At 43.2% G+C, this 140,021-nt stretch overlaps 4 protein-coding genes and 1 pseudogene across 22 annotated transcripts in view; 3 read left to right on the forward strand and 2 right to left on the reverse strand.

Annotated features, from left to right (window-relative positions):
* The first annotated feature begins 14,491 nt into the window (after positions 1-14,491).
* Positions 14,492-15,027, forward strand: LOC308496891 (large ribosomal subunit protein eL29-like; annotated as a pseudogene). The gene has a single exon. The product of its transcript is annotated as a large ribosomal subunit protein eL29-like (transcript).
* Positions 15,028-41,316: 26,289 nt separating this feature from the next.
* Positions 41,317-48,347, reverse strand: ING1 (inhibitor of growth family member 1). Of its 9 annotated transcripts, none has more exons than XM_081047034.1 (3): positions 46,368-46,574; positions 45,550-45,621; positions 41,329-43,880 (listed from the first exon to the last, which is right to left on the reverse strand). In XM_081047034.1, the coding sequence occupies exon 3, from the start codon at positions 43,732-43,734 to the stop codon at positions 43,177-43,179; it is 558 nt and encodes a 185-aa protein (XP_080903160.1). In that variant the 5' UTR covers positions 43,735-43,880; positions 45,550-45,621; positions 46,368-46,574; the 3' UTR covers positions 41,329-43,176. The 9 variants fall into 9 exon arrangements, with proteins under 9 accessions (XP_080903161.1, XP_080903156.1, XP_080903160.1 ...); XM_081047036.1 differs by having other exon boundaries at positions 46,402-46,568; XM_081047033.1 differs by having other exon boundaries at positions 46,343-46,568.
* Positions 48,348-52,995: 4,648 nt separating this feature from the next.
* Positions 52,996-91,626, forward strand: CARS2 (cysteinyl-tRNA synthetase 2, mitochondrial). Of its 5 annotated transcripts, none has more exons than XM_081046109.1 (15): positions 52,996-53,288; positions 53,654-53,704; positions 57,280-57,397; positions 65,015-65,086; positions 65,209-65,314; positions 68,422-68,505; positions 70,465-70,594; positions 73,728-73,861; positions 77,147-77,214; positions 85,229-85,295; positions 86,687-86,825; positions 87,682-87,805; positions 88,517-88,641; positions 90,837-91,043; positions 91,434-91,618. In XM_081046109.1, exons 1-15 carry the CDS (start codon positions 53,083-53,085, stop codon positions 91,570-91,572), a joined length of 1,770 nt encoding a protein of 589 aa, XP_080902235.1. In that variant the 5' UTR covers positions 52,996-53,082; the 3' UTR covers positions 91,573-91,618. The 5 variants fall into 5 exon arrangements, with proteins under 5 accessions (XP_080902235.1, XP_080902237.1, XP_080902236.1 ...); XM_081046111.1 differs by having other exon boundaries at positions 53,000-53,288; positions 88,543-88,641; positions 91,434-91,626; XM_081046112.1 differs by having other exon boundaries at positions 53,015-53,288; positions 53,660-53,704; positions 88,543-88,641.
* A 1,261-nt stretch (positions 91,627-92,887) lies between these two features.
* On the reverse strand, positions 92,888-111,055 carry NAXD (NAD(P)HX dehydratase). Of its 6 annotated transcripts, XM_081045961.1 has the most exons (11): positions 110,971-111,055; positions 110,227-110,761; positions 107,885-108,035; positions 105,500-105,545; positions 104,775-104,863; positions 102,399-102,507; positions 98,298-98,348; positions 98,107-98,211; positions 97,177-97,297; positions 95,716-95,836; positions 92,888-94,705 (listed from the first exon to the last, which is right to left on the reverse strand). In XM_081045961.1, exons 3-11 carry the CDS (start codon positions 107,986-107,988, stop codon positions 94,555-94,557), a joined length of 897 nt encoding a protein of 298 aa, XP_080902087.1. In that variant the 5' UTR covers positions 107,989-108,035; positions 110,227-110,761; positions 110,971-111,055; the 3' UTR covers positions 92,888-94,554. The 6 variants fall into 6 exon arrangements, with proteins under 6 accessions (XP_080902087.1, XP_080902085.1, XP_080902084.1 ...); XM_081045959.1 differs by lacking the exon at positions 110,227-110,761 and having other exon boundaries at positions 110,971-111,049; XM_081045958.1 differs by lacking the exon at positions 110,227-110,761 and having other exon boundaries at positions 110,844-111,040.
* Positions 111,056-128,996: 17,941 nt separating this feature from the next.
* RAB20 (RAB20, member RAS oncogene family) overlaps positions 128,997-140,021 on the forward strand; it is a 27,342-nt gene continuing 16,317 nt past the window's right edge. Inside the window, exon 1 of the mRNA XM_081046766.1 lies at positions 128,997-129,422. Within this exon, the coding sequence (XP_080902892.1) occupies positions 129,251-129,422 (172 nt within the window). The 5' untranslated portion in view covers positions 128,997-129,250. The remainder of the gene's footprint in view (positions 129,423-140,021) is intronic.

Below are 140,021 nucleotides of genomic sequence, written 5' to 3' on the forward strand. Positions count from 1 at the left end.
CTGCAGCGGTCAGAGCAAGGTTTCAGACGAAAGAGAAACAAGGACTCTGATTTTGAAAAAAACTTACCTGAATCCTCAATTTCTTTCCCTGGAAAGACCTTTAAAAATCAATATAGATTCTCAACCATGCTTTTGGGTTATTTCCAGTTAGCAAATGAGGTACTTTTTCTGGGCTATGCCAATGCTTTAATTTCATGGCACGTTTTCTTTTGTTTCTCTACCTGAGCCAATCCCAACTCACCAGGCACCATTGAATCCAATGTACATTTGGAAAATTCCTGCGGTTTGGACAATACCATACAACTGTTCCTTGGAAAGAGAATCATGACTTCTGCCTAAAAGCAACTTTTTAAGTGGGAAACTCAAGTGTGTGGCTTGTCTTTGGCATGAATTTCTTTGGTCAAGGTCTAATGCAGACCAAATTGGAACTCCCCAAGGTTAATGATTTTATTTGGTCACCCTCAAATGCTTGAGTTAGTGAGGGCTTTTAGTGGTGAAACTGCTGGTGGAGGTGACAGCTACTCGCACACACTGACCACAGAGTCCCCTTTGCTCCAATAGAACCTTAGGAGAGACTCCAGGAACAGAGAAGGGGAGGACGACAGGCATCAGCCCTGGTAGTACGTATGCTTGAGAGTGGAGTTGAAAGCTTTTGGCTGTCTATGTGAGAGCAGCCGCCTCTCTGCACCACATGGTCACAACCAGTCAGCCCAATCCCACCCTGCCTGGGCCCTGGGTCCCAGATTCCATGCCAGGTCCTCATGCACCACCTTGCCAGGGCTGCAGGGGGCTCCTGGAGCCACACCCACCCTGCCTTCCTGGAGGGAGCTACGCTAGTGTGTAAAAGTGCATAGGCAGATGTGTCTGTAAACCTGGGTGAAATATCAGGTGTACAGAATTGTGTTAGAATCTAAAAGCAGTCCAAACCCCCTGAGATGCTCAGAAAGGTAGGCATACATTTATTTATTTTTGTTTGTTTTAAACAAGGACAGCTACAGAAAGAAAGGTATTCTCAATGCTAAATACACTCCTGTTTCAATAAGGGTGAAGTTAACAGTAAGTGAACTGGAATCCTCCTTCAGCTGAAAGAAAGGAGAAGCGGGAAGGAAGAAAGGAACAGAGTGGAACAGAAGTGAGTCTGTGTGCTTTATGCATATGCACTATCTCCTCTGACTTTCTGGACAACTAAAGGAAGCAGAAATTCTATTGCATTTTACAAATAAAGAACACAAGGCCCAGGGAGTTTGGAAACTTGCCCGAGAAAGTGGGAGAACCAGGATTAGAGCCCAGGGACATCCAATTACAAAACTTCCCAAGACACCACCATGGCTTTTTAAAAAGTGCTTTTGCGTTGGGCAGAGAGGTAAACAATACTTCCAAAGCAGAGGTGGTCCAAAGGAGCCATGAGGAATGTGGAAAGGGAAAACATACACAGAACTCTCCACCCACTTCCCCGGCAGTTTGGACTTTGCATCATTTCCCAGACAGGTTCTGGTTCTGACCATGAACCACGGGACCAGGACTGGCAGCCGTCTAGGGTCTTCTGCACCATTAATGCAGCTCTGCACTGTAGGCCCAGATCACGCCAAACACATGGTAAAACCGTTCTCCACAAATATGCAGCTGGCCACTGTAACGTGGGGCAGCCCTAAGGCAGTCGTTATTGTGTGAGGACTTTATGGAAGCTTTACCCATGGATCTTGCCCATTAAATACCAATGCTGCCAGCAATCACTGACACAACAAAACATGTCCCCACAAAGAACCAAAACAGCCCCGAGGAGGCAGATCCACCCCTAGGGAAGAACCACTAAAATTAAGTATTAATAACAGAGGTTTTAATATAAAAGAGTAATTCAGAATGGGTTTTGGAGGGACCACTTACAAGTTGTGTGACTTTGAGAAAGTTATATAATTTCCCCTTCTGAGCCTCAGTCAGTTCATCTGCAAAATGAGCGTTCAGAATCACCTCTTTTCCTCCCTCACTTGGTGTAAATACCAAACGTGATCATGCTCATGAGATGACTTTTGAACCTTAAACCCCGGTGAGCCCAGAAATGCACCAGCCCTCAGCACAGTGCCCAGTGCTCATGCCCTGCCTCCACCCTGCCCATGTGAACATGCACGGGTCACGGCCCATTTTCCCTGACACAAAATTTCCTTCATTTGGCCATTTGGGAAGCAGTCTACCCGGTTAAATGATACTTAGGCATAAATGAGTGCTAACAGACCCCCTCTCTCCAGGAGGCTACTTGCATTTAGGAGAGATTCCCTGAGACAAACTTCACGACACCCAGAAGGAGATTTTCCGATGAGTGCATGCAGACTAGCAGGAGAAGCAGCTGGTTTCTGCTGCACCGTGATTGGGAGATGGATGTGCAGGCTCCTGGGGAAAGAGCTCGGGTTCAGAGGCCAAGATCTGAGGGCCTGCTGGCTCAGCAACTCCCACTCCTGCCACTTCAGCAAAGTAGCTTCTCCGTGCTTGGGTTTCCTCCTATTTAATGGGGAGTAAATAATGCCCTGTCTCAGGGGCTCTTGTGATAACGGGATGAGCCAATATATGTGAAGGTCCTATACCAATATAAGCAACAATTAAGAATGTTATTGCCCTACATGGGAACCAACTCCTGCATATACATATTAGAATGCTTTTGCTTCCCTAGGGAAAGGCAGACTGTATGTTAGCACCCTGATTATTTGTGGGTGTATATTTACAAGTTTTGCTTATACAAATTCCAAGTCCTATTTCTATCTATTGGCCACCCAGCACGTAAAGGCAACAACAAATGTTCCTTTAAGGATGAATAATGATTTCACTATTTCAGTGTTCATATGTGGGGAGAGGAGGGGCAAAGTCCATTTTAGAACACACTGTGAAGCCCTGAGGGCAGCTTCCATTCTGAGTCAGAATGGTGGAATGGAAAAAGGCCAGGGCCTGCTTTCAGTTCTGGCAATTTTCTTACTGCTTTTAAGCCACCTTTTTTTAGCCTCAGGTTTCCTGAACTAAAAACTCAGGATAGGGGAGGCCAGTTAGCTCAGTTGGTTAGCGCATAGTACTAATAACACCCAGGTTGCTGGTTCAATCCCTGCATGGGCCACTGTGAGCTGCGCCCTCCTTTAAAAATAAATAAATAAATAAATAAATATGAATTAACTAGGGGAGAGGAGTTATCACTTTGTGAAGGTGAAATGTCTAACTAGTGCATTGTTGTGTACACCTGAAACTAATTTAAAAAAAAAAAACAACTCAGGGTAACTATGACTTCACTAAGACTTGCCTCTTATGGTAGTTGTGAGAATTAAATGAGATAATGCATGTAAAATACTCCCTCTGAAGCACAATCAGATTTTGGATTCACAGCAGTGGTCTACAAACATTTTTGATCTCACAGTCCCATAAGTGAAAATATTTGAGCAAACCTTCCTACTGTATGAATATGTATTTAAAACTATATATATAAGTACTACCATGCTAACATATTATTTATATTACAAAACATACACAATGATAAAAATGCTAAAAGGATGAGTTAAAGATTAAGCAAATAACGCTCTAAAGTAATTTTGTGTTTGTCATGCGGGGGATCCTGCTCGCTGCGCCATTTGTCCTGCAGGGTCTCAGCTCCCACTCCCCGCCCAAGAACGCAGGACATGGTGAGGCCAAAAAGGAACACCCACGGAGCCATAGATAAGGGAGTCAAACAAATATATTCTCACCGGCGGCATCTGCCTCTCTGCAATCCGCTCTTGCTAGCCCCCATTCTTTTCTGCTAGCGTAGCCATAGCAGTTATATTAGTGGCCAATGGCTTACGGGTTACGGCTGACGGCCAACTAGCCACAGCTGCTGGCCATCTGATCACAGTTGATGGCCATTTAATCCCGAGCCAGCACCTTTCTATGTGAGGCCGAGAGCCTGGAAACTGCTTTTTGGGGCTTTGTCCCCACAGTGTTATTTTATTTGTTTATGGTACAGAAAACATTTTGAGCCTCACTAAAATAGTACTGTTATTCATAAATGTATTTCTTGTGGAGAGTGATGCAACTGAACACACTTCACTCTTTTTGATTCACTTAGTTTAACATTTTCTGAAGCAGCATTTGAAGGTCTGATTCTAAGTTGTTTATTTTGATACTTGATTTTAATGGCTGTCCAACTTGTGAAAAATACTCCTCAGAGAAGCTCAAGTAATAAATAATTGACTTACTAAATCATGTTACTCATTTTTCAATTTTATCCACCAATTATGCAAATGTTTTTTTGTTGAAACTCAGCTAGTAAACTTCCATCTTCCCTGATGTCAATTAGTTGTTCTTACAAATTAGTCATAAAGCACTACATACTAACATTTTTAAGCAAATAGAATTACAAACCACCATTGTTGGGAAGATTGTTAAACAGCATAGAAAATGATTTCTCTATTTTTTTAAGTATGCAGACAGGTGCATCTTTATAGATGACTCACATTATTTGGGGCAACCGTAATAATTTTAGCCCATTTGTTTTCAAAAATTTCTTTCAAGTTTCTTTAGAAAAACTATCAATTTCTTACTCATGATTATTATTATTTTTAATCACCTTTATCTTGAAGGTAACTTTACAGGAGAAACCTGATGACAGGACCTTAACCAGGAAATCAAGGTTAACATCACCAGCAGTGAGACATACTGATCTCATGTACGCCTGAGATGAGGGGCTGAAAAGGACCCAAGACCACCACTGTGGCATTCCTGCCAAAGATGCATCACCTCAATCCATTCCTGAGAAAATATCAGACAAGCCCAAAGGGAGAGACATCCTAAAATATATCTGGCCCGTACTCCTCAAAAGTGGCAAAGTCATGAAAGACAAAGAAACACAGAGGAACAGTCCCAGATTGGAGAAGTCTAAGGCGACACTACAACTAAATGCAATGTGGGATCCTGCTAGGAAAAGGCCATTCGTGGGAAACCTGGAGAAATATATATATAAGGTCTGCAATTAGTTAATCGTTGTGCCATGTTAATTTCCTGGTCTCAATCATTGTACTGGGGTTGTGTAAGTGTTCACATTAGGGAGAAATAGTTGAACGGTATAGGGCAACTATCTATGCTAGTTTGGTAATTTTTTTGTAAATCTGCAATTATTTTAAAATACAAAGTTAAAAAAAGAAACATTTATACTTTTTTCCAACTGTGTAGCAAATCTCCCGCACTGGATAATGTGTTCTAACCTATTTCTTTCAGTCTTCATCAATGTTTTCTTCATGCATTCCAACAGTATTTTATGACAAAGGAATCCATAATTTGCCACCCTATTATTTTCTTTGTATTTCAGCTATTTGAACCACAGTTGGAAGTGCTTCTTCAATAGTATTTGACTAAAACTGCTGCTAATAGGTTCAAAAACTCAAAAGAGGCTTCTGGAAATGTATCAAATATTTATTTATTTTTTAATTTATTGGGGTGATATTTGTTAGTAAACTTACATAGATTTCAGGTGTACAATTCTGTATTACATCATCTATAAATCCCATTGTGTGTTCACCACCCAGAATCAGTTCTCCTTCCATCACCATATATTTGATCCCCCTTACCCTCATCTTCCACTCCCCACCCCCCCTTACCCTCTGAATGTGTCAAATATTTAGTGAAACTTCATAATGTATTGTATTTAGGATCTTAAATATGGTAATTTTTTTTTTTATTTATTAGTTTCAGGTGTACAAGACAAGGTAATACTTAGACGTTCATCATTTATATCCCTCACACTGTGAACCCCCTTCCCCCCATCCACTATCCCTCCGACCTCACACTGAACCATCACATTATATATATAAAATTATAGTTGGCATTCATTAATGTTTAGCTTCTGGTGTACAATGCCATGATCAGGTATCCACAGTATCCCTGAGGTGGTCTTCCAAATAGGACGCATGTCCATCGGATACCCAACAAAATCTTTACAACATTATTGAATACCTTCCCCAAATTAATTTTCAAAAAAACCCTGAGGCCATCTTGTGGTTACCAGCTGCTTCCAAATCCCTTCACCTTTCCCCTTATCCCCAACCCCCCACCCCCACACCCATCTAACAACTCTCGGTTTTTTTCTTTGTGTCCCCAAAACTGTTTCTGATTAGTTCATTCACATAGTCTTTTCTTTAGATTCCATATATAAGTGAGATCATATGGTACTTGTCTTTCTCTTTCTGACTTATTTCACTTAACATAATGTTCTCCAGGTCCATCCATGTTGTTGCAAATGATAAGATTTCTTTCTTCTTTATGGCTGCGTAATACTCCATTGTATAAATGTACCACAGCTTCTTAATCCAGTCATCTACCGATGGGCATTTCGGTTGTTTCCATATCTTGGCTATTGTGTAAAGTGCTGCAATAAACATAGGAGTGCATACAGATTTTTGAATTGGAGTTTTGGATTTCTCCGGGTAGATGCCTAGGAGTGGAATTACTGGATCATAGGGTAGTTCCATTTTCAGATTCCTGAGATACCTCCATACTGTTTTCCATAGTGGCTGCACTAATCTGCAATCCCATAAATATGGTAAAATTTTGTATTCATTTTCAAGTGTTTAATCCTTAAGTGTCTTGCTCATCTCAATGATTTCATACTATTAGGAGCTAATATTTCAAAACACGACATACACTGAAGAAAAGGGTTATCCTAAATGAGTGTGAGTATAAACCCATAGTTCAAACGGGCTTGATCGTTTTGAGTCCTATGGCCTTGTCAGACCTGAGTAGGTTGTCACTGTTTTCCCCTGTAGAGTGGCCACCAGAAGTGTGTGTGACAAGAAGTGACCTTTGCCATCTCATTGTTTGCTTGGGTTTGCGTCATCAACGTGATTGTCCATCCATGCAGGATTTATTTTGTCAATGCCCTACTTTGCATAGTTTTCCTTAAATCCAGGTTATTTGTAATTCCAGTAAAACAGACAACACCAAGACTATTTATAAGATTCTGAAAAAAAGACACTAAGGTGCCCCCGTCAACCCTCTGACTGGGAAACTCCAGCCAGGACCCCTCACCTTCGCATGACAGTGACCACCTGAGAGACTGACTTGGCATCCCAGTGTCACTTTGAATATTAAATGCTAGGTAAAGTCAGTTTCTTTATTTTTTAGATAAAAAAAATATATATCAGTAGGAGTCCAGATTATTTTCTCCCCACTCTCCAAAGCTGTACTGTCCCATAAAGCAGCCTTAGCCTCATGTGGCTCTTTAAATAAAACTGTAAATTAATTGAAAGTCAATAAAATTAAATTTTACTTATGCATGTTCACCAGCCACATTTCAAGTGCTCAATAGGCACGGGCTACTCTATTGTACAGAGCTGATACAGAACATTTCCTCAATTGAGGTATTTCTGCCGGACAGTGATACTCCAGTGGATGGTCCTACATACGGGCTGCTCTTTGTAGCTCGCTGCTTTAGCGTAGCTCCAAAGATCTATGGGGCATGAGCCCTGCCATGAACTAAAGGTCTCATGGAAGGAGCCCTGAGCTGTCAGTGCTGTGTCTGTCGTCCAGGTTTGGGAAGCCTCCATGCCAAAGGCACACCCTGTCAACCATCCTTCCACTGGGAGTGTTCTCGTCATTACTTTCCTCTCACCCAGCAGTCAGAGAAGCCAGGGAGACCCTGTGAGGTTCTTGTGAACTCTCTTCTGGGGTGTGTGAGAGCTAAGCTCAGGGCCTGAGCTTTCTCCTGATACCAGCTGGGGATCAGCGTGCCCTTAGCAACATCTGAAAAGACCAACAGCTACCTTGGGTTCAATTCCTTATAAATCAAAGGCCAAATAATAGCTTAAGCTGCCAAAACACAGAAAGTATTATTATCTGTCCTGTGATTTATTATGGGACAGCTTATTAAGATGTCAAAGAAATCCAATTCTGGATGAAAACCCTTTACTAGAAGGTGTAACTGAGTCCATGGAACGGAAGGAAGACAGTGTTAGCCCCGCACAAGCTGAAGGTGGGGGTATGGAGGTGGCACGAGGGGGCATGTGGAAGAAGGGAAGGAGGGCTATAAGGACAGAGGAATATGGGGAGACAGACAAGATGAAGCGTGCCATAGAAATGTCTGCTTTACCATTTAGCCAAGAGCTGGCTCCACAGAAAGTTTTCCAGGTGACTGGAAGTATTAAGTTGGCATATGCCAACCTATATTTCCAGCATAAATTATTGTTTACCTGGGCAAGGAGGAAACACCACTTTCCAAAGCTGGAAAACTTAGATCAGTGGGTGCCAAGGAAGTGGTCAAAAATCAGCCAGAGAAGCCCAACCTGGCACCTACCGGTAATGAAAAAGAAAGTCCTTCTCTGAAGAAATGTCTCACTCTGGAGTCCTGCTCTGGAGACAGCACTCTTAGGTGGCACATTACATATCCAGCTGTAACGACAAGGAGAAGGGAAACATTAATGAAATATAGCTCAGGAGGAAAGAAATCTCTCCTGACCACTTTTCACAAGGAAACGACACAGAAGGTGATACAGTTGGGATTCTTTTCATTTGCTTTTGCCTTGTGGATCTAATCCTAGAGAGAGAAATACGGGAGGTTTGAGCGCCTTGCTGCTTGCTGGTGGCTGTCGGAAGATGTATAGCTCATTTCTGTAACGGGAAATAACATCTGTTTTTACTCAGGGACCAAATAATATTTTTCAAAGTCTGGCTGAGCAATTGGGTTTTCTTTTACTGGCAAGCCCAGCATGGTGCCTTATAAATCTGAAGCTAACACCTTTTTCTTAATTTGTTCCTTCTGCTGACGTACTGGAAAACAGAAAAGCTTATATTCTTCCCTCCATGCATGGTCCTGTAAGTTGCCTAAGCACTCGATGAGATTTCCACCAGCTCAGGGGAGGGGAACCTGATGCTCTCTGCAGCTTGTCCTCTAGTCCCCTCAAACCTTTCACGCAGACCCAGCATCCTTCTCACACAGAGCTGACAACGCAATCTCTCCTCTGTCCTGATGCCACATTTCCCTTCCTCTGTCAAAACCATGATGCCCAAGCAGAAAGAGGTCTTTGCCCAACGAGGGAAGAGAACTGTTACCTTTTCTAAAATAAAGGTCTACATGCACCCAACACGGCATAAAAAGCTCACTAACCTTAAGTGTACAACTTGATGATTGTTCCGGTGTTTATACACCAGGTCAAGCTCTAGAACCCTCTCAGCACCAGGAATTTCTCTCGTACACCCTCCTACTCCATTACCCACTCCACCCTGGGGCAACCACTATTCTGATTTCTATAAACATTGATTCTTCCCCTGCATGACCCAGGTACTCACTAGGGATAACTAATCTCTCAGGAGGAGCTCACGTGAACCAAGTTCATAAGTCAGATATATAGAACAGCGAGGCCAGTTCATTGGTTTGTAGTTAGAAATGCAATTTTCCCAGGCACTCATTCCCTTTCAGCAAAGCCTCTGTCTTGCCAGGAGGACAAGACACATTCCAAGTCAACTTCCTAAGACTCTCATTCCCCCAGGCAAGGGCTGGCGAGCATGCTGACATTTGTGGCAATGACTTTTCTGGTAAGCTTTCTTCCAACAATTCTTTAAAAATACAATAAATAAACATTAACATGAAAAAGACTAACAGGGCAGCCGGTTGGCTCAGTTGGTTAGAACACAGTGCTCATAACACCAAGGTCGCCGGTACGATTCCCACATGGGCCAGTGAGCTGTGCCCTCCACAACTAGACTGAAAACAACGACTTGACTTGGAGCTGATGGGTCCTGGAAAAACACACTGTTCCCCAATACTGCCCCCCCAAAAAAAGACTAACAATATCAAATGTTGGCAGGGATGTGGAACAAATGCAACTCGTATACCCTGCTGGTGGTGTGTAAATTGGTAAAACAACTTCGAGAACGTGCAAAAGTGCATTGCGGTATCTACAAAACTAAACACATGTCTACTCTAAGACAAGCAAATTGTTTCTGGGTTTACACTTAGCAGCCTTACATGTGCTCACCAAAAGACATGTGCTAGACTGTTCACAATAGCTTTGTTTGTAAGAGCCAAAAACTGGAAGTTACCCAAAGGCCCATGTATGGGATAAATGTAAGGAAATACTATTCACTAATGAAGCAGAAAGATAATAGTGACACACCTAGTAAGTAGTCGAGCCAGGATTTGAACTCAGGAACGGTGGTGCCAGCAGCTTGCTCTTAAACAGTAGATTCTCCTGCCTCTCACCGCAATGCAACTCACAGTACTTTCATATATTGCTGATGGGAGTATAATTTGAAGAGCCATTTTGGAAAGTGAGTTAGCAGTCTGTAATAAAATGTAAATGCATTTGTCATAAAATCTAGCAATTAGTCCGCTGAGATACACTCTAACCAACACTGATGCTGACACAAAAAAATGTGTGCAAGCACAGCTGTAATAGGAAAACAATAAATAAACTGTGACATAATCATTAGATGGAATGCTATTATAGCCATTAAGAATAAACTTTATGTGCATGTATCTATTCAAATTATGAATCGATCTCATGTTCAATCTGCATGATCTCAAAAATATGAATAAATTCTAAAAATAGAATGTGATTAGCAGAGTAAAAATGCAACCCCCAGAAAGGGGGGACTATACTGTGTTTCCCTGAAAATAAGACCTAGCCAGACAATCAGCTCTAATGCACCTTTTGGAGCAAGAATTAATATAAGACCTGGTCTTATTTTACTATAAGACCGGATATAATATAATATAATATAATATAATATAATATAATATAATATAATATAATACCGGGTCTTATATTAATTTTTGCTCCAAAAGACGCATTAGAGCTAATTGTCCAGCTAGGTTTTATTTTTGGGGAAACATGGTGTTTGCCAATCATATATCTAATAAGGAATTAATATCAAGAATATTTAGAGAACTCCTAAAACAACGAGAAAACAAACAAACTGATTAAAAATCAGGCAAAAGGGGCGGCAGGTTGCTCAGTGGTTGGAGCACCGTGCTCGCGACACCGGGGTCGCCGGTTTGGTTCCCACATGGGCCAGTGAGCTGCGCCCTCCACAACTAGATTGAAAAACAGCGACTTGATGTGGAGCTGATGGGTCCTGGAGGAACACACTGTTCTCCAAAATTTCCCAATAAAAATAATTTTTTAAAAAATCAGGCAAAGGACTTGAATAGACAGTTCTGAAAAAAGATTTACAAATGTCCAATAAGCAAATAAAAAGATGCTCCATATCACTAATAACTATGGAAATGCAAATTATAACTATAATGATATACCACTCACACTCATTAGGCTGGCTACTATTAAAAAAACACACAGAAAATAACAAATGTTAGTGAGAAATTGAAATATTTGTGCACTGTTAGCGCTGATGTAAAATGGTATAGCCCCTGTGGAAAACAGTATGGTGGCTCCACAAATAAATTAAAAATAGAATTACCATATGATCCAGCAATTCTACTTATGAGGATATACCCCAAAGAATTGAAAGCAGGGTCTTGAAGAGGTATTTATACACCCATGTACAAAGCAGCATTATTCACAATAGCTAAAAGAGGAAGCAACCTAAGTGTCCACTGACAGATGAATGGATAAGCAAAATATGGTACCTGCATACAATGGAATGTTATCCAGCCTTAAAAAGGAAAGAGATTCTGACCTATGCTACAACAGGGATGGACCTTGAGGACATTATGCTAAGTGAAATAAGCCAGTCACAAAAAGACAAATACCATGTGATTCTACTCATATGAGGTACTTATAGTAGTCAAATTCATAGAAACAGAAAGCAGAATGGTGGTTGTCAGGGGCTGGGGGAGGGGAGAATTAGGAGTCATTGTTTAATGAAGACAGTTTCAGTTTTACAAGATGAAAAGTTATGGAGATGGATGATGGTGGTAGTTATACAACATTATGAATATATTTAACACAGCTGAACTGTACACTTAAAAAATGATTAAGATGGTAAATGTGTTATATGTATTTTACCATAATAAAAAAACAATTAAAAAAAGAAAATACAGCAAAATGTCTTTACGACTAGAGAGTAGGGAAATATACTTTAAGCAGGACACAAAAAACACTGCCATGAAGAAAAACGTTCATCTTTTAAGATGACATTTCAATTAAGAACTTTTGTCCATTACAAGAAACCTGAGAGAGCTGAAAGCCAAGCTGTAGAATGGGAGAGAATATTTAACTGACAAAGAGATTGAATATCAATCATAGAAAGAACTGCCATGGATAGTCATGTATCATACATGACAAATGTATGATGATAACATGTTAACAGGTATGGACTATGTGGGAACTCTCTGCGTACTTTCCTTTCCAACTTTTATATACAGTAGTCCTCCCCTTACCCGAACTTTTAGTTTAGCTTTCTATGGTTTCAGTTACCCATGGTCCACTGTGGTCCAAAAATATTAAATTTCCGCAACCATCCACATCCAACCATCGACATCGTCATGGCTCGATGATCCTCCTTCTGACGTATCAGAAGGTCTACAGTAGCATAATGCTATGTCACAATGTCTCTGTCATTCCCTTCATTTAATCTCATCACGTTGTATCATCTCACATCATCACAAGAAGAAGGGTAAGTATAGTACAATAAGATATTTTGAGAAAGAAACACCATATTCACATAACTTTGCTTATAATATAGCGTTATAATTGTTCTATTTTATTGTTAGTTATTATTGCTAATCTCTCTTACTGTGCCTAGTTTATAAATTAAACTTTATTATAGGTATGTATGTATAGGAAAAAACATTACGTAGCTTTTGGTGGTTTCAGGCATCCATCGCAGGTCTTGGAACATATCCCCCATGGATAAAGGTGAACTACTGTAAATCTAAAGCTATTCAAAAATTAAAAGTTTATTTTTAAAAACAGGCTAGTGAGAATCCACCTGAATATAATTGGCTGTTCTCTTTGGGTTTAACCTAAGAAGATATTTTCTTTTCCCTCTCTATCTTCCCCAATGTTGCAAATCATGTATTACCTGGAATTTTATGAATACATTTTGTATTCGTCATCTCACATTTGGGAAGCACCATAAATGCATGAATTTGTAAACAGGATTTTCCACATGTTTATGTAACAATGCCAACTCTCATGACTTGGGGGAAGGGAGGCAGATACGTTTATATTAAGATCATAGAGAATTTGGGGATCAGAGGAAGGTTTTCCAAAATTGAAAAGGACTCAAAAGTCTTGTCAATAAGAAGAAATTCAATTAAGGACATTGATTGAGAGAGATTTACAGCCAACTGATAGCTTGAGTCATTTAAACAATATTAATTCTTTCCCAAAGTGACAATATGAGAGCGAGCTCCACAGGTCTGAATCTCCCTCCTATAAAACCCAGGCAAGGAATTCAGGTGTTTTTTTTCCACATAGACCATCTCCTATAGATGGTGAAATCATTGCAGCTCCCAATATTTTAATCTTTCAGGGCCATTTGGGTCTTCAGTCAAGAACAATATGAATAAGACTTTATAAAGAGTCCAGTCTCCTTTAATACATGATAATTTCCTGATAGTATCCATCAGGCATAAGAATCCCCTCACGGTCCTCTCGGGATCATGGGGAAGACTGACCTGCCCTCAGTGTAAGGAAGACTTGTCGTGCTCAGTGTCCGACCTCAGGGGTTAATTGTTAATCCCAGGCACTGAACCTGAGCAGCCTTCGATACAGGGCGCCTTCGCCAGCTGCTTTCAGAATGAGAAAACTGGATCATGATTTTAAGTAAGGGGCTGGACATGGGAAAATGCAGCTAAGGTCAGAATAGTCTTTCCATTGTGACTTGGCATTCTTCACCCAAGAAGGAAGATCCAGGAAATTAATTCATATTGTGTGCATTCAGACTGATGAAGAAACAAAGAATTTTGACTGACCTCTGTTGCCACTGAGAAGTTTTTTGCAAATTCACAAATTTTTTATAATCACAGAACAATGGAATAGGATAGGAGTCTTCCTCAGGCTAATTTGACATCTGTACGTTTCCTAAGGTGGTAGCTGCAAATTTGAAATGGAGCTTGCTCCAGTGGTCCCCAAATTGTGTGCTGAGGAATGCTGGGGGAACCACACAGCCCCATTGTGAGTCAGGATACTTTAAATTTTCGGTGATACCTAGCAATGTTCCCAGGAATTATTTAGCTTGAAGGAGTTCACAATGTCAACATTAGATTGCAGCTACATGTCTTTAGATGATGTTGTATCTTTATGAAGCTGGGTTTTCTTCAGTTGCTGTGATAAAAAACAAGAATCAGGCAAAGATCTATGTGGAACAGGAAACGAGTTGTGCCATGTTCAACGATCCCAAGGACTGAGAAATTGTGAGGTAACCATAAGGTGTGCTGGCCCATTAACGAGAAACAGTGGTTATTTAAGGATGACGTGAAATTTTTTTATTTTTATTTTAATTAATGTGTATTATATTTTCAAATAGCTACCTAGCTCTTTCTCTTCTGGTCCCAGGTGCTTCGGGAGCTGCGGGCTTCCATGCAGACATGGCCAAGTCCAAGAACCACACCACGCACAACCAGTCCCGAGAATGGCAGAGAAATGGCATCAAGAAGCCCCGATCACAAAGATATGACTCTCTTAAGGGAGTGGACCCCGAGTTCCTGAGGAACATGCAGTTTGCCAAGAAGCACAGCAAGAAGGGCCTGAAGGAGAGGCAGGTGAACTTCACCAAGGCCATGAGTGCAGGGGCTCAGGCTGTCCAGGCCCTCCTAAAGCCCAAGGAGGTCAAGTCCAAGATCCCACAGGGCGGCAACCACATGCTCAATCGGCTTGCCTACATCACTCACCCCAAGCTGGGAAACGTGCTCTTGCCACACGCACCGCCAAGGGGCTCAGGCTCTGGAGGCCAAAGGCCAAGGCCAAGGCCAAGGCTCAAACCAAAGACCCATCTGCAGCTGCCACTGCAGCTCCGCCTCCAGCTCAGGCTCAGGCTCTGGCTCCCAAAGGTGCCCAGGCCCCCATGAAGGCCCCAGAGCACAGGCCTCTGTCTGCTGACACGCAGCTGGAAGAACCGGTGTGACCCCTGGGCTGCTGTCTGCACGGGGCTGGGGACCTCCTGTGCTATTTGTTCAAATAAACCTGAGGCAGGATCTATTAGAAAACAAACAAAAGGATACCTAGTTGTGAGGATACAAATACTTAAGTTGTTTAGATGCTACTACTAAATAAATGGAATTGTTAGGTATTTCTTTTGGCCAAGGGACATCGTGAAAGGTAACCACAACACTAAACGAATGACCTGAACTAAGAAAGTTTAGGGACCTCTGGAGCAGGCTCAGGTTGCCCTCAAACTAATAAAGGAGGTGCAAACAAACCCAGAGAGTGCAAAATGACTTGCTCATATTATTTTTTAAATTCTCCCTATTATTTTGCCCAACTTGAATGGCTCATTAAGCTTTAGCTCTCTATTATCTCAAATCCAAACATACACTTTAAAATGTTATTAAAGAAAAACATCTTTTTAAAATACAAATCACTCCTCCACCATATAAAGCATAATACTTTGAATCAGATTTAAGATTTCTGTTCCCCAGCCATCTATTAACTAACTGGCAGTCTTAAGCCAGTTACTTAACTGAAAAAAAATCCCTTTTGCTGCAAACCAAGTACTTTTTTTCTTCTTTTTGTAAAATTAGAGCTCTAAGAAGGCAGAGGCAGCAAAAAACTAACACTTATGAGCAAGGTTACAAATGAAAAGCAAACAAAAAACCCAATCGATGACAACTCAGTTAATGAAGCCTCTGGGAGGAAAAAAAATCTTTGTGTAAACGTTGCCTTCAACTAAACCACAAGGACCAGAAAACACCTCATGAATCACATCTGACAGTGGTGGTCTGTATTTCCTTACAGGTCAAGGACACGCCGCAGTTGAATCAACCAAATTTCTGCTCACATGCCCTCCAAGTATTGGTGCACAGCCATTTGTAAATGTGGGTTGGTGACATTCAACCCCACAGCTTCCTCTTCACACATCCCCCTGCCCCAACCTGTCGGGAACTCAACGTTCGAACCTCAGCATTTTCCTATTTTCTAGACTCCAATTTCTATTAGAACTTGAGGGGCTCAAAGCCATTGCCATTTAAGCACCCTGACTGACTGCTTCCTTCCAATTCTAGAAAATCTGGCTGCACTGTGCTTCCGTTTTCTCACCGGAAAATAGGGACAATAATAATTTCTACCTCACAGTGTTGCTGTCAAATTAATAAATACATATAAAGCATTCACAATGGTGCTCATGGCCCTCAAGAAATATTGGCTATTGTTATTATTAGGATAAATTTCTACTATGGAATTGCTGAATCAAATGACAACAGTATTTTTAGGCTTTTGAAATGTATGTAGAGAAATTTTCTTTTTTTTTTTTTTTTTTTTGGAAAGGGGTTATTTACCTGAATAAGTCCTCATTAATGTTAGATATTTTAATTTTTAAAAAGTTCCCAATTTGATCTTTAGACCATCATCTTCTACTGTATTCCCCTCCCCCGCATATGTAATTTGGTTTTCTACCATATTGTGATACTATTTAAGTACTATTCTGAAGCATTTTGTACCATAACTTCAACACCTGTTTCTGAACTGACAGCTCAATTTATTCTTGGAGTACCTCTTCTTCATGGCTGCAGGGTTGTCCTGGTGTGGTGGACCCTGGGGGTGCATTGGCAATACCTTGCCCTCTTCCTTTTGGCATCACCTCAATTTCCACTTAGTACCTGTATTTCACCAACCCACCACACAGCCCCCTCGTGTTCTCATCCCTGGTTGCTCATGTGCTTTGGGAGCAGAGCCGAACTCCAAAACCCACCCCCTTAAGCACTGAGCAGCACCCCTTAACCCAGACCCTTAACCACTGAGCAGGATCCCCTCAGCTGTGAAAGGAAGGACAGAAAGCAGCACCCTAAAAAGGGGTCTTTCTTTAAAGAGATAGAATCTTAAGAAGACACATGTAAAAGATACAAATTTACTACAGAGGGAGATGTTACAGCAACAATATTTATGAGAAAAAAATGAATTTTAAACTGAGAAAAATGTATCTTACTAGAACAGAGAAAGATATGAAATTCAGTTAAAGATAAAAAGAGAAAGTAAGTCCAGATAAAAGGAAGGGAAAATACATTATGACATACATAGAAATGGAAAATGGGCATTTTTTAATAAAGAGTTAAAAAAAAGAACTATATGTAATAAATTAAGAAATATTGGGGTGTAGAGTGAAAAGGAATAGAATTGCGATAAAATAGTTTAGTGTTTCAATTCAAATAGTATTTTAGAAATAAATGGCCTTAACAATCTGAGGAAAAGCAGACTTAATCTAAAGAACAGAACCAAAAACACAAGGATGGGTGTCTAGGAGATATGTACAACAGCAATTCAACATCTGCTAGCATTTTGTTGAAGATTTTTGTGTCCATAGTCATAAGAGATATGGTCTGGAGTGTTCTTTTCTTGTGGTGTCTTTGTCTGGTTTTGGTATCAGGATAGTCTAAGTGGCCTCATAAAATGAATGGTGAAGTTCCCCTTTTTTCTGTGTTTTGGAAGAGTTTTAGAAGCATTGGTATGAACTCCTTTTTCAATGTTTGGTAGAATTCAGGGGTGAAGTTATCTAGGCTTTTCTTTTTGCTACTTTTTATTACTAATTCAGTCTCTTCCATTTGTCCCCCATCAGTCCCTACCCCTCTTCTTTACCCCTCTTTGTCCTCCACCCAACTCTCCACCCTAACCCTTATTATTGGCCCTTCCTCACCTGTGGCAGAAGATCAATAATCTAAGCGCCCACTCTTCTGCTTTGTTCTCACTCAGATTTACGTGCTGTTTCTGGACCCTTGTGAGAAAAGAGACTACTTTAGTAATCACTTCAGTCTCAGGGCATGTTCTCCTGGACTTTGTGATTTATATCAACTTGTTCATCCTCTAGAGGACCCTGGAGATGCCACTTTATTGTTTGAAAATGCCAAACAGGTCACTCTTTGAGAGGACCTTCAAGAAGTCAGAACACCCTCGAGGCTTACAGGATACACCCATAGGAGAGAGATTCAGAATCCATTCCCACCGCCTTCCCTCAAAAACTTACTGGTCAAAGATACACAACTGCAGGCCTCTAACTATAGAGGTCTGCAGTTGTGTATGTTTAGTAACTATAGTAATAGATGGTGATGTTTGAAAGAACTACTCCAGTCTCACACTGGACACCCAAACAGCTTCTGCCTCCATCTCTAGCTTCACTAATGGCTCACACCAGGAATTAGAGATGTTATCTGAAAACACAGAGTCAATCCTCCTCTCTCTGAAGTAGATACACTAGGTCAACACCACAAGGACCATTGCAGGAAGGCTTAAGTAAAAACAGAGCAAACTCATGACTGGACAACTTAACAGAAGTTGAAGAAAATCAGCCATGCAATCTGTTCCCTCCAAAACCGCCATAGGTAGGGAAGTTTGCAGATATTGTAAAGAAAAGGAGCACTGGACTCAGGATTGCCTGGCCTTAAAATGCAAAAGGGCACAAGAGTCTGCAAATTCATTTCCCATGAATATCCTCCATGGATCATCCCCTGTGTGTCTACAACTAACTCAATGCACAGAGGGAAATGATCATCCCCATCAATGGCCACCCACCTCCTTCCTAGCAGACTCAAGGGAAACATATGCACTGTGAAAACCTCCAATTTTCCTACCACCATGGAGTAGGCAAACCATGCTGGGGAATCTTCCACAAGACTGCCTTTATCTAAACCTCTCTCTTTCTCAACAAGGATTTCTCATGACTGAGCACAGTTTTCTGCTTAGCTCCACTGCTAGCAGCAAACCCTCAGGAAGAGTTACTTTCCAGCCCGAATATCAATATGTTCTCCCAAGGACACCACCCCTGAAGTCCCTAACTCACGCCTTTGTCCTTTATTGGCTGTCATTCGCTATTCACCCTTTCTTGCTCACATTCAAAGCCCCTGAACCCCTTTAAACCCTCAAGTGAAAACTACATTAAGATTCCTCACTCCCTTTGGGCTGTTTGCTCCCCTGATCTAGGCCAACTCTGGGAGGCTGAATTGCACAATGTAGCAATAGACCTTTGCATGTCACTGCCAAGATTTCTGCAATGTTCTCTAAAACTAGAAGCCCCCCAAGGTCTACAACCTACAGTTCAAGGACTCCTCAAAAAGGTGTGGGTGAGGGAATATACTCAGGTATGGGAGAGAGAGTCGACGCAGGAGTAGATGAGAGAACCACCCTGGGTGTGGATGATTAGTGTGTGGATGAGAGAGCCCACTTTCGGGTGGGCATAGAGCTGAGAGTCAAGCCAGTGTGGATGACAGAGCCACGTCAGGTGTGGAGAAAAGCCAACTTAGGTGTGGGTAAGAGAGCCCTCCTTTCTCCTGCTATATTCTAGAGGGAGGAGATTTCAGATTGGCAGAGGAATACTGCTACAGGGATTATGCGGGGGGCGGGGGGGAAGGAACTAATTTTTAGGAACTTTTTTTATATTAAAGTTTATTGGGATGACAATTGTTAGTAAAGTTACATAGATTTCAGGTGTACAATTCTGTATTACATCATCTATAAATCCCAATGTGTGTTCACCACCCAGAGTCGGTTCTCCTTCCATCACCATATATTTGATCCACTTTACCCTCATCTACCACTTCCTTTCCCCAGTATCTTTTTTCTTCAGCATTGGAAGCCCAATTAGCTGGTGGTAAGATGAGTTTAGTTTCCTGCCATTCACTGGCCTACCTGCTGGTGTGGTGGGCATTGTGTGGGTGTTGACAAGGCCTCAGGGGCCTCTGGGTGGAATAAGCAGTGCTGTTCCCAGGTCTTTCTCCCTGCTGTCTTGGCTCACAAGCAAGGGTATATGAGCAGAAAAGAGGCCAAATTCGTAACTCCTCATTTCCTGAAGAGAGGGAATTAATACATAAACATTGAACATGACTGGGACCATTATGCTAAGTCCAGCACGCAAGAAATTTTCCTGCGTAGCTGACCTTTGGAAAGTCTCAAGATATAACTATGTATGAAATGTCTGCCTCTGGTTTCCAGGAGTACATGACCATTAATTTTTCCTCTGTTGTGCTCAATATATTTGCTGGCACCAGGGAACAAGGCGGAGTGCCTCCCGGTGCTGCTTTTCCATCTGTAAGTTTGGACAGCTGCTAACCTAAGACTAGGTGGTCTTACGGGAAAAGGCTTTGTTTCAAAATTCAAAGCCATTGAGTTCCAATCCTGTCAAAGTCAAATGTTTCATTAAAATTCCTATTAACCTTTCCTCATAAGAGTAACTCTAAATTGATTCTTAACCTGTTTTGAAAGATTGAAACAATCAATAATTCATCCAAGGGTTTGCACATATTCGAGGCCTCCCCACCTTCTCTCAGACCCCCATCTAAGCACCTCCCTCGCTGGAGAGTATAAGCAAGCACGTATAAGCAAGCACGTCGTTCAGAAACAGCAATGACCTTCGCTGTGGAGGAAATGGCAAGAGTTCTGGCCTCGAAGAGTCAAAAAGATTTGATCTCTACCACTTACCAGAAAAATCTTCTCACAAATCTTACTAAAGAAACTTGTTCAAATCACTTCATCTCTCTGTCCTTCAAGGTTCCGACAGACTCACCTGGTAACTGATGGACTTATAAAAGGTTCAGAAAATAAAAATATAACATTTTTCTTTCTCATTATAAAAGTAACATACATTTATTTATTTTGTAGGCAACTAAAACTAGAAAATGACAAAGTAGATTTTTGCTTTTAATAAAATTATTATAGATATATTGTTTTTTAAAATTTTAAGAGGAAAGAACCAGTAAATATACTTTTTAAAATACTCCTAACTTCCATGATAGAAACATCCACAATAGAAACATCAACACAAAAATGAAAATGAAGACTAATGACAATCTGATTGACAATGGCATAGAACTTAATGTGGAATATTCTCTGAGAGCAACATAATACCATCCATGTACGACTGAAAATCTGAATAGCAGCTTGGAATACAAGACTTTTGGATAAAAATGTGGCTATCCACCTCTGCATTACTCCAGAGACAAAATACTCTAGAGGCAAAAAATGTTTGTAGCCCACCAATTTAAGTAGCCCAGACTGATTGATAGAATTGATCTTAAAGGCTGTTCATTCAAAACCACATCTGCTCACTGAAATAATTAACTAGATTTATTCTATTGTGGGCTAGATTTATTTTTTATGGGCTAATAAATAATAGAATCAAATTTTGTGACTTTTCAGTAAACACTAGAAAAGAAGGTGTATTTTGTTTGAAGATACAAAGTTTGACATATACAGATTAGACTTATGTCATTAATTATGCTAATCAGGATTGCCACATCCTAATTCACTTTTCTGTCCATTTGCTCTCACATGACTAAAAGATGAATTTAAGACTCCTTGTATTTCAATTTCTCCTTGTACTCTTAAAGTTTTACCTTATAAGTTTTGATGTTTTAAAAAACTTTTACATTTTATTTTTAATTTTTATATAACTTATTTTTAACTATTTTTATTTAACTCTTTATTTTTAGTTTTTTATTCTTTAACTATTTTTATTTTATTTAGCTTTTTAATTCATTGTAACCTTTTATTTTTTATTTTGGAATGATTACAAACTAATAGTAAAGTTGTAGGAAGAAAACAGAAACTCCCCATATACTCTTCACCTCAATGCACCAATTATCAGTATTTTCCATATTTGCTTTATCATTTATTCTCTTTCTATTCATCTGTACTATTACTATTTTCTGAACCATTTCAGAGTAAGTTGCAGACGTGATGTTCTATTACCCCTAACTACTTAAGAATTATTTCCTAAAAATAAGGTCACTCTCCTACAGAAACACAGTACAATCAGCAAAATCTGGAGATTAGTACTAATGCAAAACTACCATCTGATCCACACACTCCATTCAAATTGCCTAGGTTATTCCAATAATGTCCTTTGTAGATGCAGGACCCACCTGAACCATCCACTGCATTTAATTGTCATGTCTTTTCAGTCTGCTTCAGTCCAGACCAGTTCCTCAGTCTTTATTTGTCTTTTATGCCCTTGGTAGTCTTAGAGAACACAGCCAAGTTACCTTGTAGAATGTTCCTAACTTTGGATTTGTCTGGTATTTCCTCATGATTATATTCAGATTATGCATTTTGGTAGGAATACCCAAAAAGTGGTGCTGTGTTCAGCTCAGTGTATCATAGCAGTAGGTACGCAATGCCAGTTTGTCTCATTGCTAGTGATGTTAACATTTATCACTTGGTTAAGATAGTATCTGCCAGGTTTCTTCACTGTGAAGGCAACTGTTTGTAGTGACTTAAAAACTATGTGTTTATCCTCCTCCTCATGGATGACTCTGGCCTGAATTATTACCATGAGAAACGCCAAATATTGATTTTTCTATAACATATTGATTTTCTATATCATGATGAATGCCAAATGTTGATCATTAGTCATTCTACTCTTGGTGGTTGACATTCTACTGCCATTACTTATTCATTTATATCAGAAGAGATGCACAGATTCTTACTATATTCATTGGGTCATATCTATTATTCTTATTATTTATTGTGATGCTCAGATTGGGCCTTCAAGCTCCCTCAAGATGGCTCTTATGTCATTTTGACATGTTCCCAATATACTTGGCATTTCCTTACTTTCTGACACAAGAAGATATTCCAGACTCAGCTTATATTTTCCCTGTGCAGCCTGGAAGCAGCCAGTTTTCAAGAAACCCTGGTTCTGTTTATTGGAGAATGATATTAGAAACCAAGATCTGAGTACTAGGTATGTTCAGTGCTACTGGACTGTCATTGCTTCTAGACCCTTTAAGTGGACAGAACTAGGAAACGTGTACACACCCACACACCCACACACACACCTGTATCAATTTCACTATACATATTAAAAACCATGAGTTCATATTGATATAATTCTTATTTAACACAATAGAGATTATTTGAACTATCCCGTTTTCATATTTGTAATCATCTAAGGGTTTGAAATATGGCTCTGACTATCCTCAATGCATTTACTTACTTGCTCAATTCCCCTATATGACAAATCTGCCGGCCATTCAGACTATCCGTTTGGCCCTAAGCCTGCTGGGCCAACTACACAGATGTCCTTCCTGGCCCAGCTCTGCCAAGCTTGCTGGCTGTGTCAGCCCTCAGCCCCACCAAATACACTAGTCACATCAGTCCAATCCTTGCCACTGACCAAAGAGAAGGGGAAGGGACAGGCTATGTTTTTGATTCATTAATATTAATAACAGTAATATCTTCATTGGATAATATTCCCATTAGATTTATAAAGCGCCATGCTTTGCCTTGTTTAATTCTTTTTATTCTTAATTCAGTGTACTCTGAAATGAAGATTTACCTTTTTTAAATACTTTTTTTTACTTTGAAACAATTTTAGATTTACAGAAAAAGTTTCAAAGATAGGAGAATCCCATATACCCGTCCTTCCGTTTCCCCTAATGTTTACATCTTACACAACTGTGGTACATTTGTCAAAATTGAGAAGTTAACATTGGTATGTTACTATTAACTAAACTTCAGGTTTTATTTGGATTTCACCAGTTTTTGTATGAATGTCCTTTTTCTGAATCAGAATCCAATCTATAATAGCATTTAGTCATCATATCTCCTTAGTGTCCTCTAGTCTGTGGCAATTCTTCAGTCTTTCCTTGTTTTTCATGACCTTGACAGGTTAAGGGGTTTTTGTCAGTTATGGTGTAGAATGTCCCTTTATTCGGGTTTCTCTGATGTCTTCACCATGTTTAGACTAGGGTTATGGGTTTTAGGGGAAGAATACTGAAGGTGAAATGCCCTTCTTTCTTCCCCACATCATATCAGGAGTACATGACATCAACATGACCTACCACTGGTCATGTTAACCTATCGCAGTCCTCTCCACTGCGCAAGTTACCATTTTTCCATTTCCAGACTCTGTTCTTTGGAAGTCAGTAAGTCTGGTCCACTGTAGAAAGGGGGAGGGAAGACATTACACTCTACCTCCTGGAGGGGGAGTATCTACATATATTACTTGTAATTCTTCTATAAGAATGAGATTTGTCATCTTTCCCCTCTTCATTTATTCAATCATTTGTTTATATCAGTATGGATTCATGTTCAGTTTACTATACATATAGATACATAGACACAGAAATAATTATAGTTACATGTAGTATGTACATGGAGCTTCAGCTGCTAAGAGGACCTAGAAAGAATGATAACCAGTAGCAACAAGCACATCTAGCACCCAGCTCTTGGTGTCTCAATATCACTCTCTAATGAAAGGAATCAGGCTCCTTTGGAAAATGATTGATTCTAGGGCTGGGGCTGAGAAAGGACAATGATTGATTCTAGGGCTGGGGCCAGAGGACCCAGTGGAGCCAGAAGGTAAGGATATGCTCAAAAAACAAAAGAATGGGAATACGTCAAAGGGCTACAGAAGCCAACCTGAAAGAGTTCCCAGGGGCCAAAGCGGGAACAATTTGAGCAACAAAATAATGACAATAAATAAATAGAAAAATAAACAACCACTAAATAAATAAATAATGTAGTGTTGGATTACAACCCCAAATATAAAATGAATAATGACATGTTGTTATCTAGACTTGCAGTCTTTTCTCTATTATACATACACATACACGTACAAACACCACAGATTCATTTTTATACATTTGGAATAATACACAATATTTTACATATGCTTTTTCTCATTTAGGAATATATCTTAGAGATATTTCCTTGTCAGTAAACAAAGATCTCCCACATTCTTTCTGTTATTGTAACTGTGTATTATTTCAATATACGAGCACTTACGTTGTATTAAATCTTTTGCTATTGCAAATATGCTATTGACATGGCCATTCAAAATACCATTCAATTTGCCATTCAAAATGCAATTGAAATTCAAATGGCCATTTTACAGCTACTGCAATGTGTATATCCATGGGATAAATTCCTGGAGGTAAAATTGCTGGGTCATATTTTGTTTGAAAATTTGTGGTGGCTATTTTTTTTTATAGCTACTTGTTTCTATTTTAGAATGAAAAATATCTTCTCAGATTTCCCTGAGAATACTTAGAGCCTATACAAATTCTCTGCCACATTCATTCCTTTCATAGGGGCCATGAACTCCAATGATTCATCTCAGACATCTAGTCATTTTTCATTGTAGAGTAACGTTTACCTATGAAAGTTAAAATTTTATTTTCATGTCTTTTTGATCATTGACATTGGTCTTCAGGAGAAAAAAGAGATCGATGCACAGATGTACAGATTAAATATTCCATCTTGAAATAAAAATGTTTACATACTGTTTGGTCATTTTTAAAAAAAAAAAAAATTCTAGATCAAGCATTTTACTAAATGCTCTCTATATAGAAATTTTCAATGGGTGCACAGTATTCCCATTACCCAGTTAAACATACATTTTTACATCATTTTCCTATTATTAAATATTTTGTTTGGTTTTTTTATTTGAAATAGTTATAAATAGTAATGTAAATTATGACTAAAACTGCAATGTATATCTGTATATGTAAATCTTTCCAGATATCTCTGATTATTTCCTTAAGAAAAATTTTTAAAGTGATGTTGTGCTTACAATTAGTAAGGAGACCTTCAAGGTTTACCACACAATGGCAAACGCCATCCCTCCTGATTATATCCACTCACCCTATCCACTCACCCTATCAGAGGAGGGTGCCTTCAGGGAAGTAACTTGGAAGTTTCTCTTAGCTTGTTAAAATAGAATTCTAGCAAAGGATTTAACTAAATCCTAAATAGGATTCTAGCCAAGTAAGATTTAGTTAACTGTGGACCAGTGAACCCTGAGCTGTTTGAAACCCAAGGGCTGAAAAAACTGAGGTAGCATCATTTGAAAGCCAATGAAAGGTTATACTCTCTCTCCCATATTAAAATTAAGGTCACATCCTCCCCCCCCATTTTCAAATTAAAGGTTATATCCTTCCCCCATATTCAAATTGTGGAAATTAAGAAACAGAAACCTCATTTAAAATGGCGTAGGGAGGCTAGAAGACAGAATTCTCATACACGTGTCTCTCAACATTACTGACATGACACCAACAGGAAGAGACATACCTTGCACCTCCAACAGGAAGTGATATTACTTTACAACCTCAGCAAGAGGAAGAAAAGATTTTTCCTTGCCCAGTAATAGTTCAGCCAATGGAAGACTTCTATAACTCAGCCAATGAAAAGTCCCACTTAGAACTATCAGTTTCCTCCATTGGACGCCTCATTTACAACAGTTCCTCCCAAGTCAATAAAAGAGCATTTTTCAGCTTTGCTTTGCTGGAGTTTCGGGGTTCGCCATTAGACTGCATGTCCTGAATTGCAATTCTCTGTAGTTCCCAAATAAACACATTTTGTTGGAGACATATCTGGCTGTCTATTTGTTTAAGGTCAACAAAATAAAAGGTCATACATATCCTCTCCCCCATATTCAAAGATATCTCTTCCCTGATCTAGAAATCCATTGCATTTAAATGTGCTCTTTGGGTAAAAAATCTACAAGTAAGACCATAAGGAAAAGACACTGAGAATGATCAGTTTTTCTGAAGGAGGGGGTTGTTGGGAAGCAAAGGAGGGATAGTGGAGTGCCTTGGTTTCACTCAGAAAGGGTAGGTGTGAATGGATACCCTCATAGTTACCAGGAAACTGGAATTCACTGCTCTGGATACTTCCTGGAAGATCTAGGTGAGAATAAGCAGGTAGGAGCCCTAGGGTTGGTCAGCTTCATAAAACTGCCCAAGACTAGGGGCTACCCATGCGACCTAGCATTAGGATGTGACACAGAAGTGGCTGAGGAAAGGAGTCTACCTTGCTACACAACAACTTGAGGTGATGAGCTTCATAAATTACAAAGTGTACTTGTTCACTTTTATTTTTATTTGGTTCTCACAATAACCCCTTTAGATTAAACATGGTAGGTGTTATTATTCATTCTGCTCATTTTCAGATTAAAACACCAAGTCCTTGGTAAGGAAACCAGCTGCGAAGTAGGGGGGATCTAGCCCAATTAGGTGATTTTGGACACCACATTGCAATTCTTTGCAGAAGGGTGACTGCCACAGAAAACCACTACCTAAGTGGATCTGGTGGGGGACTCACAGCTGGCTAGTTACAGTGCCTGCTGAGCCGGTTTTGCTGGTGCTAGAGCCCCACTGTCAGAATGTCTCACTCCTACTCAAGGGTTGAGCCCCTATGGTTGTGTCATGATAAATATCTATTGGTTGAGTGAAAATTGCATCAACTTCATTGTAGAAGGACCTAGCAAAATGGTAAGAGGAGAGTAGAAAGATTCCCAAAGATGTATTGGTGCCTTGTAGAGGTCTGCAAGGGGTAGGGGCGGAGATGTCTATGTATAGTGCCTTGAGTGGCCACATTTTCTTGTCAAATAAAACTCGGCAACATTCAAGCTGCGTTGGAAAGGCCAAAAAACGTATTTAGATATGACTTGTGTTACAAAGGCACCTGGACTAAGGAGCTGAATTTTCTTAATTTGATACAAATTTCAAACCATAAATTGCCAAAGGGCCAAGATTCCAAGACGTCTTTTTCTGTGAAACGGTAGGATGATGCCCTGAAGCAGATGCTTAGTTTTAAGAACACTTAAAAAATAATGGAGAGAGTTTCATTAACACTTTTCAGAACCCAGAATCACACTACTCTTCAAATAAAGCGAGAAACCTAGATTACCAACACTAGAATATGTAATAGAAGGGGCCATAAAATTCATTTTGAATTATGAAGTAAGTATGCATAATAAAGAAATCACATTTGTAAAATGCTGTAGTACATTTCTCACTGAAATGGCAAAGAAGAACAGAACTGGGCTTTAAAATTATTTAAACTGCCTTTTAAGTAGAAGTGGCATTTTAAAGCCTCTGGGTCTATGAAACAATTGTGTAGGCATTTATGAGGTTTTCAAATGAGCATGTGGCCAGGCAAAGCAGATAAAGGCCTCGTCCCTAAGACCTGGTAGGTAGAAAAGACCCTTGGGTTCTACAGCCACTTGGAGTCCACCTCAGTCTGCACTTCTACGATGTGATTTGAGGGAGGAGCTGCCAATTCATGCCTTTTCTCAAAATATCTCCCTCACCGCCTGCCAGGAATCTCCATCTTTACAAAACAACTCAGAAATTTTTGGCATTAGAAAACAAATTTGGAAAGACAGCAAGACTCTTATCACTGAACAAAACATTAGCAAGATAAGAGTGTGTTTGTGATTCAGATTTTCTATTCTTTAGATCTTACTTAGCAGAACTGACAGCAGATTAGGGAGCAGGGACAGTCGCTTGGTAGAATACCCATTAAAACCAGAAGCATTTTTGCTGGCGAAAAGAATCAAAGAAACCAGTGTTCTCCAAACTGTCTTCATTGTTCACCCTATCTGCCAATGTTTGAGCATACATCTCTAGTCTATGAATATTTGTAAATTACACACATGAAATAGATTAATACATATGTTATAAAACAAGAGAGCAATCTTGAAAGGATAACATAAAAAAATTATAAGTATTCTAATATTGTCTTTCTGTACTCCAATGTATAATGTGGGCAGTTCCTGCGGGTCTGCACTTCAGAGTCTACTGAAATACTAAAGGAGTTCATGAAAAATATATGCAGCCTGTATTTTAACACAAAATATAAGAAATGCATATTGAAGAAAGAGGATAGATACAAAAAAAAAGCATGCTCATGAGGGAAAGGGAATATGGTTTGGATATTTTGGTTGTGCTTTCTCTTGGTTTGTATTATATTTTACACTCACATTTCTATACAGAGACTATGGCACTTTGAGTTTGCATTTATTTAGAATGTTAAATTTCAATGTTGTTCTCGTAAGAAGAGAGCTATAGCAAAGAACAAATTAAAATACTCTAAAATATTAAGAAAGAAAGGGAGAAAAAGGTGTCATGCAGGGTCTCAGCTCCCGCTCCTCGCATTAGAACGCAGGACATGGTGAGGCCAAAAAGGAACACCCACGGAGCCATAGATAGGGGAGTCATACCACTATAGTCTCGCTGGTACCTGGGTTGGAGACACAGGAAGCAGAGCCACACGATCTGCAAACCACCGTCTGCTTTTCTGCCAACCAACCTCACTTGCCAACTGCAATCCGCCGTGCTAACTGCAATCCATGCTTGCCAGCTCAGCCACCATCCGCTGCTAGCGTAACCACAGCAGTTATATTAGTGGCCAGTGGCTCACTGGTTACAGCTGATGGCCAACTAGCCACAGCTGATGGCCATCCAATCACAGTTGATGGCCATCTACTACCCGAGTGAGCACCTTTCCACATAAGGCCGAGAGCCTGGAAACTGCTCTCTGGGACTCTGTCCCTGCAAGGGCATTGAAGCCAGCGGCACGTTCAAGTTAATTTGAAGAGTGTGAACAGGAGGCATGGTCCCCTGGTTAGGTGTCACCTTGGAAGGGTCACTGAACATACATAGTCTTGGAGAATGGTCAAGAAAAATTGAGAGTCCTTGGTGGGGGGCATTAAAATCTGAGCACACAGGGGCAATAAGAAGCCTTGTCTGTGACAGGCGGGCTGCCTGGGACACTGAATGGAGAGAATGGGTCAGATAGTGCTTCCTGACCCCTGGACCCACACCCTGCTTCCATAGCCTTACACCTCTTATCTGGTAAAAACTACTCTTCATTCAAGTTTCAACACAGCAGCCTCTTCTCCAGCGAAACCTTCCTTGGCTGCTCCAAAACACAGTGGCATTCTCTTTCCTCTGTGCTACTGCTGTGCCCAATATGTACTTCTGTGTTTATTTATTTTTACTATATTGCAATTATTAACGTTAGTCTCCGACTGGGACAACTCTGAGGAAGGAATATGCCTTCTTTGAAACCTGTGTTTGCCACAGTGCCTGACAAACACTCCATAAAAGCTGACTGAAGAGATGAATTAGGAAGAAGTGGATTGATGAGAGAATCTGATGACCATGGTGAATGTCAGTACCAATGAGGGAATGTGAAATAGCATTAGAAAGTAGCCGACGTTGCAAAATATTTATGCTGAAAATATTTTCCTAAACCTTTGCAATCTGATTCCTATAATTGTGCAATCTGTCTACAACATAAACTTCCCTGCTGTCCTATTGGATCCTATTGGATCGAATCCAGGTGATTCAAATTAAAGTACAATCAGGCAACTTCCCAGTTAATTTGACTAAAACAGAAAGTTCATGTGGATAACCAACTTCCCAAAGAATTCTATAATCCATATTGTGGTGTTTAGTTATAGCCTTAAGAGTTTTCAGAAAGGAAATTACCTTGATTATACTTAGAATTTCAAACCAATTACTTGAACTTGAAATGATTGTTTTTGGCATTCATTCAAATAATATTTCCTGTGCATACACTAATGCGTGCCAGGTCCCAGGATATAAAAATAAATCAACTGCCATTTCTAGTGTCTAGAAACTCAATGTTTAATGGGCAGAAGGGAGTTGATAAAAGACTTCTATTTCCAGCAATATGGCAGGCTACATATCCAGAACAAACCTCAAATTAAAGTGATTAATATGTTAAAAAATACTTTTAAAATGCATTGCTGAGATGGCATGAGTTTAAAAAAAAAAAAAAAAACCAGAGGCCAAAACCTAAGTGAAAGCAGAAATTCTTGTTAGTGCCAAAAATGTCTTTCTCCCCTTAGGCCAAACCTTGGAGTCTTGGTCTCCTTCCTGGAGGGCTGTGTGGGGCCCAAGGTGCAGAGTAGGTGGGGAGGAGACATAGCCTGGGTAGAGAGCTTCCTGACCTTTCTCAGGCCTCACAAAAACTGAGGAACATTGCTTGGAGGTTCTGGCCCAGAGCCGGCCCCAGGTGGAAAGTCCAGTGTAGTCCATTCTCATAAAGCTAGAATGAGAAATAAACCTGCCATGCAGAACAAGGCAGGAAAGTTGTCTTTCTCATTCTTGGTTCTGGATGAAGGGGGGAAATTTGAAAATAGAAGCCAGCTTTCATGTGTGTTTCTGGTGTGAATTGATACTAGTTGTTGTATGGTTTGAAAAACCCCAAGCTGGGATTTTACTTTAACTTGGTTTCCAGGTTGTTAGTGAGTTAGCAAAAGAAAAAGAAAATCCCCGATGGAGGAACTCACCTTCAACTGAGGCCTCAAGAATCACTCCAGGTAAAATTTTAAAGACATTAGCTGTTTCACAGTAAAAACAAGTAAATAAGTGAATAAACAAACAAACAAAACAAGGTACTACTACTGAGAAAGACAGCAAAATAAAATCCTCAAAGACTTCAGATATTAGAACTATCACACAAAGATTATAGAATAACTATGTTTAAACAAAAAGCCTCATCTCAGAAACGTTAAAATACTAAAACATTACCAAATCAAATACAGAAATGCATTAAAAGAATAATCTATCATGTCTATGAAGAATGCATTCCAACAATGCTAAGATTATTCAAAATTAGAAAATTTACAAAATTTTAAAAAAGGAGAAGATCTATGTGTAACTGCTCCCACCTCCACCCCCACTTAAAAAGAAGTATCTGACAAAATTCAACAATAATTTCTGGAAATATCAGAAACTGCAGGAGGTTTCTAGAATCTCTGTCAACATCAGAATATGAAATACTCAAAGCCTTTCCATTAGAATCAGAGCAAGATTCTGATGAAGAAAGGTAAGAAAAAGGTTCAAAGCGGGGATGCTGATTATCAGCCATGGAAATGCTCTAGAAACTGGTAGTTCTGTAATGATGATCTTTTATCTAGAACATCTCAGAGCCAGTGACAAACTTCTGGAACTAATAAGAAATTTAAGCAAGCAAGAATTGACATACAAAATTAACTGCTTTCCTACATGCAAATAATAACCAATAAAGCAAAGTCATGGAAAAATTGGTTTATGTATGGTAGCAACTAAAATACGAAATACCAGTAAGAAATATGAAGAAAACTATAAAGCTTCACGGAAAGATATAATAGCTATCATGAGTAAATAGAAATACACCATATACCTGCATGAAAAGATTAAAATAGCAAATATGTACGTATTTTTCAATTAATCTATAATAGCTGATGGAAACAAACAGAACGTTTGTCCTATTAAATATAAAAAAGATACTATAAAGCTATTGTAACAAAACCAGTAAAATATTTTTTTCAGGAATAAACAAATGAATCAGTGAAAACTAATTGAGACATCCATGCATACTCGTATATGAAAATTTAGTATATAATAAAGTTGACATTTCATATGAGAAAGTAATAGACTGTTCAATATAGAGTTGAGACAACTGACAATCTATTTCGGAAAGATATTTAGTGAGGGTTAACATACAACATTACTTTAAGTTCCAGGCACTTTTCATACTTATCTCATTTGAACTTCATATCAACACCTTGAAGTATTAATACCCATTTTACAAATGAAAACGACTGAACCTCAGAGAGAGTTAAAAAAACTGTACCCAGTTCCCATAGCTTGTAAGTACCAGAGACTGAAGCCAGGCCCTTCTGGTTTCAAGGCCCAAATTCTCCCTTTTGACCTCAAACAGACAGCGATATCTTTCTCCAGCAAAGTGGGTTTATTTGGCAACAAAGAATTGCAATTCAGGACATGCAGTCTAATGGCGAACCACTCACAAGTCCAGAGAACAAAGGAGAGGAATATTCTTTTATAGAAGAAAGGGGTAGTTCAGGAGGGCTGTTGTAAACAAAGAATCAATTGGAGGAAACTAGAAGTTCAAAGTGTAGTGGCTTTTCATTGGCTGACTTGTAACATTTTCATTGGCTGAGTGGTTGCTGGAGGAGGAGAAGATCCTCCTTCTTCCTAGAGCAGAGAAACCATATTCCTGTTGGAGATGGAAAGTACGACTCTTCCTGTTTGGGGTAATTGATGATGAATGGTAGGGCATGAGAGCTTCCCCTACAGTCCCTCCCAATTCCAATTTAAACGAGATTAATGTTGATTAAGCTTCATACCTCACACATGGCATGGCTCCTACTTGCCCATAATATTTAAGGAATTTCAATAATTCCCTACTCCAAACACCAAATAAATTCCAGATGGATAAAAGAGATTTTTTTTAATGTAAAGAATACAGGAGAATATTTTATAATCTTAGGGTGAAAAAGCTTTTCTTAAGCAAAATATTAACCTCTATAAAGAAAAATGTTCAGAGATGACAATCTCAAAATGTAAAGCTTCTTTATGACAAAAGATGCCACAAATATAAAATAACAACAACAAACTGGAAAAAATATTTGTACATAAAGTGATAAGAAAATGAATAATTTTAGAATAAATACACACCTGAAAAGTTGCAGAAAATCACTAGAAACAAGGAAAGTGAAATTATATTTAAATACGTATATTCGTATATAAAATATATAATATGTATAAAATATATTTTTTAAGTAGTTAATATAATATATAACCATATATTTTTCTTAAGATAGAAAAAAATTTATTTGGTTAATATCTAATGACAATATAGGTAATAAGTATTTTCATATACTATTGGTGGAAGTGTAAAAGGGCACAGGTGTTTTGGTCAATTTGGCAGAAAGATAAAGTGTGAAAACCTTTTCTGCTAAAATTTCATTTCTATGTATCTGTCATAAATACTCAGACACGTACATGATGTACATGAACCCTACAAAGATGTTCATCTTCGAAAGCTTTGCGATAAGGAAAAACATTGAACCGATCTAAATGTTGATCAATAGAGGAATGTTTAAATGTATTTTGGTATTTTGGCATTTTGGTATATTTATAGGACAAAATTATTTGCAGTAGTTAATTATGTTAATTAATCTTCCTGTATTGACACGGAGAGATCTCCAAGGCAAAGTGTAACATAGGAAAACAATTAGATAGTTAAAGATCAATTCATAGGGTAGGACTCCACTTAAGTGAAATGCAAAGGAAAGCAAAACTGTGTTTTTTGCATAGGTATTGTTCTGGTTATCTACTGATATGTAACAAACCATCCCCAAATAAATTTGCTAGGAATCTGCGATTTGGGCAGGGCTGGGTGGGGACGGCTCGCTCTGCACACTTGGCAATTGCCTGGCTCACTCGTGGTTAGCACTGGCTGCTCATTGCAACTCAGCTGAAAATGTAGCAGGAACACTTGTCTGGCCTTCAGAAGTGGCTGTGTCCCAAGGATGAGCATCTGTGGAGAGGAGGCATCAGTCAGGAACTGGGCCGTGTTGTCCATTTTTGCCTTGGAAGTCGCCTGGCGTCATGTCAGTTGCACTGTCCTCCTGAGGGCAGGTGGGAAGACTCATCCAGAGGCCAGAGGAGGAGAAACTAGGCCCCGCCTCTGATGGGAGGAGTGTGAGATTTGTGCTTTTAAAACTACCATAGAGAAGTGAGTATAATTTTCTAGAAAAAAAGATCTGTAGAGATAGATACCAACCATTGATAGCTGTTATCTGGGGAAGGTAAGCAGGATTGGGAAGTGGAGGTGGTCACTGATTTGGTTAGTATACACACCGCAATTGAGCCAACTTACGAACAAGTATTTGTAATTTTACTAACAATTGTCACCCCAATAAATTAAAAAAAAAAAAAAAGAACAAGTATTTATTGACTAACACAATTGGCTGTTCCAGGGGTTCATGTGGCTTCAGGTAAATGACGCCATCAGGCAACTATATTTCTCAACATTTTCCAGGCAGACTTTCTCCACGTGGTGGGATAGGCAACCCCCAGAAGCGTCAGATCTAAAGCCTCACTGCTTAGCAGCTGCAGAAGAAGAAAAAAGTAATTGTGCTGGTAGCTTCAGCAAAAAAGAAACTTCCAGGAAAGATACTTAGTGATGGCTTGGAGTACCTGTCCCTTGGCATACTCATTACTGTGGCCAGCAGGGGGAGCATTTTGAGGTGGGCAGGCCTCAGTCCCCTGCACACCTCTTCTTCAGCGACTGACTATTCTTACTGATTTCCTTTGCTTTGGCACATGGAGAATTTCATTTCTTGTGTTTGCTTTTGAGTATGCATTTAAAACTTTTTCCCTCCCACATATTTCATGCAGCATTTTTAGTATTTGGGAGCTATCTCAGTCCACCATATTAATGAGAAGTCCTTTATGGCTTCCATATATTGGTATGTTCCCTCAATGTTATCTGTTTGATTTCATTGTTTACATCTTTATTTCTAGGGATTGACCTGCTGCTTTCTCTGTACTTAAGGAATGTTGGCCTGGCTCCCTCAACTGTCAAGAATCCAAATTGCCCCATCACAGACTAGAGGAACATAATGCTCTTGGTGATGGAACAATCTTTTATCCCATGCATGCGCCAGTGTTGCGGCTTCAACAGGAAGCCAGAAATGTCATTCATTAGCTTCTCCTCTATGCTAGATATTAAAAATATATACATATATAAATAAAATTGTTATAAGAGTCATACTACAAAGTATCCTTATAGGAATAAAAGAGAAAGTAAAATTAGTAAACTCATCATGTATTTTGCTTCAAGACATTAGCCTCAGTAATTACAGTAATCCTGCCACTTTGAATTTTTGTTGGTATGATCAAATTTACTCTTCTATGGTGCATTTAGTTGTCATATATTTTTCAAAAATTAAATTGCACTGCAAATTCAGTGGCAGGATTGTAACTTCATCTAAGATTTGCACCACCCCAATATGTCCTGTCAGAGCTTAATAAATGATAATAATGCACTTACACTACATTGAACTGTCAGATCATTATTTGAAATATAGAGTAATATGAATAAACTCCACAAACTGTTTCATAATTGTCCTCGCACATTCTATTCTCTTCATGCCTTTTTACAGCTCAATCCAGTTTTCACTATTGTTAACATTCTTCAGTCTAGAAATAAGGTTTCAAAATTTGAAAAGTGAAATGTTCTTTATTAGCTTCTCACATCGAGTGACGAGCTGTGAAAAATGCCAGGGAAGTTTGTCCTTATGTATTAGTACTGCCAACTAACTGATATTTTCTGGCAGATCTTTGTGCCCTGAAAATATTTGTGAGTCACTTTTAATTTTTCATGTTTATGGAGCAGATCAATGATGTAAAGAATCAAAAATATTTTAAAAATCACATATATTGACCATGCAGTAATTAAAATCCTCACCACCACTTTTTACTTACCTTAAAATGCAAAAGTTAATTTTTATTCCCTGAGTACACCCCAAGTAATGGGGAAAGAATGAGGCCAGATCCAATCTGGTTGCCATGGTGGCAGTATAACTATCCATTCTAAACATGGCACCTATCAGGGCAAGGATTTTTAAAATGGAAAGGTTTACTTTAAACACAGTACCTGACTGTCCAAACCAGACATGTAGTAACTCAGCGTCTAGCATGCCATCTTCCCCCTGGCCATAACTGATGCCAACTTCGTCTGTTTCCACCTAGGCCAAACTGTTTCCCAAGTCATGTCTGTGGTGCGGAGAGAAAGCTATGTTGTCTGTCCTCACTGCTGCTCAGGTTCTGGACTTTCTCTTATCTTTTCCATCTGTGCTGAAGTCGTAGTCAATTACCGGTACTTGCAGCCAAAAGATGCTTAAATACAATAGAGGAAACATAAATATTTATCAAGCAATTTCTTATGCAAAATGAATAAACTTGGAAGAGAGCGAACGATTTCTAAACATCTTTATAAATGGATAAATTGTTAATAAACCCTATGAACAATTATTTATATTTGCTTTTATATTAGAAAATTAATTTTATAATAAAAAATATTGAATCGATTGGGTGATCAAAATCTAACCAAATTCAATTTCTCAAATAGTAATCATTTAGAAATATTTCATTTCTAATGGCTTATACAGTTATCCTAAAAATATTTCCTTCACACAAATCAATTCAAAATTTCACTTTATGTGTAATTTGGAGGTTAGAAAACAAAAGTCTTGTGTTTCTATGTCAATTCTTAGATTATTTACTCAACACGTTATTGAAAGCCTATGGTTTTCCATGAAGAGTTATGCTGCCTAATGCCTGCATAAATGAGACCAGGCCTACACGTGAAACAGCAGGGTGACAGGCTCTGCCCTGGAGCAACGGTACTTGAACTTGGCCTAAGAGCCCCACCACTAACTTGCTGAGCAACTTCATCATTCTGGGCCTCAGTTTCCTCAACTACACATGTAAGGGGCTGAACTAATTTTCTGTTTCCTCAAATTCAATCCAAGAGGTAAGTCAACACGAAGTTTACTAGAGTCTGATTGCTGCTGCAAGTAAAAACTCTATTTCTTTACTTAGTTCTGTGTTCTACAAAGAGACAACTGCAGACTTACTGCTCACGCAGAATCAGAGGAAGTTACCACCTTATTCTAAGACTGGACTTGACTCCAGCTGTATGGAATCTCAATTCTATTTTTCAGAATACACCTGTTAATTAGAATAATCAACAACTGACCAAAAATATTACTCAAATCATTATTTGTACATTCAGCATAGATACAGTACTGTCACACGTTAGCTGGGTTGGTCCTCCTGCCTGTGAGATACGCATTATCACTGGCCTTATTTTGCTTGAGGACGCTGGGCTGAGAAAAGTGGCTTCCCCGAGGGTAGACTGTACATAGCAAAGTAGTCCCGATTCAAACCTTCTGACTTCAAATCTCATGCTAATTTTAGGACAGCGCTCAGCTCCTGGTAAATTGCTTAAAACCTTCTGGGTTAATCACAATCCTTGAATTTACTACAGGGGAAGACAAGAAACATGCTATGACAATGCATTTGTTTACCTGGAGGAAAAGCAGATACATAGGTTATGTATATTCAATGGCACAGGTCCTTTTTTCAGGTATAAAGCCCAGCAATGAAGCCTTGAGATTCCGATTACCTGGGCTCCTATTTCAGCTCAACTCCATGAGTTTCTTATATCTTTCAATTTGCTGTTATAAATTGACGGTAATGCCCGACTACACAGAGCAGTAGGACAGAGACAAGATCGCTGTAGACACTTAGCTCTGCCCCTGGTATCAATCAATATGGGCCAACGTTGCCAGGTCCTGACCACTAGGTGGGTCTCCTGGTGCAGCAGGTTGGTGGTAAGATACAGGTTTTGCAGCCAAGCGTGGGGTGCGTGTCCTTTTTTAATCAGGTCCCCTCACCTGGGTCTTACCATCCTCACCAGGAACACTAACCTCTTCATGGCAGGGTTGTTTTAAAGATTTAACATAAAGTGTACAAGGAACCTAGCACAGTACTAGTATAGGGCAGACAAGGGTGGCGCTCTTTCTGTATGTCCGTGATGTTGAGTAACTTTAAGTTGACTTGCTTAAACAAAAGCATTTTCTTGTTTAATAGAAACACTCTGGTTTAACAAAGTACTGAATGGTACAACTCAAGATTTCACCTATTGCTGTTTGCACGGACTTTTTAAGTTGGGATTTTAAATTGAGAAAGTATCAACCCTATCCTTATGAACAAAATCAGATAAACCAAGTTTTGAGGCAAGAGAAATGACGTAATGTTTTTCTTTATTCCAGTTAAAACTATCTATTTGTTGTCATCCTTTTTGGGGGGTGACGGGACACAGTACACTAATTGTTTAGTTTAAATATTCTAAAACAAAGCCTTCACACAAACCTCAAGAGGCTACCTTGATTCACAACATAACTCTTTCTCACTGCTATCTTCCCAAGCTCTCCATATACAGGTAGCCTGAGAGCATGAGAACATGAGTGCCTCAAGAAAAGCAGTAATTAACTATCAATTCCTCCAGCTTAAACAACGCCAAAAGTCTACCATCCAAATTGCCTAAAACCACCCCAAGATTAAAGAGGAATGAATTACAAGCTAAGAGAGGGAGACAGAAATATCCATAAAATCTTGTTCTATACATGCCAGTGATTACAAAGAATCATAAATTTATCTGAAACAATGGAGAAAAGCTAGCTCTTCTGCAAAAGTACTGCCTTTAAAAGTGCAGGGACGAAAAGTTAATAATTTTGCATAATGAAAGGTTTAACATCTTAGTACATTTTACCTGGAACATTGTATGAACATGACACAAAAGGGTATTTTAGGGCCGGCCCGGTGTCTCAGGTGGTTGGAACTCTGTGCTCTTAACTCCGAAGGCTGCCGGTTCGATTCCCACATGGGCCAGGGGGCTCTCAACCACAACGTTGCCGGTTCAACTCCTCGAGTCCCTCAAGCGATGATGGGCAGCGCCCCCTGCAACTAAGATTGAACACAGCACCTTGAGCTGAGCTGCCACTGAGCTTCCAGATGGCTCAGTTGGTTGGAGCACATTCTCTCAACCACAAGGTTGCCGGTTCGAGTACCGCAAGGGACGGTGGGCTGCGCTCCCTGCAACTAGCAATGGCAACTGGACCTGAAGCTGAGCTGCACCCTCCACAACTAAGACCGAAAGGACAATAACTTGAAGCTGAACGGCACCCTCCACAACTAAGACCGAAAGGACAATAACTTGAAGCTGAACGGCACCCTCCACAACTAAGATTGAAAGGATAACTTGACTTGGAAAAAAGTCCTGGAAGTACACACTGTTCCCCAATAAAGTCCTGTTCCCCTTCCCCAATAAAATCTTTTTTTAAAAAAGGGTATTTTAGGTAAATACCTCTTCCTTCTAAAACAAGTATATGGTAATAATAAAATGGCTTTTAATTTGGTGAATGCTGTCTTACTTCCCCACTTGCAACCACTGGTAGTCTGGAGTACTGAAATGACCACACCACCGTGTCCAAGACACTGGAAGTCATGTCTGTGTGGGTGGCCAGTGGGTCCTGTCATTGTGGTGTGTTTCCCCGAAAATAAGACCTAGCTGGACAATCAGCTTTAATGCGTCTTTTGGAGCAAACATTAATATAAGATCCGGTCATATTATATTATGTTGTAAATTATATTAATTATATAGACCTGGTCTTATATCAAAATAATACCGGGTCTTACATTAATGTTTCCTCCAAAAGACGCATTAGAGCTGATGGTCCGGCTGGGTCTTTTTTCCGGGGAAACATGGTAACTTTCTCAGGCCCCGGAGTACACCTCCTCCGAGCCCCTTGCCCAAGGAACACCATGCCATGGCTGCTCAGTACACACTAGTTAATTGAATGAACCAAGTTCCTTTAGTTCAGTTTGAAAGAAAGTATTATGTTCTAATAGAAACATTTCAGACCCTTTATGTGAACTGTAGTAACTTGGTTATTAAACATAAGAAACTGGTGGTTGCCAGAGGCAGGAGGTTGGGGTGAAGGTCAAAATGTACACATTTCCATGTATAAGCCATGAGGATGTCATGTACAGCATGGTGACTATAATTACCACTACTGTATTGCATATTTGAAAGTTGCTAAAAGAGTTGAATCTTCAAAGTCCACATCACAAGGTTTAAACAAATTTTTTGTAGTTATGTATGGTGACGAATGTTAACCAGATTTGTGATCATTTCACAATACATACAATGCTGAATCATGTTGTACACCTGAAACTAATAAAATATTGTATATTATACTTCAATTAAAAAAATTAATGAAAAAATGTGTTCTACATTACATAGCTTTTCACTAATCTATTTTAAAAAAGAATTCAGTCCAGGGGCAGCCGGTTAGCTCAGGTTAGAATGCAGTGCTCTTAACAAGGTTGCTGGTTCCATCCCACACGGGCCACTGTGAGCTGCGCCCTCCTCAACTAGACTGAAACAACTACTTGACTTGGAGCTGATGGGTCCTGGAAAAACACTTAAAAAATTTTTTTTTCAGTCCCATTTTGAGCACTCCCCCACGGTTACCTGGATCTATTGTATCTAATCATGATCTAAAGCCTAAATCTTGACATTCTAAGTACTTATTTTTCTTACTGTCCAAGGGAATTAAAAGTAATTTAAAAGACTGCCAAATCCAACACAATCTGCCTCTATAACGTTCCACATTTTTCAAAGAAAAAACGTCAAGCCATTTGTCCTTATTGGAAACTTCATTAAAGGTGAGGCAAATATTTCCAGCATTTGATAAGCAACATCCCCGTCTCTTACTTCACTTATTTCTCAGAACCACCTTCCACGAAACAGGTATTTTAAAAGTGAAAAACCATGGATCAAGAGTTAAGCAAACTTATTTAAGATCAAACCTCTAAGGGACAACGCTGGGTTCAAATACACCAAGGTTTGGCCTCTGTGCTTCTATCTTCCACAGCGGTATACACCAAAACTGAGTATGACGAAACCCAGTATTAACAACTGTGTTTTATTTCACCTTCACTCCCGTAACTGAATTTTCATTAACTCTAATTAAAATAAAAGTAAAAAACTAGCAAGTTTTATGTAAGCAAAAATTCTTTTAAACTACTTTGTCTTTGGATTATTATCAAGTATTTTATTTAACTTATTTTCACATAGTAAACTTTATTATTTGCCTAGGTAAATCTTATTCAATTTCAACACTCAAGATTTTTAAATGTTTGAGTTTTGCTAGAAAGTAAATGTCTATTCATAGGTATTGATATGCAAAAAGCTCACATTTTAATGTAAGATCAAGTACAACTTAGATTTCTCTACCAAACAGCCTCTGTAAGGAAATTCACTGTAGAACAGGGATTTATGTCTGGCACAAAGTTCTCAATAATTGTTTATCAAATGAAGTAAACAATCAAAAACAATGTACTGTTTTACTCATAATAAACAAATGCCATGTAGATCCTTAGATGCTACAGTGGTTACTCCATTCTTCCTTGTGGCAGCTTCATAGAGAATGTAAACTAATTCTCGGCAGTGTATAGTTAGTGAACCATGTATCACTTAGAAACGGAAATTCTGTTGACCCTCTCAATATGCAGGCAGTTAAGGACACAGATTATCATGCAAGAAGTCAGTCTAAATCAGAGGTCAGCCAACTTCTGCACAGGGCCAGAAAATGAATAATTTCAGCTTTGTGGGTCATATGGTCTCTGTCGCAATCACCCTACCATTGTACAAAAACAGCCAGACAATGCGTAAGTGAATGAGCATGGTTGTGTGCCAATAAAACTTTATTTATGGACACTAAAATTTGAATTTCATATAATCTTCATGTGTCACAAAATAGGACTCTTGGTTTTTTAACCGTTTAACAGTGTAGATAATTCTTGGCTCACAGGCTACACAAAAACAGGTGGGGGGCTGGATTTGGCCTGTGGCAATAATTTTCCAACCCCTGGTTTAACTATATATTGTTTTGACATTGATTTGCTGGCAATTAGGTAACTTCCTCATTAAGTGAGAATAATACAAAATTTGCTTAAGGCTTTGTCTAAACTGCTGGTGTACAAATTTTTAAGACAAAAATTTTTAAATCATTTATGTCAAAATTAAATATACCGCTAGAGGAACTGGCTAAATTTCATTTATTTCTCGATGTTGTATCTGTACAGCTCTCATGCACACAGTAGAAAACACACCTTGGTTTCACAATGGCATCTGGCTGCACTTCTGATTACAATACATCAAGTCCAAGATCACTTGGAAATGTACATTTATACACCTTATGTAAATTAATACGGCTACATTAGGATGTGTGATAGCAAAAGCATGATTTGAAATTCCATGACTAGACCACTTCTGTTCGATTGAATAAAAAGTGTACCCAATCATTCAAAAAATGGCTGGGGAATAGGACAGTACATAAAATGTTTGTCATGTAAAATTTAACCATTTACCTTTTTAAAAAATAATCTTCAAATTTTAAACCTTTTTATTGAATTGTTATATGGATATACATTATTATACCTAGAAAACAAATTTGCTATGGGCTGTATTTTTAGCAACTTGGCTAATATTTAAAAAATTAGTTCATGGAATAATAACATTATTTTTATTAAAACAGTAGCTAAACAAAATTGTTTCTCTCCACATTTTAATGTTAGGTTGCTTCTAAGTCAACTCTCTCAGCCAAAAAAAAAACAACAAAAAAAAAATCAGTCTGAGACTTGAGTGTTTAATTCAAACCTATATTTGTAATTTCTAAAATGTTGATCCACAGACCACTTTCTTATTACACATGTGTACCAATGAAAACAAAAGGCAAAGAGAATCACTGCCATCCCTACAAAAGGAATGGCTCCTTTTCTAACATTCTTTAAAAATATACATCGTACAGTCCCCGTGCCTCACCAAAGGTGGTGATGTAATAAATACACTGGCTTAGTTCTCCTCACTGCTCAGCGACGTCCACCAACTACCTGTTGTAAGCCCTCTCCTTTTTGGATTTCTCCAGGGCTTTGTCCATGGTTTTCTCATTCTCCCCTCGACATTTGGGACAGTACCATTTGCCCTTTGGTTTATGATTCAGTCCTACACAGGAGAAGTGGAACCACTCGATTGGGCACTCATCATTGTCACAGCCGATCATTTCTCCATAGGAGACCTGATTGCACAGACAGTACGTTGGCTCGTTCGGGTCGATGGGAAGGTCTGCGGGAGATGCTTCCCTCTCTGCTTTGGCCTTGGAGCGTTTCTTCTTCTTAGAGGCCTTTGCTTTCTTCTCCTTAGGCGTTCCTGAGGTGATGTCATCATGGTCGTGATTATTAGCTGCATTCTCCCGATTCTCGTTGTTGCGCTGTCGCCGGGACCTCTTGTTATTGGGCTTTTCTGCCTGTGTGATTGTCTCGTTCTTGGACTTATCCTGGCCAGCTTTGCCGCTGTGGCCAGTGGTATCATTGACCTCTTGCTGTGCCTCAAAGAGTTCCACGTGGCTGTCCACCTGCCTGGTCCGGTTCTCCACCAACTCCACCATCTGACTCACAATCTGGATCTTCTCATCGCCCAGCTCCTGGCTCCGAATCAGGGCTCTCTGAATGCAGTGCAACACTCTCCTCTTCTGGGTACCATCCGTCTCACGTTTAAATTTCTCGTAATACTCATCCAGTTCCTTCAGGATTTCTGCAAAGGAAAAAATAAGCATCACACCCATGCTATAAACACTACTGAACCTTTTATATAATTCTCTAGTCTATGAAAAAGTAATTGAAAAGGACAGAAATGATCAAGGCAAGCCTTTGTAGTATAAAAATCGTATAACTTGTATGCCTTTCCAGCAGACTTTTTTTGTTGAAAAAAATCCCTGGAACTAAATACGAATGCCAACACAATTCTCATTTAGCAAAGTGCCACTCAAAGCTCCCCAAGGGATTTCATGTGCGTTCGGCATCATGAGTCACAAATACTCCTGGGATGGACAATTAAGGGTAAAAGTTCAAACTTAGGTGAAGTACCGAGACCCAAACTTTTATTTTCAATAAAATTAATGAATATGTCCTACATTTCCATTGTTTTCATTCAAATATTTTTCTATAATAATTCAAATGACTTTATTCTCTTAATTTTAATGTACTAATGTCTAGAATACCCTATGAAATTGCAGAATGTATATAAACACTACCTATGACCTAGAGCCTCACTTTATCAGCCACATCATTTTCATTGCAGAATGTTATACCTCTGTATTCCTGGAAACAAGAATGGTTTGTCTCAATAAGCCAGACAACCTAGCCTTGCTTTAAAACAAAGGTGGCAGATTTTGCTTTTGCGTTTACTTCTTAAGACAGTAACATATTTATATCTATAGAAGTCAACAGATTGTAAAGCATTATTAAAAAAATAAATTAAAACTCAATACTAAATTTGAACCTTCTTGGATAGGTTAGAAGACAGTGTATGTGATTTTAAAATGTAATTTGGCAAATGTAATTAGGTAATTTTTCAAGAAACAAAAGCTGTTAAATAATGTGACTGAAATAAGGAAAGTAAATATTCTTTCCAAGAGGCTAAATACACAGAAATTCCAGAGTTATTTTCCCCAAACAGTCACCATTAAATTAAACAGTATCAGACTTTTCTCCTGAAACCCTTTTGTAGTCTCCCAAAATAGGCAATTCCTCTCTCCAATTAGGAAGAGTGTGTGGGGACATGGGGAGGAAAGGGCATAAAATGTGGCCATCACCCCTTCCAGATCTTATCTCCGAACTGTAAACCTAACGCTGGAGTAAACATATACACTTAAACCAACACTGAAGCTTACTTAAATGGTAAGTATTATTTTCCAGGCTATATTCTTTAACTAAAGATAGCTCTGAAGACATTTCCTAGAGGAACAATGTAGACTGTCTCCCACCAGAAAGGAGGAATGCCAGTTTCATAGTCTCTTTGAGTAATTAATGCTGAAAATAAATAGCTTTGCTCAACTTAATCCAAGTTCTATTCCATAGATGGTTAAAATGAGTTTCTGCCATTTACTTTTAAACGAATTGCACATTACAAAAGCATCATTTGGTTGAATAAATAACCAAAACTCTAAAGGCAATTTCCGCACTTCACAGAAAAGAGAACAATTCGGCCATACAGCTAATTTAAAATCTAATAAATGTGACTTCTTTTATATCACAAGCAAGCTCACATCCACGTGAAGCCCCACTCCTGGGGAAGAAACACCTCATCACGAAATTACCAAGAAGTAATTCTGTTACCTTCACAACGGCATGTACTTGTTAGACATCCCAAGCAAACAGGAATAACTAGGGAGGCTAACTAGGGAGGCCCCGGGCCAGGATACCTGCTTCTCCCGCTCCATCAACTCAAACTGCCGGGGACCCTCTCTTCTAAACCTGCTCCACAGCCAACGTTCCTGTGGGAAAGCAACGGCACCGTGGGAAAAACTTAAGGACTAAATGAGATCGCAGCAAAATTTAATTTGCTCTTACTTAAAAATGCATTTTAGTTTTACATGAGGGTTGCACTGAAGTTTTTTTTTATGAAGCGGACTTCCACAGTGGATGGGTAGTTAAAAAATAATTAAAAATAACCTAACATACCATTTAAAAGTGCCAAACTAATCATAACCCATCCTTATGAATTACGCTCCAACTGACGCATACTAAACAAAAGACTGTTAACCAAGTTTGACTTGCCACAGAGCTCTTTAAAAATAAAAGCTCCATTTTTTCATTAGTATGCTGTACACCTCTACATTTACAGTGTGTCCCCACCAAATGAGTTACGACTACTGTGACTTATGTTTCAGGCTTGGCGGCTCGCTCAACGGGCACTGACTTCGGTACGCGCCGGGGACAGGGTGGGATGGGTTGTCTCTCCGGAGCCGAGCACACACCGCGGCGTGTACGGAAGGTACTTGGGTTCTCAACAGCAAAACAAGCTTCTTCACAGTGATGCAGGAGTATACGCCGAGGGGTACAGGGACGTGGACGTTTGAAAATGTTAAAGATAAAACTTTTTTTTTGTCATCTAGAAATTTCCCCAAAGTGCTAACGAACAGTACCGGAGATGACGAATTCCACAAAGACTGGGAGACCTTTAAATCCCCCCCCCCGCTTTAACCGTCACACTACCCGAGCTATATCCCTGGGCACCGACCACCGAGAGGAGTACGCGGCTTCGGGTCACTCACGCCTCCCTAGCTCCTTGCGGCCGCTGGCCTGCTCGGCAGGGTCGCTGACGCCAAGGTGTGAGACCTGAGCTGCCTCCTCCGTAGTGCCTGTAAGTGTGACTCGCTCGGCTCGAACCCGGCACCGGGGACTCCATTGCTCCGCGGCCGGATGTAGCCCGGCTCGGGCTGAGTAGGGGGCGGAGCCCGGCCCCCGACCAATGGGGACGCGGCCAGTGGGCGTTGCGCCCCCGCCTCGGGAACCACCGCCTATGGGGGTCGCCGGGCCGGAGGGCGGAGGCCAGGCGGGACGCCAATCACAGAGCAGGGCAGGGGAACACGGCCCACCCCGCAGCCTCAATAGCCAATCCAAGGCCGGAAGCCGGGCGACCCGAAGACATTCAAATTAACTCGACCTCCTCCCTCCTCCCCGCCCCTCTACGAAAGAGAAAAAAGAAGGCCGCGGAAACAGAGACTCGTGCCAGTCACTGCGCAAGGCCCGCCCTCATCCGGCCCAGCAACCTATGGCTCAGCCGCGGACTGATAAGGACATTCCAGGGGGACGCCACAGCCAATTACAAGGAGGCCGAAGAGGGACGTTCGCGATATGCTAATGAGCCTCCTATAAATGTCGCTGCGAAACCGAGTCTCGGGCAGAGCGCGCAGGGGCGCCTTACCGGGGGGAAGTCCTTGTACATTTCGCGGCGAGCGGTGGCTTTCCACCTCCCCCCACTCTTCCGTTTCCCTGCTGCGCAGCCCTGTAAACATTAGTAAACTCTGAGTGACGACCTACGTTCCAAACAGAGCCCCCAATGCCGTGCCTGACCTAGCAGGAAAGTTTCCCCAACAGCCAACAATTCCCAGTGGACGCGAACCCTCCGCTTCTCTCCGGCACTCTGGGAGGCCGAGGCTGCAGAGAACGACCCACAGGTCCTCTACCCTGCCATGTTACTCTCCAAGCCCACAGTCTTTGCACAAGCCCCCTGAGCGCAGCACAGATGGGCGACTTCCTCGCCCCATCCTTCCCTCCCTTTTCGTCCCCTTCCCCACCGCACGCATGGAATAAAGCCCTGCCCCTTCGCAAACTACACCCGGCCGCGTCGCCCCTCACTAGGTGTTCAGCGCTGCCGGAGGGCCGGGAGCTGGGTGGGGGCGACCGAGGATACACCGCGCGTAGTATACCGACCCTGGACTTTATATAACACTCAGATTCGGGACTGGGTGGGGGTGGCTCCGGGGATGGCGAGCAGGGCCGGGGGACTTCTCGCCCGCAGCGCCCTCCCAACAGCACTGCGCGCAGCCCGGTCCCCTACGCCCCTCAGCCCTAGCGACCGCAGCACATCTCCTTCGGCGCAGCCTGAGCCCCTGCGCCCCCTCCCCCGCAGCACCCCGCCTCGTCACTTCACTACAAAGAGCGCTTTGCTCGCGCAGCCTGGCATTGAGACCTCTCGTTTCTCCTTCCTCCTCCGTGTCCGGGCTTCGCGCACAAGGACCTTGGCGAATCAAAGACGATCCAGACCTTTTGTTCCTGCCGGGCGAGAGCCGCCTCCGCGGGCCCACGGCTCCCCGGGCGGAGAACAGGACGGCCCGCGGCCCCGCGGCGCGCCGCGACCGGCGGGGATGGAGCAGCCGCCCCCGCCCATCCATCCCGCCGTACCTTGGTATTTCGCGTCGATCTCCCGCATTAGCGAGACGTTTCTCTGTAGGTCGAAAGGCAGAGACTCGATGGAGTCCAGGTAGTCTTCCACATAGTTCACCAGGTGGATCTGCTCCCCGTTGGCAGGGCTCAACATGGTTCATCAAGGTCCCCGGCGACTCGGCGCGGCTTTCCGCTTCCTCCAGCCCCCGCCCCCTCGGAGCCCAGCGCTGCAAAATGCAAAGCTCCCGCCCGCCGGCGCCCCCCCTCCGGCCAGCCCCGCGCCGCTACATCTGCGAGCCGCACCGCCTGGGCCCCGGGACCGGGCGCGGGCGGGCCGGGCCAGCGCTCGGCGGCCTTGGGCGCGGGCCGGGCGCGCGGGCGCGCACCCCGGCGCAGGGGCCGGGGCCGGGCCGAGCGAGCGCGGGAAGGGACGCGCGCCGCCCGCCGCGCCGCACTTGTCCAACGTGGAAAACCTAAATACCAGTTTCAAACACTTGGGAAACATTCGGCCCCCCGCACAGCGCATGCGCCCGCCCCCCCCACTACCCCCTCCTCGCGGGCCCCGCCCCCGCCGCATTCACGCCCCTCACCGGCCCGGACGCGCGGGGGTGTGGCTTTGTCTGTCACTTTTGCCGGGGCGGGGGTCGCGAGGACAGGGGGCCGCAGGCGAGGCGCAAACTTTACTGGGAGTTTCGCACTTGGAGGCAGAGCCTGTCTGGCGGCAATGCATACCCACTGGGGGAGTGGCAGCCAGACCCGCCCAATACCCAGCAGGAGCTGACCCCGCCGCGGTAACCGCCGCCTCGAGAACATCGCACGCCCGGGCCGCCACCTCCCTCTCCCCACTCAGCCCTTTAGTCTCCCGTGCCCGCCGCACAGCGAGGGTATAAGTAGGTTCCGGAACAAACTGGCAACCCTAGGAGCCAATCGACTGCGGCGTTCACTTCAGTGGCCCAATCAAGAGGAAGAAAAGGCGGGACGAGGTCGGATAACTCCTCCAGGGCTCTTACTACTGTACAATACTAGAAACCCGCGTCCAGTGGAGGGGTGGAGGAAGACGGCCAGCCGAGCAGGGCGGAAGTGGTGGCGCATGCGCACTAGTACGGTCGGGGCGGCAGCCGGTCCGCGCGGAAGACCTACCATTCGTCGGCCGGACTACCACTCCCAGCAGCCACGGCGGCTCGCGCGCCTGCGCGTTCCTCACTGCCCGCCCTTTGTGTTGCTGGCTGGAGCCCAATGCCCAGCGGCTTAGAGACAAAGGGGCCCAAGAGCAGAGCTGCTTCCGGGCCGGGTCCCCACTGAGGGCAGCTGACCCCGACCCCTTCCCGCCTGTGCTCTGGAATCTACTCACAGACCGCTCCCTCACTTTGAAAGACCACCGAAACCGGGGTCTCGGCCCCTCCCCTTCCCCGGGGTTCCAATCCCCACCCCAAACTTCCGAATTTGGGGCTTTCTGAAATATGCCCCTGCATAGACGATCCCGTTGCCTGGACGACGGGCCAGCGGCAGGCCCGCCTCTTCCGTCAGAGACCCCGCCCCGTGGGCGTGACCACCCTCCACCTTTGTCCGCGGGGTTGGGGCCTGTGCTGCAGCGCGATTTTCCTGACCGCGATCGTCCTGCATGGTCACCTCTTTTTCGCACCCACTCTGCTCTGCTGTTTGCTCTGTATTTTCTTCCCCGAGGTGGGCAAACGCCGTGTCGATGTCTCAAACCCTGTAAATTAGCTTGACCCCCAGCCTCCTGACGTCTCTACCGACTCCGTGCCAGCGCAGTGCTCCGCTTTTGCTCCCCCCTTACTAATTCAGAGGGTTTCAGCCTTAACTCCGGGATTGCCCTGTTACCGTAAAGGCACACCATTTAAACACAAAGCTATGACACTGTAGTTCAAACGGGCGCGTGTTCTGGTACTGAGAGACGGAATGGTCGACCAAACAATATCGTGACAGCCAAGGCCATTGGGAATTTTAAAAATTACCGTATGTAATCCAGTAATATTTCGGGCCAATCCACTTTTTATAAAGTAAATTACTATCCACGCTGGTGCCCTTCAAAGCGATCTGTAGGGCATCTTGTGATATGAATGTCAGTACAACAAATGAGACTAAACGGAGCTGTCTTTCGAAATGGATTGTTCACATTGGAACATAATTTACCACGGTGATAAACGAATAATATTTACACTTCGAAGTAAATGTGTTTGATCTTCACTCTTACACTCTACAACCCCACCTCAAGAGGACGTTCACTGATATTTGGAAAAATGGGTGTTTTGCTTATAGATTCACACATCTTCCAGTCTTGGCCCAATTAAAAGCAAATCATGAGTAAAATTTAATTTCATGCAATAAGTTTATTGGCCACTGGTCTGCACAGAAGATTAATAATATGACGTGGAACCGGAGATGTTACATGAAATAAAATAGAAAGTAGGAAGTTGAATAAGAAAAAGTATACATTTTCCTCTATGAGCATGTAAGAAGTTTTAAAGTTCAATAGCAAGAAAGTTCTTTTACTGCTTGCGCTCATTGGCTCTAGAATGAGTAGTGTTTATCTGAACTTAAGAATGAAGGTTAGAAATCATTTACCCCTTCAGAGATAATCAAGCTGGAGTTTGACCTAGCTTATCTTTTTCAAAAATCACAATACTATCTGAATGATTCCTCTCGTGTTTTCATGGACTTCACAGACATGTAAAACAAAGGCATCTTATTCAACAAGAAATGTTTTAATGAGTGCCTACCATGTGCTAGCTATTGTTCTATGTTCTGGGGGATACAGTAGTAAATAATGAGCTTACATTCTATACAACATTTATTTACCCCTTGGGCTAAGAAGTCAGAAAATATTTTATCTATTAGCTTTACAAAGTTCTTAAAGTATATACCAATGATTTCATTGGTTTTCTGAACAAGGTTAGAAGACCAATAGCTAAAACAATTAACTGTGGTTATGCATTTGAAATATAACACTAAGGAAAAGTTTGATTTTGAAGATACATTGAAGAACCTTGGTTGTTTCAGTTTTGTTCTTTGGAGTGTGTTGCAAAAATTGATATTACATCTTTTCTAAAATATTTTTAGTTTAACTGAAGATGCGCAAACTGAAAGGAATGAAAGATAACAGATAACATACAATTCTTTATATTTTGAAGTGCTTAAAAAATAACATATTCATTTCAAACTTGAATGCCCTCAACAATATGCTACCTTATCTCCTCTACTTTGAATTTACAAGATTTTGCCTTGAAAGAAAACGCAATACTGAGAACTACATCTTTTTGTTGTTGTCATTGAGGACTCAGAAATGACATTCATGATATTTTGGAATCATTCATTTTAATACACTTCCTTGTTCTGTCTTAATCAGTTCAAATTAACAGGATTCTTTTTTTGTATATATTAGTAAATCTTCCCAGTCACTTTTACTGCAAAAGGAATCATATTTTTAAGCATTAAATAATGGGTTATGTTTATCATTGTTTTCATTCCCGAAACACTTAAGGTAGAATTGCCGCCATTCAAGGGCTGACCACATTACATGACCAGTTTTCTGAAGACAGAAGATACCATTGTTAATTTAAAAGTCATGATTTTCTATGGCCAATTCCAACATTGCAGCTATTCAGATTCCTGTGTAGGATTTGGTCTTCAGTGTTACGAAATATGTTTTCAAAACTAGCTTTTTCCTTAAATTACTTATGTTCTTACAGATTGCAATCAAGCCTTTAATTCACTTTCTTATTTTACTGATACATCTAATAACTAGATTAGAAAGCTTCCTCTATCAAATATTTTACTGCCCAAATTTCCTCCCTTATGCACAACAGGTGGATTTCATCAGAGATTAATCCAACCGCCCTTTCTTTAATTTAGTGTAGGTACAGTTTGAGATTCAAAAGAATTTACAATCTAAAGTGGTCAGGGAGGGAAATACACACATTGTACTAGAAGCAACAATTACAAAATAACATCAAGATAAGTATGCAGGCAAGGACAAAAGGACAATACTCCAGTAGAACTTTGAGTTGATTATGTACTGCTTAGTTTTGATGTAGAGGTCTCTTAATTCTCAACAAAAGGATTCAACATTTTAGAGTTATGCATTAGAACATCGTTTACATTTAGGCTACAGTTTAGCTTGAAACAGAATTGCAGAGTTGGAATCCAAGAATCTTCCCCCATTTTTTAAAAATGCTCTGGGAACATACTGCTTTGTCTCTACTTAAGCATTTGCTTTTCAATATAACCACCAAAACAAACCAAAAATAGAAGCGAGGAACCTCTGTGCTCTTTTGAGGATTGCAAAAGCAAAGATTTTTACTTTACTTTTTTTGAAACCCTGTTTTGCAAGATATCAATAGGGACACGTTTGTGGAGATAATTTGAAAGTAACTTCAAGTGAATCTACCTTTAAAAAGTCCCATAGAAACCGCAATTCAGAATGTTTTTGTTAAGAGACTAAATGATAGAACTTTTAACCTTAAATGAATCTCAAGCACACATTTTCTACTTCATGTACTTGGTGAATGGGTGCTTTCCTAGCTTTGGTCTTTTCTCGGGAGACTGAGAGAGGGTGTGCGTTAGGATGCAAGCATGCTCTGGATGTGTGCGTGTGCTGAGGTGCAAACATGCTTCGCGAGCAGTCGAGTAACCGGCGGCAGGTGCCCACGCCATCCCCCGCGGCCTCCCCTTCCCCGCCTCCTCCCCTCTCCCCCTCCCCCCCTTCGCCCAGGCGGACGCCCACAGGCCTGACAGAGGCGGGGCCGCCGCTTCCCTACTGCTGTTTCCGGGAAGGCCGAGGTCGGAGCAGGTCCTCTTCCGGGGTGGGCGGGAGCGGGGCGGGTCCTTTTCCGGGGTGGGGAAGCAGGGAGGCTATCGCTCAGAGTGGGCGGGGCCTGGTCGGTCACCCTCCCGGGTGGGCGGGGGCCACGTGGGTTGTTTTCCGTGGTGGGCGGGGCTGGCCCTCCTAGGGTAGGCGGGGCTGGGCTGGGCCCTTTTGAAGTGGGCGTGGCCAGCTCCCCAGGCAGTCGCCGGTCCCCTAGTTGCGCGAGGCTTGCGGGCGGGTCATGCTACGCACGCTTGGGACCCGTTTTGGCGCCCAGCTCCTCCCGGACACACCGGGCCTGGGGCCCGGGCTACGGCGGAAGGTGTCTGGGGCGCGCGGGCAGGACTGGCTGCAGCCTGCAGGCCACGATACGGGCGTCAAGGTGTATAACAGCCTTACCCGGAGAAAGGACCCCTTAATCGTGCGCAGCGCAGACGCCGCCTCCTGGTATCCTCCTGGGAATTGGGGGCGGGGGGCGGAGCTGGGGGGGTTGGGGCGGGAAGGACTGAGGACTGAGCGTTGTGGCGGGCGGGCGCTCTGTGTGGGAAGCAGTGTTGGGTTCTCAGGATAAAATCATTTAGTAAATAATAAAGTACATGGGAGGCACCGTTGAAGACACTGCTATGGTCACAATGAATTGACAGGATGTGGATGTGAATTTAGATATTCAAGTAATAGAACCTCGGCTGTGCAGTCCCCAAAAGTGGTTACTTTAAAAAGACATGGTTGGTTATAATGATAATCGTAACTGAGAAAGTGGTGGCCTTTCTTGCAAATATGTTTCAGGTGATGGATTTTAACTTCGTTCCTAGGTATAGCTGTGGACCAACTGTCTATGATCATGCCCACCTTGGCCATGCTTGGTGAGTGTCCTGAATGTGAATTTTCAATCGTTTATTTTGGAAAGAAAATACCTTGTGCAGGTTGTTTTCATCTCTCAAGTGGCTATTTATGAGTACTGATAATTACTATATCCCAGGTATTACGGGAAGCACACGTTATGGTCTCATTTAGTTCTTTTAACAATTCTAAGCACTTATGCCCATTTCACAGGTACAGCACTTCAAGGAGGCAGTGAGGAACAGAGAAAATGACCCGTTTTGGAATTACATGTTTTTTGATGGTTTAGTGAGATGAGGCTTTCCGGAGGCCCAGGAGTCAGCTGGTCAGGAGTTATTTCTGGCTCCCACCATCTATTTACTTCCCAACTTTGGACAAGTCACTTTATTACTTTGGATCCTCGTTTATTCCTCTTTGAGATAGGGATAACAGTATCCATCTTTTTGAATCTTCATAGTTTTAGAAGAGAACGCCTATACAGTGCTGCTTAACACAGTATCTGAATTGAAGATATGGTGAGGGCTCAATAATCATTGAGGATAAGTAACTTACCAGAGGCCACATTTAGAAAGGATTGGAGTTGGGGTGGAGCCTGGTGTATATCTGACCTCTGTGCTTGCTCTCGACTTCAACCATGAGCTGCACTGATTTCTACATTTGTCAAAAGTGCCACTTTTCCTAATATTGTGTATGTTCTTCTGTACATCTTTTAAACTTGTTATTGTTCAGATCAAGACTAAAAGTAAAAAGTTACCTTTATTTAGTACACATTTAAAAAAATTACATACCACCCAGCAAGATCTGAACTTTTTTGTGTTTTATTATAACAAAATAAATGGTCTAGGAATCATCTTTTTCCTTCACTTTTGGCTGACTTACCATTAATTACAAAAAGCATATTTTGACCTCTTTATTGAAGTATAAAATATGTTGGGGAAAACAGTAATCTCCAAATAATCTCCAATAATCTCCAAAACTGAAAAACCTCTCTACAAAGGTAGAAGAGAAAACTTTTATTATTGAATAAATATTAAACCTGGATGGGATGCACATTACAGGCAACCACTAAAAAGATTGCAAAAACAGAAAGAAATCACACTGTTCTACAAAGCTAAGTGGATACAGCTCACTAATTGAGGCAGCGTTTGCAATGTGGAGTCAGGTGACAAGTTAGGCCCATCTCCTCCCATTGGGTGATAGAGCATCATTGTCCTTGACGACTTTATTTCAAAGAAGTGGCTCCTAGGTCCTTGAAACTTCCCTGAGTTGTGAGACTGACAGAGGCTTAGTTAGCCATTAAAAAGAGTTACATACATTTGAAAAGGACTGAGGAAGAAATTTGGAAAGAAAGGGGGAGTGGGAGAATCTCTTCTCATTTTCATCTAGAAAATCAAGCCTCTAAGTTCCAGTTTTTATTTGCCTTTAGAAATACAGAAAAGAGCACAAATACTAAATGTACAGCTGAGTGATTGTTCATGGCTCTTCAATGGAGAAACAGAATGTTACCAACACCCCAGAAGGCTCCTCTGTGTCCCCCTTCATCGTTCCCCTCCCCCACTCAAGAATAACCACTATGGAAATAAGTCAGACAGAAAAAGCAGAGAACTCTATGATTTCACTGTTATGTGGTATATAAACCAAAAACAACAAAAGAACAAGACAAACAAATGAGAAAGAAAAACTCATAGACACAGACAATAATTTAGTGGTTACCAGAGGGTAAGGGAGTGGAGGGTGGGTGATGAGGGTAAGGGGGATCAAATATATGGTGATGGAAGGAGAACTGACTCTGGGTGGTGAACACAGAATGGGATTTATAGATGATGTAATACAGAATTGTACACCTGAAATCTATATAAATTTACTAACAATTGTCACCCCAATAAATTTAATTTAAAAAAAAAAAGAAAAAAAAAAAAGAATAACCACTATGGAAGCCTTCATAGTGAGATAGAACCCTGTTTTGAAGAAGAGCCGATTCAATTTAAGACAATTTAAGACTTCTGAGAGGTAGAAAACCTAAGTACCAAAAGATTTCTGAAGAAGTTGGGAGGTGTTGGCAGGGATGGTCGGTCATAGCTCTACTGTTCTTAGGTAAAGTTCAAAATCCTAAGGACATCTCTGTGGTTTGCAGGTCTGTCCTACTTACTCTCCAGGTTCTTGTCTCCCCACTTTCCTCTCTAGGCAGCCACACCAGCTTCTGTTTAAAACCAAAACACAAAACATACACTTAACAAGCACAGATAGTACTTGCTATGTGCCAGGCACTGTTCTAAAGGCTTTACAAACACCAGCCAATGTAATATTCCTAACACCAGGTGGCAGTGCTGTTATTATCCCCAGATTACAAATGGGGACAGTGCAATGCAGAGGGATGCAGAGGGCTAATGGAACCAGCCTCAGGTCCCACAGTGGGGATGTGATGAACCAGGAAAATGAGCTGTGTTCTCTGCTCCCTTTACCGTACATCTCACATAATTCACATGGAGTAGCCCCTGGGGGAGCAGCCCGCCTGCAGTATCTCAGGGTCTTACAGCCCTTGAGCTCCTCTTGGCCAAGCTGGTGACTTCACTTTTGTTTTCACTTTGTTTTAGGTTCCTATTCACTTTTTCTCTTAAATCTCATGTTTTGTAGAGTCTTTCCCAACTCAAGATGAATGGAGGGCATAGTGGTGATGATGGTGATAATAGCTCAGGCTTCTTGGAATTCTTGCTGCACAGACACTAAGATTATGTACAACCCTATGGGGTATTGGAATTTTGCCTAATTTATAAATAAGCAGCCTGAGACTTCAAAAGGTTAAATATCTTGGCAAGGAGTTTCAGAAAGAGTTTTGTCACTAAAATTGAGAGATTTGGCCTTAGCTGTATTGGGGGTGAATGAGTGTGGGGGATTCAAGGGATACAATTACAAGGTTCGTTTTCAAGGGAAAATGATTTTATGAATTCAAATTTACAGAGGCCGTGTGGATGACAGAGATGAGCATGAGATTAGATACCTTAACTTTTAATGTTGCTTTTATTGGAAACCAGATTCTTGAGATTTTTGAATGGATCTTAATAGATTTTAAAACTTTTTGGTTTTACAAATCTGAATTACCCCAAGGTAGTCAGTCTATCAATAAGCTGGTGTTTTAATATTCCACAGTAGTGTGCACATTTCTTAGTAGTTATCTTATACAGCTTTAATAGGATTGTACTTATCTTGATTTGTAATTATTTGCTTGTATTTTGTTATCGTGAAACATAGTTCTTCTAGAACATGAATAAGAATGCTAAAAGCTTTCAGTATTTTAACTAAGTAGTGAGATTGGATTAGGAGTACATTTTTATACAATTAAATAGATACAAACTCACTGAAACAACAGCTCTAAAATTAAAAATGCTAACATTGTGTCCTGAAATTGAGGCAGGACCTTTGTCAATTTCTTGTGAGGACCTATGTGGACCAGTTAGTAAAAGCCTCTTCCTTTTTCTAGCTGCTCTTGAACTACACTTGAAGTTAGGCAGCAGCATGTAAACTGTAATGCACTGCCTTTTAAAGATCACAGTGATGACTTTCTAAATTAAAGTGCCCTAACATTTTTTTTTTCTTCCAGCTCATATGTTAGATTTGATATAATTCGAAGGATCTTAACAAGGGTTTTTGGATGCAACATCATCATGGTGATGGGAATTACAGATGTGGATGATAAGATCATTAAAAGGGCTAATGAGGTAAGTGTCGAAGATTATATGGATTGGTAACCTGATTAATTAGTGTTCCGATCCCCATGTGACAGGTTTTCTTTTTTATTTATTTATTTATTGGGGTGACAATTGTTAGTGAAATTACCTAGATTTCAGGTGTACGATTCTGTATTACATCCTCTGTCAATCCCATTGTGTATTCACCACCCAGAGTCAGTTCTCCTTCCATCACCGTATATTTGATGACAGTTTTTCTTACTTGTGTTTCACAAGGACTTTTCCCTTCTTATTGTCTATGCATGGCCCAGTGAGTGTACTCTGGATAGATTATCAGAGGGATCTTTGTGTCCTGCTAAAGGAAGTTCAGATCTGTTTGATTTTGGTCCCTGAAGCCTTTAATAAATCTCCTCATTCTGTGGTGGCCTCCTGAATTGAAGCCATAATCCCTTCCGTGGCCCCTCAGCCTCCAAGGAAATCTAACTCACATGAAGTTTAATTTTCTCATTTGTTAAGTGAACAGGGTACTTCTCTTGTATCTCACGTGATATTTAAAAGAAGTTTTGGGGAGAGTTCTAATGAGGGGTTAAATTAATAGTTATTTAAATAGTTATATTTTTTAAAGTCTACTTTCAAAGTTTCACCTCTTCTGCTTTTATAATTAGAGACTTTAATCATTATTTCTAAAGAGCTATAAGTAATTGTTAAATTATTTAATTTACGGAAAAACTTACATTGAGTGCTTTATATTCCTGTAATTTTACAAAATGTATGTACATGTATATAGTATTTTTTTAGAAAACCAGTTTTTACTTCATAGTCTGTTTTTTCTACTTACTGTCTTTTAAGTGTTTTTTCATGTTTTTAAGTATTCTCGACCATTTTTAAATAGCCTTATAACATTCCATCACATGGACATATTATAATTTACCATCTTTTTTTTGCACTTTAAGGTTACTCCCATATTCTGCTATTTTCTCTCAAATTTATTTTATATAAACCATGTCTTCCTAGTTTCTGCTGATTTGCCTTTTTGATAACTAGATAGCATTCCACTGTGGGTGGCTATTCAGCAGTTCCCCTAGATCCCTCGTCATCGACTATTTATATTGTTTGTAGCTGTTAAAAGTGGTGCAGCTATGAATATCTTTTTTGTTTCCTTTAATATTTTTCCAAAGTGGAACTACTAGGTTAAAAGATGAGCGGTTGGTTACCGTCGTTAGGGTTGGATCATTTCAGAGAGGTTACTAGCGGTGTTAAAAATCGGTTCCAACTTTGAAAGTATTTCTTCATGTCCTCGTCACAGTGGGGTTTCCCATTTCAATTTTGTTTGGGTCATTTAGTCAGTGGATTGTGTTCCCTTGCGGTAGACTCAATTTTGATTTCCAGAACTGTCCCTGAGCATGCATTGAACAGTCCAGGGTCAGGCCTGTGCCTGGCTTCATATGAACACAGGTGACGAAGATAGTTCTTGCCTTTTGGAGCTTGTTTCCGGTGAGGCAGACGGACCCATATACAGATGCTCTATGTGTGACATACTTTATTTTATAAGCCCTGATGGAGGGATGCGAAGATCACCCAGCTTCCCTGGAATTCAGAAATGACTTCTTGGAGGAGGTTAGCCTACGCAGGATCTTAAGCATTAGGCAAAGGATGACACATGAAGAGCAAGGGCAGTGAGTTGATTCTGGGCAGAGGGAAGGGCATGAGGGAGGCAGAAAGGGGGCATGGAGGAGCATGTGGCTGGGGCCCCTGGATGGCTTCGGGATGGGGGCGCTGATGCCAGAAAGGCCAAGCCATGAACAGAGCTGGGAACTTCCACTCCTACCCCATCCCACTACCTCCGCCTCCTACCGTGTTTCCCCGAAAATAAGACCAGGTCTTATATTAAGCTTTGCTCCATAGGGCTTATGTTCAGGGGATGTCATCCTGAAAAATCATGCTAGGGCTTATTTTCCAGTTAGGTCTTATTTTTGGGGAAATACGGTAGGAGGGAAGCGAGGCCTGAGATGGAGTTGGTCATCAAAGGCCGCTGACTTAATCAACCTTCTCAGGTAATGAATCCTGCATAAAAACCCCCGAATGGCAGAGCTCTAGAGGTTGTGGCTGGTGAACACAGGGTGTGCTGGGGGGTTGCGCACCCGGAAAGGGCATGGTAGTTCCTTCCACTCCTTCCCCATACATTGCCCTATGCGTCTCATCCATCTGGCTGTTCCTGAGTTGTGTCCTTTCTCCTAACCTGGTAATAGTAAGTAGAGTGCTTTCCTGAGTTCTGTGACTCATTCTATCAACTTCCCAAATTTGTAGTCAGTGGGCCGAAGTGCAGGTGGCCTGGGGACCACCATTTGCAGCTGGTGTCTGAAGTGGGGGCACTCTTGTGGGACTGATCGCCTAATTGGTGGGGTCTGTGCTAACTCAAGAAGTTGATATCAGAAGAGGATTAAATTGTAGGACTTCCAGCTTGAATTGAAGAACTGGAGAAGTGGTTGGTGTTGGAAAAGGCACCACACGATGGGTATCAGAAGACACTGCAGAGTTACAGAAACGAAGATGGGCAGTGCTAACATTTGGGGTTCATCACCCCATCCCTGGTTCTCTATGATGGTTTGGTCAAACCTTTGTCAACATTCAGTTCTCTCTCTGCCCCATGTCCAGTCCCCCACCTGTGTTTGGTGTCTCTGGGTTGTCCACCCTAGTCCAGCCACGTAAGGGCCTGGAGGTGGGGTTGTGAAATAGTAACATGGGCACAGGACGAGTGAGGGGCGAATCTGGCGGGATTGGAAGGGAGGCGGTGCTGGGAGGCAGCCCGTCCTGTGTCTGCGGCGTCTGACCTCTCAGCACCTGCCAGGTATGGTGCTTTATTCCCCTTCACACGGGAGGAGATGGGGCTCTGAGATTGAAGTTGACCTCCCCAGCTAGATTTGGAATGGAAATGACAGAAAGAAATGAGCGATCTCTGATACAGTGAGGAAAAGAGCAGTTTGAAGTAATACCACAGCAGAGGTGGCATTTGGAAATGTAGGTTTATAGAAGGAAGGTGAGTGGGTCAGTGTTTCATCTGTCATCGCACTCAGCGGGAACCTGAGATAACGCACATGTATGCCTGCCCTTGGTGAATTGGGGTCTGCTCAGAATCTTCAAAATCAGAGGCAGAAATGTCGGCCTGAAAGTCGTGGAGGCGTGGCTGTTGGGTGGCCGGAGACCGGTCAGGCTTGGGTGGGCCCTGTGGGAAAGGACGGGAAGGGGGAGACAGGGAGCAGAACTGGGAGGACGTACCGGGAGGGGGCAGGCGGGAGTGTCAGGTGGGTGGTCAGTAGGGTGGTAAAGAGCCAGGAGTCCCAGAAGGGGCGGGTTTCAGGAAGGAGGGGTGACAGGCAGTCCTCAGTGCAGGAAGAATGAGGAGTTATTTAGAAGATTTCAGAAATACCACCAGGAGGCATTGCTTGTTACTTTAAAAATTTTATACAATACTTAGAATATGAAAAAGTTGGTCGAATTAGTTTAAAGATCCTAAATATAGGCTGTTTAATTTTGGCACCTAGAAGTTTCCAGATTTGTTACGCAGCAAGATGCTAATATGGCATTGAATAGTTTTTTGTTCTCAAAATAATGTCTTTCTTTAGATGATAAACCCCATATCTGAAAAACAGTTATAAAAACACCTATTTATTTTTTAGAAGCTACCAAAAGGCTACGTTTTTAATATAATGCAGGCTTTTTTAATGATGGTAATATCCTTCACACTATCTTCTCCAACACTTGTTTTTAAAATATTTTAAATTATATTACACATTTCTGAATTACTCCCTTGACTTTCATTTTTGGCACAGTTTTATAGTTTGTCAGAGATAAAAATCATAGGAAGATTTTTGGGGTAAGAATTAATAGAGGCATGGCATATTTCAATTTAAGTTTAAAAAAATCGTAATGGGGCGGCTGGGTGGCTCAGTTGGTGAGAGCACGAGCTCTGAACAGCAGGGTTGCTGGTTCGATTCCTACATGGGCCAGTGAGCTGCGCCCTCCACAACTAGCTTGAAGGACAATGACTTGGAGCTGATGGGCCCTGGAAAAACACACTGTTCCCCAACATTTCCCAATAAAAAAATTTAAAAAAAGAAAAGAAAAGAAAAATCATAATAAATGTGTCAGAGTGATTCAGACCAACGTTATACTTTTTCAGCTTCAGAACACTGGTGTACATCACCCTTCTTTCTGGGAAGAAGACTGGACACTCAGTCTGAGCCCAGGGCCCAACCAGCAGGGTCTCCTGCCAGGGAGAGAACTGACTTGAAATGATACATGATAGTAAAGGAGAGCTGGACAATAATGTGAATTAACAGGGACTAGCACTCCGTTTTAGCACCTACCTTCAGCACCTGTTGTTTTATGGAACGTGAGAGAGAGCAGTGCTATCCTGATACGTAGTTTGATCAGCTGCTTAAAAATTAAATTTAAAAGTTTAATTTTTAGAATATAGTTCCCTCCCTCTCCCCAAGGCCAGCAAGAGATGGTATTCCTCTTACAATTCATTGTCACTCATGAACATTTCTGAACCACGTCCTCCAGAGTCTTGCCATGTCAGCTGGAGAAGCCGCACATGTGGCACAGGGACTTGCTTGTCTGGACAGTGCTGTACTTTGTAAGTCATTTAAAAGGAGTGTGTATGTGTGTGTGTGCATATGCCCGTCTTATTCCCCTTTTTACAACTAGACATATTGATTCTGAAGTCCATATGGGATAGCAAAAAAGCAAGAATAGCCAAGAAAAGTCTGTAAAAGAAGAGTATTAAGGAGTAGCCCTACCAAGCATTAAAATATTTTAAAAGCTATAGAAAAAGGTTTTCATAGTCTTTTTTTTTTTTTTGGTATAGCTTTATTAAGGTTGAACAGACACACAATAAATTGCATGCAAGGCACTCAACATGATAAAACTTGCAAACCTGTGTATCCATCACCAGTGAGAAGGGTAACCGTCTCCATCCATCGCCCCCGAGAGTTTCCTCTGCTTTTTGTCATCTCTCCTTCCTCCCTCCCTGGTGCCCTGTCCCAGGCATCAGCCGATCTGCTTTTTGTCTCTGTCAAAGTTGTGAAATTACATGTTGTTGTGCAGATACATGAATAGACAGACACTAGAAAGTCCAGAAATAGATACAATAAGTAATGGAAATTTGTTTTGTGATAAATATGGCATTTCAAATCAATGGGGAACAGATGCATTATTCAGTAAGAAGTGTTGACAGTTGGGTAACCAGCTGGGGAAAAAAAATAAACCAAAGTTGGATATATGCCTCACAACCAAATTTGAGACAGATCAGAGATTTAATGAAACCACAAATTACTAAAAGAACCTTGGGGCACTTTTTATAACCTCATATCGAGGAAGATTTTTCTAAGTTTGTTTTCAGACCCAGAAGCCATTTATGGGAAAAGGTTGAGAATATAAAAGATTGCTAAATATAAAAATGCAATTTTCTACATGCCATAAAGTAACCATAAAGTTGAAATACTTTAAAGAAAATACTGAAGTTCCTATCAGAGACAAAAGATTAATTTCTTTCATATAAAAATACTTCCTGCAGATCAGTGAGACGACATCTGTAACGCAGTAGGAACGTAGGTATGGCTAATTACAAATCACTTAATACAAATAGATCTTAAACATGTGAGATTTTCAAGCTCACTCAGAATAAGACATGGACAAATTAAAATTACACTGAGAAAGCATCATTTAGCTGTCATGTTGACAAAGCCTACAAGTCTGCTAGGCCTGTGCGGGCAAGGGTGGGGGCTGTGGATACACGTGGGCCTTGCACGTCAGGTTCACATTGGTACACGTACCTTCCGTGGGAGGCTGTGGGCAGCAGCCAGCAAACATCCTCTGACCAGCGGTTTCACGTCTAGGTCTATAGCTTAGAAATGTATTTGTCCCTGTGGGAAGTGACGTGTGTGTCACAGCAAAAGATGGGAAGGTACCTGGAGATGGCTGGTGAATAGTTCATGATCCGTCTGTGGGACGGAATGCGGGCAGCCTTGGAAAGGAAGGGGGCTCAGCACGATCTTCGTGGGCAGATCTGGAGCACTGTTGTTAGCAAAGGAAGCCAGGTGCAGGGCGTGTGTGGAGGGGGCTGCTTTCCAGAAGAAAATGCAAATGCACTTGTGACCACAGTCATGCTCCTGAGACAACTGGTGACTGTTTGCCTTGTTGGAGGGAGGCCGGTCCTGGGTACCCTTTATGTCATTCGCATTCCTTGGGAGTGAGTTTCATATGCAGAGAACAAAACTTACAGAAAAATAAATACAAGTGATCTGCTGCCCCTTAGGTCTGCATTGCACAGTATTTGAAAGTTCGGAAGTGGAAGATGACACTGAATTTTTAGCTTTTTTATTTGGTTAGGCTTTTGTCCTCTGGACAGATGGAAGTTAACTGATTTCTTTTTGAGGAAGTCGGCTTTGCCCCCATGCTACACCACAGGAAAAAGACTTAATACGTACTGATCACCAGCTATGTCTGGGTGCAGAGTGTTCTGTCTCTTTAATAGTGATCTAATGTATTTTCTATTCACAGCATTGACTTTCCCATTGCATTCTGAATCCTCATAGCAATCGGAGGGACACTTAGGTGGGATTATCTCCATGTTGCAAAGAAAGCCTAAGGCATAGAGAGCAGCCTAAAAAGATGCTTGGACAGCATTGCTTCATTTACCAGATGTATTTCTTCATAAATGTTCACTGGTCACAGTTTCTAGGGTGATTGCCGTTTTAGGACCCTGAGCTGGAACCATGGTGACAGGGTTCAAGGTGGTGTTTCACTTGAGAAAGTCTCTGACTATTCCAAACCTGAAATTTCCTCAATGCAAAACGGGAGCCCTGTCTCTCAGGGTTGGGGAGTGCCCCACACGGAGCAGATTCTACAGATCCTGGTGAGTTCCAGAGGCTCACAGGTCCCGTCCCATGCTCCGTTATGAAGCCAGCTTCAGTTTCAGAATGTCATAGTGTGTCGTACTTCTGTCCTGGGATTGTTTTTCTGCTGAGACATAAGGAATACTTTTGTGTGCCAGCCCCCTCTGAGAATCTGAGGCTGCCCTACGTTCAGAATCCCACGTCCATTTGTGGGGTGTTGCCCGTTCCAGGAGCCCAGCCAGGGGACTGAACGCCCATCACAATCCTGTTTTCATGTGCTACCATATGTTGCTTTCAAGTATTTCTAAGAGATTTCCATTTTAATGTACTTGTGACTTGTTTTCTTTTGCCTGCTGAGGGGTAAGGGATAAGATAGGACTCAAGTTACTGGGTATTATGTAGAACAGATTGAGTTGGCTTGCACTGGTTCTAGAGCAGTGGAGGCTTTTTTCTGTATATTTCATTTTTTGTTTTGAATTATGTAACGAAAATTATGAATTGTTTACTCCTTTTTCCTCTCTAACCAGAAAATAGGATTGCCAAACCTTTCTGAGTAGCTAAGCGACTAGAAGAAGGTCGATACCTAAAATTAAATGCCCTTTGTGTGAGTGGGCTGTGCCAAACGGAGGCCATGCCGTGGTGTGGCCGTGGGGCCCCGGCTTCCCAGCCCTGAAAGCCGTCGTGCCTCTGTGTGGTTCGGTAGTGAATACTCCAGACTTCCTAATATGCTCACCTAATCTTTTTGCAGATGAACATATCACCCACTTCTCTTGCCAATCTTTATGAAGAAGATTTTAAACAAGATATGGCAGCCTTGAAGGTAAAGCCTGTTGTTGATTTTTCTTGCCATGAGGATAAGAAGCTTGAACAGTGAAAGCCAGTGGTGGCTGACCCTCGCTTTTGAACTATGGAAACAATCATCTCCGCTTTGCTTTCTTTCAGGTTCTGCCACCCACAGTATACTTGAGAGTAACTGAAAATATTCCTCAGATAATCTCTTTCATTGAAGGAATAATTGCTAATGGGCATGCTTATTCAACAGGAAAAGGTAGGAGTTCTATTATGAAAGCGGATCATTGGGTCATACTGATAGGACTTTGAGAAACTGGACACATATTTGTGGGTTGTTGGAAAGAACCAAATGTTTTACTGTCTTTTCCTACACTGAAAATGAGGTGCGGTTTTCTCACGGTTGTTGTGTCTTTGCAAAATAGTTGCATCAATGCTTTTAAAAAATATTTTCCACAGTCACAGCAAGAGATGACTGACCATCTGGAGAGCTAGTCTCGATAAGGCGGATATGGCAAAATGCTCCAACTGTTGGATGTGACATGCAGGTGTTCACCGGAGTCTTCTTTCAACTGTTTACAAGTTTTCATAACAAAATGTTGGGACAATGGCAGTACAAAGACCTCCTCCCCCGTTAACGACTAGCCCTCAGATGTTCGTCTCGTCTGGGCATGTTGGTTTTTGGTGGCCCAGTGAAAGAAAGCTGCAGGCATCCTGACACGCCAGGTCCTTGACACTTAACACTCATCTCTAAATGAAAGACATCACGCAACATGACCCCAGTGTCATGATCAGACCTGGGACGCTGGACAGTTCCCTGACAGCATCCCGTATCCTCTGAGTATTTGCATTTACTCAGTTGGCCCCACCTCCCCACATTGCAATGTAATCCACGTCGTCGCTCACTGCATGTGGTTGTGTCCCTTCAGTTTCAGATGTTCTCACTTTGTTCCCCTCATCATGGACTTGTTGAGGAGACTGATGGGGCCAGTTGTCTTCTGGATGAGTGTGGTCGCTTCCTTCTGCCTTCTGGTAGAGCTTAGTTGGTTTAGGAGCTGCTACTTTTTTCTCTTTTTTTTAGATTTTTATTGGGGAAGAGGAACAGTTCTTTACTGGGGAACAGTGTGTACTTCCAGGACTTTTTTCCAAGTCAAGTTGTTGTCCTTTCAATCGTAGTTGTGGAGGGCGCCGCTCAGTTCCAGCTCAGGTTGCCGTTGCTAGTTGCAGGGGGCACAGCCCACCATCCCTTGCGGGAGTCGAACTGGCAACTCTGTGGTTGAGGGGACGCGCTCCAACCAACTGAGCCATCCGGGAGCTCAGCGGCAGCTCAGCTCAAGGTGCCGTGTTCAATCTTACTTGCAGGGGCCGCGGCCCACCATCCCTTGCGGGACTCAAGGAGTTGAACTGGCAACCTTGTAGTTGAGAGCCCACTGGCCCATGCGGGAATTGAACCGGCAGCCTTCGGAGTTAGGAGCACGGAGCTCTAACCGCCTGAGCCACCGGGCTGGCCCCGGCTGCTACTTTTTGTTTGCTGGGAAAGATTGGCATCCTGGTGTTTTGCTGCTTCTGTGTGTGATTCAGCGTTGTTTTCTGCCTTCCCTCCTCTCCAGTCATTCTTCCTAAATCGAAATCCTGCCCATCCCACAAACCCGGACCAAAGTTTTCTCTCTTCCAGGAAATTTTCTTCACCATCTGTAGCTGAAAGTCAACCTTCCTTAACACCTTTGATACCTGTACTGTAGCATTTGGTAGCTAGCATTTGGTAGCTGATCGTATGCTGCCTCAGCCTATTATTAATGTATTCATATTTTGTCAGGCGTTGGACCAGAAGAACCTTTTGCTTTTAGTGAATAACCCATTAGAGTACCCAGCCCAGGGTTGGGGATATGCAGATATTTCAAGGCATGTTGTAAGTCAGTAACAAAGTGTAAGGGATGATAATGGACACCATTTATAGGGATTATTGGACTGTAAGCACCTTTCTTTTGTGGTCCTACCTGCGAGCATAAGGTAGAGGTGAGGGACCCCCTGTGTTGCCTTTCTCAGTAGCCTATGCAAACAGAAGAACTCACAGTCTTTTACTTTATCTTATTTGCTATATTTCGATTTTGTTTCCAAGAAAAACTTGTTTTAAAGGGCTTAGGTACTGAAGTGGAGTTCGCTTCAGAAAATACGGTAAATTGTTTTCCTGCTCTCATGTAACTTTATCTCAAGTTATTTCAAGTTTTCCCAGATAAACTCGTTAGTAATGTTACGAGGTGCTTGGAGATTCTCATTTGAACATGCTTTAGGAATCCATGCTGTTTGGTTTTTTACTATGCTTTATCGTAAATTTTAAATAATGATAACATAAATATAATTAATTTTTAGTACATTTCTACATTTCATTAACTGAAATTCCATTAATTCGGACTTTGTGACAGTTTCACAAAACTTGGCTGTAATTTGATCTTTGAACTATTTGTGAAGAAACAATTTGTCCAGCAAATTGATAACATAAACAAAGGTATGGGGAAATGTTTCTTCCATGAAAGGGAGCAGTTTCTTTCTCTTTTAAAGCATTTTCAAGTGCTGTTTACATTTTGACTTAATAGAAAGCAACTCCCCCAGTACTCTCCCATTTTCACAATTTATCCCAGCTTATAATTAGAGCTCAGTAATAAACTCTGAAGAGACGGACTCTGAGGGAGTTCGATGGGTTCTGAGGGAGGGTAGAACCAATCACCTGGGGTCTCTGTTTACAAGCAGCCCCCGATGAGCTGGGGGAAGACTTTCTTCTTGCAAGAGTTCCACCTCTGACACAGTCTCCCCTTCTCTGCCTCTTTATGCGTCATAGATGGACGTAGCAAGAGCTGACCCTGGCCCTGCAGTGGCCCCATGGCAAAGGTCATCTTACACCCTTAGTCTCAAAGGGTGGACGGTTTGCACGTCAGTGAAAGGAGAGCCACAGGATGCCTGAGTGTGAAGATGTTTGTAACCTAAGTAATAAAGACAGCCTTAGAGGATATCTTGTTAGGAAAGGGTTTCTTTGCTGACTGGTGTGTAACATAAAGCCCAGAGCTGAATGCAAGCCAGTGATAACACTCTTATCTTTTTCTTGTTAAAAAGAATTGCTTTTTAAGTGCAATTCTTGCTTTGATACACAACTTACATTTGTGTTTTTGCTTCTACATCTGGATGTGTCCAAATGAATGCTTTTAAAAAATAGTAGTGGTAGTGTTAATGCTGATTTTAAAATACAATGTAAGGAGCCAAATGAAGGCTAGATGCCATATTCTATGTTTAAATTCTAATAACTTGTTAGCAATTAAGCTGTATAGATGCTGATACTTAATTATGAAATCATAATTAACCTTTATAAAACAGGCAACGTCTACTTTGATCTGCAGTCGAGAGGAGACAAGTATGGCAAGCTCGTCGGTGTCGCCCCCGGGCCTGTTGCAGAGCCAGGTGGGTGGACCCCTGGCTTCCCATCTCAGCTTCTGGGGCTGAAGCACAGACTCGGCTTCTGCTTTCCCAGTGCTCAGTTGAGACTTCCCCACCCCCAGAAGTGGTGATGGTGCTAGACTGTTGATCACAGCTGTATTGTACATTTAATTGTTTTTCAAACAGAGAAACCATGTAGAGTATAAAGTTCACACAGCGTGTGACACGTCAGCTATCCGTGCCTGCCTGGTTCTCCAGCTCTTCTTCTGGGAGACAGCACATTGGCTCATTCTCATGGTTCCTTCCAGAGGTGGTCTCTGCACATGAAACATATGTATACATGGTGTCATGTTTTTACATTCTTCTCCATCTTGCCATTATCATATATTAAATTCCCAACGTATTTTTTTCTTATACTGAATTCCCATAGGCAATTTATCATACGTTAAATTCCCATATAAATTTTACATACATTAGGTTCCCATATGTATTTTACTATATATTATATTCCCAGTGTATTTGAATATGTTCCTATACTGTTCCAGTGATTTGTTAGATCGAAGTCATTTTATGAAGAAGAAATAATAAGTATGCAGGACTAAATTAAAAATAATTTTAAAAGGATACTATTTAAGAGAACCAAGCAGAAACCCCAAAGAAAAATTGTTCAAGATTTGTCTTTAGGCATAATCCTCCTTCCCTAAACTAGGCCATTTACTTGACTCCTCAGAAATGGTGTTTGTTACTTTCACTCAGTAGTATCCTGCCCCCGTCCTGAAAGGCGGGAACAGAAGACTAGATCATCTATTCTTGTGGGATGTGGCTGTGTGCCTTAGGAGTCAGAGGAGGAGTTTTTCAGACTTACATGTTTTACCATCAGCAACACTTTTTTTTTTTTTAACAGACTTCATCTTTTTAGAGCAGTTTTAGGTTTACAGCAAAATTGAGCAGAAGGTAGAGATTTCCCACTTACCCCCTTCCCTCAGACATGCACAGACTTCCCCACTGTCACCGTCTCCAGGATGGGACATTTGGCACAAGTGATGAACCTACATTTACACATCATTATTACCCAAAGTCCATCGTTTACATTAGGGTTCACTCTTGGTGTTGTACATTCTATGGGTTTGGACAAATGTACAACGACACATGTCCACCATTATGGTATCATACAGAGTTGTTTTACTGCCCTAAAAATTCTCTCTGCTCTTCCTAATCATCTCCATCCCCCAATATCCCTGGCAACCACTGATCTTTTTACTGTCTCCATAGTTTTACCTTTTCCAGAATGTTTTGTAGTTGGGACCATACAGTGTGTGGCCTTTTCAGACTGGCTTCTTTCACTTATTAATATGCATTTAAGGTTCCTCCATGTCTTTTCATGGCTTGATAGCTTATTTATTTTTATTGCTGAATAACATTCCACTGTCTGAATGGACAGATTATTTATGCATTCACAAGGTTTGGGATGTAAGGAGAGCCCAGTACCAGTGCTCTGTATAATCTAACCTTCCTCTTCTGAGCTTTCTTACTTTTTGAATGTGATTGACACTCTGGTAATTTTCCTTTTCGCTCTATATGATTTCTTTTGAAAGTTACTCTGAAACTCAGTTATTGATAAATACAGCTTTCTCATGAAACAGAACAAGGAAGAATGAGAGTGCTCAGTTCAGGACACCCCTCAGAAAGAAGCACCACTATGTGTGTATTTGAAATCTTGGCTTATTCATTATTCATACTGAAACTGACGTCACTGCGGATAGACTTCATGCTTCTGGCATATTTTAGGTGGTAAAAGTATTTAGTAGTCCTTCTAGCCATCATGTAGGGAGAGAGAAACATAAGAATGGGAAATGTGACGTTACTTATAAGAAGGAACAGAATTTTCGGGAAGTGCTTCCTGCATCTCAATTTTGTGGCGATTTTTGGTTGGTTTGCCCATTCTAGGTTCTCTCCTGTTGATCAACCAATTGTTATTGACAGGTGATTCTGACAAGCGGCATGCTAGTGACTTTGCCCTTTGGAAGGCAGCTAAACCCCAGGAGATGTTTTGGACCTCTCCTTGGGGAAACGGAAGACCAGGCTGGCATATCGAATGTTCCACCATCTCAAGGTAAGGTTTTCCAGGATTCTTCCATTTGTGTTGTGAAAGCTCGAGCAATGCCTGACTTGGTCAGCAGAGGGCGTAGATAGGGAAGAAAGCTTAACGCTCCCCTCTGGTAGGTCTAGCTGTGAGAAGGGAAACAAAACAAACATGGCATGTTTGTCTTTCCAGAATCAGCACTTGGTTTATTTTTAGTAGAAAAGCCTGCTTTACAATTCAGTTCTTGATTTCCCATCATCTACAAGCCAGTTCCAGCTTGCCTTCTTCTGTCTGCCTAGTGGATTTGGGAAAACACCAGCCCTGCAGCTGGGCCTGGGCAAGGGCAGAGCCCCAGGGACGGGACTGAACCATCTTCCTCTTACCCGCTCTCTCAGTCCACAGACCGTCACGCCCAAGGCTGGTTCTTGATCAGATCCCATCGAGCGTCACCTCGTTTCCCCGTGTCTGGCTCCTCAGTCTTCCATCTGCCCTTTCCACCAGCCCTTCATCACGGGCAACACCATGCTCGGGACTCTTCTGTCTTAAGAAGCTCCCCAAACACAGGTCCTTCTCAGATCCTGATCCCTCTAGCAACCCTCTCTTTTGTTTGCTTCTCTTCTCACCGGCTACATGTGACCTGCTATGCCTGGCTTTCATCCCAGGCAGCGCTACTGACTCTGGTTCCCTGAGGTCACTGGTGACCTGCTCGGTGGCTCGCAGCTGATGCCCTGCTCTTCCCTTGGCTGCTGTGAAACAACTTTCTTCTGGTATCGGCATCTGTGCTGGGGCCTCTTCCACCTTCTTTTTGATCTCCTCTACAGACCGTTCCTTTGGCACCGACCATGGTTCTGCCTATGGCCAGATGTCCCTTTTCCTGTGTGCGTGTGCGTGTGTTTCAGAAGGCAGCACACCGCTGTCCTGTTCGGTCTCTTCTCCCTTTGCAGTCTATCCCGGGAGCTCCCTTATGTCATTTGTCTCCATCGTTTGCCTCTCAGCTTCATGGTGCTGTACTGTGTGGCTGGACTATCATTCCTTCCGCCGGTACCCTGTGAAGGAGGAGCAGGTGGTGGTTTCCAATATTTTGCTCTCACAAATTACCTGCAGTGAATAACCTTGTGTGCATATTTCCTGTCTGTGGAGGTGAGGGGTTTTCTAGTTTTATATTAACTCATAGATTTTGATATATTTGATGTGTTTCAGTTCACTGCAGATGTTTATTATAACAAGTAGTTTTTAAAATTAGACACATAAAGAACGTATGCTTAAAGTGAACATTTCAAGCTACTAGCTACACCCCACATTTTAAGATGGATAAACCCAGTCACCCTCACAAGGGTCATGGAGCTGTTTTCTGGCTGGGTATGAACGTATGTGTGAGCAGGGATAATTATGTCCTGTAAAAACACTGTCCCATGCACCCACCCCACACTGGTTTAGTTTTCAGCCCCATGTGGTTTACCCCGTCCTACCAGATTGGAAAGCGTCATCCTCCACGACTTGCCCATCCAAATTTTGTTCATTCTAGTTAAGACCCAGAAGGCATTCTCCCTTTTCCACCATACCTGCCCCTGCTGCCCTCACCTATGGTGATATCTGTGAGGCCCATCTGGAAACGCATCCAGGAATTCCTGAGACATCAAACTCTTGTTACTATGAAGTATGGGTCCAACTTTTCATTAAAAACAACTATGTCTAGCTCTCAGTCATACTATAAACACTTGTTGATTTATAAATTCTTACTGGCTTAACAGCATGTGGGATGTACATTGGATTGTAAAAAGATAGTTATTTTATAGATTCAAATAATTTCTCTAAAGCATGTAGAAAGCATTTAATACATTTCAAATCTAATGGCTCCATTAAATATTTTATTTTTGTTGAAATCTAAATAATGAAAATAGACTTTTCTTCCTTCTCAGCTTTCTCTTATTTTAAAATAGATCTAATATACAGCCAAGAATAGAGATTAATAAAAAAATACACTAATATAATGAATACCCCCAGTTTTGCTTTATTAAATCTTAACATTGTCATATTTGCTTCGGATCTTTGTAAAAATGAGTCACTCATTACAGTTGAGGTCCCTATGCTCTCCCAATCCTGGTGCCTCCCATCTCATACTCTTCTTTACAACATTTGAATTTCAAAGACTCTAAGAGATTCCCTAAAACCCAATGCCAAGGATGTACAATGATGGACGACTCGCTCAGCCACAGTGAGTTTCTCTACCGCCGCTTAGCTAAAGCACAACTGGTACACATGGGTTTTTCCTGGAGCCGGGAAGCCAGGGGGTGAAGAGTCAGCCTTCCATAGGAGGGGACCTCAGCGAGGCTGTGGCATCTTTATAAATGTCTATTTTTAACCATTTTTAGAAAATTCACGAAGGTCTGTACTCCAGCCTCACTGTCCGCTGGGGGAAGTGGCCTCATCACCCTAGGCACCACAAGCCAGCATTTCCACGGTGCTGATGGCTGCATTTTTAATTGATTTTGCATTTTTAACGTCCTCTGAAGCAGCTGCTAGTCAACCTGGATTGTTTGTGCTGGTACAGGTGCTTTTGGCAGGTGCCCTGTGAGAGTCGCACAGGCTTTGAGTGCCTGGCTAGCTTCACTGTCCCCATCGGCCCTGTTAGTTTTAGTGTGCAGTTTTGTAGGATCTGAGCTTGTCCAGGAATGTGTAGCCTGGCGTTACAGCAGCAGTGCTGACAGCTGAAGTGCGTTGCTTTCAATTGTTACCTTGTTGACCCCTAAATAAATTTTTAAAAGCCAAATTAAAAATTCTCTTGATTTTATAGTTCTCTTTTGTTAAAGTTGGAAAACCACTAAACTCTACCTATATAGTAAGAACTCTACCTACATAGTAACTCTACCTATATAGTAAGAAAAGGTAATTTTGTAAGTTTTTAAAAACCATATATCTGGAGCAAAGAGAATGAAGTCTCTTTACTAGGAGGAAACGTTATGAATTAGAACAGAATTTCACATTCCGTTTGTATCAGTTAAATGATCATGCATATTGATTGAAAGTTGAGATCCATTTATTTTATTCATTGAATAAAGGCTGGAAAGATTAAACACAAGATGTGGTTTGGACAAATTGTGGTTTGAATGAATCCACAGCTCTGCATTCTTTTTTTTTTTTTTTTCTGCACTGTGTCTTGCAGTTTGGTATTTGGGAGTCAACTGGATATCCATTCAGGTGGGATAGATCTCGCTTTTCCACATCATGAAAATGAAATCGCACAGTGTGAAGTCTTTCATCAGTGCAAGCAATGGGGAAATTACTTTCTACATTCTGGTAAGTAATGACTTCAAATTAGTTTGTTCTATTTCAGGTCTGTCAATTCCATCTTCGTTGGTGAAACAGCGACATTTGGAAATACATACAGTTCAGCTCAAAGAGTTGTCTTTTAAATTGTTTTTGAATTTTGGTCAGTTGGACATGAACTTCCTTGGATAGGAATGAGTCTCCCTTTTCGGAATTGAAATACGAGCTGATAAAAATATGGGAAATGTTTTACAATGCTGTTCTATATGTTTCTTTCAAATAAAACGATTTAGAAGGAATTTCAAGTAGTATGATCTAACCATTATTATGCATATGGCAATTTTGACTTCTAATATTGTTACTATATATATATCTGTCATCCTCTAACGACACTATCTCCTGTTTCACTATTCAAAAAAACATAGTTGGTTAACATCAGCCATGTGTCCTCAGAAGTAGATTGTGAAACAAGCCACATCTTGAGCATAGTGATTTTGGAATTTCCCAGGGTGCACAGGAAGATTCATATGTCCAAATTTTGACAAAAGTCACAAGGCCACAATGAACTGGTTTTATTACCTTCATGGAATGGATAGTTGAAGGTATTTGGGGTGAAGAAAGATAAAGGGTATTTGGTAGCGATAGGTTTGTGAGATGCAGATAGTCAAAATGTAAAACTGCATGAACAAATACCATTTCTTTAAGTCCATGAATTAAGGAAATTGGCTTTTTTCCAGTGAAGTAATATTTAATGCAGAGACACTCCAGTTTTATAGTATATAGTAGGCTGCTTAGCGGTAAGGGCCCATGGGGGTTCCTCCACGGTGTAAACCGACGAGGCTGCTGCCCCTAAGAGCACTTCCCGCAGCGTCTCCTTTACTCCCAGGCTCTCCCGGGCGTCACACCCATTGTCACCATGCGTGCCTTCAGCGTGCCCCAGGAACCAGCATCTCCTTTCTCTGTGATCACTCATTTCTGTACTGCCTTAGAGTAATCTGAAAAGAAACAAAGCTGCCGAATTGCTGTGTATGTTGTATGAGCTGTTATTTAGTATTCTACTTCATTTCCCTGGGTAGAACTCAACAGTAGCCAAAATCCACATTGTTTCTGCCAATGATGTGCCTTGCTGGACAGACTCCCTAAGCAGAGGGACAAAACTCCATGATCCTGGTTCCATTTTCAGCTGGTGCTCGCAGGGGAAGGGGAGGAGGGCACTGCCTGGCAGGTCGAATACATCAGAAATGACTCCTCAGGGGCCCAGCCTGTTTCCACAGACAGCTGCCCACACTTCACTTCAGAAATCATGTGAAATAAAGTCTCTCCCCTTTGGCGTGAGGACTTGTGAGAGTAACACACGCTTAGAAAGAAACATACACAGAGCCTGTCTGGGGAGGAAATCTTCGAGGTCTGAAGAGCTGTGTCTCAGTGAAGGAGGTATTCCTGTCCCCCGTATCAGATTCCGGAACAAATCATCACCATATTTACCGTTTGGGAAGTTAGAACTTGATCCCTCCGCAGACACTTCATCAGTTAACGTTCCTGTTGGGTCACAGTTGGCAGTAAACACCGTGAAATGCAGCGTGCCCTTGAGTGAACTGTGGATCTAGGGGTCAAAAAGGTAACTCCGAGCAGCATGAACACCCACACTTCTTTGACCTCTGTCAGTTAATAAGGAGGAGTTTGGTGCCCATAAAACAGCAGGTCTTGATTAGGGAGCAGGAGAGGGGTTTTGTTCTGGCTTTTACCATCCGGTAAGGCACCTGAATCTTCTTGATTCCACTTTGCCCTGTCCTGGAGAAATAGCAGTGTCTCCAGACACACAGAATTCATGCTTTTTAAAAAAATTAAATATATTGGGGTAACATTGGTTAATAATTATGTAAGTTTCAAGTGTATAATTCTATAATCATCTGTATATTTATCGCATTGTGTGCACACCACCCAGAATCTAGTCCCCTTCTGTCACCATATATTTAACCCCCTTTATTCTCTTCATCCTCCCCCCCACTCCCTTCCCCTCTGTAAGCACCATACTGTTGTCTGTGTCTATGAATTGTTTGTTTAGTTTTTTTGTGTTTGTTACTTTCTGTTTTATAGCCCACATATGAGTGAAATCATATGGTTCTTATCTTTTTCCATCTGACTTATTTCACTTCGCATGATAATCTCAAGATCTACCTGTGTTGTCACACATGGCAATGTTTCGTCTTTTTTATGGCTGAGTAATATTCCATTGTGTATATGTACCACATCTTCTTTATCCAGTCATCCATTGAAGGACAGTTAGGTAGTTGCCATGTCTTGGGCACCGTGGATAATGCTGCAGTGACCATAGGGGTACATATGTCTTTACATTAAAACATATTTTTTAAGTGAATGGATAGAAGATAAAGTAGTCAGATGTGTAGTTTTCTAGATATTGTCAATTTAAAAAAATTCTAATTGTATTTATTGTGTATGACATTACATAGAATTACATATTCAAGGTGGTATTTCTATTTCAAAGTCACATTTTGACCATTTCTCAGAAAAATTGGCCTTGGAGCCAGTGTTTGTGTTGGAACTCATGTCAGAAAAAGCGGAATAATCTCCTGTTAGGAAAGGAAAGGCCCTCCCTTTGAAGGGAACCTTGTAAAAATACAGCCCAGGAAGAATTCCAGGCTGGGATGGAGAAGTTCTTGACAAGACTTTGGTTTTCCCCTGGCCTTTCATATGTATGGGGGGGAAATAATACCAAAGTCTTGATAAGTCTGTGAAAACCACCCATAACAAAATCTAATTAATCCTTCTCAGAGACCTTGCAAACTACTCTGAAATTCTGAACCTCTGTAAACAAGCTTTTAGTGCACGGTGCCTGGTGTGAAAAACCAGAGATTTGTACTTTCTTCAGGTGCTGAGTCAGTTAGATCGCTGTTTCTAAGTTACAGGAAGGGGGGAAAGTGTGAACTGTTAGTGTCACGGTCCATCTGTTCTCGCCTGGGTTCTGAGGCAGCACTGGGGCCTGTCCATCGCCCACTGTGGGGCTGGGTGTGCCTGACCCCCAGAACAAGCCCAGCTGTGTGGTCCGTCTTCCTGAAGGGTCACCATGGGTGAAGATTAGGGGGAAATCTTAGATCTACATGTATTACGTGGGTAATTTGCATATCAGAGCTTTCCTTGGTGTCCCTGCGGTGGCCTTCTTCCCAGCCCTGTGGCTCAGGCATCTGTCGGAGAAGCAGAAGCGCATACTTCACCTTCCCCTTCCGAATGGAATGGAGGAGCCCCCCCCCCCTTCCCACCCAATTCAAAAGGAATAATTTTTTGTTGTTGTTTCAGGGCATTTACACGTGAAAGGCAAAGAAGAAAAAATGTCCAAATCACTGAAAAACTACATTACTATTAAGGTAACGTGCTCTTCGTAGCCCCTGTATTGCTGTCAGCTCACTGAACCTGTCTTAAAGGGGATGCCTAATGAGACCCCAAATCTCTGATTTCCAGTGTTCTCTAGCCCCTCTTCCCGTGGCCCTGATGGGCTCCTCCTATTTCTGGGTGTAAATTACTTTTCTTTGTCTTAAAAGCACACAGTAGAATTTCTCCACCCCTCTCCCCTGCATCCCTCCTGCTCTGTGTCTGTCGGCTTTCTTGGTGAACTTTTGCCTTTCTCTTTGCATTCCAAGATTCACACTTTCTTCCCATTTCCGTTGATAACAACTTTATTTCTTAAGTCACGTGTGCCAGATTCCTTCCTGCTTTTTTTCCTGTCCCACCACCAGCGTCCTCTTATCTAATGTAGTTTTGGGGTTTGTTTGTTTGTTTGATTGATTTTTGCTGCATGCTGGCAGCTGAAAAATTCTGTGCTGTGGAGATGAAGAATGGAATGTGTATTTCCATATAAATGGAAAACAAGCTCACTGGTAGGAGAACAATTTTAAAAACAGTTTGATCTTCCTTTGTCTTTGGGTCTGTAAAGACTAACTTAATTTAATTGCAAATTAAATTGACAAGGATAGTGATCAGAACTTCATTAGGTGGATATCCAACCACTGAAGCTATTCCCATCAGATTTAGAATAAACCAAAACGATGTGTTCCTCATAAAATATTCTTCATAATACTTTTCATAAATGGAAATGGACATTATTATACAAACTTTCAAACATACAGAAAAGCTACAGAAACACTTATCTACTTACCATATAGATTTAACAGTTATAATTGTGCTATTGCTGTTTTATCTATATTTATGGGAGTATTGAGTGTATTTGTGTATCTATATGTGTGTGTGCATGTATATACATATTGTTATTATTGAGCCATTAGAACATATGTTACAGACGTCATGGCATTTTTCTATTCTGCATGCAACTTCTAAATGTAGGGATGCTTTCCTACGTAACCCAAACACCTAAAAAGTTAGGTGTATGGACTAGATAACTGATCATTTCTTACATTACCAGTTATCTAGTCCATAGTTTGATTTCTCCATTTGTCCCAGTATGTCTCGTATAACTTTTTTTTTTAACCAAGATCCAATCAAGGATCATGAGTTGAATTTGGATATTGTATCTTCTCCCTTTTTAAAAAAAAAAAAAAAAAAAAAGATTTTACTAGTGGTAAGAAACACATAACAAAATTTACCATGTTAACCATTTTTATGTGTACAGCCCAGTAGCATTAACTATGTTCATATTGTTGCATGTCAGATCTCCCGAGCTTTTTCATCTTGCAAAACTGAAACTATACCCATTGAACTACTCCCCATTTCCTCTTCCCCCACCCCCTGGCAGCCACCATTCTACTTTCTATTTCCATGATTTTGACCACTCTAGGAACCTCGTATCAATGAGATCATACAGCATTTGTCCTTTTGTGACTAGCCTATTTCACTTAGCACGATGTCCTCAAGGTTCATCAGTATTATAGCATGTAATAGGATTTAATTTTTTTTATTTTAAAGATTTTATTGGGGAAGGGGAACAGGACTTTATTGGGGAACAGTGTGTACTTCCAGGACTTTTTTCCAAGTCAAGTTGTTGTCCTTTCAATCTTAGTTGTGGAGGGTGCCGTTCAGCTTCAAGGTGTTGTCCTTTCAGTCTTAGTTGTGGAGGGCGCAGCTCAGCTCCAGGTCCAGTTGCCATTGTTAGTTCCAGGGGGCACAGCCCACCATCCCTTGCGGGAGTCGAGGAATCGAACTGGCAACCTTGTGGTTGAGAGCCCACTGGCCCATGTGGGAATCGAACCGGCAGCCCCCGGAGTTAGGAGCATGGAGCTCCAACCTCCTGAGCCACCGGGCTAGCCTCGTATATGTATTTAATTGTAGTTAACATTCAATGTTATTTTATTAGTTTCAGGTTCAGTGCAGTGGTTAGACATTTATATAACTTATGACATTATCCCCCTCAATAAGTCCTGTTCCCACCTGATACCCTACATAATCTTTACTACATCATTGATTATATTCTCCATGCTGTTTTTCACATCCCTGCGAGTATTTTGTGATCACCAGTTTGTACTTCCTAAATCTTCACCCTTCTCACCCACCCCCCAAACCCCCTCCCATCTAGCAACCTTCGGTTTGTTGTCTGTATCTATGAGTCTGTTTCTGTTTTGTTTACTCATTTATTCTGTTCTTTAGATTCCACATATAAGTGAGATCATATGGTATTTGTCTTTCTCAGTTTGACTTATTTCACAGCGTAATATTTTCTAGGTCCATCTATGTTGTTACAAATGGTAAGACTTCATTCTTTTTTATGACAGAGTAATACCACAATTATATAAATGTACCACAATTTCCTTATACAGTTGTCTGTTGACAGGCGTTTCAGTTGTTTTCGTATCTTGGCTATTGTGAATAGCGCTGCAGTAAACATATAAGGTACATATATCTTTTGAACTGGTGTTTTGGATTTCTTTGGATAAAATCCCAGGGGTGGAATTGCTGGGTCATAAGGTAGTTCTATTTTTAATTTTTTGAGGAACATCCATACAGTTTTCTACAGTGGCTGCACCACTTTGCAATCCCACCAACAAACAGTACACAGGCTTCCCTTTTCTCCACATCCTCACCAGCACTTGTTTGTTGAATTTCTTGTCTTTTTGATGATAGCCACTCTGACAGGTATGAGGTGCACTGAGGTTTGGATTTGCATTTCCTCGATGATTAGTGATGTTGAGCACTTTTTCGTGTAGCTGTTGGCCATTTGTGGGTCTTTGGGAAAATGTCCATTCAGGTTTTTGCCCATTTTTAATTGGATTGTTTGCAGGTTTGTTTGTTTGTTTGTTTTTTGGCTTTTGAGTTACATGAGTTCTTTATGTATTTTAGATATTAACCCCTTATCAGACACATGATTTGCAAATATTTTCTCCCATTCCGTAGGCTGCCTTTTCATTTTATTGATTATTTCCTTAACTTTGCAGAAACTTTTTAGTTCGATGTAGTCTCACTTTTCCCCAAATTATTATTATTAGCAAATATAGTCCATAGAAACTGATCCAGATTTCTTTTTGAATAATAGTAATAACTGCGTGGGAGCCCCCTCAAAGTGCTGAAAAAAAAATACTCTAGTGTTGCTGGAGTTTAAAGAACTACTAACTTAAATATATGAATACACACTGAGGTTAATCTGAATGAGTCCAGATTCTGAATGGGAGGAAAAACCCTTTAAAATTAAGGCACCTGAAAAAACAAAAATGAAAAAGCCACTTAAAATCCTATTTGGGGTGAAGTACAGAACATAGCTACTCAGAAAATATACTATTAGGTTAGTGCAAAAGTTATTGCGGTTTAAAAGGTTAAAATAATTGCAAAAACCGCAATTACTATTGCACCAACCTAATCAAATAGAAGAGAAATTCTTTTAGAAAAACCAAAGAACTTCATCAGACATAGAATATCCATAATATTAGTTTTTAAATTTTGTAACTAAACGCACAAATATGAGCAGCAAGTTAACAGAGTAGAAAAAGGTATCTGATGCTATGCGTATACACATTTTAAGAAAGGAAAAAACTATTAATTGTAATACTCAATATATACCAATAACAAAAGATGAATAGAAGTCACGTTTGACTTCTGCAATTACAAGACATGCTCAGAGTGGTTACCATCAGTGTCCAGACACTTCTGATGACACAAACTACTGCTTGAGCATAGATAACATCTCTTAAAATGTGTACACATTTTTTGGCACCCCTGGTGTGTGTGTGTGTGTGTGTGTGTGTGTGTGTGTATGGACATACATATATATAGACATATAGATATATAGATATATACACACATACATGTATACATATACATATATATATATATATACATATATATATATATATATACACACACACATATATATGGCTTGGTACTTATTATCCGTGGTTTCAGGCATCCACTGGGAGTCTTAGAATGTATTCCCCATGGATAAGGGGGGACTACTGTAATTAAAAAATAAGGGAAAAAGTCAAAGCGGGTGGTTGGAAAGGCGGTCTACATGCTGGTGAGCAGTCAAGTGTGTGCCCCTCTCCACTCTCTAGGAGCAAACTCAGGCCAGCGTTCTTGGGCTGCATGTTTACTGGGGTCACTTGGGGCAGAGCCGGACCCAGAACTACTGAGATAAGTCAGTTAGTGCTGCAAAGCAGGGCCCTGTGCCAGTAACCACTCAGAGAGGCATTATTCAAATAGAACTGGAAAGGCCTCAGAAGGATCACAGTGGGGAAATGACCCAGCAAATAAGACATAATTATGGGAAGAAAACATAGGATCTAGTGTTGGAGTGCAGCCTCTGACTTAGTGGCTTTGTTTTCAGTGCTCTAAGCCTCTTCTTTTTGTCATAATAGGGTAGGTAAGAATTATAATGTATTACATCTTAGCATTTTGTAAATAATAAAGCCTTATATAGCAATGTCATTTATCTGGTTTTACTATTTGTGGTGACATTGCATTTAAAGTGTCATGTTTCCACATGGGTCCTTGGAGGTTTGAACAGGAAGTGAAGAAAAGCAGGACACTTGACTGCATGGGTGCATTAATTAATAACAGCAGAAATATATGGGAGACAGTGGATGGGGACCTCAAGTTAGTTGGCTAATCTTGGGGAACTCAGGGGACCAAGAAATAATAGTCCGTTTTTAACAATTTGGGAAAGAACACACAGGAAAGAAGACAGATGGGGATTTATAAACCAGCTTCATTACTGGTTAGATGTAATGAACCCCCCCCCCCCGAGATCCTTTGGTGGCCTGGTGAAGTCTGTGGACCCTTCCTTGGAGTTAAATATTTTTAAATACATAATGTGAACTATATAGGATTATAAAAGGCATTGATTATTATTGAAATGCAGGAATATATGCACTTCTTCACATCAGTGAATTATTTAACAAAATCTAGCTGCAGGTCTGAGCCGCCATCATCTGAGATAAGCAGTGGGCATGGGGTACTTGGAGGTGACGCAGCAGCGGAGGTGAGATGACCACCCTCTGACTGCTCGGGGTGACCGAATTCCAGCGCCTGCTGATCCTGCTATGGCTTGTTGCTTACACTGATCAGTGCGGCAAATGTCACATTCAGTTGAAAGTTAGTGGCAGTAAATAGGTAGCCATTTTCTCATCTAAATTTATACACCTCTCTGTCCTCCTGAATCCTATCCGTGGCCCTTAACAGGTCTGAGGACCCTCGGTGGAGAACCCTTTGTTGAGTTTAGCTGAACAGCTTCCTAAATAATGCCACCTCTGAATGAGAATGATCCCTCCAGTGCCTTGGGTGCAGCCAGGCAAGGGGGTAGGTGCCAGTGCAGGACCTGTGGTGGCAGCTCTCTGCTTGGCACAAGGCAGACCAGAACCACCCTCCATCGCTCTAAAAGTATCAGCCTTGGGAGTCTGCGAGCGGCCTCTTCCTCCTTCCCAGGGAGGACTGAATTAGGCCACCCCACTCGGCCAGATGATGAGCTGCAAACTTGTTTCTCTGATGTGGGTTATCATAGCCACCATGTGTCATGTTACGGCCACATCAGCCTGGTGATCTGAGGGGTCAGGCCAGAGTGAGGGGTACAGCATGGCCGGCCTTCATCACTGCTCATGGCTGTCATACCTACAGGCCTCGGTAGCTTCCAAGGAGAAGAAAGGCAAGGCCAGATGGGCAATGGAGAAGCATCTGGGATAAGCTTCCAGTTCTGTCTTCTGAGGCACTGGCAGGTGATGAGCCCAGCGAGGGTCAGGTGAGCTCAGAAGGACCTGACTAGAGAGATGGGCCTTTCTGGGCCCAGAGGTGCCAGGCTAGCCTCAGCATGTAGGATGCTTAAATGTGAAGGCTCTTACGGGGTGCGTTTCACTTATAACCATCCTCCCTCCCTCACCACGTAAATCTAACTGGGAGCTGAAAGGGTAAGGACGCCCAGCCTGGTGTGCCCAGTCTTGCGGGAGTACCCTAGAACTTACACAGCAGAAGGTGCAGATTTCCTCAGGGTGACCCCAGAGTGCTGTTTGGTTTTCTCTCTCAGCGCCTGGTTCCTGAGCTAAAGGACCTGTGGGGAGAGCTGTGCTTCCAGGCAGGTGGCAGCTGATGTGAGCTCCCGCCCCCAACAGCAGACACAGAAGGCTTAGTGCTTTCAGGGTGTGGGTCTCGCTCTGGGGCTCCTTCCCAGTCAGGGCTCCTTCCCAGTCAGGGCTCCATGCCTCGGAAGCTGGGGAAGGCAAATTGCTTTTTAGGTGGTGGTAGCCTGACATTTATTAAAATCTGCTCGACCAACGGCATTCTGTGAGGCCCTGGGGATCGAGCCGATGTTTTATGTGCCAGGCTGCAGTTCATTTTGGCCTCCTAGTAGCCGTGGCATCGTGCAGGGGCCAGCAGGGCGGAAGCCCAGTCCTCCGCAATGGTCAGTGAAGGCTGAGGGAGCAGATGCGCGGGAGCGGGAGCCTGCGCTGTGGATCAGTGGTGGGTGCTGCACACAGTGCGTCTCCTGCCAGGTACCCTGGCTGGCACGGTGGCTGCCTGAGACTTTTGTCTCCAGTGGGCGAGACTTTGTCCAACCCTGTCAGGTGTGCCCAGGTGACCCTTAGTACAAGTCCCTGCTCCAAAACTGGCATGCAGCTGGAGCAGGTGCCCCCAGTCTGGTTTGTTTCTAAAGCCTCCTTAAATCCCCAGAGGAACCATCTGACCAGACTTGGCACAGCGTCCTGGCCAGGTGTGTTCTCCCATCTGTCATGTACTGGGTCACAGTTGTTGAAGGGAGGCCAGAGATGCTATTGGACAAGTGGGTCCAATAATAACAAGTGGGTGGGTGGACAGACGTGCTGAAGGGCTGAAAATGTTTCCTTTTACTCACTGAGAATCCATGGTGAAGGAGCAGAATGGTTCTGGTTTTCACCCAAACTCCGTTGTCAAACAGTTCTGTCTGAGCCCGTTTTTCCTCGGTGCCCAGCATTGGTCAGTTGGCAGCGTGGTCACTGTAGACAGTGTGTCCTCGGATTGAGGCTGGGGCACCCCTGTGTCTGAGTGGGGCCCGGGCAGGGCTGAGCAGAGCCCCACTGTCTTTCTTGGGGCTACACTGGAGCCTGCTGGGAGCCCCTTTCCTCCCTTCTTCCTCCACCCCAGATCTCATCCCTGAAAGTCACTGCAGAACTTTCCACTGGCCGCCACAGAGAGAGGTTTTGTTGGATGTTGTGCTGTTTTAATGATTACTGCTATGTTTCTTTATGTTATCCTTCCTGATACGGAAATTTTCACTTCTTCATGTAGACATTGTGGAAATAACTTGTAGAATCATATTGATTGGGTTTTTAGTTTTACTTATATTTAATCAGAGGCAGGGTGTTTTTTTCTTCAAGAAATATGAACGGGGGCGTGTGTCAACCTCCGTGCCTCAGAGAATCGTGTCCTTAGAGATGAGCTGGGCCCTCAAGCCCTCAGTCCGACCCTGAGCGTGGATGTCACTTGTTCTGACGTCACCATGGCTTTTCCTGGGCCGTCTCCCCCCTGCTCCTGGGCCCATGTCCTCTCACGCAGCGAGGAGCTATGTCCCACCTCCTCCCAAGTCCCTTCATGTGCACAGTCCCTCTGCGGTTCCCAGGGCTCCAGTGGCCTCTGGTTGTGTCCCTGAGCTCTCAGGACAAGGATCAGAAAACCATGCCGAGGTCAAGAGCTCTCGAGGCCAACAACGAGCAGATTCCCTCGAGCCTGTGTGCAGCAGGGACTCCAGGCACACAGGCCTTGCCTCTCGGCCTTTCCCACAGACACTGGGCTGAACAAAGAAAATGTGGGGAGAAGTGCTAAGAGTGATTTTAGAAACAAAACAGCTTTTCATAAGCATTCCTGATTTCTTGATAGGTGACGTTAGCTCACGTAACTGTAGTAACTAATACAATCTCTGAGTGAGTCATGTGTGCAAGAAAAGCACATACAACTCTCCCGTATTTCTCCCTCTGCTAGGACTTTCTGAAAACGTTTTCCCCTGATGTCTTCCGGCTCTTCTGCATGAGGAGCAGCTACAGGTCAGGTGAGCGGAGCAGTGGGGCCTCCTGGGTTGCAGCCATGACGTCTACTTGTGTATAGCTCGGCAAAGAACCTTCTGAGCAGACTTGGGGAATACCAAAATACAGGCTAAGTAACAGGTGACACAGCCTTGAGAGTGTGGCTGCTCTCATGCCTTAAGGTTTGGGTTCTGACAGTAAGTCTGAGGATGCACTATTAAAAGCGTAATCCCAGAGCTTGGCCAGAAGATTCCAGAAGCTTATCTCATGGAGGCCGTGGGTTTTCCAGGCAGTCCTCCCCATGCACTTCCCCATCTCTCCCTCTCTGTGGGGTCTGGATGAGTCTGAACTCCACAGTGCCCTCCACTTCTTGCTTCATGCACTGAAAATAACTGTCCTCACAGGGGCTGAACCAGGAGCCCTCAAAACAGGGTCCCACTGGGGGCGGCAGTCCTCTGGTGCCGCGCTCCTGGAGCTGCTGTGTCTAGCACTGTGTCCCCAGGGCCAGAACTGTCTTCTTCACCCAGGAAGCTGAGGTCTGGGGACAGCAGCACTGCTGTGTGTGGCTTGACCAGTGTCACAGTAGTATGGCCTCTGCTATCTATGACCGCAGTGCAGGCGGAGCAGGTGCCTTGTGGGGACAGATGGGCGCCTCAGGTGGGCTCGTGCACTGGGCACGGCCATGTGAACATGGAGGCAGAGATTGGGGTGATGCAGCCGCAAGCCAGGGAACACCTCGACCCCCAGAAGCCAGAAGAGACAAGGAAGACCCCTGCCCTAGAGCCTTTGGGAAGAGCGCAGCCCTGCTGACACCGTGGTTGTGGTCTTTTTTGCCTCCACAACTGCAAGAGAATAAATTGCTGTTTTGAGTCCCGTTGGTGGCACTGAGGCAGACAGCCCCAGGACACTACCCCACCCCCAGCACTCTGGCTGCACCCTTTCTGTGGGGGCCAGGATGAAGGGGTCCGTGACCCAGGGGGGACAGCCCAGGTGGAGCGAGTGTCCTTTAAATGTTTCATATACTCTTAACACTCTGTTTTTGAGGACTGATCTCTCTCTCCTAAAATACTGAGCCCAGAGTCCTCATGGCACCAGTTGGCTGATGTTTGAGCTGCTTCAGGTACCCACGTAGATCGCTCCCAGTTCCCAGAGTTAGCTGTCAACAGGAATGAGCGCCCTCGGCCAAAACCCTGGGAGAGGTTTTCCATGTTTCTTCCGAGGCGATGAGACACCCAAGTCAGGACAGACGGGTGCTCTGCGTGGGGTGGGCCTCAAGGAGGCACAGGGTAAGGAGCAACTGTGTCCTTCCTTCCTCCACTGCTGGGTTTCTGGAGAAAGGAGCTCGGCCCGGCTGGGTGTGCGGGGTGTGGGCACGCTTGACAAGCACCCCCAGGTAAACCGCTTCCCCCTTCCTTAGCCGTCGACTACAGCAGCAGCTCCATGCTGGACGCGAAGCACCTCCTCCTGGCTACAGCCGCGTTCGTTGAGGATGCCCGGGCCTACATGAAGGGGCAGCTGGAGTGCGGCCCCATCAGGGAAGACGTGCTGTGGGAGAGGTAGGTGCCATCCCAGGGCCCGCCCAGAGCACCCTGGGGGATGGCAGGGGCTGCCTACAGGGAAGCCAGGCTTTTGGAGACAGGACACTCACTCGGGAGTGCCGGTGTGGAAGGGCCTGTGGCTTTGTGGCTTCGGCAAGTCTGATCCCATTGGTGAGAAATGAGGGCCTGCCCGGGGGGTGGTTGTGAAGGTTGTAAATCACGTTTGCGCCTGGACGGGCTTCCCCGCTGGCATGTATTAGTGTGTAATGAACAGAGGCCCTTGTCACCACGGCACCAGGCCCGAGGGGACAGATGCTTTGCCTCCGCAGTTCAGCGCTCTGGCGCACATGTGGACGCCGCATCTCGCAATGGCCAGAACTGGTCCTGGGGCCCACCCAGCTACAAGGGGGCCCGGAGCCCAGTCCTTCTCCATGCCTGGGAAGGGGGGAGTTTAAAGGAAGTGAAGACCAGTAGTGGTGGGCAGCAGGGAGTGAGATGTGGAGAGAAAGCCTCGGAGGGGTCAGTGCTGGGTAGTAAGTGTGCAGGGCAGACCCTGCTGAGGGATAGAGGAGGGGCACGGGGTCCTGACGGTGCTGCGGGGCACGGGCCTGCAGTGCGAGAGGAGGGGGGTGCAGGGAGAGGAGGGGAAGGCCGCGGGCCCTGAGTTCCCTTGTGGGCTGGGAAGGAAAAGAGAGGAACGTGGCCATCACGGAGACTGCTCTAGAGGGCCTGACAGTGGAGGGAAGGAGGTAGGGCTGCAGCCAGGGGGCAGGAGTGGGGCCATGTGCCAGCTCTGGGCCAAAAGCAGAGGCCACTGCTGCCGGGTGGCTCCAGGAGTGAGGGACAAGTCTGTGTCCCTCATGTCTCCTCCAAGGCTCAGCCACACCAAGGCGGCGGTGAAGGCTGCCCTGGCGGACGACTTTGACACGCCGGGGGCTGTGGAAGCCATCATGGGCCTCATTCACCGTGGGAACAGGCAGCTGCAGGCGGTCACTAAGGTGAGTCCCAGGATGCGGCCCCAGAGGAGGGTTTTTGTTTGGTTTTTCCTCATAAGGAACAGACCCCACCTCCCCAACTCTGTGGTGACTTCACCTCACAGCTGTGGTTTCCCGCCGCTCCTCACTAACTTTCCCTAAGTGTTGGAGCTGCGTCACCCCAGGTGTGCCCTGTCCTGTCGGCCCTGCAAAGACAGAACCACCTCCCAGAGCCTGGAGAAGTAAACACGGGTATGAAGGGACAGGGAGGACCCAGCACACTGGCTGCAGGTGTCAGCCTCCTGCTCGCTCCGAGGAGCTCGGGCATCTCCCTTTGACACTGAATCCTGAAATGGGGGAGGAGGCACGGTGTTGGGATGCCGACTGTGTGCCCGCACAGCCTGGCCCTTCTCCAGGCCTCAGTGCCAGTCTCATTCGTGCGGCTCCACCCTCATGGCCCCCCGAAGGCCCACCTCCTAACACCATCACACTGGGCGTTGTTTTAATGCATGAATTGGGGGGGAACACAGCATTCAGACTGTGTCACATGCCCATATCACAGACGGGAGAACTGAGGTGCGGAGGTTAGGTGACTTCCCCAGGATCGTTTGGTTTGCTAGTGAGTAGCGACTCCACAATTTAGTCCAGTTGTCTCCACAAGATGCTAAAGCAAAAGGCAAAAGTGACTTCACAGGTTACTTTGTTTTATACATCATATGTCCTTTGCTTTTAAAGCACCTTCTTTGGGTAACTTGTCACAGGAACCCAGCGGTCCTAGGAGTCCTGCTGTGTTCGGCTCCATCGTCTCCTACATTGAGCAGTTTTTTGAGACTGTTGGAATTTCTCTGGCAGACCGACAGGTACACCCTTCTCCTTTCATCCTCAATGGTGGGATTGTAGCTGTGTGCTAGTCAATAATAACTGTTTTTCCCCTTTAAAATGTCCCTTTTCATGGATCATTACACTAACTTTAATTACATGCTTCAAGTATATTATGTTCCTTAAAAAGTAAACACTCAGAGCGAATATCTTGTTAACTGAAATTGCAACAATTCTGAGCAGACCTAGCAGCCCATCTTAGCTAAGTGGTGTGTCATCGTTTCTGCAGACACTTGGTTTTTATTTTGACACTGAAAATGTGGTTAGGCGTACAGTGAGAGAACACTTTTCCTGAGCCATCTGCGAGTAAGCTGCCAGCCGAGCCCCTCCGTGTGCCTCCTGCAAACAGTGGTCTGTCCAGCCCTGACCCTCGGGCTCCCAGTAAGGCCCTTTACTGGGAATGGCAGAGGGGTCCACTGCAGGACCCGTGGTGTTTTCAGCTGTTGGGTGTTGTCCGGGGCTTTCCCTGCACCAAGCCAGGAGTCGGCCATTCTCCGAGCGGCCTGGTTGCTCTTGGTGGAGAAAGATGCTCACGAGGGAGGACCCCAGTGCTGGATGTGCTCGGTGGGTTTGGGCCACGGCTGTTCTGGGCCCTCGGGGGGCAGAACCGGGAGATGTGTGTGGGCATACTGCGCACACGGTGCCCAGGTTCATTCTGCTCTACACTGACTGAAACCCAGGAGGTGTCACCAACGTCAGTCCCAGTTCCCCAGCAAAGGGTTCCTTCTGCTTTCCTCCCCTTCCACATGGAAGGCCCTTTCTCATAGTGAGGAACCTGCCTTCCTGTATCCTACACGTATTTCCTTAGGTGTTATTCTCCCCACGCACGGTCCCCCACTGCAGCCATCCCTCCCGTGGGGACGCCCTCCTCACAGGCTGCAGCTCTGACGCCCCCACCCCTGGCTGGACGACCCCCCCACCAGCAGGCAGCCCTCTGTATGGACACTCCTTGGGCTCTGACGCCCGTGCACCCAACAGCTTTAGGACTGTTCAGGACAGGCAAACAAAAGGGCTAAAATGGCCTTTTGTAAAAACATTTTATGGGAACATGTTTTTAACATGGAAAGGTCTGGACTTTAGTGTCTTTGGGATAATTTTCAAGTTTGTTTTGATCGACATGGATTACCCGATAGACTTTCCTGGGCAGTCCGGAAACTGTCAGCAGGTCACACAAGTTATTGGTCTGCGGCGACCAAGTGTTTGCACGAGACTGCAGAATCTGCTGCTGAGTCAGAAAAGGCATATTGGCTAAGCTGTGTCTTGTGTTTGTCAGAAACAGCTCGTTCACCTCCCTGCCTCAGGGGTTGACACCGGAGCCCACTTTGGGCTCAGGTTTTTATAACAAGAATGATCTTTTATCAGGCCCCTCAGAAGTGGCCTGTTCCTGGCTTGTTGTAGAGCAATAACTGAGGATCATGTGAGGTTTAAGAAGCTTGACCCACAAGTTGTAAACTGTTGTGGGTTGTTTCTTCTTTTACACCCGTGAAACACGAATAGCCACGGGCTCCCATCTCCATTATGGAGGAAGACTGTAGACAGGAGAGGACTTCTGGGAACTTGGAGGGGTCAGAACCCCACCTGACGTGTTGAACTTTCTCCAGCTGTGCACTGAAACTGGGGGTCTCGATCAGTCAGAGAAAACGTGTGTGCGTGTGCTTGTGTGCAAGCTGTATGGGATGTCTACATTGTTGTATGTTCTTGTTTAGAATGAAAAGATTTGGTTTCATCCGTCCGTTTCATTAGTCCGGCTTAGACTTCTAGACGCTGCCTAGTGGACCAGATGATAAAGAAACATCTTTAGATGTGAGCACATCTGTGGAGCGGCGGCTCCCAGCTTGTTGGGGTTAGTCCAGGATTGGAGGCAGGAGGGCTCCCGAGCCAACCCTCGGCCTCACCCGAGATTACTCCAAGGCCTGTGCTGGGAGCCCTGGGTGGTGTCAGGGAGCTCTGCCTGGATGACAGACATTCAGGAGAGGAAAGGGGAGACTTGCCCACAGCTCGGCTCCTCCAGCCTCTCTCCCCAGGCCAGTGAGAACAGCTGGCTGCAAGTTCCCCTCAGAGCTTTGGGGAGGACACGTGCAGGAGGGGCTTGGCACAGAGCTCCCCGGGCCCATCAGCCAGGCTGGCTGGCTGGGCTGCTGCCAGGGCCTCTGGTCACAGCGGCGCCTGGGTGTAGTTTGTTTCAGGGGACAGCAGCTCGGCCACTCTGCACAGCGTGGTGGAGGAGCTGGTCCGATTCCGGCTCAAGGTCCGGCAGTTCGCCCTGGCCACAGGAGAGGCCAGCAGGGAGGCCCGGCGGCAGCAGCTGCTGGAGAGGCAGCCCCTACTGGAGGCATGCGACACCGTGCGGAAGGACCTTGCTGCCCACGGCATCAGGATTAAGGTGAGCCATGCTGCTGAGGCCCAGTGACAATGGGAATGACCACCCCGAGGTGCGTGTAAATCACGCACACGGAACAGTCAGAGCTCAGACATGCTGATGCCGCTTGTGAGCACAGAAACCCACCCCGGGACCAAGTGGGGGCTGGAGTCAGAGCCGGTGGGACACTGAGGAAGCGGGGGCAGTGTACACGAGGCCGGGGGTGGAAGCAGCCCTGCCCGGCCCGGCAGTGCTCCCGCCTGTGTCCAGCTGCTGCCTGCAGTGGAGCCCAGCCGGACCCGTGGAAGCACCAGGGCAGGCAGGGCAGTGGCTCCCGTTCCTGAGCCCTGACTAGCGCGTCCATTTACCACTTGAGCCAAGTGAGGCTGCTCAGCCGGACCTTCCTCCCCCCAGGACAGGAGCAGCACGTCCACATGGGAACTGCTGGATCGGAGGGAGACGACCACAAACCCGGGAGCTGAGGACACGTGAAGCGGGAACCGCAGGCTCACAGTGCGCGCTTGCTTATGTCATGATAGAAGCTTTATATTAAAGTTTCTTTTGTGGCTGTTTAGTTAACATTAAAATAAGTCAAACTGATACCGTCCCATTGTATTAGTAACTATGCCTAAAAAATGGATTTCTTTATAGTACCAAGGGCACAGACACAAGTGCAGTTTAGTAAAATCAGCCAACATCATTCGTGATGCGCGCCAGCCGGGCCCGGTCACTGGGCCGGGGAGGACTGAGCCTGGAGCCCAGGCTGCAAGTCTGGGAAGGGCAGGTGGGACCTGCAAATGGGGCGAACAGGGCAGCAGCCGCCAGGACACCCCTTTTCTGGTGGGACCTTGGGGCGATGTGGCCGTGCGGCCTGCTCTAAAGCAGGAGCAAGCAGCCTGTGACTCAAGTGCTGGAATGGAGACGGTCGTGACCTGTGGCGCAGCCTGGATGGCAGGGCTGAGAGCAGGTCACAGGTGTGGTACACGTGGCCAAGCGTGTGGGAGGCACTCGGTGGACCACCTGGGCCCAGGTCGCTGGCAGCCTTGCTCTCGGTTCCCTTGCCTTTCTGCTGCAGGTGGGGGAGCTACCGCTGCTCAGTGAGCCAGCAGGACGCAGGTGACCCTCTTGCTGCTTCCCCCACCGCTCAGGGCCTGGCCAGGTACAGCTTCAGGCAGGAGGTAAGCAAGCACACGCTAGGCATAGCTGAGGAAGGCTTGGTGGCCGTTGTCACTGACCTTCATGACCCTGAAAGGCACTGGTGTTCCTATTCTACATATAAGGAAACCCATTCAGAAGCTAACTTGCTAAAAGTGACCCAATCAGTCCATGGCAGAGGGAAGGCGTCCGATGGCAAATAGGTCCCTTACAAGGACACATCCAAACAGGGTCGATTCAGTACTGGCGAGCAGACTGTCCCCTGATGGCCAGACACTTAAGCTGCCTGCCCAGTACTTCCATGCTGCTGTCCTGGTCTCAGGAAAGCCCCCAGTAAGAGAGTGTCCTTAGCTGGAGCTAGTGAGTACACACAGGTTTGTAAAAGAACAAGGAAGCAATGGCTAATTTCATGTAAAAATACTGGTCCCTGGCTACTTACTGTTTCCCCAAAAATAAGACCTAGCTGGACAATCAGCTCTAATGTGTCTTTTAGAGCAAAAATTAACCTAAGATCCGGTCTTATATAAAAGACCCGGTCTTATATTACAGTAAAATAAGACCAGGTCTTACATTAATTTTTGCTCTAAAAAACACATTAGAGCTGATTGTCCGGCTAGGTCTTATTTTTGGGGAAACATGGTAGGTATGCCTCCTGTCTCGTTTCTAAGCAAAGGGATTTTGTACTTATTCAGAGCAAAAACTTAACAACCAACATAGGAATAGTTCCTATGACTAATAAGTTTTATTCTCTTTATAGTGAAATAGCAACATTTCATTATTCTTCAAATTACTTCATTTTAACAATATTGGTAGGCCCTGCTCAAAAACACTTTAGATACATAAAAAACTTAAATATTTTTATCTCCCTAGTACCTGACAATATCTTCAACTTAGGAAAGTTGAAAGATGGGTTCTGGCTGTTTAAGAAAAAATGTAAAACTCTACATTGAAATAAAACAGGTCTGCCTTTTAATAGTTACAAGGATTTAGATGTAATACTCCAAAAGAAAAATGTCCATGACAGTTTTTATGGAAAATTCATATAAGTAGTGAGGCTTCTCGAGTTAGATGTGAAATAAGTTACAAATATTTTAAAAGAAATCTTAAAAGTTCATGGCCAGTTTCAAGAAAGTAGGACCGTCTGGGGTGAGGTGTCTGAAGCACCAGGCTTCACCAACAGCGACCAGAAGGGGAGGCAGACTTTTAAAGGGACCAGACAGGTCTTGCCTTTGTAGAAGACATTATTAAACAGTAAGAGTGCACTCAAATAATGCACTAGGAACCAAACGCCACAGAGAAATGACGACCGAAAACAAGTAACACTCAGGCCACTAAGAAAACCATCCGTACAACCCTCCACACAGACAACCAAATGAACCAGAGGCTAACAAGACAAGAAAAATCTTCATTTACTACAATTTCAGAGAATCACCTTCTTTAATGGAATCTGAATCTTCCTGAGAAGCCACAAGGACGGCCGTTGTACGTGGGAAGCAGGCATGACCCGAAGCTCAGTCCTTCCAGGGTCTCCTTGGTGCAGCTCCCACTGCACCCAGCATCCCGAAGCTTTCCACCCAAGAGGGCACACTGATGGGCTGAGGAACAGCACGGTGACACTCGGGTGTTTCTCCACTCGTGCACGCTCTGCTGGGCCTCGTCAGCCAGCACACGCACTTGTGTGCAGACATGGAGAAGTAGAAGACACAAGAGGCCCCACCTGTGCATTCAGGTATCAGTGTTCCATTAAGTTTCCTTCTGACTTTCCCACAGCACCTCCAAAAGGATTTCCAAGGTCAAAATGATCACTGACTATTCTGAATACTTTAACCAATTAATCAAAATAACCGATGCTTAGTATTTCTGCCCAGACCTTTTCAACATAAATCACTATTTGAAAAACAAAAATGAGCTAAAGAATGAATGCCCACCCCATCCTTTGGTGGGTCTCAATTGAAAAAAGAAAAACACATCATTCACACAGACATTTGGAAATGACCGACTGGCTCCCTCTGAGAGGACCATCTAAAATGGGGAACATATGGCATAAATGAAAGGAGCAGGAAGTGCGTCAGTAGAGAGAATGAGAAGACATAAGCTCAGAGACTAATCTTGGAACAAGCCCACAAATTCAGTTGAGCTGGTCAGACTTTCTCATTCTTAAGTGATTTTTCATTTTTTTCTCAGTTTTTGCTGAGAAGCTAAGAAAAGTTCAGGAATACTTTGTTTAGAGTCATTGTAACATCTCAAACTGCTTATTAGTTTAACCAAAATTGCTGCATTCTTAAATTCTCTACGTTGATCCATCATGCATCCTAGACGTGCCTTTTCCCATTATGAATGCAATCTTCCACCATGGTGCCCACTTCCTGTTTGCACTGGCTCAGGTTTCGAAGAGTCTGTTGAATGCAGGTCCAATTTCTGCGATCATGTCAGTGGTGGTGGTGGAGCGGCCGTGCTTCTGGAAGGCTTGGTGGTTGCACTGCCTTGTGAGGGCACATGCGCCGAAGGCAGCCACGAGGAAAGGGCTGAAACTGGAGGGCAGAGGCATTAGCAAGGTGCTGCTGGACGCGGGAAGTCCTTGCCTCCATGGCTGCATCAGACACCAGGGGCCGGAAGCCACCAAAGGCTCTGATTTCCTTCCTGTTTCTGCCCTGAAACCTCAAATGGGCAATTTCGAGGCTGATACGCCGTTGAGGCATAATAGCTTTATTCCAGTTACAATAACCATTAATCCCGATATTGATATTCCCTAACAAAAGAGAATCATATAAAAAATACCTATCTATCTGGAGAAAGGTTAGAACACAGCAATTTTGCCCTAGTGAACACCAGACCAGGACTTACTGGTTCTAGTTTAAAGTGCTCTTTAGTGCCCAGGATGTGAGCGAATATTCAGATCTAAGAACACAGGGGCTTCACCATTACTAGACTCCCGCTATAGCACCCCTCCTTTCCATGTGCATATGCCCAGCTGGGTGCTCCCTGCCTGCCTGGTGTGCTGCAACCTCATGGGCCCAACATGCTTTACCTGGTGTCGGACAGGGCCCCCATCCCGGGACATCCCACCCCGGCATGGGCAGCCATCACTGTCACCATGATGGTGTCAAAGCCCACGCTTAGAATTCTGCTGCTGCTGAAAGGAAACTCACATCTTTCAGGATACCATTCACTGTAAGCTCTACGCCGCCTGCATGTTTTCTAGTTTAATGTTTTGTTTTACAGAGCGTACGCATCAGACCTTCTAGAACAGTGTTCTCAAACTTGGCTGCACATTCGAGTTAACTGGAGGGCTTTAAAAGCTAGGAAGCTCCAGAGCCTGTCGGCATCGACTAATGGGGAGGCCCTGACAGTTTACAGTGTAAAAGCTCCCCAGGCAAACGTTCTGGGATCAGCCCCTGTGCTGGGATTTCTTCCACATCACTAACACCAGTGTTTCATTTGGAATGTTTCCAAGCAGTTACTTATGAAATGTATGCGCTACTAAAATAGCTTACGTAGTTAAGAAAATTTCCCAGTAGGACAGGTGAAGATGTGGCCATACCCATTTGTTTTCTCAGGTCCGGTGTGGAGCGCCCAGTGCACCAGGACGCCCAGGGAGCCCACGAGGAGGTCTCCTTGCCCACCACACCTGCGGTTACTGCCCGGCTGGCTGCACTCAAGCACTGCAGATAAAGCAAGACAGGCGTTAGAGTGGGTGGCTCGTCTGCTCTCAGGGTACTCCAGGTCATCCATGGTGCTTCCTCATTTGTTCTAACAAGGAAGCGTCTCCTCCACAGGAGAGGAAACCAAGGCAGGCAGAGCTCGCACTGCTCCAGAACCACCTGTTTAGCATGGTGATCAGTGGAGACATTAGGACTCAGCCGCCGAGGGATCTGTGGGAACAGAGATCAGAGAAGAGCACAGTGGCATAGCACACGCCGGCCGCAGGCCTGCGGGCTCCTAAGCCCACGCCCACCAGGGCGTCTCACGCGAATGCACCTTCAAGGAGACGCGCACAGTGCTAGTGTCCCGAGTGGACATCACACGTCGGTAGTCATCAGGACTTCATTTATGCTGTACCAGGAGAAATTTCTATTTCTTTGGAAAATATATTGCAAACAGGTTGTTACGTGCTCTGAATGTGTTAGTCCGGAGCACCTTCCAGCAATTAAAGAAACCAAAGGTTTTAGGATCCCTGACAACACTGCGTTTCCTGCCCAGCATGTGAGACAAAGTGAGTGTGTGAGCGCACACGTAACTAAGGACGCCTTCTGTGCCATGACCTAGTCAGCAACTCTACACTGAGGCGACGGTTCTTTGTATTCAAGTCTAAGAAAACTGGGGTGCCTTTTGCCTCTGGATCAGATTTTTAAGGGAGCATTTGTTTTGAGCGAGTTAGGGATGTACAGTCTCTGGTTAGGGGCCTCACTGCGTAGCCCCGAGCAAGTGCTGACGCTGCGTCTCCGCCCACACCCCCGTTTGCCCTCACGCAGCAGACCACAGGCTCCCACGGGCGAACAACTGGAAGAGCCGCCACAGGAAGCACCTGGGGAGTCTCACCACTAGTGTCAGCTCCTAGGACTTCTTCACTTTCCGGTCATTTTTATAAAATAGGACAAGATGTAGTAAAATATTCACATAATTGCAGTTATGCTGTAAGCAAGATGGAGGCGGCAGGTGCAGGACCCTGGAGCAACACCTGCTGTTACAGCACCTTCCCCGGGGCTGCTGCCTAAGAGCCTTCACGGAGCTTTAGCCTCTGCACCTGGAATCACCTAGGACCAGCACTCATGCCTGTCGCTTCCCTTTGCAGAACAGTGGGAAATAAAACTGGACTTGGAAGAAGTTGTGTTTAACAGACTCATCAGGAAGACCCTGTGTGGACACACATGATGCACATGATGCATGAGTGTGTGAGCCACGAGTGACCATGTACCACGCGTGAATGCGGTTTTCTTTGGGCTTGTGCCCAGCATGGCCACACTGGCTGGCTTCACGTGGTGTGAAGCCCAAGGCCACTCACCCTGTTCGCCATCGGAGATCACATCCTGCTCCCCTTTCTGGACCACGGTCACATTCCCCAGGGCCTGGCTGAGCCTCAGCACAGCTCCACGGCGATCACTGCTGTCCACAGGGTCTCTCAGCTATGACATAGGACACCACAGACAGACACGCTGTCATCAGACACGTGAAACGAGCTCACAAATGTGGACACAGTGAACACAGTTCACTGGATGGGACACAGTGGCCCCATCCATCCTGATCCTCTAAGGGGATCCCCCAGGCACCTGACGGCTGAGTGCTGCCCCACTCCCCCCCAACCCCACAGACACGGGCACTCCATCTACCAGGTGGAAGGAGGCCCAAGGCATCATGGACAGCAAGTCCTCCAGGGCTGAGGCACAAACACTGCTCTGGTGCCTGTCTCCTGCCTTGTCAAAGGTAAAGCACACTGCTCACGGCTGGGCTTTTCAAGTTGGCAGAAGTGAGGAACTTCGAATGATAATGCACTAGTATCTGCGCTTGGTGTGTAAGGACTCGTGGATGTACACACATTACTTCATCTCATCCTCACAGATCCTATGAGGCAGATGCCATCGTTACCCACATTGCACAGCCTATAGGTAACGCAGGACAGCAATGGAGTGACCCTCACAGAATACACAGTGGGAGGGGCTGGGTGACCCCGGAGCCTACCTTTCATCCCATCAAAAACGCACCGACTGGAAGATGCCCATCCCATAAGCCACCAAAAACAAATAAAACCCAAACCACCGTTGGCATGTAAACGAATGTGCACCCTAGAAAAGCATGCATCTGCTTGCCCGCCATCTGCATTCTGTCCCTGCACATGCACCCGCGGGACCAGTGGGCACAGCCCTGCACAGCGTGTCGCCCACCCCTCCTCAGGATGTGGAGGACGTGCGCCTGGTCTCTCGTGGTCAGTACTCACCACAGCTTCAGAGAGTCTGCTGAACTCCACGTGGTTGGGAGTGAGAATGGCCTTCCGGTAGCCTTGGATGAGGGTCAGCTGCTGAGTGATCAGCCACAGGCCGTCCTGCACAGAACAAGGACTCCCGTTTACTGCACGATCTCGGGGGCTTGGCTGTACGGAGGGGACAGGAGAGGAGAGGCCACACTCACTGCATCAATGATGATGGGGACACCTCTGGCCTTTGACGCTTCTAAAATGCCCTGTGAGAAAAGGAAAAGCCGTCACCTATCAGACAAAAGAAAACGGAGCAATTCCTTGAATTTCCACATCAGCTCATCAACAAATAGAAAATAATAAAAGTAAATGCATAAAACAAATGAAAAATGCAAATGGACCAACAGAGTCCCTTTGTGAGGCAGAGGACAGGAAACTGAAAACATAAGCCCATGGGCGACATGACCAGCACTGAGTCCCAGGTTAACCCAGGAAGCCCTACCCCAAGCTAGTGTCTCCAAATTTCCCATAGATACTAATCCTCACGATGAGAGTTAAAAAATCTAACGTCTTAGGAATTCCCCATATCATCAGCTTTTATGTATTTTTCATAACACTTTGTTTTTAAAAAAATGAGTGACCATATTAATAAACAAAATCACTTCTCTCTGAAAAGGTTATACTAAGTTTTAGAGATTTTTTTGCTAATATACATATTAGCAAAAGAATGAAATATGTATATGCATATATATACAAATATATATATACATATATACATAATATACATATTAGCAAAATAATGAAATATATATACACATAAATATTTACATATATATATATATATATATATATATAAAATCAACATACGGTTGCTTATTATTACAAACCAGCATAAGATTATACAGATACAGAGTGCCAAAAAAGCGTATACACATTTTAAGGAAAAAAACTATTAAAATTGTAATACAATGAATGACACTAGCATTCCTTTGATTAACGCCACCTTTTGAGCAAACGTCATACTACACATTGCTACTGTAATTCAACTCAACTTTGAAAAGTAATACACAGACAACATCTCTTAAAATGTATACATTTTTTGGCTCCCCTAGTATATTACAATAGCATGTAAAAATGATCTCTACCTGATACAGACACTTGATAATAGAAAACATTAAAAGAGAATAACAAAACCAACATAAATGGTAAGCAGAAATAACTTACAACATTAAAAGATAAATCCACATATATTTAACTAAGTTACCATTCTGAAAATGCAATGTGAAAGCCCACAAAGCGCCCTGCCTGACCGACCAGCTCAGTGGTCCTTTGCTGACACCGTCAGAGCTCTGGGAGTGTTTCCAAAAGCCCCTTCAAATGAGGGTCAGGGTATGGGCGCTTCGTGGAAGCTTATTACCTTCTTTAACAATGAAGATACTCTGCTTGCCTTTAGTTTGGCTTTATTGTTAAAACTGACTTGGCTCTTGCCAATTCAGATTTTTCAATCTCTGGTTTCGTGTTGCAGTGTTTGCCTTCATCTAGCACCTTGGTCTCTTTGTACTTTCCCTCTTAAAGTTCTTACAAAGCACAGCCTAAAGTGAATAGTCAAACACTGGGAAATGTGAGTCAACACAATGGCCAGTATTTGAATAACGTAACATCACAAAACATGGGTTTCCTGGCATGGTTAAGAGCACTACACAGAATCACGCATCAAAGTCACCCATGTAAGGGACTGATTTGCTTCCATCACTCAGAGGATTCGTATGAAGTGCACAGTGCACTTAAACTGCATTTGCAAGGATGGCTGATGTCAGCAGCAGTCGGGCCACGAATACACACTTATAACAAGGCAACAGCTCCAAGTGAGACCGGCTGCTGCTATCATCATGACACTCTCCAAAATGGCAGCTTCACCCACCATCTATTAATAATCTAATCTAAAATAAGAATGACACAGAAATGAACAATCTACACCCAGATCAGAAAAGTTTGGAGGATTGCTGAGAAGCAGTGCTTTGTCTCCAATAAGACACACCTAAAACAAAACGAGGAGCATGCCCCCCGTAAGAGACCAGGCGGAAGTGAGAAGGAATGACAGCACCCCACAGCAGAGTCCTGGCCAGGGCAGCCTGCTGGTGGCACAGTAAACTGCTATAGCTCTGCTATATAGATTCAGCAGCACGCCTTGTAGAAATTTATCCTAAAGAAACTACCCAAAAGAAATGGACAAGTACGTATGTATACAGAAATGTTCAAGATATCACGAATGTCGAATATAATAAGAAAAGCTGGAAACAGCCTAAATGAACTCGTTAAATACACTATTGTATACTATGATGTAGCTACTAAAATATTTAAAAGATTAAAATTAATTTATGATATAATAGAATATAATGTAACAAACATAAAATATGTAATGTAAGTAAATATAAAAAGTAAGGAACTCAACATGGAAATGCATAGGACCCAGAATAGCCAAAACAATCTTGAAAAGAAAAAAGTTTGAGGGCTTCACAATTTCCCACTTCAAAACTTACTGCACAGCCAATGTAATTAAGACTGTGGTACTGGCACAAGGACAGCTATACCGGCTGTAGGAACAGAAACGAGAACCCAGAAATAAAGCCTTACATTTATGTCAACTGATTTTCAACAAGGATGTCTAGACAATTCACTGGAGGAAAAGAATCTTGAACAAATGGTGCTGGAACAATTGGATATCCACTTGCAAAAGAATGAAATCGGGCCCCTTCCTTACACAAAAATTAAAATGGACCACAGACCTAAATGTAAGAGCTAAAACAATGGAGCTCTTAATATATAGGAGTAAATCTTGGGTTAGGCACAAAACCTTCTCAGATAAGACACCAAAAGCATAAGTGACAAAAGAAAAATAAACTGAACTTTATCAAAATTAAAAATCTGTGCTGCAAACTATTAGGTTGGTGCAAAAGTAATGAGGTTTTTGCAATTTTTAACCTTTTAAACTGCAATTACTTTTGCACCAACCTAATATCATCAAGGAAATGAAAAGACAACTCACAGAATGAGAGAAAATATTTGTAAATTCTCTCTCTCATAAAGGCATTGTATTTAGAATATACAAAGAATTTTAAAGCTCAATAATAAAAAGACAAGCAATGTTTTAAATGGGGAAAGGATATGACACCCTGGCAGTGTCGGAGAATGCCAGGCAGAGAACACAGACACGGGCTGCCATGTAGTCTGTCCTCTTTGTTTTCCCTAATTCTGGCGGTATTTGTTTCAACTTTTTGAGGATAAAAAATTACTTTCATGTTTTTTAGATTAAGGCATGCACAGAATGAACTTTCAGTAATAAAGAATAGCATAAATCATCAATGAAAAGGTAAATGAACGCAGATATGCACATGAGGGTGACCCAGGGTCTCGTGCCCACCCCGCATCACCGAGTGCCTGGCCAGGCTGTGTGTTGCTGGTTTTACCTCAGAAGGATGGCAGGGAACGGAAGTCAAGCCACCAACCAAGTGTCTTGTGCTGCCTGAGGGCCAGAGTTTTCTAGACCCAATGAGCACATCAAGAAGGTTGGAAAAGCACCAGGTTAAGAATCAGACTAACAGAGCTTTCAAGAGGACCCCGCTGACAACACAAAGTTAGAACCAACAGAATACCATTTGTGCTTTTATCTAAATGTACAACTTACTGCGAAAGTAGTTGTTAGAGAAACTCTCAAAAATACTCTCCCCCACTCAGGTCATCTGTGACAGTGACTCTGACTGTTCCTGCTGTAGCGTATACTGTGCCTAACCGGGCACTGTGCAAAGCATTTTATAAAACGTGGCTCTCAGTAACCCCTGGGGGTGCAATCACCCCTTTACAGAAAAGGCACAAGGCCCAGGAAGCTGAGCAAGCTGCCAGGGTCCCCAGCAGGAAGGAGATGGTGCTGGAAGGGGAACTCGAGGCTGACCCAAACCCTGGCCACTGCTAACACTACTCAGTCCGGATGCTGGACTTTCCAACACATAGTATGCAACACACATAAACACCAGGGTGACAGCATAAAACAGCTGAGCAATTCCAGTGACTTCTTTCTGCGACTGTATGAAAAAAAACCAGTGCCCCAAGAGTGAAAAAGAGATTCCTTCAGCCCAGTTTTAAGTTCATTACCACCTTTTTGCCTAGTTCCTCCTCTAACCCCCAAACCAAATTTTATCCATCTTAATTATTTCATGAAATTAGCACACAGAACACTAAACAGTAATTTAAAAAGATAAAGTAAAAGGTTTCTGTTCTGACATCCCAGGAAAGACCTGCTTAGTAATTCTATCTATTACCTTGACATTTCCAAGAAGAACGTCATCTCTCCCTAGGCCAGGCCCCACGACCAGGGCATGCAGTCGGGGCAGCCACTTCTCCACTTCACGAACGGCATCAGGGCTGTCACTAAACAAGGAAAAGAAAGGCAGAACACTTTACTTAAAATTGCATTTATTTGTTTATTAATGAAGGCTCAAAATACTAGCATGGGCCAGAGAGCTGTGTCCTACACAACTAGACTGAGTAACAATGGCTTGAACCGGAGTGTGTTTATGTGTGTGGGGGGGGGGCGGAAGAAGGGGGAAAAGAAATAGATGGTGCACATCTAGGAATGACACACACACACAAAACAACAAAAAACAAGACTCATGAAAAAAATTTTAAACATGTTAGAATAAGCTACACTGTGGCTAATTTCAAAATAATCTTTGCCAGCTTCTTTCCATCACATGGGAGTTCAGCAGCGTAGACTCCACACACTCACAGACTGTCCCCTACATCAGACACACTGGGGAAGTCATCCAAGAGACCTCTGCGACCGGTCCCTTTAGAACATCAAGAGTGCCCTTCTTTAGAACAAGACCTGACAGCTGTACAGGATTTTGTTGTTTTTTCCACAACACTTTCCTGTTCATCATCTTACTTCTCAGACTCTTAGAACCCACTCTATAAGGCTTTGCTCCCCTTTGCCCCCCACAAGCTGCCCTTGTTGAAGTCACCGACGATCCCATACTGTGAGATCCAACCACCCATTCCTAGTCTTCTTCTCTGACTACAGGGAAACGGGCCATTCTAGAACAATCTGCTAACAGTTCTTCAGTCAACTCCAGGACAGCGCTCCTACCCATCTGCTCCTAAACGGGTGCTTCACGCACTGTGTGTCCTCAGCCTTGTGTCGTCTTTAAACACCACGCACACACTACCAACGCCCAGATTTACACCTTCCCTAACCGCCCGTTCCAGTCACATCCAGTCACAGCTGCTTGGATGTCTAGGAGGCAACTACACACATGCCCAAAACCCAACTAGAGATCATCCCCCCCCACCCAAACCTGCTCCCCCAGTTTCCCAAGGTCATTAATTGATAATTTGCTCAGGCCAAGCCCTGGGTGGCATTCAGGACCCTCTTTTCTTTGAATACCATATCCCACCAGTCAGCAGATCCTGGGGCTGTACCTGCCAAATGTCCCCCGAATCTAACCCAGTCCTGTTTCTACCCCATCACATACCTCTCACCAGGATCTTACAATAGCCTCCTAGTGGGACCCCTGCTTCTATCTTGGGTCCCAAGAGCATGTTCTCAACAGAGCAGCCAGACGAGCCTTTTAAAACATAAACCGGGCCCTGTCCCTGCCCTGCTCAAATGCGTCAGCAGCCTCCTCCTCATTTATGAGAAAGCCAAAGCCTACAATGACCTTCACAATCTGCAAAGCTTGGCTCCGAAACTCTCTGGTCAACCCAACCCATCCTGAGCACCCCCGAGCGTTTCCCAAAACGCCCGCAGCTTGAGCTCTTGCACCAGCTCTTCCCTGGGTACGGAAGGGCCTCCGTGCCTCCCCGCCCTCCCCGTGTCTGCAGAACGCGCTCCCTCCCCATCTTCAAACCCTGACTTGAATGCCACTCTGCGCCACTGCCCACGCTCATCCACTAAGACTGCACCCACGGCGCATGCACAGCGTCACTCCCTCTCACCCTCTGACACACTGTCCTGTTTGTCCGTCTCCGGAGCTGTGTTGCCCAATACAACAGATAACAGCCACACGTGGCTTTTAAACTTAGAGTAAAAACGCTATTCCTGAGCTCCACTGGCCATATTTTAAGTGCTCAGTAGCCATATGTGTTCAGCAGCCACAGTGCTGGACAGCAGTAAGGGAGACAATTTTCTTTTTTTTTTTTTTTTAATTAATTTTATTGGGGAGACAATTTTCATTATGGAAGAAAGTTCTAGGGCACAGAGCTGTCCTAGAAAGAGGCTGCACGGGAGCAGGTGTTTCTGTCCGCTCAGTTCGATGCTGTCCACGTGGGGCCCAGGAATCTGCGGAATGAGTGAAGCGTTTGTCACCAACTGACGCCCTCATCCCTGCCACCTGCGCCCTGTCCACAGACCTCTCCTGGGCCTAAGAACCCCAGCCATTTTCGACAGGCCAGAGGGGCTCGTCCTGGGCGTGACAGCCTGGTGCTCAGACCTCATCCCACGCTGTTGCACATGGCTGTCTGTCTTCTTCTGACGGCAGACAATGGGCTCATTAGAGTGTTCTCCTTTCTCCTGAAACCACCTAGCTACCAAGGCCCATACCAAGCTCCTTAACACAGGCTCGCAGAGTCCATGTGAAGACACCACACAACCAAGGAGAGTCGCTGCAAGGAAACACCCCACATGCGGCCCCACTCACAGAACAGGGTGAACAATCAGCTCCGGGCTGTACGACTTGATCACAGGTGCGGCCTCTCGGGTACAGAACACGTGGGATAAATCTGCACCCTAAGAAATGAGTACAAGAGGCTCACTTAACGTGGGACTCGCTCAAAAGATACCCAAAGTGGTTTCAGCAAGAGCCACTCACTAGATATGTGGTGTTCAACCATTCACAGTACATAGCACTACCCGTGAAAGAAAAATATCCAACTGTAGCAGTTAAGTTACAGCTAGGAGGTTTAGAAGCAGAAGGCGTAACAGAAGAAAAGGCCTGGAAATAAAGGTGACCTTTGCTGCCACCTAAGAGGCAGGTCCTCCAGACCAGTGCAGGCTGTCCCACCTCGGGGCTTCACAGGAAGCAAGCAGCACACTTCACATTAACTGCCCACAGGGTGGTCAGGACATAATCAAAAGGCAGCAGCAACTGCCACGGTCAAAATATGTCATCCGCTTAAGCTAGGACTGAAAAGGCATCCCAAGGTCACTTTGGTCAAGTACAATTCTCATAAAACTTCAGTTTAAAAAAATGAGTTCCAATCCAAGTTATTTTGTCACTGCACAAGAGGTCAGGATACATTTAAAGGTGTTTCTCTTATCCTGAAGGTGTTAGATTTTTATTGGAAAACATTTGTTTTAATCATATTTAAATAACCCAATTCCTTACTAGAAAAATCCTAATAAAGAAGCTGTAAGTAAACATACCACTTTGAGAGCTGAGATTGCTGCAAAATAGGGGGCTCCAGTGTACCTGAAAAGAAGACACTTACAGTCAAACACTTCTGAGAATGAGGGAAGCACACCAGGTTTATCAATAAACTATATAGAGATGAAGCGCCCAGCACTGGGCCCAAAACCCCAAGGAGGTGCTCAGAAAATGTTCAACAAACCAGAAAAGTCAGTCTTTTACCAAAGACCTTTGTACTATGTCAGTAGAGGCAAATTCTGGCTCCCCGTTACAGCGGGATCCCTGTCATGGGTATGTTCAAATTGAAAGCTTGAGGTGATAGTTTTAAGAATTCATACATATGTTGAACTTTATTAAATTGTACATTTTAAATATCTACAATTTACTGTGTATCAACTAGACCTCAACAAACCTGTTGAGAAATTAATCTCCTAGTATAACAGTTCAGCAAGGTTGCCAGATTTCTATCACTGAAAAAAAAGAAATAGCATTTTTCTATATTAGGAATTATAGATGACACTTCTCTCTAAATTAATCGTCGTAGATATAAAAAGTACCTTACCAGAAATGCACACATCTACAAATACAAGAAAATGCAACACCATCTAAACAATACGGGTTTTTGTTAGCAATGAAGATGGGGATTTATGTTACAGAGAAAAACCCAAAATTGGAAGGTTTAAGAAGACGGTGAGTTTCCTGAAGGTGTCTGCCAGGAGAGAGTGTGCCTGAGGTGACCACAGGCCAGGGAAGCCCACACTGGACAGTACGTGGAGCAGGACCCATTCCCCGAGGGCAAGAGTAAGCAGACGCAATGGTCATCTTGATCTGGGGCCAAACAGACACCGAGGCCAAACAAGAAGAGACTCTCACACTTCCCGCTGGTTCCCATCCTATGGGTCTACAACGACTGGAACTCCACTTTTAAGATGATTTCAAGCACAAAAGGAAAACTCTTGAGCTTGGCATCAGATGGTGACTGCACTTTTATGTCAATTCTAAGCAGTGAAGTTTGGCTAGCCCATGCAAAACAACCCGGGGAACATGCGTAGTGCGCTCTACAGAGCAGCGCCACCAACACACCAGAAATGCCAAAGGACAAGGCATGCAAGACACACACACACACACACACACACACACACACACACACACACACGCATTCTCTCTCTCTCACCCCACAACATGAATACGAGTCCCATTAACAAAAGAAACACGCTAAAATAACACAAAACAGGCTGCCTACTGGACAAGTAAAGGCTGTGAATACCCACAGGACGTGAGGGGAACAGGTGCCTGTTGGTGGCAGCACACACTAGTGCAATTCTGGGGGAAGAACAATTCGCGACGCTCATCAACATTTTAAATGTCTATGTACTCTGCTCCAGTACAAATTCTTCCAGGAATTGATTCCTCAGATATAACTACATGGGTGCACAGGAGATGCCTACAGACATATTGTTAATTGAAAAACAGAATAGAGGTAACCAACTGCCTATCAACAGGGAACTGGTTAAATAAATTATGGCCCATCTGTACAATGAATACCATATACCCATTTACCCACTTGTAAAGAATCAGTCTATATGAATCAACATGGAAACACAGAGTAAAATGAAGTGTAAACATAACAAATCTTAGAGGTATATCAGGTAGACTCTAAATGTGAACCGGTTTATTTCCCTTATTAAAAAGAGCAGTCACTGTCATATTGGGTAAAGAAACAAAATCTCGTTACGTATTATTTATGGTAAATGTACCTAACTATAAGATAAACCATTAAAAACATAGGACTAGGCAAAGAGCACATACATGCAAACACAATGGAAGCAGAAACAGAAATACTAACCAAGGTCAAATTTAATTCGAAGGCATTAGGAATCATCTACAAACATGGACAAATGATAAATCTGTATGTATCAAACAACACAGCAGCAAAATATATAAAACTAGAAGAGCGAAGAGGCCTTAAAACAAAGCTGGGATCTGTCAAATTTCATAAATGACTTCCAGGAATATCTTTATTTAATTAACAGAGTAAACCACGCGGATGTTGAGTGTTTTTATCCTCATTACAAAAGTAATATATGCTTATGGTATGGGTCTAGTCAATTCAGAAAAGTACAGAATAAGAAAAAATAGTCTCATTCCCTGACTACAGGCGAAACCTTAACACTGACATACACCACTGAAGAGCTCAATCAGGGCCCCTGAGAGTTTCTCCTATTCAAACAAAAAGGTCATGATTAAAAAACACCAAGTGTCATAATATCAGACCACATTTGGAAATGATTACCGAGGTCCAACCAGACAGACAGATGAACGAATGGATGGCTGATAGGTAGGTAGACAGCCAGATAATAGAGGCTGATTGTTTACATACAAACATTTTCCATGTCACTTACTCTTGGCTGCCTCCAACGATGCCTATTCTTCCATCTTGCCCTTTGTGCTTCTTGGTAGTTAGAGGAGGTATAATATTTCTCACCAACTGAAGAGTATTTTCCATATCCTTTATCGCTTGTGCTTTATGCAGCGAAAATGTTCTTTTTAAAACTGAAAAAAAGAAAATGAAATCACTGAGAATGGCAAACATCAAACAAAATAGCCCATTAACCGAAATACTTCCCCAAACTGACTTAACATGAATGCCACAGATTTTCATCCAATGGTTTCATTATTTTATTTCTGTAAGCAAATAATATTCAGAAATTACAACACAACAATAACATGTATATACCAAGTTTGTTTTTTAAATGTATCAGACATTTTGGAAGTCCATTTAATCTTTCAGAAAGTTTTTTTAATGCATCATTAATAAACTACAAATATTTCATGTCAATCTACCCTTAAATTTATTAGGTCTCTTCTTTCAAACTGAAAAGCAACCTTCCATTTGTTACCTTCCATTGTCATATTCAAGTCTGACAGATTCATGTTATTTCCAATTTAATTTTCCAGTCCTATTTCCAACACTCAATTAGATACTAATTAAAAACCTCAAAATTGCACTCTAAATATAGAACATATATTAGGTTCGAAGGCATTTGAATTGTCTCTAAACAGCTAATATGAATTGGCGTTTCTTGAAAACAAGGCGCCCAATATTTTTATCCTTCCAGTGAGCAGCTGAGAAAAATTAGACATGGGTCACAAGTTCAAGTGAAGATCAGAAACTGGCTCAGCTCCATACAGTAAACCAGCTTTATCTTTAATCACACTCTAACAGTTTTACTTTTTATTCAACAAAAGTATTCAAGAAATTTTCTTTAATGAGTAAATGCCCCCTTAGCTGATACTTGTATATCAGATGCTTAGATCTCAAAATGTAAAGAGAATATTAATTACTGTCAACCCAAACACCTTTCACCTTCTTCCAAACCAACACAGGATTAAAACTCAAAACAGAAGCACTGTAAACCTTTGGCCAAGAAAAAGCACAACTAGGCTTGCGCAACAACCAGTACCACTGGCTGATCCCTGTGCTCCTGACGTCTCTCCTCTTAGCCAGTGACATACCCGCAGTACTGTCCCCCACCCTAACTCAGAGCCAGGCTGCAGAAGGCACTGAGCTAGCAGAGCAACCCCACTCTCTCTCCCCCTCCCCCGAAATTCTCAGCTCCCCAAACGCCAGTCCACACTCCGAATTCCCAGACATCCCACTGTCTTTTCACCATACAGTTACTGTGAAATGCTGTTTCCCAGTGCTCCCTCATGAGCTGCATGAAAGGAACCAGAGCTGTTATAATCAGATTTAATGACGGCATCACTGACTGCTGATGAACAATCTATGCAGTCATGAAAATGCTTGCCATGTATTTGTTTCAAACGTGAACATATCCAGCTTAACATGACTGATCAATACAAGAATATCAGAGAATGGTCACTCTTTCAAATTCCCCAGAACAGAAATACAGCTGCTTTTTAAAGTCTAGAAATTGTAAAGATAGAATCCAGACTCACCATTCACTCAAGGGTTGTTCTGGGTTCCTTACTATGTTTCGGGTTTATCAGACATCGTCACTCAGCCCCACACAAAATATCCCTAAAACCACCCCACCACCTTTCGCCTACACAGAAGGTGGTACAGCTCCCACCTGTGGCTTGAAGAGAGGGTCTGCAGGTCTCCATGTTGGACCCCCACCGTCAACTGACTGAAACAGATTCTGGCACAACACAAGACACTCAACAAATGTTTGACGAATTAAAGGCATCTTGATTCACTCTCAGTAATAGTTTATCCTTCTTCTACAAATAAAGAAACTGAGGCACAGAGACAGACCTGTGAAGATGCCTCGGTCCGTAATGGATCAGCCGGGACAGAAGACACCGTTTTATTAAAATGCTGCTATTTTAAGGTAAAAGAAATCATTTTTCTTTAACCAAATATTCACCCCCACCAACCAAAAGGTAAGTCTAATCCTTCTCAAATCCTTTCTGAAACTATTCGGGAGGGGAAAAAACAATTACAGTTGAGAAGTAGAGCATTTTCATTTTTTAGTTGGAGCTCGATGAATGCGAAGTAAAATGCACACTGCTCACCAGTGTTCTGTCCCGGGCCCCTACGAGGCCTGTCAGCGACAGGGCCCCAGAAAGGTCCCCTCAATTTCCCTACTTCACACTGAATCTCAGTGGAAGCTGGCTTTCTGACACACGCCGTTTGCACGCAGCCACAGAACTATCTAAACACAGACATCCCCGTTCTGCAGGAGAAAACGGCCTGGACGAGAGAAAACTTAAAATGTACCCTATTAAGTCACTGTGTCTTCAGGACACTTCTGAGGCTGCAACAACGGGTCAAACTGGTCTGGTGTTTGTTTTCAAAAAAGCGGGGCGGAGGCAGGCTGGATCATCCCACAGATTTCTTAAGCCTGGGATTGGGCTCTTTTCCAGAATCACTTGCCACTGTCAACTTTCCGTGATACCCATGTTTCTTTCTGCCAGACGTGCTCTAAATTAGTGTGAACCATAACTGGGTCGGAGCGCCTGAAAAGCAATCTGCAAGTTAACGCCGACACCCGAACACGAGGACGGGACGTCGGAGACGCAGAGCGGCCGCTGTCCGGTACAAGTCCGGTCGGTCGGAGGAATAATGACCCCTCGAGTAACCTCAGAGAAAGCTCGCCGACTAATCAGTGTGTGGGTTTACGACCAGCGGCTACCAATAAAAACTCGGCAGGAACTGGTGCCTCGACGCCGCCGTGCTGCCGGTGAGCTTCCAGCGGGGAGCAGGCGCTGAGGAACCCCTCCCCGACTCCTCCACACACGCGGACCTATCGCGCCTGCAAACAAAGGGTCACGATTAAAACGGCAGCGATTACTGTGGCCGCGCGCGGCCCGGACAGGCAGCCCGGGGACGGGTACCTGCGTCCAGCGGCGGCCCGTACAGCGCGAGCGCGGCCGCGAGCAGGGCCACAACGGCTGCGCCGGCGGCCGCAGCCCCGACGCCCGCCCGAGGGGCCATGTCCGGGAAGTCCGGTACCGGTCTTACCTCGCGGCCAGGCGCGGGCTGCCCCCCAGCAAGGACCGACAGCCATCAGCGCACTTCCGGGCTCCCGGCCGCCCCCGCCGGAACTAGTCTGGCGGACTTCCGGGCTCCGGTCCGTCTCAGCGCCGCGACCGGAAGCGGGCCGCCAACTCATTGTCAACATTGTCCATAAAAACCTTTTATATAATCATAACATGGAGGGGAAAAGTCTAGGTTGAGTCTGGAGATGACATTTCTAACCCCAGAAATAGCTTTGAGAATTGGGGTTGTAGAGTTTTCATCACCAAAAATTCAAATATTTGGATTAGATAAATTTTAATGTTTCTGTCAGCTCTAGAAATGGGTATTTGATCTAGGAATACATTTGCTTATATTTTATCTTTTATTTAATTTGCACCTTTTATATCTTGTTTTAAAATCCTCTAAGAGGAACAATAATGGGCTTGGGGGTTGTCAATGACCTAGGATTTATGTGAAGCAGGTCCCAAATGATATTAAGACAAATACCTCCCTTATATATTTTTGAAATTGAAGTTTTTCTCCAAAATAAAATTAGAGAAACCTCCTGGAAGGGTGGCCATGTGATGTCACCTCATTGAAAGCCAGGGAACCTCATTTCATGGATATCCTCTATACCTAAAACACAGCCTCCATCAACCTCAGGAATTTAGCCTCTTGGCTAGATGAGTCCTTACTTCTCAGTTATCCTTGGTGGATGGTGTAAGAGAGGAAAAAATCTTTTCCATTGGAAAATCTTTTCCATTTCCATTCTTAGGGTAGGGGCCTATGAATTAGACTGACGAAAGACAGATTAACAGGAGAAAAGACATACAAATTATATTTGTTAGTATTTTCATAAAGGAAGGCCTTCATAGAAAATAAATGAAGACCCAAAGAAGTGATCCATTTAGGGTGTAAAAGGTTCATACATCATTTTAACAAAAGGCAAATTGTGGACAAGTGATAAGACAAAAATAACAATGTTTGGGATTCTAGGGGGAGGTAAATATGTGGGGAAACTAATGGAAGTGAAGGGTTATTCAGTTAGGTTTAGTTAATGCCAATGCGTCTTGGCACCGTCTCAGGTAATAAAGATTGTCCTTCCCTTTCTGGTATGAGAGGGCAGATACCTTCATAAGGGATAAAGGAAATACATTTCCTGCTTTTAGACGGATTAGATAAATTTAAGTTATCTAATTAAATTTAGATAAATTTAATTAGATAAATTTATCTAATCTAAGGGGGGGGAGCAGAGAGCTTTTTTTTTTTTAATTTTTATTTTAAATTGGGTAATATTGGGGAACAGTGTATTTTTCCAGGACCCATCAGCTCCATGTCATGTTGTTGTTTTCAGTCTAGTTGTAGGGAGGGGGAAGAGCTATTCTTATGTCTGCTGTTTCTTAATTGCCTTTAGCACAAAATAATCTTTAAGTCAAATTTACATATTTTGGGATGGAATATTCTGATCCCCTTTAATTGTGTAATATATGTGGAAATTGAGACTTCAAGAGTGCTGTCTACTAGAACTTTCTGCGATGATGGAAATATTCTCTATTTGTGCTATCTGATGTGGTAACCCCTAGCCACATGTTGAGGATATGAAATGTAGTGCAACTGAGGGGCTGAATTTTAAATTTAATTTAACTTAAAAAGGCACATCTGGCTAATGTCTACCATACAGACAGTAGGGCTATAGAATATTAGGAATTTAAACAAATGGAAACATTACATTAGCTTTGAGCAACAGAAATTTCACAGTGTGTTATATCAGGCACTATACTCAATATTTCAGGCCACCTTTCATTCTGGGATGTTACTTTTTAGTTTACTTTAATATTTACCTGGGGTGCCCTCTACTGTCTCTAGGATGACTGTGTTTTGAAATGTCTTACGTGAGCAACTTTGGATGACAATCAGTTCTAGAAACTCTGCAAATTAGCTCAAAACTAACCATTGTTATCAGATGGTTCTGTAGTCAGATCTGATCCTTAAAATTTTATTCAAGTAGAACTTCGGCTGAAGATAAGGTAGAAAATGTACCCAGAAGACAATTATAGAATTATACTTGGTAATGAGAGGAACATAGACCTTTCTGGATTCTTGATTCACCATTGTCTTTGCTAATTCTTTTGTTCCTGACAGGTAATATCTTTAGGCATTGCTAAGAGGTGATGTCTAATGTTCACACTTATATCCTGTGTTACGGTGAAGACAACCAGGGAAACCAGGGCTAGATTTGTACAGGTGTGTGGCAGGTGTGGGAGAAATGGCACGTGGTCTTGAAAATGAGAGCAAGGAATTTAAGTCCAACCCGGTAAGTGTGGAAATCTAACAGAATCTTAAGGAGAGGATTAGAACCTCTGTTTGACTTGGGAACATAACAATTTTATGGATTTGAATAATTTCTCATAGTTGACTGAGGGGCAAATAAGAGAGAGAGAGACAGAGACAGAGAAACAGAGAGACAGAGACAGACACCAGGCTGGATTCTGTTTAGGGGATATGATACTATTAAATTCAAAACAATATTTGGCATTGTTAACATTTACTTGGGGAGAAAAAAATGATGCAAAGTTTGTGGAGGGAAATCGTTTGCTTACTCAGTAGGCAACATGAAACACTAAGTAAAAATTTGAGCATAAAGTTCTGTTACCCTCCCTCTAGGGGGACATGGAGAACACTTAGAAAACATGAATAATGAGGATATGGCATGTGGGCTTAGGTCATGAATGAATATTTCAGAAAAAAGGCACAGAGGATAACAAGAACACAGTTTCTCTTCACCTCAAAAGGCCAAGGAATGAAGCTATTATAGGAGTGATCTGTAGAGCAAGGAATATTTGGAGCTTTGCTTCTGCAGAAATTAAGAGGCATTCTAGGTTGTAGGCTGTTGCCTGATTAAGTTTCTAATCTAGGCCATCATGATATGGTTATGGCTGTAGATTTAATTAGCTGTTTTGGAGGTAGAATAAATATGTCAAAGGCTACTTAATTCACTTCAACAAGTATGTATTAATTGTTTATATGCATACGGCACCTGCAAAGTTCCTGGCCTTGACTAGTGTAGATCTGGTGGACCCACCCCAGCGTGCCCACTGCCTTGGGTGGTAGGCTGTGGGAATGCTGGGAAAGGAGGGAGAATAGACAATGTTGGCAAATTGCCCAAGAACAATCTTGTCCTCCTTTCTGGTTAGCATATACGTGATTATGCACTTGACTTTGGAAGGTTGGCTCTCTTTCAAGTCTGGAGGTTAATCCAGGCTGATCTAACCTGAGCACTGCAGTCCCATTTTCCTTGATGATTTTTATGTGTCAATGATGCAATTCCGGTCGCTAAATTGTGAGGGAGGCTTCCAGGAATGAGTTCTCAGCTCTTACAGAGACATAAGTGGATGCAGTCTAGTCTTTACATAAAACCTAGGCCAGGGGAAGCCTTAGGATCCTGAGGGCATCTGGTCTTCAGTGACACTGAGTGCCCTGTGAGGTGAGGTGACCAGCTGTCTAGTTTTCCTATGACTTTTCCAGTTATAGCACTAAAATTCCCTACTCCACATGCAGCATTGTGCTGAGGATTTACATATATTGTTTTCTTTCCTCCTCACAAAGATTCTTTTCTTAAACTTTTTATTTTGAGATCATTATAGATTCACATGAGGTTATAAGAAAGAATGCAGAGAAATCCCCCATACTCTTTATGCAGTTTCCCTAATGGAAACATCTTGCAAGACTCGTACAATATCACAACCTGTATATTGCCATTGATACAGTCGAATATAGAACATTCCATCATCACAAGTATCCCCCTGTTGCTCTTTGATAGACACACCCACCTCCCTCTCACGCACACACCTCTCCCTTAACTCCTGGAAACCATTACTCTGTTCTCCATTGCTGTGATTCTGTCATTTCAAGAATGTTCTATAAATGGAATCTACAGAGTGTAACCTTTGGGATTGACTTTTTTCACTCAGTATAATTCCCTGGCGATTCATCCATGTTGTTGCATATGTCAATAGTTTGTATCTTTTAATTGTTGAGTAATATTCCACAGTATGGGTGTATCAGAATTTGTTTAACTATTCACTCATTGAAGAACATCTGGGTAATTTCTAGTTTTTGGCTATTAGGACTAAAGCTGATATCAACATTCATGTACAGGTTATCATGTGAACATAAGTTTTCACATCTCTGGGATAAATGACCAAGAGTGCAGTGACTGGGTCGTATGATAGTTGCATATTTAGGTCGGTTTTTTTGTTTGTTTTAATGAAACTGCCAAACTGTTTTCCAAAGTGGCTGAAGCTAGTCTGCCTCCTTCTCTTACCTTCCAGAGTCTTCTTATATTGTTTTATATATAATACCCAAGGGTTTTAGTTGTGCTTAGTGGGGGCACAGCCCACTATCTTTTGCCACAGTTATTTTTTGAGATAGATGTTATTCCCATGTATGTTCATTTCCCAGGGTTGCTGTAACAGAGTACCACAAGCTGGGTGGCTTAAAATAACAGAGATCTATTGTCTCACAGCTCTTATATCTGGAGGCTGGAAGTCTAGAATCAAGGTGTCAGCAAGTTCAGACTCTCTCTCTCTCTCTGAAACCTTTAAGGATAGTCTTCCTTGCATCTTCCTAGCTTCTCGGGGTTGCTGGCAATCCTTGGCATTCCTAGGCTGGCAGCTGCGTCAGTCCAATCTCTGCCTTCATTGTCACAGGGCGTTCTCCCTGTGTGTCTGTGCTTGCAGATGGCCTGTTCTTATAAGGACAACAGTCATGTTGGGTTAGGAATCCATACTGTGACTTCATTTGAACTTTGCTAATTACATCGCAATGATCTTATTCCTGAATAAGGAATACTAGCATCTGAGATACTAGGTGTTAGGACTTTAACGTATCTTTTTTGGAAAGTGGGGAATGGGGGAGAACATAACACCATAGCACCATGTTATTGCTGAAGAGAACGAGACCCAGATACCAGAAAGTGGCAGAGCTTTGGTTAATTTATACACCTTAACATCTCTGGGCTTGCCTCTCTCAGACAAATAATTTAAAAAATATATTAAATCCATAAGAAAAAGGAGGACTTAGAAGCTGTGCCAATGGGTCAGTATTAAAGTTCAATTTGTGTCTCTTCTGTTGCCTTCATTTTTGTACACAGTGTCCAGACTTGCTCTGTGGCTGCTTTCCAAGAGTTAGCCCACAGATTCACTAGAGAAAGTATTACATTTGCACTCTAAGCAGCTGCTTTCTACAGTCTTTGAGGATTCTGAGAATAGGCCTAGAAATCAATCAGACAGAGATTTGGGGTAGTGCTCCTTTCATCCACAGGCTGGCTGGTCTTAAGAAAAGTGTGATTAAATACTCCCCAATTACCAACACTAGTGTAAGTGAAAAAACACACCTGGAACTTAGAGATTCTAAGGGTTCTGCTCCTACTGTGTTTCCCCAAAAATAAGACCTAGCTGGACCATCAGCTCTAATGCGTCTTTTGGAGCAAAAATTAATATAAGACCCAGTATGATATGATATGATATGATATGATATGATATGATACCCGGTCTTATAATAAAATAAGACCGGGTCTTATATTAATTTTGCTCTAAAAGACACATTAGCGCTGATAGTCCAGTTAGGTTTTATTTTCGGGGAAACATGGTTTGTAAGAGTGCGAGAGATGGATCTGATACATCCATAAAAAGACAGCTGTGATCTGATACTTCCCTCCTGGACATCAGGCTCCTGGGGTAGGCATACACTCTAATTTTAGCTCAGTGTCCATCTTTAAGCTTCTAGAACACAAGTGAATATATATTGAAGTTTTCCTTTGCTGGTCTTTCTATTATTGCCTAGATCTCTTAGAACACGCTGTTCATGCCCAGAAATGTGCTGTTGGCTCCAAGTCCTATTGCTGAAGTTGGATGTACCTTTCCTGTCCCAACCTACCTCTCTCTGGATTTCCTACGAAATACTGCTTGCTGCGCTCTGGGACGCATCTCCCTGCAGTTAAAAGCTCTATTAACCACAGGCTAAACTGGAACTCTTTTGAAAAACAGTCTCTTTTTCCAAAATTGAGCTTTCTTTCTTTCTTTAAATCTTTTTTTTTTAAAGATTTTATTGGGGAAGGGGAACAGGACTTTATTGGGGAACAGTGTGCACTTCCAGGCCCTTTTTCCAAGTCAAGTTGTTGTCTTTTCAATCTTAGTTGTGGAGGGTGCCATTCAGCTTCAAGTTGTTGTCCTTTCAGTCTTAGTTGTGGAGGGCGCAGCTCAGCTCCAGGTCCAGTTGCCGTTTTCCAGTTGCAGGAGGCACAGCCCACCATCCCTGGTGGGAGTCGAACTGGCAACCTTGTGGTTGAGGGGACGCGCTCCAACCAACTGAGCCATCTGGGAGCTCAGCGGCAGCTGGGCTCAAGATGCCCTGTTCAATCTTAGTTGCAGGGGGCGGAGCCCACCATCCCTTGCGGGACTCGAGGAATTGAACTGGCAACCCTGTGGTTGAGAGCCCACTGGCCCATGTGGGAATCGAACTGGCAGCCTTTGGCATGGAGAGCACAGAGCTCCAACCGCCTGAGCCACCAGGCCAGCCCTGCTTTGCAGTGTTTTAAATAACAGTTGATGTTTTAAACCATAATCATGTATTTAAACCAGTTTTAAAAGCAATAAGGCTGTTACAAATAGAAAAGAAATGAAGCAGACAGACCTGAAAGGAGCCACTTTGCCTTAAACGCCCAGGGGCCATGCCGTCACCTGCATGGACTCAGGAATCTCACTAACTGGAAAACTGCACCCAACACCGGAGATGAGTCTTCAGGGAAGAGAGCCCTGAGCGGGTTTCCTTAGGCTACTATAACAAAGTACTACAAACTGTTGACTTGAAACAACAGAAATTTATTCTCTCACAGTTCTGGAGGCTGGAAGGCTGAACTCAAGGTGTCGACAGGGCTGTGCTTCCCCTGGAACTTGTAGAGGAAAATCACCCTTCCTTCTTCCGTCATCTGATGTTGCCAGCCCTCCTTGGCATTCTTTGGCTTTTGATTGTGCCACTCCAATCTCTGCCTTCATCATCACATGGGCTTCCCCTCACAATTTTTGTGTTAGTGTCCAAGTTTCCCCCTTTTCTAAGAACATCAATTATATTGGACCAGGGGCCCACCTTCCTCCAATAAGACCTCATGTTAAATAATTACATCTGCAATGACCCTATTTCCAAATAGGGTCACATTCTGAGTTACTGGGGGCAAGGACTTCAATACATCTTTTGTGGGGAACAAGTCAACCCATAAGAGGCAGCTTAGTTACATGTCCACTTCTCCTTTTCAGAGAGACATGGATGAGAAGCTGATCCCATTGTCATTCTCCTTCCTTCCACCCACTGGCCCTGCTTCAACGTGTTCTTCACAGATTTATCACAAATTCAAGCCCACAGGTGACCCCAAGTACACACCCTCTAAACACTCATCTGGGGGGAAGGGGTTGTGGAGTTGGGATCCTCACCCAAGTGTTGTCTAAACAAATCTTGTGGAATCACTTCAGTGAACTTCAGAATCTTCACTGACTCCCAGGGAATAGTCAATTGGTGAGGGAATTCATTGTTGTTAAAGGGCAGTTTGTATAAAGGAGAGGAGGAGATGGTGATTTCTGCTCTGCATTTAAACCCCTCAAAAGATTCGTGTTGAGGTCAGCCCCAGAAGGGTCCTCAGGACTCTGGACTGAGAATTCACCTTTTCCATAAATCTGGGTCTGGGAGTGTACTATCCCCCACCACTAGGGGGCACCAGAAGCTGACAGGGGAGTCACATTAGGGAGTTTTGGAAGTCTTGTGCCTTTGAACTATCGCTGCACCTTAGAATCATGGGGCAAGGAGGGGGAAGGTTTTTTAAAAATAGTACTCCCTGTGCAAAGATTTGAACAGTCATTTCATCAAAGAAGATCTACAAATAGCAAAGAAGCACACGAAAAGATGCTCAACATCATGAGTCTTTAGGGAAACACAGATCAAAATCAGAGTGAATACAACTTTATACCTACTAGAATGAATAAAATTAAAAAGAGCGACATAACAAATGTTGGCAGGGATGTGGAAAAATTAGAACTTTCACATACCGTGGTAGGAACGTAAAATGGAATATGCACTGTGGAAAGGCAGCTTGACAGTTTCTTAAAAAGTTAAACATGTTCCTACCATATGATCCAGACATTCAATTTCCAGGTCTTTACCCAAGAGAAATAAAAGCATATGTCCACACTAAGACTTGTACATGAGTGGCCCTGGAGGCTTTATTTGTACTAGCCAAAGTGTGGAAATAGCCCAAATATCGCGAGTGGATAAACTGTGATATATCCATGCAATGGAGTACTACAGAGCAATACAAAGAAATGAACTATTTAGACATATGACAGTGTGAAGAAATTATGCTGAGTGAAAAAAGCTAGACAAAAATGTATACATACTGTATCATTCCATGTATATAAAATTTTGGAAAATGTAAACTAATCTATAATGATAGAAGATCAGTAGTTCCTTGGTTATGGGAGGGTGGCAGGGGCAGAGGCGATGAGTGACAAAAGGGGCAAAGGTGACCTTTGAGGTGACAGACATGTTGATTATCTTGATTGTGGTGATGGTCCCATGAGTCAAACTTCTTCAATTGTTCACTTTAAAAATGTACGGTTTCTTGTCTGTCAACTATACCCCAATAAAGTTTTTGTTTTTCTTAAAAAAATACTGCTACCCAAGCCCCAGACCACAGATTTTGACTTTGTTGGACTGGGTGGGACAACAGGATTGGTATTCTAAAGAAACTGCCTCTAAAATGGAGCCAAGTATGATCACTGGCCCTTGTAATGCCTGGTAAGATGTTGGGATATGAGAGAATAGGCTAAGGCTAAGCACTGGTTTTTAATTTTTGTGGCTGAGAGAAAAATAATGTATTTAAACCAATCCAATGGGTATCATCTAGATATATATAAAATAGAGCTTACTAAGTTGTAGGTCAGACCAAATGAAAGCACCATGTTTTAGGTCATAAAAGCTCAAGTTCCAGCAATTCCATATGGTTCAACCTATATTTTTATTATTTTCATTTTTATCAAACAATAGTTGTTAAGAATTGTTGTATGAGTGCTGGTCCAAGTCCCACTAACTATGTCACTTCAGAATGTCAGAACTGGAATATCACAATGTAAGCGTACTTCATTAATCATACTCCGCCTCCATTTCTCCCCACCCCCAACAGCCACTAAATACTCGGAACAGTACAAGGGAAGATCGTTTCAATTAAAAGGAAACACGGTGAATTTTAAACTTCTCGTTTGGTCCTTCTCATAAACTTTCATCCCATTTTTCCAGGTTCAAATTTAACTCTAGATTGGCGTTTTCTCTTTTCATAAGTAATGTGTATTCATTGCAGGAAATGTGAAAAATACAGCAAAACAAAAATAAAACCCTACAAATTAAGCATAATCCCACTATGTAGATTGGCCACTTCTGAAAACCTAGGACTCTGCCGGGTGGTTAGGCATTTTTGAAAATCAACTTTGGGTTACAAACAGTTCTTCATGGGTCCTCTAAATTACTTGAGACCCACGTTAATTAATATTGACTAAAGTAGTTTGAAGAATGAATTAGTTCCTTAATTATCAAAACTGGATCTCTTATAGAAGTGTTTGTCCCGTGGTACAATAAAAGTAGCTTGCTTATCTAAAAAACAAAAAGTGATTTGAGTGTAGATCTGAGCGTCTCTACTTGCTGGCTCTCAGCTATGGTTCTAAATCATTAGTGCCTAGAAAGAGGTTTTCTGGTTCTGCTCTCCAACACACAAAACAGTTACCAGTGATCAGTTAGAGCCTGTTTTCTTCTGGGTAAATAGAAAATTGAACCAAATAAGAAAGTTAGGACAATAGGTAAACAGGGTAGCCCGAGGATGGACTGAAAACCTGATAAGATAATTTCTGAAAATATTTCAGAGCCACACCCTGGATGAATTACTGACCATAAATGATGAAAATCTTAAACTGGAGTTTCAATGGCATGATGCCTTCCTTTAAAGATGGGCCAATTCTTGGTGACAGCTGACGGGAAGGTGCCTTGGGGGTCCTCCTGGCTCTGGTGGGGTACACAGGGACAATAATACTGTTTTCAGATTCCTATCTGTTCATATTGCAGCCAAAAACTATAGGAAACATTTGGGAAAGGAAAATACATTTATTCCCCTTGGGTAGTCTAAAAAATATATTATCTTAGTCCATTCAGTCGGCAATGACAGAATGGAACAGACTGGGTGCCTTATAAACATGAGAAATTTATTTCTCACAATTCTGGAGGCTGGAAGTAGAAAATCAGTGTGCTGGTGGATTCAGTGTCTGGTGAAAGCCCCCTTCCTGGTTCATAGATGGCTGTCTTCTGCCATGTCCTCACTCAGGGAAAGGAGGGAGGGACCTCCGGGGGTCTCTTTTCTAAGGGCACTAATCCCATTCATGAGCGATCCATCCTTATGACCCAATGTCCTCTCCTCCCAAGTGTCCCACTTCCTAATATCATTATCTTGGGGGTTAGGATTTCAACATTATGAATTTTGGGGGAATACAAACATTCAGACCACAGCAAGTATGTGTCTTTAATCTTTGGAGATAAAAACTAAATTATACAATGAAGTGCAGGAAACTTTGCCTGTTTTCTTCTGGGAAATGCTGAGACTCTGGCCTTCCTGGAGGACATCGAGAGCTTATTTAGCACAACTCAATGAGCCCTGAGCAAACACACACTTAAGCTTAGCCTTGTACGTGATTCAGCCGCTGAAGAATGATCCTTAGGGTCAAATGCTAAGCAAAGTCTCTATTGGTTCCATAGGGACCCACTCAGACTCACAGAGCTGGTATGAAGACTATTTTAAACTGACGACATTTGACATACGGCTGATAGAAAACGAAAGGGTTTTGGAACTTCCTTTATCTGACTGGAAAGCAGAGCCTTCCAAGAGTGGCGCAGTCATAAATCCCCTCTCCCACTCACACAGGATGAGAAATTGCATAAACAAACATTTTCACAACTGTCACACTTCCTGTTTGTTCCTCTAAAAGCTCATTTATCTCCCCATAGAAGCTCTTTGGCCCCCCTTTCTCCCCCCTTTCTCCTATATCCAGCGGTTCAGGGGGGTCTCTCCAAATACACTCACAAAACAAGGAACTGTTCCTTGTTTTATCTTCTCTTGTTAATCTTTCTATTGTTAATTTTCAGGCCCCCAGCCACTGAATCTAAGTTGGTAGAGAAAGTTTTTCCTCCCAAGGGCTCAAATTTCCAAGGTTTGGCAACGTTGTACCCGGAACCTGGCTGTCTGTGGCCCCATCTCTGCTCACATGTGGAGCATTCTGATGATCTCTTCCCTGTGAAGTCTCCAAACCTCATAATGATGTAATATGGAGCAATTTACCAGAACTACGAAATCTTGAGATTAGACTAAATGGTTGTTTAATTGCTGGAGTTATAGCACTGGTTTAAAATCCTGAGTTGAGCATCAGATCTTTTTGTAGCAGCACTACATTCATGGTTTCTTACCGTGTTTCCCCGAAAATAAGACCTAACCAGAAAATAAGCCCTAGCATGATTTTTCAGGATGCTCGTAATATAAAATAAGCCCTACTGTATTTTCCCCAAAATAAGATGGGGTCTTATATTAATTTTTGCTCCAAAAGACGCATAAGGGCTTATTTAATATTATGAGCATCCTGAAAAATCATGCTACGGCTTATTTTCCGGTTAGGTCTTATTTTGGGGGAAACATGGTAGTTATTTTTCAGAAAGTCTAGAGTCTTTAAAGTTTGTTTTTACAAGTCTGCTCTTGGCAGGATTTAGGTTTGATTCCAGTGGGGCCAAACAAAGGTCTATGCCAAGGAAATCTAGCCAACATGATATATAACAGAAGTTTCAAAATACAGACGAAGATTTATAGGATACTTAATATATGTATGGGAAGTTTATTTGAAAAGGAAACACATGTGATTAAGGGTTGATCTCTGGAGTGGCAAAGGAACATGTGGTCAGGAGGTGGGAAAGGCCACGGTTACAGATTGTCTAAAAGAAGGAAGTGGGAAATACAGTCAAAGTCCACAAATGGGCTGAAAGACTGAAATTTCTTAGATGGGTCACGGGTGATGTGGGTGAGAGCAATTTCAGGGTGCGTAGGGGGAGTAGGCTTCCAGGAAGAAGTGGCACGAGTGTTAATGAACGATGTGAAGAGAATGACAGAGAAATGACAGTCACCCAGAGGACAAAAGCTGCCTCTGTTCCTAAAGCTGCACATTGTCCCTGAAAATTTGAGCTAAGAATTAGTGTGACCTAAGAAAATGAGAAACATACAAGATGAGAAGTGGAATATTTTAAAGTGGGCATATCTATAAAAAAATCAGGAAAAGATGTTTTCACAGACATAAAAAAACAAACCAACAAAAAAACCACCCCAAAAAACAACCCTCTGCTCCTCCTCTGAGTCAGATGTGATCAGATTCTCCATCCAGTGTCTGCAAGGCTGACAAACAGTGAGATGGAAGAGGTAACAATGAACGGATTAGCACAAGTTAGAAAAAACTTTCACATACAATGTTTTAAAAACATTCCAAATCTGCTTAATCAATTACTGAAAAATCGAAAGCAATTCGAGTTCCTTGTTCTATCTGCATGGGAAGTTCACATTGTTTTGCAAGAGGAAGTTGAGATGTTAAAAGAAAAACCTAAAACTAAATATTAGACTACAGCGAAGGACGAAGTTTCCTGGTGCTTTGAGAATTGCTGGCACAGTCTGAGGGAAACCATTCCTATAGTTGGGTTCTAAGAACTGAAAAGAAGTGCGGGGAATGGACAGACACTGAGGGCCCCAAAACTTAAAGGAAAGCAGAAGAGTGTCCTGTGTTTAGGAGCAGCCAGGTGAAACCATGGGTTCAGAAAGGAGAAGGGCTTATCCACCAGTGGGCTGGGGATCAGAGAGCAGTGGGAGGCCAGGGCAGCTGCTGAGCTCAGGGCCACCCACACCTACACCCACACCCACACCCACACCAAGCAGAGCTGAGACCTGCAGAGACCCCAGCCTGCAGCAGTGATGGCTGGAGCTCCAACCAGGATCAGGCAGGGGACAGTCACCTCTCAGCTGGCAGAGCTGTAAGTTGGAAAGTGTCCTGAGGATTTTGTAGAACAGACCGCCAGGCCAGCCCCTTGATGGTTTACCTCAGAACTATTTTGTGAGAAAGAAATAAATGTCTATCTTTTTAAAACTCCAGTTATTTGGGGCATTCTGTCCCTCTCAATGAGAACCTAATCCTAACTGACACAATATACAAAGGGCGCCAAAAAATGTACACACATTTTAAGAAAGGAAATTAAAATTGTAATACTCAATATATACCGATAACAAAAGATGAACACAGGTCACATTTGACTTCTGCAATGACAAGAGGTGCTCCAAGTGGTTACCAATAGCGTCCACACACTTCTGATTATGGTGAACTACTGTTTGAGCAACGTTGACCAAAATATCCACTTGTATACTTTTTTTTGGCACCTCCAGTACACATGCTTGACCCAGTAATTCCATCAGTAGGAGTTTGGTTTATGGAAATGACTGGACAAGTGCCCAAAACGTCTCCTTACATTTTAGGATATAACAGCCACACCTGCTCTATCTGTCCTATGAGAAGTAGCATATTTAGGCACCTGTGGGTCATGTAGAGTACATCATTTCATATACAAATCATTTTTGTTCTTAAGTAGATGTGGGTCCCGCAGATGTGAACTAAAGAGAAAGAAATTAATATTTTATGGATGTAAATGTTGGGGTCATTGTCCAGATGACATGGTGCATGGTGGGGCTTTAAGATTAGACACAAGCCAGCTGTGTGACCCTGAGAAAGTTACTTACACTCAGCTGTGATTTCCCTAATCAGGAATCTACTTTAAGCAATCCTATGAGCACAAGAGATTATATGTCTAATGGACCCAACACATAGTAGCTGACTAATAAATAGTCGTTACTATTTTGTGGCGACAAATAGGAGATTTCCACAATATTATAAACATCTCATGAGGTATGTTTCAAAATAACTACTGAGTGATGGTCACTTTGAAAACATTTAATGATAAATTTTAACTTGCAGTGGTATTATTTTGCAGCAATGTTTCTCAACCGAAGGCAATTTTGGCCCTCAGGGGACATTTGCCAGTGTCTGGCACATTTAATGGTTGTCACAATGGGGGTTTAGGGGGGATAGTGTTACTTCTGTTATTTGGTAGGTAGAGGCCAAAAATGCCGGTAAACATCCACAGGACGGCCACCACAGCCAAGAGTTATTCGGTCCAAAATGTCAGTCATGCCCTGCTCTGGAGATGGATTGCTCTTACTCCAGTGTTGATGAAGGTGTATGTGGTACCCCATTTTTCCAGGTGCTGGTCCTTGGTTCCTCTCTCTTTCCATTCCCTCCCTCTCTTCCTTCTTTTCCCTCTCCCTCCCCCCTCACTCATTTTATTCCACATGTAATCTATACCAAATCCTGTAGGTTCCACCTTCAAAATAGATCCCAAATGTAAACAACTCTGAATACTGTTATCACACTGATCCAAGCCACTACTGTCTCTCGCTGATGTCCCTGCATTTGACATGGCCACCTCAACACAATAGGCAGGTGACATTGTTTAGGACAGGTCATGTCTCACCTTTGCTCAAAATCCTTCAGCATCCTTTCACCCCATTCAGAGGGTAAGCCACAGCCCTCTGACAATCCATAGGCCCTAATGACCTCTGCCCATCCATTCCCTTCCTCCAGTTCACCCTCCCTCTCCTGCTCAGTGCTGTGACCTCCCTGTGACCCATAGAATCCCCCAGCAGGCTTCTGCCCCAGGGCCTTTGCACTCACTGCTCTCTCTACCTGAATCTTTCTTCTTCTAGTTAACTGCATGTTTAACTCCTCACCTCATTCTGATGCTTGGTGGAAATACATATATATCAATATAATCTATCTATCTATCTTAAAATTGAACCCCCCTGCATCCACCCTCAGGCCTCATTCTATATCTACCTTCCTGTTCTATTTTTCTCCATCTAATATTTAATCACCATTTAGGACACTATACATTTTGCTTGTTTATTTTGTAGGCTGCCTTTCTCACTGCTCTATCCATAGGTGGGGATAAGTGCTTCAATTCCTTTCTGCTGAATGAATACATGATAGACAGGCAGGGTTGTTGGTTTTTTTTTGTTTGTTTTTTGTTTTGAAAGTAGTCTAAAAGGTAGAATTGTTCTACAACAAAGTACCTAGGAAAGCTCCCGAGCTACTTTACGAAATCCGAGAGAAGCAACCACATTAAAAAACTTTTTTTATTTCAACTGTAGACCCTGAATTACTTAGTTTGCATCTCAAAAAAAAAAAAATCAAACTATATAATTTTCTTGGCCTTGGGCACATTTCATCTAGCAATTGGAAAAAGGATTAGCCTGTTAGGCCAGTGGTTTAAATCCAGGCAAAATAAACATGGTACTTGGCATGTGAGTAGCTAGTTTAAACAGAATCTTAACCCTAAGCTTACCTCCTTCCTCAGTACTGCTTCCTGATATGAATAAGACCATTGAAGGTCTTTAAGGCAGTTTTAAGAGTGGTGGAAATTTGGAGACATTTTCCTGGTTAAATTTAGTGTTTTTCAAGTGCTGTATACTTTTAATTTATTTTTAAACGAATCTCTCTGACTGAATTCTATATGCTGGACAGTTTCCCACCCCCACCCCCCAACACTGCTCTGAACGCAATAGTTTTTCAAGTGGAGACAACATTCAGTTAACCAACAAATGTATTCAAATAGGCATTGATTGAGCATGGACTATGCTCCTGTTCTAGGCACTTGGAAAACACCAGAGAACAAAACACGAAGATCCGGCCCCCATTGGCTTACATTCTCATAGTTATTGAATGATGGAGTGTGCTGAGAAAGGTGTAGTAAGCTGGATGGGATACAGAATTCGCTTAAAACATGCTCCCTGTCCCTAGGGATTTTTAAATTACTAGAGGAGATAATTAATAAGCCAGTTAGTAATCTTCAGGGGGCAAAACTGCACAAAGAGGCTGACAGGGTGTTGGAAACACAGAGAAAGGAATATGAAAGTGCTCACAGAGGGGGAGGGATTTGAGCAGGGGGACTTGGGCTGACCCATGGAGTGTCTAGGCCCATCAACATGGATGTAGGACTGGGAGGCTTTTCAGGTAAGGTAAACTGTTGTTTGTGATGTGTTTGCAGGATGGTGAATTCATCCATTCTTTCCTAACTCAAAACTTTCTTGAGCAACTATTATGTGCTAGATACTCTTCACCACGCACAGTGGTGAGCAAAACAGAAAAAGTCCCTTTCTCATGGAGCTTACATTCTAGAGAGGGAGATTACACAGCTGAACATATGAATAAAGAATACAAATTTAGATAGTGGCAAGAAAATAAAGCAGGATAGGGCCATAAAAAGGAAAGGGGGGTGGGAGAGCTACTGTAAAAAGGGTGTGTATGTAGGGAACAGATTTCCAATTTGTGGAGTAGGAAATAGGGAGTATGGCAGGTCTCTCAACAGAGAAAGCAGTAATTGTATTGGTTTAGAATACTCCTGGTGGATTGCAGGATGCAAAAGTATTCACGAGACTCAGAGAAGTAGGAAAGCCAAAAAGGTTTATTGAAATTTCGGCAATGAGGATGCCCATGGCAGTGTCTAGAGAAGACGACTGCCACAGGTAGTAAGGAGAGGAGCACTGGCAGACGAATTGTGTGGTGTAGAGTCTGGAATAAACAGCTGCAGAGGGTTGCTGTTTAGCTGGAGTTTCATCCTTTTCTCTGCAGGAGTAGGGTGCTTGTCATCTTGCAGGTGTTTATGGTGGCGGCTGGCCCCTTCAGAGAAGGTTGTCACCTGCATGTGGAGTGCCTGGTGTTTGTCAGCCTTCAGGTGTAGTGCTAGCTGGGGGACTCAGAGCTAAGTGGTTAATCTTTAAGCTTATTCCTGTTAGTTCCCAGGTTCTTCTTATTAACTCCTTTTCTGACTCATCCGTAGTTACAAAAGGTCTGTCTAACAGTAACCTTCTACGTGTGAGATGTGCGGTGGACGAGATGCCTGTACTCCTCGGCCCCACCTGAGTCTCAGAGCTCCTACTTAAGCAGGCCAGCTGTCCCACTCCCTTCTTACAGGGAATGGTCAGGGCACACAGCGGCCTCCAGCACACACCGCCTACCGGTGTTCAAACTACAGCGCGAGTTGTGCATCGGCATTTTCTCTAAAATAAATACCAAATCCCACACGTTGAATAGCTTAGAGGCATTCAAGGTTGACTCTATTAAAATAGGAAGGAGGAAAAATTTTGCTAGTAGTCATGCAACCGCCACCGTCAAGCTTGCACTCCAAAGTTTTAAATGGCAATGGCTGCCTACTTTTCAGAGTAACGGAGCATAAACGATTTCTTCCAAAAGTGAACAAAACAAAAACGGACCATAGAAATCGCTCCTCCTAAAGTCAGTGACCCTTCCTCCCCAGTTTTCTAAGCATTAATTGTCAAGAGTCTCAGGATGGGTTTTCACAGATGCTTATTTAAGGTAAACTTTTATAAAGACCTTGACGAGTGGCCACATTTGCACACACGGAGATAAGGAAATCGACACAGCTGGGTGGATTGCACCGGGAAGGAGCCCCCATTACTCCCCGAAGAACTCGAGGCTCCAGTCACTGGTGCCCTGGGCGTCCGGCGCCGCCGGGGGGCGCGTCCCTGGGTCTGAACAGGTGAGCAGGGGGCGGCGGGGACGGGAGGGGGGCACGGGCGGGGGCGGGTGGCTGCGAGTGGCCGAGGGGCGGGGCCGGGAGGGGCGGGGGGCGGGGCGGGCCGGGGCCCCCGGGGAGGCCCGGGCAGGGAGTCGGGAACGCCGGGGGCGGGCCGGGAAGCGGGGCCCGGAGCGGGGGCGGGCGGGGCCCGGAGCGGGGGCGGGCGGGGCCCGGAGCGGGGGCGGGCGGGGCCCGGAGCGGGGGCGGGCGGGCCCGGGCGAGTCGTGGGCGCCCTGGACGAGCGCCCTGGACGAGTCCTCAGCTCTTCGCGGTCGCTGACACGCGCTTCTTCTTCCGCGCTCCCGGGCGTCCGAACCGGAAGGTCCCGGCGGGTCCCCGCAAGTTCAGGATCCCCGCGAGTCCGGGGTCCGAGCAGTCTAGGGTCGGGGCGATCCCGGTTGGAGCGGTGTCGCGGGAGGTGGCCGGTTGCTCCCGGGCGCACGGGCGCGGGGAGTCTTCTCGTGGGAAGATGAGGAAGCCCGACGGGAAGATCGTGCTTTTGGGGGACATGAACGTGGGAAAGACGTCGCTGCTGCAGAGGTACATGGAGCGGCGCTTCCCCGACACGGTCAGCACGGTGGGCGGCGCCTTCTACCTGAAGCAGTGGCGCTCCTTCAACATCTCCATTTGGGACACCGCAGGTACAGGGCTGGCGCTGCCCGGGCCCACAGCGCCCCGGAGCTCCGCAGGGACCGGGCGGGGGGCGGGCGGGGGCTTCCCGCCCGAGAGCGGCGTCCTCCAAGGCAGGGGCCTCCAAGGCAGGGCCCCCAGGGCACGTTTCCCCCCGGGGCCGGGGTCCCGCAGGGCCGGAGTCCTACAAGGCTCCGTAGGCACGGGGACCCCCCGGGGCAGGCCTCCCCCTCCAGTGCGGGTCCCTCCCTCCCATGCCAGGTGACCCCATCTCGGGAATCAGGCCGCCAGTCACAGTGCGCCGCCACCCTTGACCCTCTGTTCCCACTTGTTCTCCTCTGCTGGTTGGGAAACACTGTTCAGCTACTCGTGCGTTTAGTGACAATCCAGCTGACACTTTAAAGGTACCCCTGGCTCTGAAGAGAGGACCTGTGTCACCTGTGTTCCCTATGACAGCGTCTGGCTCCTATGGCAGTATCTGGCTCCGGTGTCACAGGCCTGCGCAGACCCTGCTAGTAGTAACGAGACTCACTTAAGTACTCTCACAAGCATAATCTGAGCTGACATCCATAACAACCTTGAGGGGTAAGCAAAGCCAGTATGATTACCCCCTGTTTTACGAAAGAGGAAACTGAGGCACGGAGCCTTTCCCAGCAAGGTTTAGTTAGGAAAGTAAGAAACAGAACTCAAGTCTCTCCTCTCTTACTCCCTAGTATATCTGCATTTTCCAGTTTCTTTATCATCTGCTGGATCTCAGCTCACATATATTATGGGGGTTTGAAGTGATTTTCTGTAGAAGCATTTTTATGATCGGTAATCAGTTGTTTTTAGTGTGTGTAGTATTTTGATTTTTCAAAAGTACAACTGAGAAAAAAAAAGTACACCTTAGAAGATCTTGATTCAAGCTTTCAGTTTGTTAACTGCAAAATTACACTGGCAGTGATGGTGTTACAATAGAATATATAGAAGGAAATATATTTCCTTCCCCATGAAAAAAGAATAAGATACTGTAAGGAAATGAAACTGTAACTTGTATGGCACGTTTTCAATGAGTGTGACTTTTTAGAGGCCTGATACTTTAAGGTCTGATTTTTTTTTTTGTCAGCACTTTAAAAATGATATAGATACCCACAGATCCTGTCTAGAATTTTTAAATTGCCAACTTGGGTGCACCAGTCTGCTAAACAACTTTTTAACTAATTCTCTATTTAAAATTGAATTAATGAAGTCTACTGAAGTACATCTCCTTCATCCTTCCTCCTTTTTGTTTATTGCTGTCTTTTTTGTTGTGGCAGGTAATGTCTTGACTAATTTATTTGCAATCATGCAGTGAAAACAGCATTTTCCAGGTACTAATGTACCCTTCCCTGCTCTTTTCTCCAGCTCCAGGCTGCAAAGTGAGGTTTCTCAAAGATACTTGACTGCTTAAGCTGATTGTCTAGCACTAAACATTTGGCAGCGATGGAACACAAACTCTAGAAATCAAACGGAATCAAATGAACAGGACTTGTTTGCTTGTTTTGGACAAGGAAGGCTGGCCTTTTGCTTCTTTTGTTGACCGAGTGAACTTAACTGCTGTCCTTGTTTTACAAAAGGATGATGCAGAATTGGCATTGGGTGACCCAAATGGAGAGTCCTGAGAACCTCATGGCTTCTCCGAGAACCTGCTTGTTACAAGGTGTGGTGTTTCTGGAACAGGAGCTGACTTTAGGTGTCAGAGCCAGCATCGCCAGCATTTAGGGTATGAAGTAGCAGGGTAGTTACAACTAGCCACTTTCCTCTTCAGTGACAAGGCCCCAATGTAGCCAGAATCTGGATCACCAGAGGATTTGGTAATACAGATGATGAGATCTCCCGGATACCTTGTTAGGCTCCCAGGGGTGGCGACTCATTTCCTGTCTGCCTAAGCTGCTGCTTTCTTGTTCCTGGAACCCCAAGTATGAGCTCAGTCAGGCTCCCGGGGCTATGGGGGCGGGGCAGACCCTTTCTCCACATCACAGACCTCCTGTGTACACATGCTCAGGGTGACCGAGGCTCAGGGTCAACAGTCACACAGGCTACCTCTGTGACTGACTCTCGGTGACTGTGGGGCTATGGGCACTTGGAGGGAAAGGAGAGCTAGGAATAGATACCTTTTCGTTAATTACTGTTGGAAAGTCAAAAGTTTAACTTTTAAGGGATCCTACTTTTTTCCTCCTTTTGTCAAACTCTAAACTTTCTTTGTATTCCACAGACATTGTTTTCTAAGTTGTGTTCATTTTAGTTTTCATAATGAAGGCAGTAGGATGAGGACTGGCTAGAAGGCAATGATTTTTAATGCTGCTCTTGGTCACGCAGGTGGGTGGGGTGAGAATGTGGGGATGTGGGGGTGTTAGGATGTTTAATTGTAAACACCATAGTAAGGGGTCAGCGTTTCTGTTTTGCTTTTGCTTTTGTACTGTGAAGTTAGCTGAAAGGACTTGGCTGCCTGTAGGGCAGACTGGTCGGTGGAGCCAGGGAGGGGAGGAAATTTGTTAGGCTGGTAAGTAGGATCTTATTCATTTGACACAAGATTCCTTCAGAGGGAGGTGTGAACAGTTTGCATGTTAAAGAGGGGGAGACAGAGCTGGTAGAAGTTGAGTGGGATTCAGACTTGGTTTGTCCAGGTGCAGCCCATGTCCTTCCATTGTACCCTCGTGGCTCCAACCCTTGCCTAGTTGGGCAGTCTGATGTGAGGCAGTCACCACATATGGGTTGGTAGATCCCAGAAGCAAAAGGAGGTTGCTCAGAGATGAGACAGAACACCAGCAGAACTTAGCACCACCTCCTCTCTGTCGCTCTTTGGTTGGTCTGAGCAGTCTAAAAAGATGCCCATTGTTTAGCAAATGTAAACTGAGGCACTGCTGTGAGCCCGCCAGGTACTGTTCCAAGCCCCATTCTGCAGCAGTGAACAAGCTAGACAGGTTTGTTGCTCCGTGCCTTTAAATTCCAGAGGAAGGGGAGAGGCCAACAAAGAAATAAGTGGTATCATTTCACCTCTGATCATTGTTTTGAAGACAATAAAGAGGGTTGATGAGAAAGTGACAGGGTGCCTTAAGAGACCCCATCACCAGAGGCTGAGAGGCTTGATGCCCCCTCTGCATTTATCCCTCATTCCTCAAGGAGGTAGCCCCTCAAAGATGGGACAACGTGACTCATGTTTGCATCCCCAGTATGTTTCAGGAAGACCGTTTTCTGACACTTTCAGTAACATTTCTCATGTCCATCCGAGCCCTTGCTGGCAGCGCCCTTCACACCCATATTTCTCCCTGTAGTCTGTTCACACTGCTTGAGGTAGTCTGTAAGATGATACAGGTTTCTCATCCTCACTAGCAGCGTTGGTAACATCCATATTTATAACACTCAACTCAAGGCAATATAGGCTCCTCTTATCATGCTTCTCACATTCTTCCAGCCTCTGCCTGTTGCCCAATTCCAAAGCCACTTCTACCTGCATTACAGCGGCATCCCACTCCCAGTATAAAAATCTGTTTCAGTTTCCTACTGCTGCTGTAACAAATACCACAAGCGTAGTGGCTTACAAAAATAAAAGCCAGGTCAGAAGTCCTAAATGGGTCTCACCAGGCAAAAATCAAGGTGTCTGAAGGACTACATATACTCTTTTCCGGAGGCCCTAGGGAAGAACCTGTTTCTTTGCCTTTCACAGGTTCTGGGGCCTGCCCGCAACTTGTGGTTTCTTCAACTTCTATCTTCAAAGCCAGGAGTGGCTGGTGGAGTCTTTCTCTCATCACATCATTTGGACCCTGACTGTCATGCCTCTCTCTCCTACATTTAAAAGACCTCTCCTACATTTAGCTCAGTTGGTTAGAGCGTGGTGCTAATAACACCAAGGTTACCGGTTTGATCCCCACATGGGCTGCTGTGAGCTGCTCCCTCCTTAAAATAAATAAATAAAAGACTCCTGTGATTACATTGGGCTCATCCTGGTAATCCAGGATAATTTTATTTTAAGGTCAGCTGGTTAGCAATTTCAATTTGCTGCAACCTTAGTTCCCCCTTGCCATGTACCAGTATATTCACAGGCTCCAGGGATTGGGACATCTTTGGGTGGGGGGGTGTCCTTGTTCTGCTGACCAGAGCCGTTGACCACATGTGTGAGTCTGGGGCTGTGTCACCTCTCTCACCTCATTTTCCTTATCTATAAACTGGGGACCACTGTAGCACCCACCTAGAGTGTTGTTTGGAATCAATGAGTTAATATTGGCAATGGGCTGTGGAATAGCACCTGGAACGAGGAAGTATGTTGTTTTAGTGTTTGCTAAATAAACAATCCTTTCCTGGCCCTGGGTATTAGGACAATGAGTGCCACCACCAAGCATGTCACATAAGGGAAAAGAGGCTTGGGTGGCTCCCTAACAAATAATCCTGCAATAAATGGAGAGGTAGAAGAGAAGGGAAATTCAGAGCTGTTGGTTTAAGATCTTTCTCTTGAATAACTTTAGTGCAACCCAGGAGATGATACTAGAGTTGCAGGTTATGAAATCATGGTGCCTGGACGAGGGAGAATATAATTGCTCATACCTGTGAAGTTAGCTGAGAGGACGTGGCTGCCTGTGGCAGAACCGAGGGCTTCAGTCCTGTGAATAGCTGTGCTGGCCCAGGGGGAGCATCTGTGAAGGATGGGGTGACACACAACTGCAGATGCCAGAGGAGACGAGCCGTCCATGTGAGGACCCTGAGTCCCCCCATCGCTCTTGCTTCCACTCTGTGCAGAAGGCACAGCCACAGCCCACAAAAGGCAGCTGCTTCTAGATCCAGGGAATCGGGGGGGGGGGGGGGATGCTCTGGCCAAAGCGATGTTACTTCAGGTTGGAAAGGCGGCAGTGTTGTGGAGAGCAGCTCTCTCTGACAGGGACCTCGGTGACTGACCGTTGATCCTTTGGACTGGCTGTGAGGACTGCGTGTTTTTAAAAGACTTGAGAGATTGGCACAGGAGTGGGTAGACAGCCTGAGGAAAATGTGGAGCCAGGAGTGGAGGACTCGGATTTGAGCTGGTTCTCATGATATTAGTGCGGCTGCTGAGTGGTTTTGGAGGTCCTCACATGGTGACTCTCAGTGCGACGATCAGTAGTTGTGTGACACGACAGCCTCTGGTGGATTATATCCCTTTTCTTTGATCAGAGGGCAGACCTAGGCCCTCACCGATTGTTGTAATAAAGTTACATTGGCCTACTATGTGTGGCTGCTTTCCCATTGCAGCAGCGGAGCTGAATTGTTGCAACAGAAACCATGTAGCACAGAAAGACAAAAACATTTACTATCTGACCCTTTGCAGAAACAGTTTGCTGATCCCTGGTTTAGACCATATAAAGGGGAAAACACTTCTCTAAACGTCTTTTCGGTAGTATAGAAATTCTCAAGAGTTTAACATTCAGTGATGGAGGGACCCATGGTTCAATTAAACTCAACAAGCAGCTCTCAAGTTTCTCCTCTGCGTGTCCACACTGAGCTACACTGGGGTGAGGGTGGGGGCCTGGATTTAAGATGAGCATGCGCATCTACTGAAAAACATTCTTGGAAATAAGTCTTAGTTTAGGTTTGGAATCCGGACGCTCCACCTGTGAAGCCTGTGTTGTAAGAGGGCCCACATCATTGTCGGTGGGTCGTGTCTCTGTAGGTGGGTCCACATTTTTATTGCTCCTGAAGACTGAATGGGCGCCCGTTGGGTGCAAGGCCTCCTTTGCAGAATTCTTTAGCTTTCTGGACCAAAAACAGTGGCTTGAATATGAATGTGAGTATTACGATAGGTGGAAGAAATCGAGTGTTCTGGGTTCAGCAAGGCAGACAAAGTGCCATTATACTGAGAGATTTCAGAGGACAAAGGACGCCTGTGAGCGACTGCACGTGCTGGGAGGTCAGCCCAGAGTCCTCCTGGAGGGGGCGTCAAGGATTCTGGGGGTGGGAAGAGGTATTTGAGGCTCATTAGTGTGGCGTTGATTTAGGAGAATTTAACTGGTTAAGGTCAACCACATTCCTTAACTAATACCTGAATCACATGTAATGTCTCTGGAAGATGATTTTATGCCCTATTTTTAGGTTCGTAGGAGAAATAGAAACTTGATGAATTCCAGATTGAACGTGCCACTTTTGCTTCTTTGAGACTTCACATAACTTCCCTCTCTGTGAAAAAGAAATTTTACACACAAGCGTTTAAACAACTTTATTCTTAGAGTAACGGCTCCATCACTGTGATGACAGATTTTCATGGTCCTGCCGTTGTATGTCCATTGGCCTAGGCAGGTTCCAGTGTTCATTTCACCCCCTGCTGGCCCAGACTCCTGTCTCTTCTGTAAACTGCTGAGGGGGTGTTTCTTTCGGGCCTCTGGATCCAGTCGACATCCTCGATCAAAGGCCCTCTCAGCCTTCCTGGATTATCTTTCCTCCTTTGTTAACCCAGACAGGTGCTTAGAGGTTAGCTGTGTGTACTAGAGGCATACCTTATTTTCTCCCGCTTCACTTTGTTGTGCTTCATAGACACTGTGTTTTCATCAACATTGAGGCAAGACCCTCCATCAGCAAAAAGATTATGACTCACTGAAGGCTCAGATGATGGTTAGCATTTTTAGCAATAAAGTTTTTTTAATTGAGGTGTGTACGTTGCTTTTTAGGCATAACGCTATTGTACACTGACTACAACACTATTGTACATAGACTACAGTATAGTATAAACATAACTTTTATTCACCGGGAAACCGAAAAATTAATGTGACTTGCTTTATTGTGATATTTGCTTTATTGCAACTGAATTCTGGAACCAAACCTGCAGTATCTCTAAGGTGTGCCTGTATTTGTGTGTCATCACATATGCCTGTCTTCCCTCTGTTCTCACATTTGTTTATGGTCTCTTTCTCTGGGAATGTCCCCTTGCCTGGAGATGTCCAACTTCAATTTTATCCCATCTTTCAATGTCACTTATTTTATGAAGTAGTTCTTGGTCATTGTAGCAGAGAAACAATTCCTCCGTCCTCCAGACTGTGCTACAAAGTGACCTGGTGTTCCTTATTGAATTCTGACTTTTATTTATTTTTGTTACCCTTTTGTCATTCCTCTGATGTACAAACTCCTAGAGAGATGATTGGGTTTCATTCATTTTTATGTTCTCTATAGAATCTAGCATTTTACTTTACAATATTTTTTAAGCTAAGTTTTTGCTGAATGAAATTGTTGAAAGCAATGGGAAAAATTTGGAGAGGCTGAAATTAGTGGTTTTATTTTCTTAACAACGTATTGACTTGGAATGATAAAATTGTTGTAAAATATTGTTCTCATGAGCCCCATAATGCAGCTAAAATTAGGCCACTGTGTGCATGGTAAGGAAGCACTGGTCTGTGGCATTAATTATATCTGTCCTTAAAACACCTCTTGAGGAACTCATCTCTTTTGACGTTGGTATCATTAAAAATCTATTTAGCACTGAAGAATAACACATCAGGACTTCTGCTTCTGGATAGATGGAGCAGATGTACTTTTCCCTTGTCTTCCTACTAATTATAGCTAAAAACTATGAATGTTATGTACAACACAAACGTAAGACTCTGAAAGGTGGAGAGAAGAAGGCAGACTGGCCAGGGACCTTGAGATCCAAAGAATGACCCAGTGGTAAGCTCCCTGGGTTTTCTTTTTGCCTCATGTATCTGATACTTGGAGCTGAAGAAGCCAGACATTCAGGGTAGTGTCAGAGAAGACTAAGGAGGTAGTCGCACTCATCTCCACCAGGCGACAATCAACAACCCTCCCACTTTATGCTGCGAGTGGACACTATGTGTGGAACTTGGACTTCTGTGTCCACCTGTCAGGAAAGAGGCAATGCCTGCCCTAACCCCCCTCAGCCCCTCCAGGATGGCATCAGAGGGAGCCAGCTAAAATGGAAGGTTTATGAAAAATCCAGAATCTCATAACACGGTAGGAAAACGTCCAAGTTTCAATAAAAAAATTATACAGGAACCAAGAAGATCTCAAACTGAATCAAAAAAGACAATCAGTAGCTGCCAACTCTGAGATGACATTGATGTTAGAGTTTCTGATAAAGATTTTAAAGCAGCCATTATAAGAATGCTTCATTGAACAATTATGAACACAAATGAAAAAAATAAGAACCTTGCCAAAAATGTATTTAAAGAAGAACCAAATGGACATGTCTGAACTTAAAAAAATCAGTAATCAAAATCACAGTCTCAGTGGATGGACTCAAAAGGCGAATGGAAAGTAGAGGAGAAGGAACTCATGAATTAGGAGACAGAAAAATAAACATTACTCAATCTGAAATACAGAGAGAAAATAGACTGAATGAAAATGAACCGAGCCTCAGAGACCTGTGGGACAAAAGATAGAACATTTGTCATTGGAATCCCGGAAGAAGAGAAAGGGTGAGGCTCACAAAACATAAGCGGAAATAGTGGCTGAAAACTCCCCCAAATTGGCAATAGACATACACCTGTGGATTCCAGAAGCTGAGGGAATCACAAACAGGATAAATCTAAAGAAACCCATGTGAAGACATACCATAAATTCTAAAAATTAAGGGACAAGTTAAAAATAAGGGGACGGGGTTGGTAGAAGAGGGTAAAGAGGGTCAAATATATGGTGATGGCAGGAGAACTGACTCTGGGTGGTGAACAACACAATGTAATATATAGATGATGTATTATAGAACAGTACACTTGAAACCTATATAATTTTACTAACCAATGTCACCCCAAAAAATTTAATAAAAACGTTTTTTAAATCTTGAAAGCAACCAGAAAAAAAATGTCAAAATGAAAACAAATATCTCATTAGAAACCATGGAGACCAAAAGGAAGTGGCACAATATTTTTCAAATGCTGAAGGCAAAGATGAAAAATATTGATATGTAATTCTTATTCATCGTCAATCCCAAAAAGTGACTCTGGAAAGACATGCCTCTACTATATATGCCACCACTTTAATTCAGAATTTTTCACTTGTTCTGTTCTTTAAATCACAGGCAGTAGAATACTATTTAATAATGTATTTCATATTTAATATGCTATTTTGGTATACCTGGAAAGTTTTTTTTTTCCTCACATGAATTTTAAAAGCTTTTGACTTTGTCATCTAAAAATTGGTGACAAGTTTTACATAGGTAATAGTTTTTGGGGTTTTTTGGTAAAATTGTCTTGGTTTTGTTTTATTTTTAAGTGACGTTTATTGAATGTTTGTTTATATGCAGCAAAATTTACCCCTTTTCGTATAAAGTTAGGAGTTTTGACAAACATAGTTGTGTAACTGCAACCACAATCAAAATACAAACCCTTTCCATCATTAAAAGAATTCCGTGTCCCTCTGTCTCACTCCCCTCCAGCCCCTGGCAGCCCTGATCTGTGCTCTGTCCCTATAGTTTTGTCTTCTCTACATTCGTTCAGTACGGAGCATTTAGAGTCTGGCTTCTTTTGCCTAATGCACTTGGGATGCATCTGTGTCGTTGCATGTGTTCATTCCTGTTCATTGTTGAGTGATGTTCTGTTGCGCGCATGTAGTACCATGTGGTTATCCAGCTACCAGTTGAAGGATATTTAGGTTGTTTTCAGTTTTTGGTGATTATGAATAAAGCCACTATACACATTCACACAGAGGTTTTTGTGTGAACATAAATTTTCATCTTGCAGGTCAATTACCTAGTAGTGGTACATTTGAGTTTAATGGAAAGTGTGTGTTTAACACTCAGTTGACCCAATGCCATTTGTTAAAAAGCCAATTTTTAAGTTTTTATTGAATGTTTGATATACTTAGGTTTTCATGTACAGACTTGGATAACCTACACAGGTAGTTAACTTTCAGACACCTTCATGAGGAAAACAGTCTGTTTCTTACTTTTCTTGGGTGACTTTATACACGCACATTCTGCAACGAAAATTTCCTTTATTTCTCTGCCCGTGTAATAGACATGCAGTTGGAAAGGCAGGGCACTTGGAAAGTGGCACTAGACGTAAGAGACCTAAGAATTGTAAAGTTCTAGTCCTGATTATTTTCTTGGCCATAAATCAGACGATTTTAAAAGTTCACTGTGTCTCAGCACAGAGTTTTTTAGAAAGAAGTTTACTTGTGGAGCTTGGTGACAGTTGGGTCAACCACTTATTCCCCTTTTTCCGCTGATAAATCATTCCCACCCAGCATTAAAAATCCACTTCTTTTCTCTGAGATCTCCTTCCCGCATAGCCCAAGCTAACCCACGTCTACATACTTACTCTAGTATTTATATTCCAACATCAGCCAAGCTGAGCTTGCGTCTCCTATAAAGTATTTTGTAAGCATTTGTTGATTTCTTCTGTGGACCTAAAGGATGCTGATATGAACTGATGTCTTCCTTCACTCTGGCCTGGTCTCTCTCTGTGTGCTAGTCGCAGGCCTCTGAAATAACTCAGCTACCCACTGCTCAGTTTCCCATTTTTGGGGGGTGATGTGGATCAAATGGCCTTGGACCTATAGGCAAAGCAGAGCTTAGCTTTGACCTCTCTGGGTTTGCTTGCAGCAAAGATGAGACCAGTTTGACCATCGTAGAAGCCATTATTCAGCTTTGGAGCTGTTGAAGATTCTTAAGTTCCTGACACAGT

Source organism: Rhinolophus hipposideros, assembly GCF_964194185.1.
Source record: "Rhinolophus hipposideros genome assembly, chromosome: 4".
In the NCBI taxonomy this organism is placed as follows: domain Eukaryota; kingdom Metazoa; phylum Chordata; class Mammalia; order Chiroptera; family Rhinolophidae; genus Rhinolophus; species Rhinolophus hipposideros.

Coding starts and splice junctions, on each gene's coding strand:
- CARS2 (XM_081046109.1), top strand. CDS start 53,083: ATGCTACGCACGCTTGGGACCCGTTTTGGCGCCCAGCTCCTCCCGGAC. Junction 88,642..90,836: donor TTTCTCTGGCAGACCGACAG/GTACACCCTTCT, acceptor GCCTGGGTGTAG/TTTGTTTCAGGGGACAGCAG. Junction 91,044..91,433: donor CCCACGGCATCAGGATTAAG/GTGAGCCATGCT, acceptor TCCTCCCCCCAG/GACAGGAGCAGCACGTCCAC.
- NAXD (XM_081045958.1), bottom strand. CDS start 110,943: ATGGCCCCTCGGGCGGGCGTCGGGGCTGCGGCCGCCGGCGCAGCCGTT. Junction 105,546..107,884: donor ATCGTTGGAGGCAGCCAAGA/GTAAGTGACATG, acceptor TCTTCTTTTCAG/GTACACTGGAGCCCCCTATT. Junction 104,864..105,499: donor CAATCTCAGCTCTCAAAGTG/GTATGTTTACTT, acceptor CTCATTTCTTAG/GGTGCAGATTTATCCCACGT.
- ING1 (XM_081047030.1), bottom strand. CDS start 48,170: ATGTTGAGCCCTGCCAACGGGGAGCAGATCCACCTGGTGAACTATGTG. Junction 43,881..48,034: donor GATCGACGCGAAATACCAAG/GTACGGCGGGAT, acceptor TTTCCTTTGCAG/AAATCCTGAAGGAACTGGAT.